The following is a 138,997-nucleotide window of genomic DNA, read 5'->3' on the forward strand; positions in this document are numbered from 1 at the left end:
CATCTGAACAAATCCTCATCGGGATAGGTGAGATGTTCACGAAACACTGGGAAAAACAAAACTTACTCGAGGTCGTGATATTCGTCATCGAAATGTTTTCCGAATAGATTTATTCTCTTTGTTTTTTCTTTTCCATGTTTGTATTATTTTTCCCTATTTCGTATCGTTTATTTACTTGTGTAATAGTTTGATTCTTATTTGAGACAAGTTCCAGCTGTCAATATCACTGAAACCAGCAGCTAAATGCCAGGAAAAAAAAAATTGGTTGCAACTTTTTATTCATGTTTTACTCATTCCTTACTGATTTCTCGTGTTGTTTATTTGAGTTGCGTTCCAGCTATTGTCCTTCAATTGGGAAAGTTTGATACTAAAATGAAACATAATAATTTTAGACCATTGAAATATTATTGAATTATGTTTTGAGTAATTTATCAGATTAATCACAATTAATGAATTCATTTCGAGCATCTATAAAATTAAACTCGCATGTCATACTCATAGCAACTTCAAAAATGAAGAAATATATTCTCAAAACTATTTACAAACTTGCTTAAAAAGCAAGCTCGCCTTCCAAGCACTTCCCAACTCAGCACCCTTCATTTCCTCCTGAACATTGTCTCTCTGTCCCCGTTATCATTTCACCCTTTCAAATTCATTCTGCTTCCTTTGGATATAAAAGAAGTCCATTTTGATTTATTTTCTCAAAAAACCCAAAGCGAAACCGTACACAGCAAGCATCAATATTCCATAATCTCTTCCTCGAGCCCCCTACAATTACCTGATTCACCACTCACTTGATAAAATTCACGCACTGATCTCATAGTTACAAACATATGCTATGTTGTTTATTTGTAAGCGCTAAGTTTAATTTAGTAACTAGTCACTTATAAGTCATGAAAAGAAAATGAGTGAGGACAAGGCCTGGTTCACTGGTTTTATTCCCCCTTAACTCATTTTCTCTAGCGAGTAAATCTTCTTCGTCGTCTTCTTTTGTATTTGCAAATGTTTTCTTTTTTATGTTTATATGAATTAGTGAGTTGTTTTCTCGATGAAAAGTATATACAGCTTTGTTTTCCTCTTAGAGGTTGTCTGTCAGTTCTCTGAATTCCAAGAGCCAAGTTAAAGTCGACAACTTTTCTTTTCTTGACACAAAAACATCCCTTTTCAAACCCGTAATACGTAAAAGAAATCAACCACAATCCATCATGTTCTTGCCCACCTATGGGAGAATTACACCCGAAAGGGACACGGGTTGTGTTGCCTGCCTCAAGATTAGAACAAAAAGATCAGGAAGTGGTTTCGATATGTAGAGAGAATATAACGAATCAAGCTAGCTAGGGAAAAACGATATGCTCTTGCAGATACTCATCACAGGCATTGCATGCCAATCCTGGTATGGATCAGTTTCAGCAGCGATAAATCCCTTTGTTCCTCGCCACTTTTCCACCCATTTCTCCAGAAAGAAAATGTAGAATCCAACTTTTTAAATTTGTTTCTTCGGCAAACACTAACTAATCCAATTATCCAAGTTACGATCTTTTTTGACTGTATTTCAAAACAAGATGGTCCATTTCTGATAATGAATCAAATAATGGAATTTCTTACATTCATCTCCGAGTTCAAAAGTGAAAAACTCTCTGCCATTAATCGATAAGATCAGATACTTGGCTTTTGAAGTGTTATTTTACTTGTTCGCAAGCACCATTAATCATGTCCAAGACTAAAATTCGAGATAGGAATTACATGTATGTCATCCATTTGAAAAGGTCACACACTTGTCCCATTTACGAGTGCGGCGTGTTTAGCCACGATAGACGAACAAAGTAATGAAAGGAGCGGAGAAAGTTGAGTGTAGTCAATGGATTAAAGGCGAGATTTGAAACTTGGATTTGACATATATCAATTAATTTTATTGTTCGATTAAAAAAAACAAAAACTTGTGTGAGATGGTCTCACGAGTCGTATTTTGTGAGACAGATCTATTATTTGGATCATCCATGAAAAAATATTACTTTTTATGCTAAAAGTATTACTTTTTATTGTGAATATCGATCGGGTTGATCCGTTTCACAGATAAAGATTCTTGAAACCGTCTCACAAGAGACCTACTCTAACAAAAAAGCCAAAAAAATTTAATTATTATTACTTATTAAGAAGTATATGAATCCATGCATGTTGGATTTGACAAAAACTAAACAGGGAGCAAAAGGTAGAATATTATTTTTTTTCCTCTACTCTGTTCTTGAATATTTGTATGTACACATAGATTTATGTCTTCTTTTTCTTTGGTTAGAATTCGGGTGTTTGGGATAATGATTTTGTTTCTACTAAAAACACGTGATATGATACCATAAAAATATTTTTTTTTGTCCACTAACATTTTCTATTTTGGATTCTGATGCACTAAGTTCTATTTTTTCGAATTTCAGTCCCATTTCTTCGAAGTACTGATGTGAGACCGAAAACGATGACATGTCATTAAAAAATGTTGATGTTGTGTCGAAAATTTCTGACTTGACCGAGTTCACGACAACAATTGAATCAAAACAATCGAAAATTAAAAATTGATATACAAAACCATACTTTAAAAACTAATCGATCACAATCCAAAATTAGACAAGTCCATAGGGAAAAAACCATTGTTTTAAAGTTTAAAATTCAAATTTGACCAACATCATTGACTTATTCCCAAATCTCCATTAATAATATACATATTTAAATTGATTTACTCTCATGAAAAAATTTACGGAATATGTCCAATGCTTGCTTATTGTCAATAATGTCTATGCGAAGGGGCTGCCCTGTCAAAGTGGGTCCCACGAAAGCTTTGTACCTGATACGTGCCCTCAGATTAGATCAAATTGTAAGTTATGCAGCGATGGTTGTACACTGCGTTTCACTGTATTAACAGTTGTACAATTAATGGCGATTCATGAAATATCAATAGCTGTAAATGACGAAGGGCTTACACATCACGCACAGAAAGAACAGATTATTTGTTGATTACAAATAAATAGAAACAACAGCTCTCGAGTATCAATCAGCCTTCAGATCTCAGTGTAATTGTCTTTTTTTTTTTTTTGGTTTGATTTGGTTCGATCTGATCTCTTTCTCCTGCTGTCCTGTCGGATTCATAGCGGAATTGAGGTATGTGATTTTCGAGATCCAAATTCTAGATTTTCAATTCCATATGATTATGATGACGTTGAATTATTATTTTTTTATGTGTAAACGTAGTGTAATCACATATGAGGTAATTCATTCACCTGAACCGATGGTCGGAGTTTTGCAGTTAATGGGATTTCGTTTGTCTCAAATGATTTCGTTGACATCTGATGGGCTATTTGTTCATATTAATGTGTTGTTGTGGATTGTTTTTTTTTATTATTGTAGTTATTTTTTTTAGGATTATAGTTATTTTTTTGAGGTTTCAAATAATTGGAACCTCACTGCAACTGAATTTCAGTGCTTCATGTTGCTTTCTGTTGACTTTGGTATGGAATTTTGTTGATAGATTCAATATGGGGGAGTCACAGAACAACGTTGACTTGGAGGAGGGAACTCTGGAAATTGGAATGGGTATGTTCTCATTTAAACTTTTTTTTTGGAAAAAAATAGTTTTTGAATTGCATTCTAATTCTGTTTTTCTTTTTGGTGTGGTCTGGAGGTGTGCGAGCGTCATCACTGTGCAATAGATGTGATGTCTCAACCATTCCTGTTTCCTATTATGATGTTATCGTTTATGGATGCCTTGCACAACTGTTGTCACTATGAAATTTAGGCTGTCATTAATAGTTGGAATGCATGTGAAAACTCTCTAAGATATGGCCCAATGTTTTTAGTGCTCTGCACACGTCATAGCAAATGACAATAATGACAGTTGCCACTATATAAAGTTTTTGTTGTACTTGAGAATTGAGATTATAAGATGTACTTTCAGGGATAGAGTTAGTCTTTTCTTTATTTTGTGTTGCTGGTGGCCATCTCAAATGGTTATAATGCAGTTGTCACGATGAGACCTTTTCATACCTTCAAACACTATTCCTGCATAAGATTCGAAGTGATCAAATGTTCTTACTTTCTAAAAAAAATTTCACGGTAGATGTGTATATGATAAGAGCATATTCATTAATGCTCTTTAGGTATTTGCAGAATACAGGACTGTGTCAGGCGTTGCTGGACCTCTGGTTATTCTTGACAAAGTCAAGGTCAGTGTTGTATACCTAGTCATTTACTCCTTGTATCGCTCTTCATTTACATATTCTTCTGTCAATATTATTTGTATAGATTTGAAAACAAGATCTCATAAATGTGTCTATGAAACTCTTCAGGGACCCAAGTACCAAGAGATTGTTAATATTCGCCTAGGAGATGGAACAACCCGACGTGGGCAAGTTTTGGAAGTTGATGGGGAAAAGGCTGTTGTTCAGGTGATCACTTCAAAATTTATTTCTATTTTGTCTTTTGATTGGTTTAATATTTTTCCTGCGAATTTGTTGCGAGATCTATTTTCATCTTGCTGACCTTTGAATATCCCAATCCCAACATATTCGAATAAACCACAGAGTCATTGTGTATCTAGTAATTATTCTATGTCATAATGCTAGGATTTTTTTTCTTTCCTGCAATTCTTAGGATTCTAGTAACATTTTTTCGAGCCTTCTTGAGGTGTGCTTTTTGTTGACTGGTTAGAGTTGTGAATGTTACACGATCTCTCTTGATTTCAGTAAGTTCAATACGCTGTCGATGTTTTAAATGTGAAGAATGCAACATTGAGAGAAGTGTTTCTGATCCTGTTTTTTATCAGGTCTTTGAAGGAACATCCGGAATCGATAACAAATACACAACTGTGCAGTTCACAGGGGAGGTAAACTAATTTTCCCTGGCGATCATTTTCTCCCAAAATCACGTTGTGTTTGATTTCCATGACTGAGGTAGTTTGTACTTGTTGGTCCATGATTTTCATCATTCCTTATATACTCATGTTTCCCCCACAGGCAGAACAACCCAAAAGTAGTATCCTTTTTTCTATTTCATGGATAATGACATCAACAGTTGGTTTGTGAATCTTTGACGGTAATGCCGTGTTAAAACCTGTGACTCGGGTCATGTTTATGGAGCAAACTTTGCACTTGAGGTGTGGCATGCACACACAAAGGCATGTTTTTTCTGTTTATATGCTCACCATCTATTGCCATGTCACACATTGTTGTTACAATGAACACATGCTGACTGTGATCTCTCTATGTGCGTTCCTGATATAGTATTCTGAACTTGGTATATCCCTTCATAGACTGGTTGAATCTGTAGTTAACCAGTTTGAGTATTCCATATGTTGACGCTTGTGTTAGCTACCGGGGTTCAACTTTTGCAGTGATTTATTGTTTTTCGTTGTATATAAGATCCAGGCACCAGATTCATTCCTAGCAGCAACATATCAATATAGACCGATCTGAAATTCATTTAACCAGAAGTTGATCTAGGAATTCTATTGAACGCTAAAAAGTTCAAATCATTTTGCAATGTGTTTTATTATGAGATTGAACTTGCAAATTTATTTTGGTTGAATGGGAATGATTCTCACAGAATATGTTCACTTCTTAGAATCACTAAGTTTTTGTTCTGTTTTGTTTACAATGTCTGTTTTCATAAGAATTCATTTGTGACCTTTTTCCAGGTTCTAAAAACACCTGTCTCATTGGACATGCTTGGCCGTATTTTTAATGGTTCTGGGAAACCCATAGACAATGGGCCTCCTATTCTTCCAGAGGCTTACTTGGATATATCTGGTGAGTGACACTGAACTTTGAAGTTAACTAATTTAATGTATGTTGGTTGCTTGTCCATAAGTATGTTCTTTACCCCGTTTGCTTTAGGGAGTTCTATCAATCCTAGTGAGAGAACCTATCCTGAAGAAATGATACAGACTGGAATTTCAACTATTGATGTCATGAACTCAATTGCCCGAGGGCAGAAAATCCCTCTGTTCTCTGCTGCTGGTCTTCCCCACAACGAAATTGCTGCCCAGATCTGTCGTCAGGCTGGCCTGGTGAAACGGTTGGAGAAATCTGATAATCTTCTCGAGGTATAAGATAATCCCCCCCAATAGCTCATCATCTCTAGAGCAGATATTTATAAACCAAGGGCATCAATAACGCAGTTCACTCTTGTCACCCTTTTTTAAAGAACTCTCTTGTCACCTTTTGAAAGATCTGCATTGTGTGATACTAAATACAAAATCGAAATGTGTAGTACTAAATATGACATTGAGATGCAAAATGATATTGTGGTGAGGGAATATCCTTGCTTTCTTGTTGGGATAGCCTTTATTAGTCATGTGAATGTGCCTGTTATAATTTATTAGTTAAGTGTTCTACTCTAATTTTTTTTACTGCGTGGGTATTTGATTCGTTTCTCTATTTTGTACGTGCTTTCTTACGCTGACATCCCAGTGATCTCTTTTGAGCCAACTTGGTTCTGACCATCTTTTTAGGTTCTGATGATCTAATTTATCATACAGCACGATGGAGAGGACAATTTTGCCATTGTCTTTGCAGCTATGGGAGTCAACATGGAGACTGCACAGTTCTTTAAACGTGATTTTGAGGAAAATGGATCCATGGAGAGGGTGACCCTTTTCCTTAACTTGGTAGTGTTTACTTCCACTTATACTTTTTTTTCGTTAATCTTGATAGCAGCCATGCAGATTTCCTCGTTTTCTTCTGTTTGATATGATCTAATTGCAGGCCAATGACCCTACAATAGAACGCATTATTACTCCTCGTATTGCTCTGACAACTGCAGAATATTTAGCATATGAATGTGGAAAGCATGTCCTGGTCATATTGACAGATATGAGTTCTTATGCTGATGCTCTCCGTGAGGTATCATCAGCAACAAGTCCTGCTTTATTATCTAACAAATTAACAATAGACGAGGATTGTCTCCTGTTCTAGAATCTAGCAATTATTTAAGTATGAAGTATCCCTTATCGTTTCTTTAAACAGTTGGAGTTGGAATTGGAATTGGAATTGGAATTGGAATATGAAGTGCCTTTACGGCTCTTTTTAACAGTTGTTATGTAACGCCTCTACTTTAACTAGTTTATCCTTGCTCCAATTTATTTCATCAGTCAACTTGATTTTCCTGTCTTCAAGCTCTTTAAAAAACTATAGTGTCAACTACTGTTAAATCATTCATAGGTGTCTGCTGCTCGAGAGGAAGTTCCTGGAAGGCGTGGATATCCTGGTTACATGTACACCGATCTTGCAACTATCTATGAGCGAGCTGGGCGTATTGAAGGACGGAAGGGATCCATCACACAGATTCCTATCTTGACTATGCCGAATGATGGTATTATAGTGTTATTTTTATAAATGGGTAGCGACATTAGGCTCAGCTGTTATTGATTTTTTAATTAACCAGATCCTGTTGTTCTTTTTCTGTTTCAATCTGTAGACATCACACATCCAACTCCAGATCTTACTGGTTACATTACCGAAGGGCAGATATATATTGACAGACAACTTCATAATCGGCAGGTAAAGATAGATTGTTGCACCAGTTAGTCTATAAAAGTCATATACAAACGGTGACCCTACCTTCGCAAATTTGTTCACCTTGTAATGTTGTAAAAGTGTGTCGAACAATTTGGTGAATCAAATTATCTCGCTCGGGTGAAATATTTCAATTGCCTGCCTGTAGTCCATATTGGACTTGATGGCGTAATATGTTTGGGATGTTCTTCCTTGATGATGGATATGAATGCATATATTCTGAATTTTTAAACATTTACCTGGTACAAATGATGCGTTACTGAATTGCAGATATACCCTCCAATTAATGTGCTGCCATCCTTGTCCCGTTTGATGAAGGTATATGGAATGCAGATATATGATTTATTTTGGTTTGGTTCATCAGAAAGGAATTATAATTGACATGGTTCGCAATATTAAATGTCACTTCTTATTTCAGAGTGCAATTGGTGAGGGCATGACCCGTAGGGATCACTCCGATGTATCTAACCAGGTAGATGGACTTTTTTCTTAGTGACATCGTTGGGCTCGCCAACTGTTTTTACTTTTTTCGTCACACGTTTTCAACTGTTGATCTCTGTATTTTAATATTCTCAGCTTTACGCAAACTATGCCATTGGAAAGGATGTCCAGGCAATGAAAGCTGTGGTTGGAGAAGAAGCACTTTCCTCGGAAGATCTGGTCAGTTACTTATGCATAACAAATTTGACTTCTAATATTTCATGAATGAAAGAAATGAGATGACCAATGGAACATTAATTGACAGCTATATCTCGAGTTTCTTGATAAATTTGAGAGGAAGTTTGTCGCACAAGGAGCCTATGACACCCGCAACATCTTCCAGTCACTTGATCTGGCTTGGACACTGCTCCGGATCTTCCCCCGGGAGCTTCTTCACCGTATTCCCGCAAAGACTCTCGACCAATACTATAGCAGGGATGCGGCAAACTAGTGAAAAAAGCAGACATGCTTGCTCTTGTACTGGGTCCTCTGTCTGCCTGTGAAATGTTATTTGATGTGCAATTTTTTTTAAAATGCCTTGTATTCCCCTATATCTGGTTTAAAATAAGGGTTGAAATGAGATCTTTGAGGAGCACCACAGAAGCCATAGCTTTCCGGCAACGCAAGACGATGGTATTCTTTAAGTAGATGGTGTAATTCATTTATATTATTGCAGTTACTCTGGAAAAACTGGCGTGTTTGTTGGTATAATTATCGTGTGGCTTCTACGACCTGGTGGCATGCGTTTTGTTTTTCCGCATTGCTGTCGGAATTGTATGTCCCTGGACATTTTCGCTAAGAATGTTCTCTGTATCATTCTCATGTATATGTACGATCTTGAATAATATGCGACACTTTTGTTTCAAGGGGTTACGTCTACAGACGAACTGAATAAGATGACCTTTTTCCCTATTTGAATTCATTCTCGATATTTCAATTTCCAGTCGGAATTATTTTACCCCCCGTTGTTACGTCTTACATTCCCAAATAACATACGCATCTTTTATATGCACTTTCCAACATACAAATGAAACATTTAACGAAAGCTGATGTAACCTCAAAATCAATTGGCTTCAGTGAAATTTGAAGAACAGAATACAACCTCCTTAAAAATGGAGAAAAGAAAAGGGGAAATGAAAAATTAGCAAATTATCACGTGTGTGTCACCCAGCTTTGGAAGGTCTGGCTACAGGTGGTAACACAACCAAATCAAGATTCCCGGGATACGGAGTCCACAATCCTAACCCTCCCCTACTTTCTATCAACTCAGGATGTTTCTTAATCTCAGCTATGGTTTTTGCCCACTCGATTTTAGATGAATGCTCGCGATTGTGAGGATGCAATATAAAGATTGAATTGTATTCACAGTTCGGAAACATGAACAATTTGAACATGCCACCTAACCTATAAACAACGTATCCAAAACTTAGTTGATCTCTTGGCGTTAAGAGGTTGACCTCGTTGAACCATAAGCAACTAAACAGATTATTCAGTGTAGTATGTTCACGTATGATTATGGCTCCTTCGGGGACGTCTGCACAAAGAAATTAGTTTGTTAAACAAAGGAAACAGCGATAGTGGCGGAGTCTAAAGAGGGGTGAAGGGAGAAGGAAATAATTTGTCTGTAAAAATTTTGTAAGAAATTTTTTGAGAGAGCAGTGGGTTTGCCAGCATTCGTGCGGATAGGCCACCATACCAAACCACCGAGAAAACACGGTAAAAGATTATGACTTTGCAGGAAGGACGTAAGGGATTACCGCTGACGACACTTTTTTTGGGACTCCAGGACTCCATGCCTTCGTAACGATAAATTTTCATGTGTAGATCAATCAGAGGACGAGCATATCGCTTCCTCCTTTTGTTGGAATCAGCTTCTTCGTAGATACTTCGATGATGTTTATGTTGGGCAATGGCAAATGTTTGCTTCCCACGCCATAAGTATCTGCAAATGAAAAGGTCAAGCAATTCTTCAATTACAAGGTGGATTTGCTTGATTAGAAACACTCATACCTCTCTAACAGAAGCAATGGGTCAACTACAAGTTCCATTTTACCATCAATCCATATGCTGTAACGTGCTTGAGGAAATAATCTGTGGGTTAATATCTTCGGAACCTTCCCATTTCTTCTGGGTTCATCATATGGCTTATGCTTAAGCAGAATCAAACGCCAGATACCAACCCACTGCCCTCCAGCAGTATCCTCTCTGATTGTTGCATTTTTTTTTATGAAGTCGAGAGACACTTCATCAACCACCATTAGAAAACAAAAAAGACTCTCTGAACGTTTACTAATATTGGATGGCTGGTGAGGCGTATCATAAGCATCAAAGATGCCACTGGCAACAACAAATTTACATTTCTTCACATAGTGGACATCTTTTGAAGCCATTTCCGCACCTCCACCTTGCATAAAACCACAATGCACCTGAAAGTATGATGGATATAAATATCTGATCTATGTTCAAAGCTCAATCATTGTAAAGTTGCCCGGCAACAATAAATACCCTTGCTGTCTTATGTAGCTGCTTATCGGGCACAATGATCGAACAAGGCAACTACAACTTTTAATATAAATTTAGATGACCAATTTTACAATAATATCCATCTCTATGTTTGGTGCATGTGAGAAAGGGTTATTCATTAAAGAATTTGTTTCCGCTTTTGCAAACGAGGCCAGAATCAAATTCGTGAAAGTAGAAAAATAGTACCAAAATCTTTTGAAACTAATTCAAAAAAATATAACTTAAAAAGTATAGCTCTGCATGCAATTAACCTTCATCGTTGGTTTGACTTTGAAGCTCTCCTCTCTCTGTTGCCAAGTCTGATGCCCACCAAAGAGAGGAGATTGGGATCCATTACTCTGAATAATGTCTTCCATCATGTAGGAGAGTTTTTGGACAAATTTTTCAGGTGAATTATCCTTGGGAATAACTATCTTATTTGGGTCATCAGCAACAGGGATTGTACAACCTAATTGTGAATGAGAAGAAACAGGTACAGTATATTAGTGCGTTCAAAGATAAAGAGAAAACACAAAATGGATAAGCAAAATCTCCAGTCTTACGATGAGGTGGTGTCAGGAGTCCCATTGTATGTAGCATGCCAAATACTTTGCTATCTTTGTTACAAAGGGCTGCAAATAGAGGAACTATGTTTTTAAAGAGCGCAAAGTACCATTCAGCAAATGAAAACCATGGTAGCATATTATCTTGGAATTTTTTAGATCAGCATATTGTAGTAAACGAAACCATTTAATGTCAATACATTTTCTTACTTGATGAATGTACTATTCTCATCAAATATAAGAAGCACACTTAAACTCCATAATCTTCACATATATTTAGCGAAAACAAGCTCCTTGAAGCCATCGAATGAAGTAAAAGCATGAACGAAGTTTGACGTAACCAGAGGTGGTTTGTGGGAAGGACGCTCAACACTGAAAAAATTTTCTACATAACTTTATTAAAAATGGTTTTCCCCCCTCAACAAACCCATTAAGTTGCCACCGCTAAATCATTGATCGGCCGCACACCAGCATCCATTAAATATCATTTTCATTTACTTCAGATGGCAACCAAACTCGATGATTTCTCCAGCGGCTATTTTAACTAAATACGTCAGTGCTTTTAAACTTTAACAGGAAATGTTGAAAAGATCAAGAGGTAACGTGCCTGCAAAAAAAGCAACAGAAGACTGGCAAGACCAAACATGAAACAGAAAAACGGTGAGGATTATCATCATCCATATAATACCAGCAGTAAGAACTAATCGAATGAAGCCCCTTTTCCAAATTATCCTCATCGTGCAATCCTGCGGCAATTTCCCACTGTTCAAAGGCACAACTGCAAGAGAAAACAAAAAAATAACAAAAACCCAAATGAAATCCCATTAAATCATAAAATCTCTTTCCAAACCATAAGTATGCCGCATTATTGCAAGGCAGAAGTGTACCTCCTGTATGTTGATGCAGCTGATTTCTTCGGACAGCCCGCGAAACAACCCGCTGAAAATCAATATCCATGAATACGATCAATTCATTACGGTAAGGGTTTTTCCATTACAAGGAAGCGTAAACGAATACGGTGGTAACAATTGAGTAGAATCACAAGATCTGATCCTGAACTCGATTTCTAGTGTTCAAATTCGGTTTTGTTTCTTCAGCACAAATATATACATTCGTACTGGTCTTACCAAGTACAATGATGGCGGAAACTCAACCGGGCTCGGTCAGTCTCGGCCCATTACAGAAGCTATATTGGGCCAACCCAATTTTCCTGATCCATTCATAGCTGGGCTATACATCTTTGGGCTGGCCCAAACCATTTGACACCTCTTCTAGTAGAATAGACCATAGAGTAAGAAGGCCTTCCATTAAAAGAAAAAATGAAAAGGCGCACTTTTTTCTTTTTTTTTTTATTTATTTATATATACACACATCAATGATGGAACATGTGGTCATAGTATTTCACTGCACATTGGATAAACCTCAAAATAATATAATAGTTTGCGGTAACTATATCGGACAAACTTTGTGCGATATGTTTACTCATAAAGATGTTGGTTGAGAACATACGCTTATCATTGTGAGACGTACGTACATTGTGTGAATATATAAAACAGTTCATAAAAATTAAAAATTATCTTCGTCTCATAAAATGATCACCATATAATTCTAGATTAGGCGGGTAATTTGTAATAGAACTTCGAAGAAAGCTTATGGAAAGTCATAAATGTTAATTTTAAGAATTTAGAAAGTTTTACATACAAAATCTACCACACACTACAATTTTTTCGATGCAAGATCAATGCTCCCAACAGAGGAGAAGCCACATGGTTGTTTAAAGTCCGGGTGACCCAATTTTTTTTTTTAAAAAAATGTATATGTAAATTTTGTATAAATTTGGAATTTTATGATATTAGTCCGGATAGATTAATTTAAAATATTAAAAGATTTTAGAGTTTAAAATTTCAGCCCGGGCGGAGCCATATTCTGGCTCCGCCACTGGCTCCCAACATCCTTTTGTCTTTAGCTTATAATAAATATTTGATCAAAATCAAATAGTACCATAAAATTATTATTTTAGAAACCAAAATTATTGGATATTAGGGCACCCACATTGGTTGGTTAATGAGTGTTAATAACACCCATTAATTTTCGCCCACCAATGTGGGCGCAAGAATTAATAATCTTGGCTGACATGGCAGCCAAGAAATTCATCAGAATGAACGGCGTTATTTCGGAATTTGCGACGGTTTTTCGTAAACCATCGCAACTTTGCGACGGTTTTTCGTAAACCGTCGCAAAGTGAAAAGCGTCTGTTTTTTTTAAAAAAAAGTCGCTATTTGTGACGGTTTTTTAACACCCGTCGCTATGTGCGACGGTTTTTGAAAAACCGTCGCTAATTATCACCAACGACTATTTTCAAACGACAAAATTATGCACCAACGGCTATATTCGAAATTACTCACTATATATACTAATCAATTTCTACAAATTCATCCCACAACATTTATCTTTTCATATTTTTAAGCCAAATGGGTGACAATAGTCAGAACTCACAAAATCGACCTCGATTTGTTTCTTCTACACAACATCCACCACAATTTCCAAATTGGCCGTTTGTTTCAAATTTCCAAGGTTATGAAAATCCTTCGAATCATCCAAATTACACCTCCCGAGCTCCGTATCCACCGCCTACACCTGAATATTGGCAAAGTATAGGCAACCCAGATTTCATGCCACCTTATTTTTATGGATTATATAATCCACAATCCACCAATATGCCAATCGAAAACGAGCCGCCAACTCCTACGTTTGTCCCAGAGACTCAGTTGTCCAACCGTGAAACACGAGTTGATCTCGAAAATGTGCAAAATGCTGATGTAGATGTTGAGGGTACGAAGAAGCGAATAATATGGAAAAAGGAGGAAGACGAGCTACTAGCGAGATCGTATGTCACAATGAGTGATGACCCAGTCATCGGCAATGATCAGAAGGGGAATGATTTCTGGAGACGTGTTGCGGACTACTACAATGACAATCGTCCCGCTGGTTCATCTCAGAGAGCTTTAAACGTGATTCGATCTCATTGGCACAATACCGTCCAAAAAAAGGTAAATCGCTTCAACGCAAATTATAATAGTGTTTACAATACTTATCGAAGCGGCCATAGTGATGAAGACATATTGCGGTTTGCATATGAAAAATATCGTGATGAAAATAATGGAGTTGCATTTAATCTGGAGCATGTGTGGAGAATCATGAAAACACGTCCACTGTTCACTCCACAGTCCGATGATCACTTGGTTGGTACAAAGAAAGCGAGAATCTCATAGTCGGGGGCTAGCAACACCTCATCGAACAAAGATGCGAGTATTGATTTAGATATAAATGAAGAAGAGATTCGTCCAATTGGTCAAAAAGCCGCAAAAAGAAAAGGTAAAAACAAAGCAAAATCATCGATGGAGGATTTGACAACCAGATACGACAGTTTGTTCGAAAGTTTTACGAAGTATACAGACATAAAGAAGAACAAATCTGAATGGAAACAAAAAGAACTTGCAATAGAGGAGATGAAAGCAAAAGCGACTTTGAACAAATCTGAAGCTAAAAAGAGCAAATATTTGCTTAAGGAATACGAAATCCTTTCGAAAGACACTTCACAAATGACGCCGGAGCAGCTTATAGTTCATGAACATCTGTGATACCAAATTAGAGAGAAATGGAATATGTAATTTTCGATTGATGTAATTCTCTTTTAAATTATCGTAATTCGTTTTCTTTGTATTTTGTGTTTTTTTTTAAAGAGATTGTGTTGAATAATGTTTTAAATAAAAGAGTCCAACTTTTTTTTCATTTCTTAATAATATTTTAATGAATATTGGAATTAAGTTATTTTTAAAATAATAATACTATTTATTTTTAGTAATATTTGTTGTAAAATTTTAAAAATATTAGAAAGATATTGAAATATTAAAAAAAAAAAAATGAGTAAGTGGACAGTGAGACCCATAAATAATGAAAGTTGAAATTAAATGAATGTGGGTGTGTGTTAATAATGGGGAAGTGTTAATGTAATGAATATGTGGCTCGTGGACCCCATCATTTTTGATGAGATGGAGAGTTATTAACATGGATTAATTCCGACGGATGCGGATGCCCTTATACAAGTCCCATATTTTATAAACCGAAGGTATATAGATATTAATCTGAAGAAGACTTCTCTGGATGAATAATTCGGAAATTTCCTATTACTTAAAGGTCAATGATCCAATTTAATTTTTTTATGTAAAACAATTAAATAAAATAATAATTCAACCGATGACGAAAAGTTGTCCTATAAATTAATTAAGAAGCATTTAACAATGTTGGATTTAATTATGACAAAAATTTATGTGAGACGATATTAGGATCATAGATCTTTTATTTGGGTAATTTATGAAAAATATTATTTTTATGCTAAGAGTATTATTTTTTATTGTGAATATCGATAGGATTGACCCGTCTCACAGATAAAGATTCGCGAAATCATCTCACAAAATATCTATTCTTTGATTATTTAGAACGGTAGAACGGTTCAGACAATATAATATATTAATTCAAGATAAATATAAATATATGAAGGATCACGTGAAATAAAAGATTCTTGCTTCCAACCACTTTTTAAATTAAAATTTTAAAAACCACTCATTATGCACTTATTTCAGTTTGGAAAATATTAATGTCGAGTTTACGAAAAAAAAAAACGAAATTTAATTTAATTTATTTTTTTGCTACGTCCAGTAAATTAATTACTTGGTACGATTAGTTTTAAAATATATATCCTATTATCGAACTCTAATCTAGATGTCTTTTATCATTATAACTTTGACATTATATTTAATTCAATTTCACTACTTTTTTTTTCCTGAAAAAGTGTAGTGTTATATAACAATTGGCAAAACTTTGTATGAGACGGTATCACAGGTCGTATTTTGTGAGACGATTCACTTATTTGGGTCATCCATGAAAAATATTACTTTTTATGCTAAGAGTATTACTTTTTATTGTGAATATCGGTAGGGTTGACCCGTCTCACAGATAAAGATTTGTGAGATCGTCTCACAAGACACCTACTCATAACAATTTAATCAGGTAAACCATATTTTAAAGTATTTAATCTAAAAATATGTTACTAGCTCATATAAAATAAATAAATGAATCAGCCGAGTCAATTATCAATCCACCTTCGAGCTAGCTCTCTAACATGCACACTGATTCAACATTTTAAGAAGTTGATTATATAACTGGTGTACTAATCATTCAATATATATATATATATATATATTGTATGTATGTATGCATCTACTCTTTTTTTTCCCCAACACACACACCAGAGCCAGCTAAGGGAATACCTTTAAATTTGTCTCAAAGACATAATGAGAATATTTTATGTCTAATTTAATGATAAAATGTGTTTGGTGAGAAAAGTCTAACAGTTTAAGATTCCTTTGAGAATTTGGTGTATACGTATATATATGTATATATGGTGGTTCTTGGTATGCAAGCTGGGAAGAAGAAGTAGTAGCACATGATATAATTTGGTCGTGGAATTAAACAAAAATGGATAATTTGAAGAACTTGATTCATCTGTTCGTGACGGTATTCTTGTCGACGTTCGCTTCGTTATTAGTGAATCCGACCATCGCCGACGTGACGATGGAGGCCATCTGCCCAGGAAAAAATGAATGCTCCCTCGCACTCTTATCTTACAGGCTTTCAACAAGCGGTATATTTATATTTACACACACACACACACTCAATTGTTTTGTTGATTTTCTTTTTTCCTGGATATGTACGAATACGATCGACATGCACGAAGTGTTCTGTTAATTTCAAGGCATGGAATTTTTGTACGCAGAAGTGAATAATATTTACGATGATATTTCATGCACAGTTTTAGAGTTTTTATGAAACAAAGTAAGTATAATTTGGAAACGGGTATAGAATTTCGAAGTTTCCCTGTAAAAATTATCGGGAAATGAGTTTATAATATAAACCATCAATTATCCCAATATAATATATAAACTATCAAAGTCCTTGTAACACATATCATTAAGTTTAACTCAACTCATGGAAAATATTACTTTTAGTATAAGATACGAGTCGAGTTGATCTGTCTCACGAATATAGATCCATGAGAATTTACTTTTAACTTAAAGTTTGATTTCATATAATTATCATAAGAAAATTGAAATTATTATTATATTTCTTAGAAAGCTATTTGTTTTGTGATGTATAGGAACAAGTTACTGATGTAAAAACATTTAAAATAAGATTTGTAGAGTTTAGAGTTCGGCTTACTTATCCGGATGTAATCTTGCCATTTTTTTGGGTTAAATGTGAAAACGAGATTGCGCACGGATTCGAAATTTTACAAATTTCATTAATTCCAGGACATATCTTAAAATTTAGTTTAAAATAAACGAGTTGATACTTTATACAGGTGATATTTATAGTTTTATATAAAAAGTAAAAAGAAAATTATGACAGTTATAAGAGTTTTTTTTTATTGGAATAGTTGTTTTTTTTTTAAAAAAAAATAATAATTATCTGTTTTTTTAGTACTCATATAGAGTTATATAATTTGTCAAGTAGGGAAAAAAAGTAGTATATGAATTCCAAGATGGAAGGTGAGCGGATGGAGTTTTGAATTTGATGATGTCAAGTTGGATATGTGTGTTCTTACCTAATTTTGTCTTGGACTAATGATTATTAACTACAGAAATACACAAAACGAGGTCGTTTTATTGCTCAATTTTATGAGACATCGATCTAACTCATGAAAAAATGTCATTTTTTATATCAAAATATTATTTTTCACATTAATTATAGATCATGCCAACCAATCTCATAGATTACGTCTCAACAGAGACATACTAATTAATATATTATAAAAACGCATTCAATTATGTAATAGAAAACAAATAATTATTTTAACTTGTGCTTGCATGTTATTTTCTTCTCCTCTCGATTGTGACCTACCTCATCTATGTTTGGATACTTTTTTATAACGAAATTGGGACATACTTTTATGAAAGAAACTAGATTACTGATGAAGCGAATGGAAATAAAATTTAATGTTTCAAGTGATTGATTTATTCCACCAATATCTATTTACAAATCAACATATTAATTTTACATTTAATTATTTTAAATAATTTATTCAGTTTATATTTAAAAAAATTGATTCAATTAATTAAATTATTAAATACTTTACTTACTTTAGAAAAATAATATAAATTAATTAAACTAATTTATATGAATAATTCATTTCAATTAATTTATTAACATAATTTATTAAATAATAAATATATAAAATATACTTATTTTATTTATTTACCAAATAAATAAAATTCTCAATTCTTTTTATAAATTTACGAAATAATTAAAATTGGGAAAAAATGCAGAGAGATTGTTACTCATATATGGTTCGAGTTCGAGGTTAGATTTGAAATTGTAGTTACATGCTTTGTGTTTATTGAAATCAAATTGCGAATTCCAGCAATTGAAAGAACTCAAGAATCTTTCTGGAAACTTCATGTGGAAACTATATATGATCCTAGATGGTGCATGCATCACTAATTTGATACTGCTTTAAATTTGTATATATATATATATATATATATATATATAATCTTGTAATTTGTTGTTTTTCATTTTATGTCTCGTCGTGGTGATTCACTTTCTTAGTTCATTGATTTACATTTTTTTTCCGAATTTTATTTGACTTTCTATTGAAATTCCGACCGCAAGTACAAAAATGAGTAATAATCTTCGACTAGTACGATTCAGTTTTGTTTAGTTTCACTTACATAATTCATGCAGGTTGCGGGATTGGGGTCGGTGGTAATGACTCCACTTATCGGCAAGCTGTCTGATGCTTATGGACGAAAACTTTTGCTGACAATCCCCTTGACCCTCGGCAGTCTTCCACTGGGTATGCAAGCCACATGATCATGCATTGGTTGAGTTCCCTGTTTTGACACAAAATTTTCTATTTATCTAAAAAATTTATCTGGAAAATTGTGTGCAGTGATCTTGGCATTGAATCGGACATCAACTTCCTTCTATGTGTATTTCGCTTTGAAGACTATATCTTCCATGGTCAGCGATGGTGGTCTCATCTGCCTTTCCCTTAGTTGTTTGGTTAGTAAAACACTATCACATTCTATATTTTGTGCTTCTGTATCAGAATCTTGTCCACACTTACTGTTTGGGTTGAGTAAAAAACCGTCTTTAAATGCGCATTCGGGCCCCAAGGTGATGATGTTTTTGGAAATTTTTAATAATCATAAGAGTTTTGCATCTATTTTAGCTAGAAGCCTTTCATTCATGTGTATTTCCAAGGGGGGCAAATGCATTCACCCTCACTAGTTGATGCAAGTCGCTTGGCCTAAAAATTCATATTATTTTGCATAGTTTTAGTTTGGTATTGTGAAAGCTGGATCTGAAGCATATGTAATTCAAGCTGTTGAAATTATAGTTTTAGTGCAGTGTTATGATCATCAGATGTAAACATTATTATTCAGGCTGACAATGTATCCGATGGGAAACGTGTCTCAGCGTTTGGACTTTTGTCTGGTGTAATATCAGCAGGAACCGTCTGTGGTACATTAGCCGCCCGATTACTTTCCCCAACTCAGATATTTCAGGTTTTTCTCACAAACATGCTACCCTTCAGTATCCTCAATGTTTTGGCAGCTGGTCAGTTTTATGTTTCCTTTCATTTCAGGTAGCAGCAGTAATATCTGTTTTAGCAGCAGTGTACATGAGAGTCTTTCTTCAGGAAACGCCTCGCCACATTAATGCTCTGGAGCAGCCAATCTTGAAGTTAGAGACTGAAACCAATGAGACTGATAATGAGACAATGAAGAAGACAGAGGGGACGAAAGGCTCATTTCTTCAGGATGTAATTCATATGCTGAAGAGTAGGTAGGATGATTACTTGTCTATGGATTTTGGCCTCAATTTAAACTCCATGACTGAAGAACGCTTCGCTTTCTCAACCATTTTCATGGATAGGTCTATAGAGTTTTTTTTGAAATCTTTCTGATCATCATCTTTATGTGCAATCTTGAATTTCTTGATGAGTTTTTTTCATGTTGATGTGCTACATTGACTTAACTGCTGAAACAGGTGCATTTTCAAACATTTTCCTCTTAATTTTGTCGTTTAAACTCTTTCTTAACAAATAGCTATGGTACATGAACTTCAGTAATCCGACATAGTTTTTCTACTATCATGGTGCAAAGGTCTAGTTTTGACTCTAATATGCTTCTATTGCTCTCCTGATTTTACAAGTTCTGTTATGAAATACATGGACAATTTGCCACTTTTCAGCATAATAGAGAATTTTGATGAATTTTATGAAATGACAGTCATTTCGACCTCTGATTGTATCTGCAGCACTACTCTTTCGCTCGCAACAGCTATATCTTTCTTCAATGGCCTTTCGGAGGCAGGAGTTCAAGCTTTCTTGATGGTAACCCCCATATGTTTATGCGAGTTTCATAGTTAATGGCCAAGACATGATACCACATTTCTCTTAAGTTTTCACAGTATATGGTCACGAAATCATAAGAAACTCAGCGATCCATCCCAGCATGTAACATGCTGGTGAGTTCCGCATGGACATTGTACTGGCTGTAATCATACTTCCAACGAATCCTTTTTTTATCTTTATTTTTTCGGAATATTTAGGTATTTGCTAAATGTTGTAATATCTATGTATGGGAAAACCAAAATTGAGGGTGCTTCTCAGCATTGCACCGAATGTGATACATGAAACATGCAGATTATGTCAACAATGATGTACCTTTTTTTCCTGCAGTATTACTTGAAGGCACGATTCCAGTTCCGGAAAGACCAATTTGCTGATATATGGCTCATCACCTACATTGGAGCAACCTTATCAAATGTATCTTACAATTGCTCACTTCTGATGGGTTTTCCTATGTTTCCATATTTTCTTTTTTATTCATTTTTTTTTGGCTCTTGTTCTATTAATTGTTTGGTTTGGTGATTGATCTGTGAAATTTGAAAAACTTTTGAAGATGCTTTTGATGCCTATCCTTGGTCCGATTTTAGGAGAGGAGACATTGCTTTCTGTAGGACTCTTTGCTGGATTTCTGGATGTATGCTACTTCCAACTCTTAAACCTTCTTTTATAGCAATAAATTAATGAATCCTCTGGAAAAAAGGGAGATTCTTAGTTGCATTTTTTCCTTGGTTCTGTGCAGATGTTATTTTACAGCATAGCATGGTCTCCGTGGGTAAGATTTCTGGATCTTCTAATTTATATTATACAATGTCAATCCCCATTAATGGTACTTGAATTTTTTTCATTACAAATTTTATTTCAAGTTCTCACCACTTTCATAATCTGCAGGTGCCTTATGTCTCTTCTGTGCTGGGAACCTTCCTTTTCCTCACTAGTCCTAGTGTAAGCTGCACAAACTTTCGGTCATCATCCGATTTTACTACTTGTTAAATTTATCAAATCATGAAAAATGTCTCTGAAACTTACAGATAAGATGCATTATTTCAAAGCAAGTTGGGCCCTGCGACCAGGTTACTTTCTCGACACATGGATTTCTTAGAGGCTTGGAAACTTTTAAGGGCCCTCGGTCCTCAACCAATCGATGCTTTAATCCAAACAGAATCGCTTTTTTTTTTTATCTATGGTGGAACACTGACATTAGGACCGTGTGTTTGCGTATATGTATCAGGGGATTGCTCAAGGATGCATTTTGGGCATAGCTTCACTTGCCAATGTCGTGTCTCCATTGACATTTAGTCCTCTTTCAGGTAAACAAAACTTCCCATTTGTTCATGTGCTGGAATGGTTGCGTATGTAAACAAAATTCCACATCGTCAAGTATTCTTATCTTAACCTTGTTTTCCAGCTCTATTCTTGTCCAATAAAGCTCCTTTCCACTTCCCTGGTTTCAGTATTCTCTGCCTTGGACTTTCTTGGGTACGTAGATTTATCCATTATATTTCATAAATAACAGGCACTCTCATTCCTAATACAAAATATATGGCCATTTCTTGGACTAAAACCTTCATTTATGTGCAGTTGATAGGATTCATTCTTAGTATAATGATAAAGATTTCGCCCCGTTTCTCTAGAGACCGCAACAAGGTCTGCACTTTGGCCTAATCCAATGTCGAGTTTCCGAGAAGGCTGATTCATTGTTTAAAGTTTCTGTTTCTCGAAAAATATTTCGGAACGAAACATGTAGATTTGTGTGAAGGGCTGTTTCAAGCACGCAATGGAATGCATGCAATCTGTAAATGACAATTCCATTCACAAATTGAGGACGTAAATATGATCTATATTTCACTAACATTCGTTGTTTGCAATAAAGTTTGATTTTTTGTATATATTCCACTGCACAGTATCTCCCCAACTTCTAAGCCCACAGATAAAAAAAAGGCCTACATTGTTATATTATTATGTATATTGAATTTAAGCAGAGATGTCAATGTGACGGGTATGGAGTGAGTATGGGTAAACTTAAGACCCGTCCCATGAAAAAAACTTTGACCCATTACCCGCCCCACCCCAGTTAAATATTCTTCGGACCCGTCCCACCTCGGATACGAAACTAGCCGGGTAGACCCATGAGACACGAATTTTTTTAAAATAAAAACAGTAATATTTCTTCTCACATGACTGAATTATGAAACAGACAAGCATCTAAATACAACACAATAAAAAATTAGTTCATGTTTTCGACCACACTTAATAATAACAAACAAAGTATTTTCACGGAATAAAGAATTACATAAAAAAAGAGTTGCTAGCTCTCCAAAAAAAATCTTGACATCTCCAAAAATAAGTCATAACATAACTTAAACAGATCAATATAAAATTAGCGAGTAGACAATATTTCAGACACATTCTTCGGGATCATCTTCATCAAGAATGGTGAGACAAGTTGATAAACTATTTGAAAAATTAACTACAAAGTTAAAAGGTAGAATTTATTTACACATATATGGGACGGGTATGGGGAAGGTATTTTAGGACTCATGACCCGCTCCATTTTCGGACGGGTCTTCAAAATTGTAACGAGACCCGTCCCATGACTCATTTCATATGTCCAAATCTGTCCCATACGCACGAGTCCATAACGGATCTGGATAAAACTCAAACCCATTGACGTTCCTAAATTTAACTTATAAGTCTTACCAAGGACCACATATTTTGTTATTTGTCAGTCGAACAAATTTTTAAACATAATAATATGAAACTTTTTATCAGTAAGATGATATTTGCCACAATTATTTTGTCGTTTCAAAGATTTTTTTTCTGTTTTTTTGGAAAAGATATTTCAAATCAGACTTGCTTTTAGTTGGTAGGCTCATCTCAATTGCAATTAATCGCTTGACATGACTCGTTAGCCCATGCAACGGGTCCCAATTTCACAATCAATTTATGATGGCAATATATACGCACATTAATTAATAATATTAAAGCAATATTATAATTTATTCATGTTAATAATTTTTCTTTTCCTTTTTTTTACTGAAATTTTATTTTAAACTGTTTAGTGATATTGGTTTTGAAATTTAAAATTTAACGGATTGTAATGTTATTTGGGTGATAGTTTAGTCATGGTAATTTTCTATTACGAATCTGGTAATAAAAACTTTGAAAAAATAGCAACAATGGCATTTGATTTCAAAAGGAAAAATTGTAATTTTAGTATTGTCAGCCGTCGGATGTTTGATTTCCATATAATATAGTTGATTTTTTTTTTTCAATTTTCCACTCGATTAATTGAATCTATTAAATAGTTCTTATTTCGTTAATATTTTCTTACGTAGCTCATATAACGAGAATAAAACATACAGAGAGTTGATATTTACACTCCATTTTGTGTTATCAATACTTCACTTCGTATGTAAAATATGTGTCAAATTTATTCAAAAATGAAGTACAAACAACCAGAAATAGAGTGTACATATCAACTCGCAAACATATATTATACACATTGAAGTTTATATGAACAAACATAAACGAAAATGACAAGTTTTTCCCCATCTCATTTTAAAATATTGAGGTGTCGTCTTGCTTTATTTTTCCATCTTTGTTTTATTTTTAGATTTATTTTAATATCTGTACAGAAGTGACGTAAGTGCACATCAGTATTAAATAAACAATATTCAATAGATTTAGTGACTTCTGTCAAAAAAATATCAAAACCAAAATAAATCTAAGCTATCGAATAAAAATCAAACATTAACATTTCCGAATTAGAATTGTTTATGAGCATATGAAAGTCCATGACGCTCGATAGCTTTTCATTATATATAATTATTATTCACACACACACAAATATATAATACATCGTATGATGTATTTTACTGAATGATTACTAGACTAATGAAAATCAATAGAATGAATTTTAATCTGTAAATGTTCATATCATCATTAAAAAATAAAATCAAATATTGTATTTATATATATATATATATATAATATACACACTCAATTTTGGATTTAATCAATTATAATTTAACTCAATGATGATGGAACACAATTATAATTATAATATAATATAATTATAACAAAGTTAAAAAAATCGATTATATTGTGAAATGGAAAATAATTGGCATCCCATGTGGAACAAGGTTGGAAAACTCAATTAAAGCCTTTGATCCTGGGATGTGGAACCCCTGCCTGCCTCATTTTTCCTTGCATAAATTAGATCACAATAATGAATAATATAATAATGATAACAATGGCAATAAAAGTTACTTGAAAGGCAATAATTATGGTGTTTCGCAATATTGAAATATGAAATTCACTTTACGAAGAATACTGTCGAACCACTTATTATATCCTACAAACATATCTACTTCAAACTAATAATGCTTTGTAAAATTTAATTTGACATTGAATACCATAACAATTTTAAGGTCCTATAAAACAACTCCAGTACATTGTTTGAATCGTTTATAAATTAAGTCAAACACCCTCAAATAATGCTAAAAACTCGTGTGAAACGATCTTACAGGTCGTATTTTGTGAGAGGGATATGTTATTTGGATCATTCATAAAAAAATATTACTTTTTATGCTAGAAGTATTACTTTTTATTGTGAATATCGGTAAGATTGATCCGTCTCACAGATTAAAATTCGTGAGACCGTCTCACAAGAGACTTACTCCTAAATAAATAGAAAACTAACTCGATTTATCGAATGTCAAGAACACAAAATTTCTATACAAAATTTCTATTTATTAAAATCTCGTTAGATAATAGCAAAATCTCACGATTGCACAACTCCAAACAAAGCTTCTCTTTCTTGCACTCTATTTTACATAACGGTAAAATTCCCACAAAACACATTTGATTCTCACAAGTACATCACACTATTAGGTATTCACATTACTCATAAGTAACAAACAAAAAGCGATAAAAAACAACTCAAAAATATTTTTAAAAAAAGAACAAAAGAACATACAAACACGCAAACTAAAAAGCATAAGCCCTTTCCCAAGCTTACCCTACAACTCCTCCATTGGATCATTCTAATAATCAAGATCCGCTATTTCTACCCGAATCTACAACGGGTCGATTTGGGTGACCACAATGGGGCTCCGAACCACATGCTTTCCGTCGAGCCAAGAAAGTGATCCGAACAGAGCCCCGGATCCACCCATCACCAAGTTCTTAGCATCAACGGTAATTGTAACATAGTACCCGAGCCTCCTGACTGACTCCGAGAAGACCAACTTCTCGGGATTGACACTAACCTTGACCCCTTTTGGCTGCTCGACTCTCACTCGATAAACCGCATTTGCCTCTCCGACATTCGTTGCCATACGAAAGAATATCTTTTTGGATGCTCCTTTGGACGAGCTTGGAAATAACGCAGATATTGATGGATAATTCAGACTCTCTGGCAATGACTTCCTAACCGGACAATTCACCCTGGATCGAGTGATCACTTGAATGGTCTTTGGGCCATATTCTATAGCGCACAAGAACCTTACGTAGTCGTCATTTTTAAGGTCATAAACGAGTCCAGGATCCATAGCTACATCAAGATTCAAGTGGCCGGCTCCATAATCATATGGAGTTGCTGGTTTTTTGCTAGACTCGTCAAGAACTGGGTTCCAAGAATTATCATTCAAATTCGCAGTGGTCATCATAGCAGACCGGATCGCAGCAGGGCTCCAATCAGGGTGTGCGGATTTAAGCAACGCTGCTGCACCACTTACATGAGGGCAAGCCATGGATGTGCCCGAAAGGATATTGAATTCGGTTTTTCGAGTGTCCAAATCCAGGCCAGTTGGGCCAACTGCTTCCGTCCAGGCAGCCAAGATGTTAACTCCAGGGGCGATCAAATCAGGTTTTAGAATCTCTGGGTTCAACCCATTCGGCCCCCTGCCCGAAAATGAGGCCACAACCGGAGCGGGTTTGATTCCAATGACCGTGCCGTGGAAGCTTATCGTGGCGGTGGCCTCGGGATTGGATGATAAATATGCCTTAATTTTATCACCTTCATCAGAGCCAATGGCGCAAGCTGGAAGCAAGTGAGCGTCGCCCACTAAACCTTCGCCATTGGCCACACCATTGGCGAGGATCATTCCCACCCCGCCGGCTTTCTTAACGACCAATCCTTTGGCGACACGGGGGCTGCTGCCACGATCACATATCACAATCTTGCCTCTAACAGAGTTGAGATCCAGCGAATTTTCCATACAAAGGGAGGCAGAGAGGACACCTGATTTACCGGGGTAAACTAGATGATACATTTTGCCATACAATGGTTTGCCTGAATACAAAGAGACGCCGAAAATTTTTCTGCCGTCACCGAGAACGATCTCTGCCGGAAAATTTCTGTCGATGGTGCCGGCACCGACCGTGGTCATCCACGGCGCAAGGTTAGTCACAGACATTCCATTAGGACCGTCGTTTCCAGCGGAGGAGGAAACGAAAATCCCCCGTGAAACAGCACCATACGCTCCTATTGCTATAGGGTCGAGGTAATATGGCGAGGAAACTCCATCACCGCCGCCGATGGAAATAGAGATGACGTCGACACCATCATTCACCGCAGCGTCAAATGCTGCCAAAATATCTGAATCAAAGCACCCGGCATTCTTCCAGCACACTTTGTACACAGCCAAACGGGCCTTTGGCGCCACGCCCTTCGCGATTCCAGAAGCGTAACCTTCCATGCTTGCGCGAAACGCGTACCTTCCTGCAGCCGTCGACGCCGTGTGGGTCCCATGCCCGTCGGCATCCCTCGGGGACTTGAACTCGATGGTTTCATTAATGCCACCGACAATCCCTCCAAATCCAGCGGCAGCCTCGTGCCCTTTAGTAAAAAACCTAGCTCCAACAATTTTTCTGTTACAGTTTTTCCAAGTAAACTTCACACCAGCTTCGCAAACGCCCTTCCACCTTCTCGGAACCGGGCCAAGATTCAAATCAGAGAAGCTCCGGCGCTCAGGCCAAATCCCAGTATCAAAAACTCCAATAATAACATCAGAACCATAATCAGACTCAGACCACAGACCTCGCTGGTTCCGAAGCCCAATAAACTGCGGCGATCTTGTGGTATGGAGCTCCCGCCGGCGGTCTTCGAAGGAAGCTAGTACCGATGGATGCTGAAGAGTTGCAGCAGCCTGCTCTGGAGTCAAAACTGCAGCAAATCCGTTGAAAACAGTGTCGTACACATGGATAATGGTAGTGGGTTCCGTGAACTCGGAGGTGTACCAGTGGTAATGAGAGGGGAAAACTGACGGCTTGGATGAACTGTCCACTCTCACAATGTAAGTTCTGGCCGTTGGATGGCAATTTATTTGGGTCAGTGACAGAGTAAAGAGGAGGAAGAGAAGTAGAAGAGTAGCCATTGAAGAGCTTCTCAGAGGTGGAGGGAACTAGCTTTTAATAAATAAGATAAGAAAATTAAAAAAAGTGTCATTTAAGAGTTGAGTAGATCTTTTGTTAAATAGTCATTGAATTTTGAATTTTTATCATGTAGGACGGATCAAGTCTCTCAATATTTATTATAAAAAATAATATTTTTTTATATATAACTTAAATAAAAAATTCGTTTAATAAAATAAGAATTATATAAGTTTTTGTTTTGAAAGATTAAATTAAATAGTATGAATATGATTATTAATTCAGTTCGTGGGTTACGTAGAAAGACATAATTGTGTCTCGATACAGTAAAAATAAAAGGAACAAAGACGCACCGAATTTTGCTGCAATCGAGGCGGCAAAAGAATTATTTGAGGACAACAACGGCGTCGTTTTTAATCTTGTAGATAATATAATTATACATATACATATAATGGTAAGTGAAGGAATTTGGTCTTTGAAAAGAGAAAGTGTGGTCAAATGTCATAGTGGAGTCCCTTTCTGTAAATCTTTATTTATGATGATTGGACACGACGCATGATTTACCCCCTTTTTAATAAAAATATTTTTTGATTAAAATTGTCGAATAAGGTAAAATCATTGGGACAATATAGTAAATACATAAATTGGTGGGAAAAACAAAAATAAAAAGGAAAAAAAAAAAGAAAACAAATTGATAAAATAGAAAACAAATAAATAAAAGGGAACAAGGACATACCAATTGCTCGGAGTATTCTGGCAATTTTTGAAATGGACCATTACCCCTTCATATATAATGGAGATTGACGAGACGAGTTAATTATTTTAATCGATCTAAAAGGAAGAAATACCAGGCAAAATGATGATCGAGTGGGCTGCGGAAAAAACCAAAGAAGGTGCATGATAAACGATAATGCATGGTTAGTAAACAATGATCCCTTTATCGTCCAAACCAAACACGTTCTGGCCAATTGGTTTTAAAATTCTCTCTCTTTTGTTTTGAAATAAATATTATTGATTTTGATATCTTTCTTTATCAGCCAACCGTACACACCTCTGTACATATTGTTAATGTAACTTTAATTTATTAAATAGGACGAAACATATCAAAATTAACACGTATCAAAATTATATATAATATATATAAAACAAATATGCTTCTCCGTTTATTTGTTGTTTTCAATTATTGGACTCCAATGATCAATACTGTGCCGATGGGAAATTAAGTCTACGCTGTACAGTTCATGTGCGACGCCGCCCAATTATTGTGTCCACTTAAATTCCTCGTGTGCATCATGTGTACACACAATTGTTTATATATATATATATATATATATGATAACAAAACATTTAATTGATTACCTAATTTTGTTTTGACTCAAGTTTTACTAGGAAATAAACTTATGATTTATGAATAAATACATCATTCTAACATTTCATCTCACGAAATAAACAATGTTTTCATATATGGACAATTATATAATATGTTCAGTACGCAAAATCGACACATATACAATATATCTGAAAACCCAAATATGTCTCAAGTATACAAGGGATGTCCGAGACATCCCCGATAGGGATGGCAATGAACCGGGATGGGGGCAGGTTTGCCTTTCCCATCCCTATCTCCGAATTCCATCCTCACCCCCATACCCGCCCCAATCCCCGTTTTTTCGGGTTCGGAGAATCACCAAATCCGAAACTTCGGGGATCAACTTCCCATCCCCGCCCCCATTCCCGTTTCAAAAATATTAATATTGCAAGACAATAACGAATTCGAAGATTTTCTCAAACCAAAACTTATTATAATCTATTATTATTAGAGATAATATTAATATTAATAATAATAAGATTATTAATATTTAAACAAATAATATTATTATTATGTATTAATATTAATAATAATATTATTTTATTATTGATATTATTTTCGGGACGGGTTCGGGGATTTCAGGGGTGAGGATATTAATCCCATACCCGCCCCGAATTATATCGGGGATTTAAAAAAATCCCCGAACCCGAACCCAAATCCGAAAAAATCGATATCCCCATCCCCGTTTCGGGTTTTTTCCGCGGGGCCCCAAACCCGCGGGGAAAGTTGCCATCCCTAATCCCCGAGCACTGATGATTTCTAGTCTAGAACGTCGTCAAATTCTTGATATACATTAATTTTTTAAAAAAATGTCAATTGTTAAAAACCCCAATCGCTTCAGTTTAATATATTTTATACTTGTAACATATAAAAATGAAAAAAATTTATTCACCATATAAACAAAGCCAAAACTTCCAATTATTGTTGGATTCATTACTTCAATTTAATGGACCTTTTGCTTTAATTTCCGCAACCCGCCATAGTTCTTAGGTGAGACACCAATTGCACGCCTGCCATTAGGGGAACTAAATAACTGGACTGGGTTAAGTTATGACGGGCCCCTATATTTTACAGTGTCGGATTAAAGCCCATCGAAAAATCTAATTTGGTCGAATATCCAAAAAAAATCACCGTCAAAGCCCATACAGTCAAACCCACATAATCCCCTCCACATATACAATATATATATATATATATATATATATATATATATATATATATATATATATATACATATATATAAACTATTGAAAACTTGTCTGTTATTGTAAAATAACATGTAATTGAATTTATGGCGATGATTGTTTGTGATGGCTTGATTCAGTGGTTTGGCAAATTATTTAAGGGTGCATTTTGGGTGATATATTTGAAATATATGGATTTCGATTATAATTTTATTGTCGACAATGATACAATTCAATAAAATCTTAAGTTAATATCAATAATAGAATGAATTTCAAATTACTTAATTATTAGGTGAACTTGAAATCCATCTTAAACAATAGTGAAACACTATATAACCATGCAATTTGTGAATTTGAAATTTATGCTCTTGCTTTTTTAAAACTACGAAAATACATTTAAATATATATGAAATAAATAAATTTGAAGCCAAAGATTTCAAATCCACCAATATATTTTTTAGCAAAAATAACAAACAACCTGGTAAATAATTTAACAAGTATTAATATTTATTTTTGCATGGATAATTTTGTTTATTTAAAATTTACTTATTGTAAATGATATAATATTGTTATAATAAAATCAAAATTTTTTGAAATAAATTGTATTTATACTAATATTATCAATAGTTTGTGTATCAAAATGATTTTTACTTATAATTTATTTATTTGTATACGATGATTTCTATAATATTTTATAAAAAAATTAATTAATTACAATCATTGTCGAAGCATGATAATTTTTTGTTAGTATTGAATTTACAAATCGTAATTTTTTAAGTTCGGTGTTACATAATTATTTTGTAAAAGTGCAATATCTCCAAATATTAATTTTATCTTACTATTACCTGAATTTGCTATTAAAAATACCAAAAAAAATAAATTTACCTTATTTTAAATTTATAATTAAGTTGAATGATCTTATCAAATTATATCTTTGTGAAATATTTTAATGTAAGCCCAAGATCTGCAGGTCAATAAACATATATTCATCAATCTCTCGAGAACTTTAATTTGAATTGTTTTTTATGATTGTATTAATTTAAAACATATAATTATAATTGTTAATATTGATACTTGAGCTTAAATATACTCCGAAATATAGCTCAAAGAGATAATATTCTTATAGTTCATACGTACAACTATCGATAACTTAATCCAGTCAATATCTCACAGGACAGTTCAACACATAATGATGAAATTGAAATGTGATACAATGTTAAGATTGAGATTTGAGTCTAATTCCATCCCAAAAACTATCTCAAAACAAGAGTATTATCCAAGTTTATATGTACGACTTTCAATATCGTAACACGGCCAATGTGAGCATCTAACATACCTCATCACGTCCAACAGTGAACAAATGAAACATGAAGTTTACAAGATATTAACGAATGATTCATAAAATAATACAACACATAATGATAAATCTGATATATAATATAAAATTAAAATTGAAACTTGAAATTAACTTTTAGAGTATGTCTCTTGTGAGACGATCTCACGAATCTTTATCTGTGAGACAAGGTTAAAAATATGTCTCAATGAATACGAGCCGTAAAACCATTGTCACACAAATTTTTACATTAACTTTGTTCTTAAAATTAGAACGAAGAAAATTATTGTCCGACTTCCAAGAAATTAATATGTCTGGGCATGAGTCATACACAATTTTAAAGATTGTTCAGATACATTTTAAAAAGAACAAATTAATTAAGTTAAAAGGAAAATTCGGAACCCAGGTGATAAATTAAATTGGTTAATTAGAAAATCAAATCCGATGACCCTATACTTTGCGGGTACAAAAGCAAACCAAAAACTCACTATTTGCAAGCGTGAAACATCGAGAGAGAGAGAGAGAGTGCGTGGCGTTTAGTGAGAGAAAGCTAGGGTTCAGAGATGGCCGATGGTGATGTGAAAAAGGGGACTGTTAAATGGTTCAACGACGAAAAGGGCTTTGGATTTATAACTCCGGACGATGGTAGCGAAGATCTGTTTGTGCATCAATCGGCTATAAAGACCGATGGCTATCGCAGCCTCGGAGACGGCGAGTCTGTCGAGTTCACTGTGGAGCACGGAAGCGATGGCCGGGCTAAGGCGGCAAACGTGACCGGTCCAGACGGCGGATCTGTGCAGGGAAGCACCCGTGGTTCATATGGAGGAGGTAGAGATGGCGGGTACAGCAGAGGTGGCGGCGGAGGATACGGAGGAGGGGGTAGAGGTGGCAGCCGCGGTGGTGGAGGCTATGGCGGCGGAGGATACGGGGGCGGAGGGGGATATGGCGGCGGCGGCGGATACGGTAGTGGCGGCGGCGGCGGGGGTTGTTACAAGTGTGGTGAGAGTGGTCATTTTGCAAGGGATTGCACACAGGGAGGCGGCGGTGGAGGCGGTGGAAAGCATGGAGGCGGTGGAGGAGGTAGGTATGGCGGCGGCGGCGGCGGAGGAGGAGGGGCTTGTTACAACTGTGGTGAAGATGGTCATTTCTCTCGTGAGTGCCCGAATGCCAACCGCTAAACTGCTACTCCTTTAACTTGAAGTTCTTCTAGGTTTTGCTATCTTGTGCCCTTTTTAATTTGGCTTCGTTATTTATTCGCTTTTTCTGATATGGTGAACCGTGGGATTGTTTTCGTCTGGATCTGCTGCTTTTTTTGATACAAACGGTCACCTGTTTTATGGGTGATGGTATTTTCCTATGTTATTCTGGTATTGAAACTAGAGTGGTGTCTATTTTTGTTCGCGAAATGTGCTTGTATATGGATATACATGTTTGGCTCGATTGATCTCAGTCTATTGCGCCCTCATATATTTCTTATGGTTTTCTAGTACATATCAATTATTACTTCAATGCTCCCTTGATTTGTTTTCTGCTGTGTTTTGTTAAAAAATTGTGCTTGTCGTCGTACTCAGATGCCACCCTTTTCTGTGGAACTGTAAAGTTCTGAATATGTTTGTGTTGGAAATGTGTTTCAGATGGCTTTAGGTAGTTTCTTGGATTTTTGTATCATTTATGTGATCGATAATTCTTTCTGGTTTCACCCCATGTATGAATGACATTGTATTTCTATGAAATGGCTCTTACCCGGTCATTCCCTGAGGTTGCGGTTGAATGGCTTATTTTGGATGATTTCCCCTTCTGTTCAAAATTATAATGTAGTCCACACCGCAAGCTAGCAATTGATTTCATATCCTCCCAGAAATCCATATACCATTTTTCTAGCTTTCAACTTCACTTTGTTGTTCTAAAACTCAGTTTAAAATGCGTTTTAATGCAGTCATAGATCATTACCAAGTTTGTTGTACATTATTGTTTTTACTAGAAAAGAGCAATTGCAGGGCTGCATTGCGATTGAATAAGCATATGGTTCTTCTATTTTGTGTGAAGTGGTTTATTTTATTTACCCTATTGTCCTTTGGTATATGGAGAAAATATAACAATAGAATTTATCATGTTAAATTATTTAGAATTTGACTTAAAATTTAAACCAAAACCTACGTGAAACCATAATCCTTACGTCTTAAGAACGAGTCTTAATTTTCTAGATGTACTTGCTCTTTTTCAGAATTATTTTTTATAATGAGGTAGAGTAACGTGATAGAACGCTATATGGGGGACCATTATTTATATATAGATAATGTCTAGCATTATCTTCTGATATTGATGTTTTAGTTTATCGTAAAACTAGAAATAACACTCAACAATCTATGAGATACTTTAAAGTCCAATAGCTAAAACATTAATCGATTACTTTATTTTTGACGGAAAACGATCGGACGTTTCTGAGTTGCTGCTGAAACTTAGAATATGAATGGTGGATATGTGGAGTTGAGGTGAAGGAAAATATGGTAAAGTTACCCACGAAAGTGTGGCGATATACAAATGTCAGATATCCCAATCACTATCAAAGTTTCGACATCTGGGGATGAAAATCGAGCGGATTCAAACAATGAGGTCTGCAAAAGAAAGTCACGACAAGTGGAGGTGTGAGTTATCTGGAGAAGTCAAACAAGAAATTAAGTGGGATGAGGTCTGCAAAAGGAAGTCACGAGTTCCCTAGGTCGGAGGGAGATATTGTCCACATTAGAAGGAACAGAATGTCATAGGAAAAGAATCTGTTGGTATTTTAGATTTGATAATCTGGTGAGCGGATTGAAAATGCATTAACGAATTTGCTTTACCAAGTTGAAGCGGATAGTGGCAAGAAGTCACTTCTGGACCTACACTCATAACCCTGAAAAGATGTGACTAGAATTAGCAAGTTAAAAGTTCAAAAGGCACATCCCCGGAAAGTATATGATCATATATAGCGATAATGAAATTAAACTGCCTCACCGTTTCTTATGAAAGTTCAGTAAAGCGGCGTATGATGGTCTTTCGGCACTACTGGTAGAGCCTGTTCCTAGCATCTCCAGAAACTAAAAACGCGAGTCCAGCCCCGTGGCTGATGTTAACTCTGCTTCTGCAGCAGGGCTTGGTCGTGGTATGGTACTGAGACAAAGTACTATGTTGGACCTACAATATCGATCGAGCCACCTGAGCTAAGGCAAAACCAGCTTATAAATGTGGAGATTGAGGGGTATGATTGACACTCTCTCCGTCGTAGGCTGGGTCTGATTTCATAACATTGTTGAGGCTCACTTATTGTATAGGTGTGGTTTGGCAGAACAGTTACATTGGAGAAGTGGGGGAGAGTTTGGCACACGAAGATGGTCTTGGAAAAACATTAGTTGGCAATGATTCACTTCAATTATTTCATTAAATGATCTTAAATCCAAACCCTTTAATTCAAATGCAACCTATAGCATACCAAATGGATGATTGGTCAAAAAATTGAGAAGATGAGCGGACGAAGTTAAAAAGATATAAAATAATAATAGGGAAAGTAAAAATTGGAACACAATTCATCACATAAAAATGACATTATTGCCATTTTAGAATTGGAAAAGATATAAGATATTAGTTTATTACATTTTTAAATAAAACTCTCAGCCAATTGTCATTATTTTATTACATTAATTGCCATAGCTTTGCAAGGACAAATGTTTTCGAACCATCGGGGGCCCTTTTGAAGCGTCGGCAGCGCCATCATGCAACCCCCGAATTATTACATATAAAACATTGCCTTTCCCGTGTGATACGGCTACGTGCATTTAATTTTTTACCTCTATAGTTTTATGTTCAACAGGTTGATATATTTTTTTATGACATTTATCATTCCTTCTGTCGAATCCAATGGTGGTTGAGCAACGGGCCTTCCACTTGGCACCGTCGGAATAAAATCTGCTTATAACATGTCTCATAATAATATTGTTATAAGTTAAAGAGAGTTTTTTTTTTAAAAAAAATTCACATTCACGAATCTGAGGTGATTTAAATAAAATGTAGTTTCACATTTGAATTTTACGTAGAAATATATCCACACATACTTTGTGCAAATGGATATACTTAACATGTCATAAACATCATAGTTGATATATATATCCAAATAAAGTTAGGTAAAGGATGCGAGTCTGCGCCTGAAAAAAAATTGATACAAGAAACTTCGAAAGCAACTTTGATTCTATAAAATTGAGAATTTTAAATTATCACATACAAGTTGTCGGGACGGGACACTTCCCTTTTATTTCCAACGTTAACTTAGCCTACATTGTGACGCAACACACCACACCTTAAAAACATATAACATCAAACCACCAATGTTACAACTTCGAGACATGAAATGCAAACGTATCTTAAACATACACTTGAGATTATTTAGTAATGTAAGACGACGGAATTATATTGGAAAACAGCGTCGCCTGAACTATTAGACGATACGGTGTTGATCAATGTTACGCCTCTTGCGAAGGCGAAAACACCGGTGCCACCGACTATAGATATTTGTCGTAACGGGGTGAGATAGGCATTGTGACCAGAAAAGCTAAGTGTACTAGCATTATACTCCCCATCTGTAAAAACAATTGTGAACGTCATGTGGAGACTGGTCTCCTCCAAAGAGGCTAAAGCAATGATTCCTCCTGCCCGACCAATTATCTTGGATCCGGGTTCGGGCCCGACTGTCACCGGATCATCTATCACCGCCACAAGGCCAAAAGAGGTAGGCGAGCTAGCGGTCGTGTTTGCTCTAGCCACGGCGACATTCGTCGGAGTTGGCGTGCTGAAAACATCTCGAACGTAGAAATTGAGTTGGGTGATCTTTTCCTTTGCTGAATACTGGGTTGTTAACCATTTTTCGAGGGAGTCGGGGGTGGTTGGAATGCCGCCATAGGCGATGCCCACGATTGTTGCTAGGGAGACAAGTGTTAGAACTATGGATTTGATATTCTCCATGTTAATAATGTATGTTTTTCCCTCAACAAATGACTGATTCAATGAATAGATATGGATCTCTGCAAGTTATATAGAGAGACCCCGCGTCTACAAGAATTTATCTAATGCGTCCAAGCAAAACTTGGTGTTTATTACACTGCTCGCTATCTTGTTTGAATGCAACAATGATAAAATTTTTAAAATGTAATTGGATAGGTGTCACGTCCGAAAAAACAACCTACGTAAACCACGTGCATGCAAATTACTTGAACTGCTTAATTGTTTTATTTAATTGATTTTTATGATTGCATGATATTTATTAAATGATTAAAGGTATGATTGCATGATTAAATGATTATATGATATGACATGATTTCATGAAATTGAAGGATTTTACCCGAATATTCGATAATAACCAGGGGAAAGAAGACCGGGACGACCAAGACTAGAATAAATATTTTTCACTAAATATTTGCAAGGCTTCCTAATATAATTAAAAATTATTTAATTTTTCCAAAAATGCAGGTAGTTCAAATTATTTTACAAGTCAAGCTCGATTTTAATCGGGAAGCCAGTTTTGGGCAAACAAAGGACTTTTAAAATATCGAATACATTATTTATGAAAAGTAATTTTTATAAACTTTTATGTTTTAATTAAATTAGAATTAGTTGAGCCCAATTTAATTGTTTTAAGTAGGCCCAACTGCTTCTAAACTTGCAAACCTAAAACTCAAGTCTATTAACATGTTGATTAAAATTATAAATAAGTACCTAGGGCTTCTTCCACCCCATATTTCACTTCAAATCAGCCGAAACTCACAGCACACACACATCGCGCACACACACATCGCGCGCGCGCACACACACACACACCATATTTTCGAAAATAAGGGAGGTAGAAAAAACTAGGATTTTTCGTCGTCTAGTCGTCCAACTTCGCACCATCTCCGACGATTGAGTATTCGAACGTTATAAATGCAAAGACACGTTTACTAAACCTTTTTGACGCATCATTAAAACTATTATATGCATGTTTTATGTATTTTGCATAAAAAATATGGGAGTTTTAATCGCTAAGCATTTTGTCAAATATTTTCAAAGTTTCAACGATTTAATACTTGATTTTGAAACGTTATGATTCTCGAGGGTTAAACTGCCAATATAAGATGAAATATAAATGAAATATAAATGAAATATGATTAATTTGAAAGGAAAACAAAGCTTGAACGGTAGGTGTCAAGGGCAGTACATGATGGAGGCTTGAGGCTAGGGTTTTCCTTGAGTTTTTGGCTTGGGGGCTCGGTTATGGAAGGGCCATGCCTAGGGCGTGTTCCAGGGTCTGAGCGGGGCTTGGGCGAGGCGCTAGGAGGTGTCTAGGTGAGGCTGGACGAGCAGCAAGAGGTAAGAGTCCACATGCACAAGGACTCTCCGATATGCATTGCGTGCGATGGTGTGCTACGGGAAGGAGTGCAGCGTGGCTAAGGGCGGGCTAAGCTGGTCAAGCAGGGTCTAGGTTAGAGGGTTAGGGTTCGGAACATGGTCTAGTGCAGCCAGGGTTCATGGTGGCTCGAAAGGGTGAGGGCGTGAGATAAGGAGAGGGGGCGCGACACTAGTTCTTGCGCAGCAGGGACCAAGTGTAAGTTACAGTTTGGTTCAAGGGTTTGGGGTAGTCTGGGACGAGGCTGAGCATGGTCCAGGGTCAATGAGGAGCAGTGCTGGTCGAGGGTTAAGGGGTTGGTTGAGTCCTAAGCTGACTAGGAGTCCTAGTGAATCTAGGAGACTTTAGCAGAAGATTTTATTTTAAGGTTTATCTTTGGTGAGTACTGAGTTAATAAAAGATAGTCGACTTTAATCGTACTTCAGTTATATTTAATTTTCATTCGTTTGATTTATGTAGTTAATAAAAGATAGTCAACTATGTAATTCTACTTTTCCATATCTATTGTTCATACCTCAATCTGAAAACCAACAATTTTTTTTTATTTTAAAAATAAAATGGAATTGAAGTCGACTGTTTTTATTATATATATTTTTTTATCACAACCCGGATTCATGCTAATTAAATTTATTTCTTCATTCATAATTTTAATGAACCAGAACGAAAAAATTAATAAGACAATTTTAAAGGTATTGAGATGGGTTAAAAAAAAATAGTTGGCAGATTATAACTTCTATAGTTAAGCTTTTTGTTGCCATGTCAACAATATCGATTTAATATTACACATGTAAATAATCAGAAGGAAGTGAGCATAAGGTATGCAAACTTCATAGATCAATATATGATATCAAGCAGGCGTCAAGGAGTTGGAACCTCAGATTTTATAGCACTACCAAAGAATTTGGTTTTGCTAAGAATCCTGAGGAACCATGCGTGTACAAGAAAGTTAGTGGGAGTGAAGTGACATTCCTAGTACTTTATGTTGATGACATCCTACTCATTGGGAATGATGTAGGATTACTGCAATCAACTAAAGTATGATCAACAAGTAAATTCTCCATGAAAGACATGGGTGAAGCATCCTATGTATTGAGAATAAAAATCTATAGAGATAGATCAAAGAGGATGTTGGGGCTCACCCAAGCCACCTATATCGATATCATTCTGAAGCGATTCTCTATGGAAGAGTCCAAAAAATGATACTTACCAATGTGTTCATGGTGTTACTCTATCTAAAGCTATGTGTCTCACAACTGATGAAGAGATAGAGATGATGACATGTATTCTTTATGCGTCAGCCATTGGTAGTTTCATGTGTGGTATGATATCGACACGTCCTGATGTTGCTTATGCTCTGAGTGTTATAAGCAGATATCAGGCGAACCCTGGTCCAATGCATTGTAAGGCCGTGAAAGATATTCTTAAGTCCTTGAGGAGGACTAAGAACTTGTTCATGGTCTATGGGAGTGGAGAGTTGAAATTGGAAGGTTACACTGATTCTAGCTTCCAATGTGACGTAGATGATTCAAAATCGACCCCTGGTTTTGTATTCATGCTAAATGGTGCGGCTGCCTCTTGAAAAAGTTCCAATAAATCCACAACTGAAGCTGAATATATTGCTGCATCTGCTGCAGCCAAAGAGGCACTTTGGATGAGGAATTTTGTCCAAGAGTTGAGCTTTATTAATTCCTAATGGAGTTGATCCAGTCACGGTGTACTGCTACAACACTGGTGCCGTTGCGCAAGCAAAGAAATCAAGGTCTCATCAGCGATCCAAACATGTACTGAGGAAGTTCCACATAATCCGGGAGATTGTGGGAACGAGAGATATATCAGTCGAAAGAGTCCCATCTGCAGATAATGTTGCTGATCTACTTACAAAGCCCTTGCCAGGACCATTGTTTGATAAGCATCGTGAAACAATGTGATTAAAGTTTATGGGTAGTTGGCTCTAGGGCAAGTGTGAGATTGTTAGAGTAGACACCCTGTAAGCCAACTGTTGGCTAGGGAATTTATTGACTCGGTTGTAATAAACAATCTTTATTTTAATATAATTCATTATTTCATGGTTTGTTATTTCTTTATCTGTATATTAATGTGATCAACATAGATAAAGACATTGATTATACTTTAATATAAATGAATCATAATTCAATGTTGAAACTCATTTGTAAACACTGTATAATCTAAATCCGTAGTCGATTCAGCCGCCTAAAACATGGATAAAGGTCGCTTGAGCTCGAGACTAGCATATGTGATGTTGTGTACCGCGTTTCTTGGTAAGGGCATAGAGATGTCCAAACATGTATATGGGTAGTCATATGATGATTATACTGAAATACACTCCTTCAAACTTTCCAAGTGGTTATCATTAATCGAGAGGATAAGTCTGTGGTTATGGTTGTACACCATTAGTCCTTACGATCCGAGACAACACTGAGGCTCTATTTGATAGGGTTGTGCTTTGACTCGTTTATCGACTCCAGGAAGGTCATCAGGTGGCGAGATTGGGTACAATTGCGACACAAGTAGGAGCCAGTGCATTGTAGTCGGGAATTCATCGCTCACCTACGGGCGTTGATATCCTATGTGATCTGATGAAATAATAGTGCATGAGATCTCTGGCCAGAGTATGCGATGTACGTTAGAGAAGGAGTTCTCCAGTTGTATATGCGATGCTTCTATTTATTCTCAAATATGTGTCACATAGTTATCGAATTATTAGCAACCCTCGATAAACCAATGGTTGCAGATTCGATCGAGATATATGAGATGAAGGGACCGTACTGTACGTTAATCATAATCGACTGGTTCTTGCAGGCAATATCCGTGATACCTAGGGAATCATGGGGCGATGCTACTAGACGCTCTTACCATGATTCGATAGGATTTAATTAGAAATATGATTTCTGACATTCTCATGATCAATTATTGATACATAGAATGAGGCAGAATTATGTCCTGAATCACAAAGAGTTGTGAACTCACGGCTAGCTGTATCCCTAAACCATTGAATTTACGATAACTAAATTTTGAGACAATAAATTCAAGGAGTTGAATTTATGATATAGTAAATTCAAGAAGTTGAATTTATGAAATTTGGAGAGAATAAATTCAAGAAATTGAATTTATAAAATTTGAGGATTTAATTTATTAAACTCAAAAGTTGAGTTTATTAAATATTAAATTAAATATAACGGGAAATATGTTTAATGAGGTTTGTAGGAGTACAAATCCAATATACTAGATAATTAAAGTTCTTAATGGACTTTGATTAATTGATTAAAATAGTTGGACTAGCCCAATTAATTAATCAAGTCCATTAATGTTAATTATGAAAATTAGGTCATGCCTTATTATTAAAGGTAGTAAATAAGCTATAACCCTAGCCACCAAGCAAGCATCCACTCTTATTTGTGATTTTCAAAAATCATAACCTTTTTGCTCTCAAAATTTCCAGCCACATCAAAATAATTTTGGTTTGAGCCGCCTCTCGTTTTTATTCTCGAACTTTGAAACTTCTTCCAAATATGCTAGTGTTATTTGGAAGAGGAACAAATCTTCTAGTCGTGGACCTTGATAGAAGAATTGAAGAAAAGGAGTCTCGAAGGAAGATCGTAAGAAATACATCAAGATCTATCTCCGCTAATCCCGAAATAGTTGGAGCCTTGTAAATCTTTCACCAAAGGTAAAAGTTTTAAACATCCTATGTATGCTTAATTATTAAAATCATACGAGTGCTCAAATATATCTTGAATGTCAAGATCTAAATTTTTTTAAGACTTCCGTTGCGTTTGGACACTCGAGAACTCGAGAACCAACATATATACTTCACATGTCATAAACATCATAATTCGTATATATCTCCAAATAAAGTTAGGTAAAGGATTGCGTGTCTGCGCCTGTAAAAAAAGATGATACAAGAAACTTAGAAAGCAACTTTAATTTCATTATATAAAATTGAGAATTTTAAATTATCACAAACAAGTTGTCGGGACGGGACACTTATTCTTTCCGATCGACGTTAACTTAACCTAAATTGTTACACAACAAACGACACCTTGAAAACATACAACATCAAACCACCACTGTTACAACTTCGAAACATGAAATGCAACATATCATAAACACACACTTGAGATCATTACCACCTCGATTAATCAGCAATGTAAGACGATGGAATTGTATTGGAAAACAGCGTCGCCTGAACTATTAGACCACACGGTGCTGATGAACGTTACGCCTCTTGCGAAGGCGAAAACACCGGTGCCACCGACTATAGATATTTGTCGTAACCGAGTGAGATAGGCATTGTGACCAGAAAAGCTAAGTGTACTAGCATTATACTTCCCATCGGTAAAAACAATCGTGAACGTCATGTAGAGACTAGTCTCCTCCAACGAGGCTAAAGCAAAGATCCCTCCTGCCTGACCAATTATCTTTGATCCGGGTTCCGGCCCGACTGTCACCGGATCATCTATCACCGCCACTTGGCCAAAAGAGGTAGGCGAGCTAGAGGTCGTGTTTGCTCTAGCCACCCCGACAATCGTTGGAGTTGGCGTGCTGAAAATATCTCGAACGTAGAAATTGAGTATGGTGACCTTTTCCTTTGCTGAATAATGGGTTGTCAACCACTTTTTGAGGGAGTCGGAGCTGGTTGGAATGCCGCCATAGGCGACGCCCACGATTGTTGCTAGGGAGAGAAGTGTTAGAACTATGGATTTGATCTTCTCCATGTTAATAATGTATGTTTTTCCCTCAATAAATGACTTATTCAATGATTAGGTATGGATTTCTCCAAGTTATATAGAGAGATTTGGTGTTTATTACACTGCTCGCTATCTTGTTTGAATACAACACTGGTAAAAAATTTTGAAATGTGTATTTCGATAGGTATATATAAACATGTGTGTACAATACTTTACTTAATATTATTATTAATTATATAATTTAGATGTTACATTTATAAAAAAAATTCAAATTGAGATCATACAGTGCTTTGATTTAACAATGTAAAACACATGTTGGGTGTAATAATTGTCCCTGCTTGGTAGAGCGATCGAATCGTGGTGTTTGAGCTGTTGTGCGGTTTATAAGATTTGAGTTGCACCATTACTACTAGCTATAGCTTTTGGTAAAGCGGCAAGCGCTCGATCCTACGACACATGAAATTGATGGATCAACTGCTATTAAAAGCTTGTCTTTACTCTTATATTCTCGTGTCCTTTTATCAATTAACCAAATATTAATATATTAAATCAAGTTTTTCGCTCAAATATATATATTGTGTGTCATTCAAAAACGATGTTTTCTTCTATTAAAATGAAATTTTAAAGTAATATACATTTTCAATAAAATTGGATTTTTCACCTATAAAATTCTTGATTGAGAAGTTCTTTTGAAAATTGCGATCTACATAGTTTATTTTAAATTAATAAGGGAATGTTATTCACAATCCTAATATTATTAATCACACTCTAACTTAACTTTTAAGTTTATAAATTGACCACAATACCTTTATCACTCTTATTTATGCTTAAATATTAATAAATGCAGTCAATAAAAACTCTAGGAACCATTTTTGTATTTTATGTATATAATTGCATAACATGAATATATTTTCTTTATTTTTAGGTTTTCTCAATTTAATATCTATAATTTTTTTTACTAAAATATGCTACTTTTTTATGTTCATATAAAATGTGCAATTATTATATTACATGATAATACATTCAATGTTTCTTTTGTAGAAGTTTTATTATAACATGAAAAATGTTATTTATATTAATTTTTAATTAAAGTTAATTTAATTTTTATAAGCTCTTGTGCCATAATTTTATCTACTTTTAGGGAAAATAAAATAATATTTGTAAAACAGTTATTATGATTCAGTATAAATTAAAGGGAGAATTAAAGTATTTTAAATTCAAACTTTTATTATAGAAAAGTAATATTAAATTAAATTTCAAAAATTCACATGGACGTAGAAAATGTTTCCAACTTAAAAAATTTTGAAAATTATTTAATAGTTTCAATATTTAAAAAAAAATTAGTTTAATTAATTTGGAATAATTTTGAGAAATATTATTTATGTGTTTTATTTAAAAGTTGAGAAATATTTTCTAAAAAATATTTTAGTTACGATTTAGGAAATGTGTCTTCTAAGTTTCATCATTAACTTTTTCTAGCAAATCAACAATACTTTTTATTAAATAATAACTTTGCTTATACGTTTTAAAATAAATATATACGACGTGACATTTGGTGTCGAATAAACCAAATTCTTCCCTAGCTACTTGTTTTTCACGCATGAATATGTTCGTTAATTTACTGGACTTTGATCGATAAAGTCAATTTAAAATTTGACTCATGCCCAAAAATTATCAAGATCGGCCCTGGTTCTGGCCTGATCATTATTGCATCATCGATAGGGATGTAAAAAAATCAAACCGTTTGCGAGCTATTCGAAGCTCGGTTCGATAAAAAGCTCGTTTGAGTTCGTTTGTTAATCATATCAAGCCAAGCTCAAACTCGATTTTGAGCTCGAAAAATTAATCAAACCAAGCTCAAGCCTAAAGATATTCGACTCGTGAGCTCGCAAACATGTTTGATAATTGGCTCGCGAGTTCGAGCTCGGCTCGTTTAGGTGGCTCGTAAGTTTGAGTTTGACTCATTTGTTGAGTTGACAAATAAAAATATTAGTATAATGTCAATGGAAGGAATTGAACACAAGAAAAATAAGTACTAATGTTATTATGAACTTTGCATGATACTTGACTAGTTGTTATTGGAGATGATTTTGTAATTCCTGATTTTAATGGATTCTTTGACGTCCTCTCTACTTTCTCACCAGACTTAGTTGAAGTATTAAAGGGGTGAAATTATTTCATTGTTATTTATATGGTGATATCAGTGTATGATGAATATTCTAAATGTATTATTTTGGAATGTTCAATAATATATTAATTTATGTTTTTTAGCTCTTATTTGTGTCGTTTTGGTTATTTATGAATGAATTTACATTTTTATGTCTGATTTAAATTTAGTTTATAGATATATTTAATTTTTAACAAGCTCGAATCAAGCTCAAATTCGAGCTCAATTTTATGCTTTACGAGCTCGAAAACGAGCCGAGCTCAAGCCAGGCTTGTTAAACATGCTAAACGAGCTATTAATGAATCAAGCTCGAGTCTGACTTGATTAACATGCTAAACGAGCTTTTAACGAGCCGAGCTCAAGCTTTTCCCGAGCTTGGTAATTTCAAGACAAAGCAAGCTCGAGCATGATAATAAAAGCTCGAATCGAGCTCGAACTCGAGCCTCAAACAATCTTAAACGAACTAAGCTCAAGTCTGATACTGTTTGGTTTGGTTTGCATCGTTTACATCCCTATTCATCGATAACTCTAACTTGGCCAAAAGGCATCGTCGAAACGTTAGTGATGGTAGATCGGGCAACCTCCTGGCCGGTGTTGTTTAGGCCATCCACCACTTCTTGGATATAGAAATGAAGTTCATGCACCCTTTCTTTCCTCTTGGCAAATACTTTGGAGCCATGATTCTTCACCTGTTATTATTGCTCCCTTCGGCGCTGGCTATGATGAACAATGCGGAAAACATCAAAACTAAAACAAATTTGGCCATTTTTTTGGAGAAATTTTTTATTATCTTGAGTCGAACATTTGATTTTTACGTAGTTTACATGTACAATCACAATGCATGTGGGTGGGCAATTTAGTCAACTACTAGAGGTTTTTTAAATTTAATTTGAAAATTTTCGTATTCATTTGATGTGACCTAATCCATAATTTATTTTGGGAAAACCTTATTTATCTAGTATCGGGTTATTTGAATGCCTAAAACAAGCATTGAAATTATTTTATACTGTTCATGGACACGATGTGTGCACGGCTTTGCTTTGTGCTGCCGAAATATTTTATTGACCACGAGAATTATGTGAATATGGTTCTGTCCGAACTAGAATTTTAAACTCTAGAATTTTTTAATATTTTCAATTGATCTACCCGGGCTAATATCATATTATTCCAAAATTATACAAAATTTACATATAATTTTTTTAAAAAAAATTGGACCACCCAGACTAAAGCTCGGGTACACAAGCATGTAGCTCCGCCACTGGACGTACGTGTCCAAGCTTGTAAAAGATTTGTGACAATAATGTAAATTTCATTCAGGGGACATGACACAAGCCTATTATTTCCGACATCAATAGTATATATTCATTGTTGTGTAGTCGCGTTTGTGTGAACTTGAACCTGAGACGTGACATTAACTTACATAAATCTTTAAGAGAAAGAAGAATCATACTTATCATGCTCACACTACACTTTCGAAAACATGAAATCAAACTACCACAATTACAACTTCGATTCGTGATGCATTACGGACTCATTATATTAGAAAAATCATCTGTATAATTGGGCCAAGAATCAAGCTTGTTCGATTTAAAGAAGCACAAAAGCAACAAGAATGTAGCCCGATGTAAATTAGAGCCCGTCCCATGTTTTGTGATAGTAGGCCGTCCCCAAAACTCTCAATTATGATACATAGACACTATATTTTTTTCCCTCAAATAACAAAAAAATATTTCATTTTTATTTTTATTTAATAAAAAATATTTTGGTATCCTAATATGTACGCATAGTGTGCCAAAAGACACTATTTATCAATTACTTGTACGAAGATTGAAACTGTTCATCAATAGCCTTCAGTAATTTTTTTTTTACCTCCTCTTCGAAAGTGTTCATGATAAAAGTTTCAGAAACCTTCATCTTGAAAAATTTTTTCCTAAAAAATTTTAAAACATCAGAAAACTGAATATTGTCATCTTCAAAACTTCAAGTTTTAACAGAGAACTTCAACAAGAAATTAGTTTTCTTACCAATTATATTCAGAAGAAATTCTTATGAGGTGTGCGTTACCTCCGGCTATCGAATAATTTGTAAGTTTTTCTTCGATCGAAGCCTTCTAATCACTCCAACTCTCTCCGTAAATGGTGTATTTTGTTCTTATGAGTTGTGCGTTTAGGCTACCTCAATCACTGCTATTTATAGGCATTTAAATTGCATGCTATGAGCGTCGTTATTTCTTACACGTTTTTTTTTTCTTTTGATACGAGTCATTTTTTCTTAGAGGATGGTTAAAAGATTTAAAATAATTAATAAGGAAAGTAAAAAATAGAAGGCAATTCATCACATGTAAAATGACATTATTGCCACTCTAAATTGGAAAAGACAATCAATCAATCAATCAATCTAGATTTTATAGAGCATTTGATTGACATAGCCTTGCAATGACAAATGATTTTGAACCACAGCGGTCTCTTTTGAAGAGAATGAAAAATGTTTTTGAACCACAGAGATCTCTTTTGAAGAGCTGGCAAAGCCATCATGCTACCCCCGAATGATTGTATATGGAACATTGCATTTCACGTGTGATACACCTACATGCATGTAATTTATTACCTCTATAGTTTTATATAATTTTTTGTATGACGATGAAATATGATGTATCATGTCGCATAATAATATTGTTTTTCTTAAAAAAAATTCACATTCACGAATCTGAGGTGATTTAAGTAAAATGTAGTTTTGTAAATTTTTTTTTTTAAAAAAATCTATTATTGAATAGTTTGGTTGTCTAAAGGAAGCACTCGAGTTATTTTAGATAATTATAGGTATAGACAACTTATAATATCTTGAAAAATTAAAACGTACATCTATAGGTGGGCAATTTAATCAACACCTTGAAGTCCTTACTTTTCCTCCAAAATATTGGATTATTTAATTGTCTAGAGAAACATTGTAATTAATTTAATTATCGACTTTGAGAAGCATTTGAATTTTACGTAAGACGTCTAGTTAATCTCTCACAGTCTCACTATTAATCTATAAGTGACAAAAATTTGTGTGAGACGGTCTCACGGATCGTATTTTGTGAGACACATCTTTTATTTGGGTCATCCATGAAAAAATATTACTTTTTATGCTAAGAGTATTACTTTTTATTGTGAATATCGGTAAGATTGATCCCGTGAAATGAGACCCCCTCTTTATAAGTACTAGAAATGTATCCACACTTACTTTGTGTAAGTAGATATACTTAACATGTCATAAACATCATAATTCGTATATATCCCCAAATAAAGCTAGGTAAAGGATTGCGTGTCTGCGCCTGTAAAAAAAGATGATACAAGAAACTTAGCAAGCAACTTTATTTCATTCCATAAAATTGAGAATTTTAAATTATCACAAACAAGATGTCGGGACGGGACACTTCCTTATTCTTTCCGACGTTAACTTAGCCAAGATTGTTACACAACACACGACACCTTGAAAACATATAACATCAAACCACCAGTACTGTTACAACTTCAAAACATGAAATGCAAACATATCTTAAACACACACTTGAGATCATTACCACCTCGATTAATCAGTAACGCAAGACGATGGAATCGTATTGGAAAACAGCGTCGCCTGAACTATTAGACGACACGGTGGTGACGGACGTTACGCCTCTTGCGAAGGCGAAAACACCGGTGCCACCGACTATAGATATGTGTCGTAACGGAGTGAGATAGGCATTGTGACCAGAAAAACTAAGTGTACTTCCTTTATACTCCCCATCTGTAAAAACAATTGTGAACGTCATGTGGATACTAGTCTCCTCCAACGAGGCTAAAGCAAAGATCCCTCCTGCCTGACCAATTATCTTCTATCCGGGTTCCGGCCCGACTGTCACCGGATCATCGAGCACCGACACTAGGCCAAACAAGGTAGGCGAGCTAGAGGTCGTGCTTGCACTAGCCACGACGACAATCGTCGGAGTTGGCGTGCTGAAAATATCTCGAACGTAGAAATTGAGTTGGGTGACCTTTTCCTTTACTGAATAATGGGTTGTTAACCACTTTTCGAGGGAGTCGGGGCTGGTTCGAATGCCGACATAGGCGATGCCCACGATTGTTGCTAGGGAGAGAAGTGTGAGAAGTATGGATTTGATCTTCTCCATGTTAATAATGTATGTTTTTCCCTCAATAAATGACTGATTCAATGAATAGATATGGATTTCTCCAAGTTATATAGAGATATTTAGAGTTTATTACACTGCTCGCTATCTTGTTTGAATGCAATATCACGTAATAAAATTGTAACGATAATATACCATTAGGTTGAACGTCTCGGCCATCCATGATCAGTAATGATGAATGAGTATGGATCGATGCTCATGTTTATTCAGCCTAATAGCCCATGATCTTTTGAAAATTACGATCAACATAGTTTATTTTAAATTAAAAAGAGAATGTTATTCACACTCCTACTAATATTATTAATCATTACTCTAACTTAACTTTTAAGTTTATAAATTGGCCACAATACCTTTATCACTCTTATTTATGCTTAAATATTAATAAATGCACTCAATAAAAACTCTAGGAGACATTTTTGTATTTTATGTATATAATTGCATAACCTGAATATTTCTTCTTTATTTTTCGGTTTTCTCAATTTAATATCTATAATTTTTTTTCTAAAATATGCTACTTTCTTATGTTCATATAAAATGTGCAATTATTATATTACATGATAATACATTCAATGTTTCTTTTGTAAAAGTTTTATTATAACATGAAAAATGTTATTTATATTAATTTTTTTAAAAAGTTAATTTAATTTTTATAAGCTCTTGTGCCATAATTTTCTCTACTTTTAGGAAAAAATAAAATAATATTTGTAAAATAGTTATTATGATTCAGTATAAATTAAAGTGAGAATTAAAATATTTTAAATTCAAACTTTTATCATATAAAAATAATATTAAATTAAATTTCAAAAATTCACACGGACGTAGAAAATGTTTCCAACTTGAAAATTTTGAAATTTATTTAATAGTTTCAATATTTACAAAAATTTATTTTAATTAATTGGAAATAATTTTAAGAAATATTATTTATGTGTTTTATTTAAAGGTTGAGAAATATGTTCTAAAAAATATTTTAGTTATGATTTAGGAGATGTGTTTTCTAAGTTTCATCATTAACTTTTTCTAGTAAATTAACAATACTTTTTTTAAAATAATAACTTTGCTTATACGTTTTAAAATAAATATATACAACGTGAATAAATAATCTAAAAATATAGTAAATTAATATATATGTATATATAAAAGATAGATTTAATTTTTAATTTATTGCTGCTGGAGAACAGAGGCTGACTGAATAAAAGTATTTTAACACTTCAGTTGATCCATTTAACACTTGTATGAAAGCCCGAGCATGCCCGGAGAGAAGATGTCCCGGGTACTCACTTGCCCGATTTCTGAAGAATTCATCCTGCAGATTGATCTTGATTTGAACTATCCATATAATATCACGAGTCATCAATGATTCGGGCTCTTATGGGTATCACCAGCACCCTTTCTTTCCTTTGGCACACTTGGGAGCCATGATTCTTCACTGTTATAATTGCCCGCTTTGGCGCTGGCTTTGATGAACAATGCGGAAAACATCAAAACTAAAACAAATTTGGCCATTTTTTGGATTCGTGACGTATAATCGGGCCAAGAATCAAGCTTGTTCGATTTAAAGAAGCACAAAAGCAAAAAAAATGTAGCCCGACGTAAATTAGAGCCCGTCCCATGTTTTGTGATAGTGGGCCGTCCCAAAAAACTTAACTATGATACACATACACGCTATATTTTTTCTCTCTCTCAAATACCAAAAAAATATTTCATTTTTATTTTTATTTAATAAAAAATATTTTGGTATCCTAATAAAAATATTTCTTTATCTATATCTATAATTTTTAATTTTTAAATAATCATAACACATATAACATAAAAAAATATATTATAAAAAACAATTTTAAAGTTTTAAAATTTAATAAAATATCCAGATTTTTACAAAAAATATTTAGCATCAAAATTTTTTAATATACATGCAAGCACCAAAAGAGAGTTGTATCAAAATCAACTTCATGAAGAGACATGTTCCCGTAAAACACAATCAATGAAGAATTTAATTTATTGGACATCAAATGGCATGCCAATTTTTATTTGTAGGAACAAAACCATAGTTTGAAAAATAATATATATATATATATATATATGTATGTATGTATACATATATATGTATATATATCTGTGTGTGTGTGTGTGTGTAAATGTAAATGTATGTAAAGTTTTCTAAACAAATTAAATAAATAAATAAGCTGTTAATCTTGCTGCCAACTTTGAGAGTAGGTATTTCAAAAGACGGTTTTACGGATTTTTATTCGTGAGATAGATCAATCATGTCTATATTTACAATAAAAATTAATATATTTGACATAAAAGTAATACTTTTTCGTGGGTGACCCATATATAGAATACCAGTTTCACAAAATTGACCCGTGAGACCGTCTCACAGGAGTTTTTGTGCAATTTTGAACCACATTTTCTAGTTTTTGAATAAGTTATTCGGTTAAGCATTTTTTGAAAAGAGTTTCTCATCAAAAACTTGATTGTTTAGGCCAATTTCTTTAAAAACGAACAAAGATTAATCAAAACACGCTCTTTATTTGAAGCATAAGCTAGCTTACTGCCTTAAAATTTAGTTAATTGATAAAAGAACGTCACATAAAGTCAAACTTTGATTAACATTCTATCCATTGATATTCTTTAATGAATTGTACTAATCAAGCAAGATTTTCTGATCACGAAAATTTCATTCAAAGGAAATAAAAAGTGTATATTAAAAAAAAAAAAGCAAAGAGAAAAAGTCATGGTATGAACTCACAAAACCCTTATGAATTTAACATGATAAATCTAAGCATGTGATCTCAATTTGAGTTTTTTGTGTAATTTTTAACATAAACTATATTTATTCATATATACATTTCAAAATATTTGAAAATAACATTTAGACAAGATATATAGCAGGCGGTGTTTGCAGCTACTTTTGCGTGTAAGCATTAAATAGATTATGGAAGACGACATGTAGAATGTGCTCTTTTCTTGTAGTTTTAGGGAGAATATTTTTATTTTTTTATATTATTCATATAAGCTTAATTTTGTATATAAACTAATTAATCTTACTATCCATTTTTATCATGCCATTCATCAAGCAAAAACAGAAATTCAACATGGAGAAACCCTACATAGTTTTAACACTTCTCTCGTTAGCAACAATCATGGGTGCTGCCAATGGTGTGGCGATGCGGCCCGAATCAATGGAAAAGTGGTTAAAAACCCGATACCGGGTAAAGGAAAGAGTCACCCCACTCCAGTTCTACGTTCGAGATGTTTTTAGTATGCCAACCACAACGAACGTCATTGTGGCTAAGGCAAACTCTACTTTTGGTTCGCCTACACTTTTTGGCCTTGTCACGGTGATAGATGATCCGGTGACTGTCGGGCCAGAGCCAGAATCCAAGATAATGGGTCGGGCAGAAGGGATCGTCACGTTCGCCTCGTTGGAGAAGATTAGCTTACACATGACGTTCACCATCGTGTTCACTGATGGGAAGTATAATGGTAGCACACTTAGTTTTGTTGGTCACAATTCATGCCTCGCGGCCGAGCTAGGTCAAATATCTATAGTTGGTGGGACAGGTGCTTTCGTGTTGGCAAGAGGCGTCGCGTTTATTAATTCTATATCGTCTAATGGTTCGGGTGATACTCTCTTCGAGTATAACGCGTTTGTGTTATCACATTATTGATTGATCGTGACATGACTTGCGGGGTGTTGAAGATCTCATCTGTTTCACATTTCATGTTTTGAAGTAATTGTGATTCTTGTAGTTTGATTTCATGTCTTGATCAATTGTGTAGTGTATTGTAAATATGTATCCGCTTCCTTGTAATAAATATTGTGCAAGTGTATGGACTTACTCAAAGCTCAAGCTGGACTTGTGTACGTATTGAGTTATTCGAGCTTGAACTCGAAAAGTGTAATGACCCAACACGACTCACTCGCGATCATTACTCATAATACTTCTCCAACCCAGACACTGGAACTTTTATCTTATCAGGACGGCTTTGCTAAGACCTCCTGGACGTAGCTCAATTGGTAACAGGGTTGCTTTGCCAAGACTTATATGTCCAGGAAGTCTTAGGTTCGAATTCTGGAAAGGTAGAAGCACCAGTGCCTGAGCTGGAGAAGTCCTATAAGTAATAATCGCATGTGAGTAGTGTCGGGTCATTACAAAAAGCTCGAAATTTATTTAAATAAATATATACATTTATATTTACACTCAGTAGCTCGTGATATGTATATACTCGAATAGACACAATTAATATTCGAACTCGACTTGAGATAGTAAATTTGACCGAGCTGCTCACGAGTTATGAGTAACTTGACTCATTTGCAATTATCTAAAATAATTTCAATGCTTCTTTTAGGCAATCATATTTTCATATATAACATAAAAAATACAGAGAAAAAAAAAAAGATCACCTCAAAAAAGAAATCTCATGTATCAACCTCAACAAATCCATGTAGCACACGTGTAAGACTCATAAACGAGAAAGCTCGGAAACACACAATGTTCCAAAACTGCAAATGTTTGGATCAATGGCAAGCATTCAATCTACAGGTAGCATTGAAGCTGGTTCCTGAATTGGCCCTCATGAAGCCTGAAGCAGTACGGAGGACTTGTCGAGTTGACCCCATTAGCGCCCAGTTCATATGTTGGATTACAGCAAATGAGTGATACGGGAAGACTACGCTGTTGTATGAATTCAAAAGTGCGGTGGTTCCTTCCCTTAGGAGGGTTCTGTACGGGTCGCCTCTTCCACTCATGCCTTGCCATAAGGTCATGTCCGTGCCGTATTTATTCGCCGCGACAGGGCCAAAGACGATGGCTACTTTGGTGTCCGGGCTTACCACCTTCCAATAGCATCGGTGCTCTGGCAACATCCATTGCCTACAAGAAGTATTATTTAATGGAAGAGATCTAGAGAAAATTGTAAATTGGTCTCTACAATCAAATTGCAGTCTTATTCTCATAATTTTGCTTATTTTTCAATTTTAGTCATTTTTATCTTAATTGTGGTCAGTCTGGCTTTCACATAAAAAATGATTATAATTGTTTATTGGAATGAATCTGAAATCAGTCAAGTTAGTTAAACAAAATCACAATCATGCCAAGTTTAATGACAAATTTTACTATCTTCCCAAACATTTACTGTATGGTTTTGAAAAAGATGTTTCAAATTTTTAGTTTAGAACATAAAATTAAACTTACTGATGTGAACATGCTGAAGCTTCCAAGAATGGCGTCGCAGGCGTCGGAATAAACCAAGGCAACGGCTGCTGCTGAGGAGCCGGTGGAAGCCGTACTGGTGGAGGCTTCACAGGGGCAACCGGCACTGTGGGCGTGGGGGATTTTTGGCAAAATGACATGGGCTTTGCAGGCTGCGCTAGCAATGGATCCACAGTATACATTTCCATATCAAATATGTTGAACATCAATCTTAGGCTCCCAGCAGGACCAGCAGCTACCCCACAGTCACTTGACCCTTGCCCGCTGCTCGAAACTTGTGCATAGCAACCTCTCAAATCCGGGGTCCCATCAAACTTCATCGCATAATTTCCCACCCAATTCGTGGTTTCTTCTCTCCATGTTGTGTATTGGCCGCCACTGCCGAGACAGGCCAATGTCACGTTCATTCCTGCAAATGAGAACTATTTTACCAGCTGCAAATAACTTCCAGCGAACACGTAAAACTTTATATCTGTCAACACATAGACGCAATCAGTGTTCGAAATTTACCGGACAAGGGGTAATCGTAAAAGGATATCTGGCCATCTCGGCACTGATCACAGAACACAGTTCCAGTGACCATTGTATCTCCATACACTCCATCAATGGATGCTGCTGCAAAAGCAAGAAGAAACCCTGTCAAGAAGAGCTTCCCTGACCAATCCATGGATTCTGAGGAGCTGTGAATTAAGCAGTTAACAAGAGTGAGTCTGCAGAACCTTAAGTAGCGAAGCTTGAGAAAGAGAAATCTCGGTGTGAAAGAGTTTGAACGAGTAGAAAAACAAACGAAGAAATACTAATTATAATCGGTGCTAAGCTGCAACGCTCAACTGCCTCCATTTATTATGAGATCTATCAATTGTGCCTTGGATTCAGGATTGTAAGCAGTTGCATTTAAGGTTGTTGAAATTACTAGGATTCAGCTTTGACATTAAAGGAAAGATGAAAATAATTTGAAATCTATTCTCGGAATCCTTCTCCAAATCAAGACACCTATTCTGAATCAAATACATCGTTTCAAGCACAAATTTAATTAAATAATTTGTCTCTCATTCCAATATAACAATCTAACCAAAAACCGATCGTAAAGTGCAAAGCTAAAACCCTAGAAGGAATTACAAACGGAAGGAACACCAAAACATGGATCAAAAGTAAATAGAGAAGTTGGAAAGGTCCATCTTATTGGGCTTACCTGGAAATACTTAAATGGATCCAAAGGTGATCCTTAGTTTGTTCTTGGAACTTATTTATGCATTGGACATTAACAAGTTTGAAAAATAATAATAATGGGATTTTTTTATTTTTTATTTTGAAGGAACGAACGGGATTCTCTTAGAGTATTTATGTTTAATAAAAAATAAGAATGGTAAGTATTTTTCTTATGAGTAAGTCTCTTGTGAGACGGTCTCACGAATCTTTATATGTGAGACGGGTTAACCCTACCGATATTCACAATAAAAAGTAATACCCTTAGCATAAAAAGTAATATTTTTTCATGGATGAACAAAATAAAAGATCCGTCTCACAAAATACGATTCGTGAAACCGTCTCACACAAATTTTTGCATTTTCTCTTATAACGAGAAAAAAATATAAAGTTATAAACTTTGATAAATATTGGGAAAACATTTTTTTGAAATAATATTTTCTTTTTTTCTTAATAATATAATCATATTAACTTAATATTGGGAAACAAATGACCATTTTTTTATGAATTAAAGAAGGATATATTATAAATTTTGTTTGTAAATTTTTGTTTTATAATAAAAAAATTTTACCCCCTATGAAAAAATCACGACCTTTATATTTTGGCCGGATGAAATATTTAACAATATCAATTAAATCTTGAAGATTCCAAGAGAAGATGGCTCTTTCAAAATATATATTAATACAAAGGTGGCCAGTGTGTCCATTTTTGAAAGGGGCCTATCCATGAAATTGAAATATCTCTAAAATAGCTAAATTCCCACAATTCGGCTATTCTCCTTTATGAGTAATGAAAAGGTAGTTGAGAAGGCACGTTACGCTGCGGCCCGTGCAACTAATCAAGCCTCCGCAATTCAAGGAAAATATAAATAATCTATACATAAATATATACTAGGCCATCGACACACGCACGCGTTGCGTGCTTGTATAGTATTTTTTATAATTTATTTGATTTATATTTAAATGAGAATCAAAATATTATTATAAAAAATAGTGAAGGATTACACTGTAATTTTGATATATAATTAAAAAATAAAAGAATAAAAAATGACCTCAGTAATAATTGAACATATAAACTAAACTCCAAAAAACGACGACTATATCTGCTGAACTGTATATAACTTTCATTACACTTTTAACATTTTATTAATATATATAATTTTTAAAACATATATGATACCAAAATTAGTATATATAATAAACTGATCGTGACATAGATATTGAATGATGGGCGGGGAAGCCTTCTCTGTCTAAATCAATCAAGTAAATATTTCCTTCAACGCTTGCCTGCAATTTGTCCCATTCTGCCTAATTTCAAATCCATCCTCTCATTTATTTTTTTTCAAAAAAACAAACAGAATGTATTACCTAAAAAAAAAATACAGTTTTAATTATAATTTAAAATATGATATGTCCATTGATTCATTCAAAGTAAACCTAGCATGAGACGATATCACTGAGTTTTTATCCGTGAGATATGTCAATTCAATTATATTTATTAAGGAAAGTAACATTTTTGACATAAAAAGTAATATTTTTTATAAATTAAGTTGGCTCGAAAGTACGTATCGCGTAATTATTTTATGAGACGGTTTCACAAAATTATTTATGATTATTTAATTGTTCTTCAATTTAGTTTTCCTTGAATTTGTGTTGGAAAATCAGTTCACTACCGGGGGGAGTGGGGATCAATAACAACAAATCAGGAGAAGATCTTTTGAACGCCTCTTGAATCTATCAAAAGGCAGAATGTTAGCAAATAAAATTAAATTTATTGAACTAAAAAGAAACGCAAGTTAGTATAAATAAATCGAAGCACATTTTAAACAAATAACAGTGATTCAACAATCTTATATATATTTAATTATCATCATACTATGTTATAAAGGACAATAAATTTACTTATTAATTATTTTTATGGTTTGATGTTAAAGATTAAAATATGATTTAACGTTTTTTATTATATAATATTTGATTCAAAGTTTTATAACGGTTGAAGTAAAAAAAAAAATATAATTATTTTTATTTTATCATTTCATTTATTTAATGAGACAATCCACGTGTTGAAATCTAATAATTGTATCTATTTATAAAAAAATTGAAACGTGATGTTTGAGTTGTTATATAATATAAAAAAAAGAATTATATTATTATTAATAATTATATTTTTTAACAAAACGACAAATTTTGAATCTACTTAATAAATAAGCACAGTCTAAATTATCATCGTTGGGGGACAAAGCAGAATAAATAACTCTCTAAATTGCCATAATTGGAGGCGTCAATGAAAATAAATGAAACATTTTTTAAAGATAAATAAATAAAACTTTTTAAACTACTAGCTGAGACGACTACGTCACTCGCACAAGCAGGCGCGTGGGAGACAAAGCTGGGGCTCGAGCTGGACAGACACCCGAGGTTCTGTTAGAGCTCTTTCTTTCTCAGCACACATCAGATTCAATTTCTGCGCGTGTTTGCTCAAACTCTCATTGATGGCGCCGCCGCCTCCTGGAGTGTACTCCGGCTCTAGCACACTCGCTTTGGTAATTGATTTTCCACACTTTTCGCCGTTATCCCTCTTCTTCCGATTTTTATGTTTTACGTGTGTGTGAGAGATTAATGAAAATTGTCTGAATTTTGTTGAATGGCAGGTGGCTCGGGTATCAGCATTCTCATTCGGGCTCGTTTACGGGAACATGAAGCTCAAATTTCTTAGGGTATTTTGCTCTCTTTCTTTCGGTCGTCTCTGTTCTGCTGAATTCGACATTGTGAAATTGAGTTTATGTAATCTTTGTGCTGGAAGGAATGGGCGTATTAGGGTTTCCTTGGGGTAGAAATAATTGACTTACATAGATCTTGCACAATGATGATGATGACGGCAAACAAAATATATAGCTTCCCAAAGTCGCGACTTTCGGAACTGAATTTAAGTTCGAACTAATATTGAGGAGTAAAGACGTCAAATGTGGGGGGTAATGTTCATTCAAAATTATCCTTAAATCTTTGTAAGAATTGGGGGTAAATTTTATGTGCCACCATGTGTTGTGCCGTGATTACTAATTGTCTTTTGACATATAGACACAAGGGCAGTAGAGCAAAGAGTTGAGGACCCCCTCAAATGTGAAACTTTTAATTTTCATTTGCAGTATTTCCTAAAATTCAGATTTCGCATCCAAAATATATTGAATCATCCTTTAGTTTGATCTGGCCCCTGGTCCCGAATCCTGCATCTACCCTTTTTTCGTATCTCGTGATTTTCTCGATTGAAAGAATTTGTGTTTCCATTTTCCTGCAGAAATTTTTTTGTTTAGCCCAGCTTTTTGTCCGTCCTGTTTTTCTATGAATCTTCCCTTTGTGTCTTTCATTTGACTTCAGTTTCTTTCGAAAGTCGGTCAGTAGTTTGAGTTAAAATGATTGATTGCTCGAAGCTTTGTGGTGATATCTGATATCGTCTTCATTGGCACTTGGGTGTGAAAATGCTGGGGTTTAACGCTTTTGTCAGTTGGCCACTGATGTCACTTTGATTTTGTTTTCAAATAAGGTTAGCTCAGTAAGGGGGTCGACTTTTGTTCTAAACTTTCCATCATAAGTTCATTTTTTTATGATCATTTAAAGGAGTTCACGTTCTTTTTGTCTTTTACCTCGATTCATCAATGCCACAGCTTGCTTGAAGGAATGCATTGCACACGAATTAGAATGTGTCTGTTACGTTTGAGTTACGAAAGATGAAAAAGTGCTGCTTTCACACATTGCTCAATATTCAATGAGTTGATTAAATAGTCCTGTGATTCAGAAAGCTGCTGCACATGATTATTTAATTTTTTTCTCTTTATAAGTAAGAATGCGATTATCCCTTTTTGGCGTTTCGTTATATTTTCCCCTTTATATCGACACTGACGTGCTTGTTTGGACCTCTGAAAATGAAGTTGCTAACCAATGTGATTAACATGTAATCATCCAAAAGGTCCCTCGTATGATTCTTTTTTAAAGTGTATTCTATCGATTCAATCGTTTCACTCGTGTCTCATGTATTTGGAGTGCATTTATTATTAACTTTTATTTGTATATCCAGTGTTTGTTCTACTGTTAGTTAATGCACAATTATATTCTATCCTTCTGGCTAGAGCTGAGAAGATTGAATTTTTACCATTATCTTGTTTTACCAGGCGAATGCCAAATCTCACAAGAAAGCTGAAGCGAAGGGACATCATTGAAGGAGCCCATTCTGCGTTTTTTCGCGAAATAGTCCTATCTTCATTCTGCCTTAAGATTTAGGATATGTGGTTTTTCTTCTTGGGACTGTTTAGTTCTTGGAGGATAGAGACATGATTCTGGTCTTACGCAGATTTTGTTCCAATTTTCATGATATTGACTATTTCTGAAGCAAGCACGTCGTATTTCATGTGACAAACGAGTGAAACGACCGATACCCAATATAAAATATTGCCTTTTGTTTTGTTTTTTTCTTTAATGTGATCGGTGCCTGATTATATATAGACCACACAACTCTCATCTTCTCCGAACCCAAACATTGAAGAATTTTAACAATTTAATATCTCCATAATGAAATAACATAATCGACGCCTTTTGAATGAGTGATTTACGCGTTTCATCAAAAAATTTAATTTTTTTCACACGTATCATTTCATCAGCTACAAAATTTTCGACCCCAACAATGTATTTTCTAAGTCGACGATTTGTGTATCTTATTTGACACCAAAATCCTGAATTAGGATGCTTTATCAGAATTCTCGAATTTTGATCAAGTATTAGGTTTCGGCAAAAACTCGAATTTTGATCAAGTATTAGGTTTCGGCAAAAACTTGTGTGAGACGGTCTCACGGATCGTATTTTGTGAGACATATATCTTATTTGGGTCATCCATGAAAAAATATAATTTTTTATACTAAGAGTATTACTTTTTATTGTGAATATCGGTATGGTTTACCCGTCTCACAGAAAAATGATTCGTGAGATCGTCTCACAAAGAAACATACTTTTAGGTTTGAGAGCAAATAGTAACAATATCATTCCCGAACTAAATAAAAAATATATTTTGTATATATTTCTATTAATTTATATTCGATTAATTAAGCATCATCAATTATTTATTTTGTCGGTCATTGACACTTGCCACGGACGGCACGAAAACGCGTTACTAAGTATTTGCAATTTCCCCCTCCTTGGAAAAGCAACTGGGAATGTGCCCACAGAAATCACTGAATTGCTGATCGATCCAGATATAAAGGGTTTCCCTATTTTGTCCCTTAAAGAGTCTTCTCTCTCCTGTCCGGACACGCGCCCGGCCCATTCGCTAGCGAAGTCTCTCTCCGAGAACGGGGGAAATGGCAATTAGGGGTTTTTCCTTTTCTCTTGCTGCTTCTCATATCTTGTTCAATTAGACAAGGTAAGAATTTTGGATATAGATCCCTTTCGATTTTTTAAAGGCTATTCATTTTGCTCTTTGTTCGGTTGGGACTGTTTCAATCGACTCGTCTGAATCAGATGCTTGTAAAAAATCTTTTTTTTTGCTGAGTTCTGCTGTTTTACCTGTGTTTGATTGCATTTGGATCTACAGAGAATGATGCTAGATCAGATCCAGATTCTTTTGTAATTCTTTAGTTTTAAAGACACTTTGGACTATGCGTTGATTGATTTGAGTCGGACTTCTGTTTGTTTATTTATGTTATTACTACAGTATGATTGTATATCTGTTTCGGATCAACTCTGTCACTGTTATCTTGTTGGAAGACAACATCTAGCTAGATCTCACTGGAGTTGGGACAAACCTCCAAGTGTATATAGCTTGTATCGCATCCGAAATTACTTGGCGTGCATTAGGAGGGAAGGTAGGCGATTTGCCGAGCAGAGCTCGGATACGGATGAAAAAACCAAAAATAGGTGTGGGCGTACCATATATTTTTTTGGGGGGACCCCAATCTCATGATAATAATTATATCGATTGAAGATTATCCGACGGTTGTAGATATTTTCCTGTTTAAATGGAGAGATCAAACAGATGAAGATGTAAAGTGGTTGCCATACACACGCGACAATATAAATTGTTGCTCAATTTTCAGACAAATTTTAGGTATAGGGAGAGAGATTCCCTTTCCTTGATAGATGGAGACAGATGTAAAAGACATTATTAACGAAATTCAATCGGAATGAAATTGAAATGAACATTAAAATTGGAATTCAATTAAATTGTTTTTGGGAGGAAAGGCGGGAGAGTAAATGGGAGGAGTAATGTAGTACTTGTCATGAAATCCCTAACGTACGTGCTACTTGTCATGAAATCCGCAACATATGTAGTACTTGTCATGAATCCGTGTAAAATTTAGTTGTATCTATCGTCTTTTTAGAGAGGGGACGTTGCTTGTAGAGAGGGAAAACGTACATAGATATGCGTACATAAGCACACACACTGATACAAGCTTGTAATCAATCACGTGGAGATTTAGCCGAGGGATGCTGGTGATTTGCACGGGAAATGTGGTAGATAAACTCTTGCTAACTTGAGCCGCTCGCTTTTGGGAAAATATTTCGGTCAATGAATGTGTTTGGAAATTTTGTTTTTAATTACTGATTTCTATATATTTGTTTTTGTCACTGTTTTTTTTGTTCTGATTTTGAATGTGTATATGTATTTGGTGTTCCAAGGCAAAACCCGTCTCCGCTTACCTGAGCCGCTTATATGATAAAATATTTTCAGGAACAGGCAAATCTAAATGAGCTTTGTGCCTTTGAAACTGCAATTTTATTATTTGATCGGTTTAAATGAAGATTAATATCGTGTTCAGAGATTAATAGCTTGTCGATTCGATGATTTTCAGGTTGGCTGAACTGAAATTGTGTCGAAACTCTGACTTGCCAAGTGTATAAGATTGTGTTGAAACTGAAGAAATGAGTGGCAACGAGGAAGTCAACAGTGATACTATGAGAAGACTTCAATCATCGTTCAGAACATCACCGTCTTCACTTCCGAAACAACAGAATCCCTTTTTAATGAATCAACAACAAGAGGTACCTCTGTTAAGCATGCCACAAGTTCATGGTCAAATTCGACAATTATCCCCAAATTTAGGAGTCGAAAATAGTAGTAAAAGGGCTGGCATCCCACCCTCTTATCCCCAAATTCCACCTATCTCACCTTATTCGCAGATCCCGGTGAACCGCTCTGGAAATCAACAAATCGGTATGCAAAACTTTAGTAATAGCCCGGGGCCATCTCATACTAGGTCTTTGTCTCAACCCTCGTTCTTTGGACTCGATTCGTTGCCACCTTTAAGTCCTTCACCTTATCGGGAATCTCCTTCGAATCCGGTTTCTGAGCAAGCTTCGGCTGATGTGTCCATGGAGGACAAGGATGGTGGTGGGAATCTGCATTCGTTGCTGCCTCCCTCTGCTTTTATGAGGGGTAACTCATTGAGGCTTGGGGAAGGTCCTCCCCTTCGTAAGGCTCATAGACGTTCCAATAGTGATATCCCTTTTGGATTTTCAACTATAATGCAGTCTTCTCCTCCACTAATTCCACTGAGGAGTCCTGGTGCTTTGGATAGCTCAGTTTCTCGGCCTTTGCCGTTGGTTAAAAGAGAGTCGAGCTGGGAGAAACGAGGTGAGAACAGTGCAGAAGGGACGGGGGAGAGAAAGTCGGAAGGGGAAGTTGTTGATGATTTGTTCTCTGCTTATATGAATTTAGACAATATCGACGCATTCAATTCTTCAGGTACCGATGAGAAACTCGGAAGTGAGAATCGGGATGATTTGGATGGTCGAGCTAGTGGTAGCAAGACAAACGGAGGTGACAACAGTGATAATGAAGCGACCAGTAGTGTTAATGATAGTGCAAACATCATGACAAGACCCGGAGTGTCTCATAAAAGGGAGGGGGTCAAAAGAAATGCTGGGGGAGATATTGCTCCAACCACTCGACACTATAGGAGCGTCTCAATGGATAGTTTTATGGATAAGATTGACTTTGCTGATGAATCAACCAAAATTCCCCCATCTCCTGGGACACATCATGGTCAGCTCTCGCCTACTAATTCTCTGGATGCAAATTCAAATTCATTTAGCTTGGAGTTTGGCAATGGTGAGTTTAGTGGTGCTGAATTGAAAAAGATAATGGCGAACGAGAAACTAGCTGAAATTGCATTAAATGATCCAAAACGGGCCAAAAGGTAATCTGTCCTTTCTGGTTTCATTGCTCTTGAAATAGACGAATTTTATGTGCCATGTTTTGAGTAGAATATGACTGTTTTAGGATATTAGCTAACCGCCAATCTGCTGCTCGGTCAAAAGAACGGAAGACAAGATATATTGCAGAGTTGGAACACAAGGTCCAAACATTACAGACAGAAGCAACCACGTTGTCAGCGCAACTTACTCTACTTCAGGTGAGAGATTGATAAGATTTTTTAATTTTCTCAGGATTTTTAGGCTTGAAATTTTTACTTGATCATGGGTTTCTGTTTGCTTTCAGCGGGATTCTGCCGGTCTGACCAACCAGAACAATGAGCTGAAGTTTCGGCTGCAGGCCATGGAACAACAGGCCCAACTCCGAGATGGTATGCTGATTTAAAATTTTTAGATTTTAGCTGTATTTTTGTGGAGACTTAGTTTCTGTCTTTTCCTCAAACTATTCCTCTTCTTTTTTTAAAAATAATTTATAGGAAAATGCTATCTAAGTTCTGAACCATTACTGTAGCAACAATTAATGTCCTTTGCATGTTAAATGGTTTGTCAGGGATGGGGGGTAATTCTAGTGAGAATTCGATCACATCACGTCTCCTAAAATGATTTATATTCATGGTTTGTTATCATGTATTTAAAAACAATCCGCACCTTTGGACGTGCATCGCTACTGTTATAGATAAAGTACAGAATTGAAATTGAGATATTTGTTTCAAACTTCGTTCGACTGTGAATGATGTGAACTATCTTGAAATTCCTTTTTTTCTCAATGGAATGGCACGAGCATTTCGCGTAATGGATGCACATTAAACCCTTGAAGAATTAATGATGCTCCAAGAAAGAAGAACTTGCTAAATAGGGTGCGAGTCATAAGAAAACATGGAATTCTTTATTTCTGTTTTACGGACGTATCTAAGTCACGATACAACCAAGTATTCATAATACATTAATCTCTGTCGGAAAAATGTTCTTGTATCCAACTCCACACAAATGGGTGTGTATAAGGTTGAGGTTCATGAACCTAACTTATATAATCCGATAATTACTATTCTGTCATCACATCTAAATTTGACGATCATGACTCGTTTAAATTTCACTTACTTTTGGTTTCTTATGACAGCACTAAACGAAGCACTGACAGCTGAAGTGCAACGTCTGAAAATCGCCACTTCCGAACTTAGTGATGATGCCACCAAATTTCAGCAGCTTTCCATCAATCCCCAGATGTTCCAGTTACGCCAGCAGCCAACTCAATTAAACGTGCATCAGTTGCAGCACCAGCAGCAGCAAATGAATGGCAGCAGTTCATCTAAGATAAATGAATCGAAGCAGTAGGTTCCTATCGTCACTCCAGATGCCGACCTACTCTCTTAAATCTTTTTCTCCCCATTTAGCGAATTTCGCTACTTTGCATTCGTTTTATACAATTTTGCACCTGCAATGCAACACATGGAGGCGTGGAATCCAGAAAATCCTACCGCTCGCCCATTTTCATCACATATATATTATCTTATAGACATTATAATACAATGAAGCGTCAGATTTATGCTCTAGGAACAAGGATGTGTCTGTAGAATTTGTTTGTCGGATGAATGTTTTATTTTGTAGTTGTTTTGATTCTTTTTTGGGTTCAACATGATAGTGACATTTTTTCTCTGTTTCTTGCTCTTTAGTTTGCGACTCCCGTCGAGGACACTTGATACTAAAGAAACTGAACTGCAATTTCGTCAAGGTTATGTATGTGATGTCTTGTATATAACTTCATTATGTTTTTCATGAAACATTTGCAGTTTTTATATTCGTGGGTATAGGATTGTGCTGTGAGTTATAACAAGAAAGGCATCATAGATTCAGAAATGCCATTTTGATAACAAACCCTGTATGATTGTGTCCGAGGACGGACATAGCAGCTCAATTTGAAGTTCCAAAATTTGTAAACATTAACATTACTTATTCTAATATGCGGATAATGCATTTACAAGTAATTATGGTATCATGGGATATATGATTCTATATTATAGCAGGGACTTAATGTGATGATATAATTTTCAGCATAATTTGAAAAGAGCTTTTCAAAAAATAAATAGAATAATTAAAGAAGTGAATAAAGCTCTGATCTTTGTTTATGTTGGGATTTTAAAATTTAGATATTCCAATTGGCATCAAGTTAGTAATTTTATTATTTGGGCATAATACTAGTTTGAGTTGTTTAGTTTATTATGTTGGTGTTATAGTCAATCTAAAAGTAGAAAATCTGAAATAAAGAAAGTAGATTAAGGGAACAACTCATTAATTAGATTATGGAAAATGTGTTAACTCAAATTCCCAAAACAAGATATTTTTTACCTTGTTGGGTAAGATATCCATTCAATAACCAAATCCGACGTGCGTCTTCATGCTTCTGAAAATGAAGTTACTAATCAATCTGATTAGTCAGTAATAGATTAGACATTTATCTTCATGCGATCTGTTTATTATTACTATTGTTGTTTTTCCTCGCATCCGTCTGGTCTTTGGGATTGGGATGATTGTGGCAAATGATTCTGCTCTTACACTGAATTGTTTCAATTTTCATCATGAATCATGATGTTAATTTTTGAGTGCGCACATAATAGTTCATTCATGTGACAAACGATCATGCAGCACCAATCTTTGTTCCCTAATGCTAGAGAAATGTCTATAAAGAACAGAAATTCCAGCAACGTTACAAGTACCACGGAAACTTTGAGAAGATGAAATAATTATAGAGGCATCTTTTTGCACTTTCCTTCATATGTAAATCCAATGTTGTTTCCTGACAAAAAGCTCGGAAAATGGACACACACAAAACTACAGAACATGGTAATGGTGGAACTGTACATGGTGGGATGCAAAAAAACATTTACAGATCAGATGCTTTCAAGTGTTGTTGCTGTCCATCTATCAAAATCATCTGCCTTCTCAGTCTTGCAATGTGTGCTTGCACCTATGTATTCAGATAACTGTCAAGCAACAGTATTTGTGCATAGACAAAAGAAGATACTGTAAACAAAGAGTGCACTGTCATGAACTTGTATTTCACATTATAAAGATTGAGCAAATATAGCAGCAAACGAGTTTGAAACACATCGCAAGTTCATCAATTCCAGCACATAGTGGAATAGAAAAACAGCCCAAGCAAGTCATCGGCAGTTCAAATCCTGTCTCCAAACAATTTACATCTTCAATTTTTTTCCTTGATAAGATTAATATAATCAAAACTATGGTTTTCCCGAGCTCGCTCTTTATTTTTCAAAATCTTCTTTGTGCAGTGAGAAGAGTGATATTCCGCTCCCAATATTGAAATATTTCAAGCTCAAATTGTTTGATTTTGTACCATCTCATGTCATTACTTACCTGCTGGCGAGCTGCAGCGAGTTTCAATAGCTCATCAGCCTCAGAGAAAGTGGTAAACCATTGGTTTAGGGGATGATCTTTGGTGTCGCCTCTCTTCCCATTGCCATGTTCCTCCATAGGCACTATTAAAAAACAGATGAATCGATATCATTCCAATGTGTCATGAATAACCAGCACTGTGAATTCGATTAAGAAAAGCAAAACAAAACAGACCAGGAGGCAGTGTAAAGTCAACAGGCACTCTTGGCACAACAAGTGCAGGATGATTTTGCACCCGAGCAAAGAACGCCTCTGTAGGCTCTGAGAAAACGATTTCATCATAGGCTTCCACAACAACAGGCTTCTTAATGGAAAGTGGACCAGACTCATCCTCGGGATACAACTTCAAATGGTGAAACCTAACAAAAAAGATAAGACACCTCCATATTTGAAAAATGGCGCAACTGTTGTTTTTATTCCTAGATTGTTCAATGCACATTACTTTTGAGTGGCTCACAAGTGCAAAGGTTTATCATTGACATACACACAAGATAACATCATAACAAGTTGAGTGGCTCACAAGTGCAAAGGTTTATCATTGACATACACACAAGATAACATCATAACAAGTTGAGTGGCTCACAAGTGCAAAGGTTTATCACTGACATCACCGTGGAAGAAAAGGGTCATAGCAATTTCGAATTCACCCCATCCTGACTCCGATAACTCAAAAGGCGGATTCTCGATAATTCTCGTGGGATTATTAAAGCTCGAATGCAATTGAAATACCACACGCTTTATCACCACTCCGAGATCCTCATTTGTCGCCCCACGAACATATATTGTCCATTTATGTGATTGATGCCTGATCAAGCAAAAGAAGAGTGATTAATGGAAAACTGCCCGACATTTTGATCAAACCCTTTCAACACTCGCATTTAGTGACGGAGCCAGACCGCCGCTCAATTTTTAAATTTCATTGGTCAATTGCCTAAAAATAATTATATCTTTTCGCTTAGCTCTAATGTTTGCTCTTGCCCCTAAAAATTTAAAAATAAAAAAAGATTCTCTCAACCCATCCTCCATTTTCGGACTCCGTCCCTGCTAGTATTACTATGATCTCACCAAAAAAAAGTGAAAGAAAACAAATTAATACTCACTCAGTGGCCTCTTCTTGCCAAGCCAAACCGCAATGTTACCATAAACAATGGGAAGACAGATTTCTGAATCTTTACGCTTCTTAACCAAGCTCTATACGATTCGCAACAACCACGCAAATAATTTTAAAATTAGCAAAATTCATAAATTATACGGATAAATTCTTTTTTAAACGCTTCACCAGTTCCTTGACAAGAAAACATCTTACTTTTTTCTCATTGTCTTCTGATGATTTAGCCATTTTTGAGCTCTGCGATTTTGGAAGGGGGTCAGTTATATCCAGCTTATCTGCACCTTGACTCAGAGACATTTTGCTACAAACAATCAATTGTTAAATTGTTCGAAACTCGAAATTTAATTAGGGTTTCCAATTGGATCATATCGGGGATCAAATTCTCCTGCGGGGAGGCCTGCTATCAAATTTTGCAACCACCGGTGCAAATGGAGAATATATTACCCTGTATAGATTACGTGTCTTTAGCTGATTGGCAAATAAAACATACTCCAAGGACAACATTTTTAGTCTAACCTCCGTGAAAAAAACTTGTGTAAGACGATTTCAAACTCGTATTTTGGGAAACAATTTTTTATTTGGGTCATTTATGAAAAATTATTACTTTTTATTCTAAAAGTATTACTTTTTATTGTGAATATCGAGAGGGTTGACCCGTCACATAAATAAAGATTCGTGAGATCGTATCACAAGAGACCTACTCACCATCTATGATTTACAGTTGCTCTTGCTAATTCGAAAACTATACTTTCAACCCTCAACCTTTTCTTTTTTAGAAATAAGTCCCCAACTTTTAAGATATGATGGTTTAAAAAGTTGTGTACAGACAGGGACGGAGTCACTCTATTTTTCACCCGGGTTTTAGCCCGAGTGTCCAAAAAAATTTTAAAAAATTTATATGTAAAATTTTGTATAATTTTGGATAAATTTGATATTAGCCCGGGTAGATCATTTTAAAATATTAAAAGATTTTAGAGTTCAAAATTTTAGTTCGGGTAGAATCGGATTCCTGGTTCCGCCACTGTGTACAGATGAGGATAACAATTCAAACTTGAAGTAGTTGCTTGGTTCACGAAGAATTATTAAAAAGAGATTATTCGATTTATTTTTTTGTTAGCACATACAACAAGTGTAAAAGGGTCCAAATGCTGTAAGATGTATGGAAATCTCGTGTACCCCTGAAACAATTCGTTTAGGTCGAATTCGTTTCTTTCGCTTCGAGCTAAGACCGTCTCGGCATTTGACAAATTTCCATGTCTATTTTGAAGTGGTATCGATGAATAACAAGGAAGAATCTGCTAAAAGTTCTATAGAAGCAAGCGAAAGATGCATCTCTTAAAGACTTGTTGTGTGAGGCCATATAAGTGTGTGTATGTATAGATGTGAACATGTCAATGCCATACTAGTTAGAGATCTTTAATGAGGTGCAGAAGTTTGAGGAACATAGCACATGAGGAACCTCGTGGAATGTCGTAAATGGTCGATAGCAGATCAAAAACAAGAAAACCCCATGCACGATTTTTCGGTACTAAAAACCGTATATAAGATAATATGGCATATGGTGTGGTGCAGAGGTCCATTATATGTGATCAATGCATTATATGATTTCAGCTGAGAGATTCAATGGATGCTTTAGATTATGGTATCCGGAATGTAATAGGACTAAGTTACTGTATGGTGTTCATGTAGGTAATGATAGAAGATTGTTCCAACTATATTGCTGTTCTGAACTATTTGAATCTAATATTTTTGGTTGTAACTTGTAAGACTTGCTTATGGAAAAGAAAAATGGCGAGGTGAAAATCAAAGTCACTGCTGTTAAACTTTTGAAAACTTTCGACGGAGTAACGAAGGGAAAACTATGAGGCTTTGTATGTTGGATAGCATTTTATGACAATGTGATATAGTTTCGTTGATTTACAATCTTGACAAGACTAACTACTCTGTGTCTTGAAAAGGAAAAAAGATTTTTTTAAAAAAACTTTTTCCTAGAATATATCTAGCATGATCTGGCCAAGCAAGAGGTGAGATTGGTGAATTGATCCTCATTGCAGGGAATGATGAGGCCACCAGTTGGATGGTTTAACCCGAATTCGTCTTCAGCTCAACTTAGTAAATCTTGAAACGAAGGTTCATTCAAGTATGGTATTGGAACAACAAATCTCTTCTTTTCGGAACTCTCCCCAACATAGAAGACAAAATGACCCTTTGGGACGTCACTTCCCTGCATTGAAGTTAATCCTTTCGCTTTGAATGAAGACCATCTCAGAATTTGACGAATGGACATCGTTGTTTTGAAGTGTGGATGGATGAAGAACAAAGAAAGAGATAATAGACCTTGGTAGAAAGCTAATAAGCTTCTTGAACACTTGTGACTTGTTGTACATGGCCAAAAAAGTGAAGTATATATAGGAATCTTGACCGAGTGGTGAAGAGGAGAGTTGATTTATGGTGTCTGATGAGTTTTGAGGAACATAACACGAGGAATCGGCTTAAAAGGCCGATAACAGATTGAAAAGAGGAAAACTCATGTAAGATATTCGTTAAAACATCGTACTCAAGATATTATGGCATGTGGCACAGAGGGCCTCAAGCTGTCATATCGGCCATTATTTTTCGACTGTGCAATAACAAAATTAACCTTTTATACAAACTTTAAGAATATAGTGTAATTCTTCTATTAATTTTATCATCTATATACATATACAAGTGTGGATAAAGTACATTTTTTTCCAATTGTGTAATGAAAAAATTAACCTTCTATACAAACTTTAAGAATATAATGTAACTACTCTATTAATTTTATCAAATAACTCATCTTTATAATCCATTTAAATGTTTTATCCTTTTAATCTTCTCTCTACATTTTTTTCTACTGATTTTATTGTAATTTTGTAATTATATTTTTAGTGTAATTTCTAATTAAGTAATAAATTATAGTATCACAAAAAGATATATGAAAAATTTATAACTATATATGCAATAATAGAATAACTAACATATTTTATGAATTTTTTAACAAAGAATCGAAAGTAAATAATTTAATTTTGATTTTAAAAGATAGTATGATTTCAAAAAAATGTGAAAAAAATCATTTATAACGAATATATATGTTATATGCATAATTATTAAATTGTCTAACTAAAAAATCACATGTATTGCTTGTAAAATCAATCATCAATCAAAACTTTGAATATGTAATTCATGAAAAAAGATTTAATGAGCAATAAAAAGACACTAAGTTATTTTCTACTATAAAAACAATATATAATATAATCCTTATAATAAATATAATTATAATGATCATTTATTAGATTTTTCAAAGTATGAGAATCTTTATATATGATATAATTTAATATCTTTATTTAATTATTTTGAAATCAAACTAATTAATTCAATAGATACAAAAATAACATTTTTTTATGAAAGTTTATTTTCTTTTGTTATATTTTAAATTTTAATGGTGAAAATCATACCAATAGTTTAAAATATATATTTAATAATTGTTATATGAGTTTATTTGATATTTTTCATATAATATTATTTGAATATGCATTTCTTTACATATGTTGATTTATTTATTATTTTAAAACTTATATAATAAGAAATTAATAGTCATAAAAAAGATCGATATATAGAATTTATTATCCATGATATAAAATTGTAAAAATAAAAAGTAAAAAAAATTCTTTAGGAGGTTAAATTAAATATTATGAGTTATATTTTACTATCAATATTACTATTTAATTTGTTTTAATATTGTTTTTATGAGTTGGTCACAATGATTTTAAATTGATAATTATTTGTCTTTAGTATTCTTCGCTTTTGGATATTATGATTTATATATTGATAAAATCCATAATTTGGTTGATTTTTTTGTTATTATGTTTTATACGTGGTGTTTGAATATAATTTTTTTAGAAATTTGTTTCAGTTCATTTTGTTCTATATATTATGTTCATTATAATTTATTATATAATAAAAAATCAACTGCTTGAATTTTAATTTAGGAAATAATTTTGAAACTAAGTTATATAAGTTCTTATAAATCGTCTAATATGATAAGAAATTAAACCATATAAATAACAAAATGATTCAAATTATTTTTTAGAAATTCAATTTTTTTAAAATTTTTATAATATAATTGATATTACGTGCAACGCAGGTTCATATGCTAGTAATCATCAAAATGTCGCCCGACTTTTCATCCATATAGTCTAAGTCATACTTCGCGTTAATGAATTTCCAATTAGGTTCTGCTTCAAGGTTTGTATTAAATAACTTGTGAACATGTGGAAAATGGCTAGAGAGCTAGAGTGGATTTCTCTAGTGACTGAGCCTGAAATTTACAAGCTAGAATAGATTTCTCTAGTGACTGAGCCTGAAATTTCCAAATAGGTTCTGTCATTTCCTTTGTTTTCTGTCGTCAGTAATTGAACAAGTGGTCTTATATTGAAAACTCAATAATTTGATAAACATTTTAGGTGCATGCTCATAATTAAAATGAATGCATGACCAATTAATAACCAACATTGTCCTTTCCCCTTCAAATCCTTAATTTCATCATAATCTACTCTAATACATGGTTACTTCGTAACATTCGATATGGAATATGGGTATACTTGAATGAATCATGTTCTTTTTCCGCTTGACTTTGTAGATCTTGAAATGAAGATTATCATAGTGTAATATATATTGGAATAGTTACAAATCGATTCGCTTCACTACTCTTTGGAACATGATCAGTTCTTTGAACGAAGACCTACTCGGAATTTGACGAGTGGCCATGGTTGTTTGGAAGTAAATATGCATCATGAAGAACAACAAAGAAATGAAAGAATTTGTGGACTTGCTTCTAGTTAATTAGATAATGCTACTAATAGAATAAATATGTTCATTAGAGAGAAGTATGTTCTTTAGAATCTTGATTGGATGATGATCAGCAAGTTTACGTGAGATGTCTTGTGAAATTTTGAGAAGCATAGCACGTTAGGAATCACATGCATGGAATATAATTCCATACTCCCCACCGTCTTCAAGACGAGGAATATGGTGTTTGATTTCAACTGAGATTCTTAACATATCAGCTGTAATAGGCCTTTTTTCCGCCATTTACCAACTTTGGGGTAGCTTATAAGTAAATAAAACAGCATAATCTAATTCCAAGTAATTTGAATTATGTGAAGCAAACACGAATACGGATACAAAAGCAGACACCTGCTATATGAAATCTTGCTTGGCTAGGGACGAAACAACAGTAGTTTGCTTGAAGTTGGTTGGGGGTGGGGGGCGACGGAGTAACAAAAAGATCAAACAAAGGAGAAGCAAGAGCAGGGGAATGGGTGAATGCTTTGCATTTGGTCTTCGAAGGGATCCTTACCAAGAAGCTAACTATCCAACGTGGGCTTTCGTTGTTTATCCTAGTTTTACATTTCAAATATTGAGTTATACTCAAAGTTGTACATATACTGATCAGATATTTGTCAGGTGTTTCCTGATAAGAGACTATTTTATTCCACTCTAGATCACGAAGGACAATTTCAATTACACTCCATGCAAGTTGAAGGAAAAGACCAAACGAAAGTAGAAGAATTCAAACACAAGAAATCTTTGCAACACCTATATTTATTCAAGAAAATGTGTGGTACGAGCTCTGCAGACCGATATAAAATTACGGGCACTTGCGTTTATTATCACGGGTTGTCAGGGTTGCATAGCAAGCACAGGCCTCGTAATTCCCAGACGTCCCCGGCGGAACACAGTTGCATCTGGCGCAGCATGTGCCGCAAGCTTTCTTGCACAGTCTTGGCCTCGACGACAATTTGCACCTCACCTCACAGGCTCCCCCGCAGTCTGCTTAGTAAAACACGAAAATATATATATCTATTATCTATTATATATATAAATATGTGACTTTACGTGAATTTACCTTTATCTCCTTGTTAATTACTTACTTTACATTAATTGCCTATTTTAATTGTGTCTTTCCTTTCTCCTTATTCATATTTTAAATATGTGTGAGCCTAAATGAGTTCCTGACAATATGTTCGTCAACATATTCTTTTTAAGTTAGTTTTATCAGTATCATGAGGGTAATATATTTATTACAATCTATAAATATTATTATCTTTTTAAATTAATATTCACTTTCATGTTTGGCATGTTATGAGTCTGGTAAAATGCGGAATAATAAATTCAAACGAACGAATACACAAAAGTTTGGGGCGAAACCAGAATTATATGGTAGCGGAAATTAATATATAAATTTTTTTTTAGTGAATTTATCGATGTTAAGATGTATAACAAATCTTATATCATAATATATAAAATTTCAACCTTATAAATGAAATAAATCAAACATATATGAAATATACAAAATTTTATTACATATATAATCAAGTAATTTATTATAATTGTATTTTATTCTACAAGAATTCTTGTCAAACTCAATGATTGTGGATTTAACATCTATTAAATCAGCAAATTAAAGAGCGTGTCAATTAAACTAATTGAGTAATCACATATTCCTGAATTTCTTAATTAATTTTTTATCTTGATAATTTGTTTCATTTAATATTTTAAATTATAAGACACCGCTACTATAACTAAATACACATTTTTTTTAAAATGTTCATAAGGAATTAATCACTAACTTATATGGAAAAGCATATATCGACATAATATATTGAAAACATTTTAATTAATTCAGCGAATTTGCTGAAAATTTTCTGATTAATTAAGAAAAATTCATTTATAATAATCATATTTAATCTTTTTGGGCTAACACCATTTACTTTATAAGATATTCATCGCAATTTTTTATTTGTATGTTAATCTTTAAATCTGAATTAGGATGTATATTGTTTTTCTAAAATTATTAAATAATGAATTAATACATTTATTCGACACTTCAATATTAACATTTTAAAATATATTAATTTTATATTGTATGCGTGAAACACTTCTAATCATGATTATAAAAATTCAATAAAAATTCTAAAAACGAATTAGGTAGAACATAAAAAATTACGCAATTAATCAAAAGACATAAAATAAAAACTAAATAATTGTCTATTACCTATAAACTACTAATACCAACTTCTAAAGATTGTAGTCGGTGAGGGAGGCCACTATGTACTAAAAAAATAAAAAGTTAATGCTTCAATGAGTCACACTGCAAAGTTAGTGAAGTAAAAACGAAAGACAAAGTGGGTTAATAAAAATATTATAATGGGCTAAGTTGAATGAGACTCGTATATATAAGTATCTCACCTTATGTTTTGTCACTGTACAAACCGAAAGTTTATGCACTGTAGTGTTCTACATTTTCTTAATTTTTCTCTTGATTTCAAATTTAATTTCATCATCTATTGATCTTTAAAGATATATTAGAATTTTTCTAAAAATCTAATCTTAAATGTGATCAAATAACCAAATAATTATTATACTTTGTATACAATAATAAATAGATCAATATATTTAAGATAGAAAAAGTAATGTATTGAGAAGAATAAAAAAATAATGTTAGAATTAATACTATAATTATCTAATGTAAATATTAATTTAAAGCTATAATTATTTAGACTAATTAATTGTATTCTATAAAAATATATTTACCGTTCAAACTTTATAAATGCAATGAATTTTTCTCAATATAAGGGTACACAAATGTTCCTGATAAGATATTTAAACAATTAGAAAAATTAAATATATTATTTTTCTGGAGATAATACAAATATGACATTAGTAATTTGATTGTGCTAATTATACTTATGAGTTAATATGAAATATTAAAATAAGTGTCATAAGAGTCAGTAAAAAGATGATTTATTGTCAAAAATATTATTCTTATAAATTGCAAATAAATGACAACATTTAATAAATATTTTTTTAAATCAATACATCAGTACTTTTTATGTGATGATAGATTGTTATAATAATTAGGGGTGAGCATTCGGTCGGTTCTGTTACCGATCGAACCGAATTAGTCATAACCGGATCGAACCGAAATATTTAGCAATAACCGAACCGATCGAATTAATTTTCATAACCGATGAAAACCGAAGCGAATTAAAATCGGTTAATTCGGTTGGTAACCGAATTAACCGATTAGTTTAAAAAAAATTTGTGATTTGACTTTAATTACATATGTAGTTTTTTTGAACACTACAGTCTAAACAAATGCATAAAAACATAAAATCACATACATCACAAATTTTCTTTAGAATTAGAGCTGATTTTAATATTAAAAATAAAAAATATATTAAAATGATAAATAATAAAAATTTATTAAATAATATAGTTATTATATCGGTTAATTTGGTTAGTCGATTTCAAAATTATGAAAACTGTAACCGAATCGAATTAACCGATATAACCGATTTTTTTTTAATTTGAAAAACGAATTTCCGAAATAACCGAACCGAATTTCTGAATTGACTCGGTTCTGTCGGTTAATTCGGTTTAACCAAAATTTTGCTCACCCCTAATAATAATGTGTAGTTTATATGTTATCAAGTATAAGTGTCTAATAAATTAAAGGTGACTAAGAAAGTAAAAGCATCCCGTAGAAATTGTTGTCAATTTACATGAAAGAGAATAATAATCAAACAACATGGTAAATAAAAAATTACATATCATTGATTGTCAAAAAAGTTTGTAATAATTGAATATTATAATAAAATATATGCATTATTGAGAGAATATGACAAATAATAAAAGAAAAAAATATGATAAAAAGATATGAGAAAAATTTTAGTAGTCCAAATCTTTTTTTAAAATTAAAAAATATGTTTTTTTAGTTACTAATGCTAATTAACACGAATTGTCAAAATTTACAATACTATTATCATTATCTTTTGTTGAGTTATATAATTTTATTTCAAATTCTAATTACAACATATGTTTCGTACGTGCAACGCACATGCATTATTTCTAGTATCTATATCTATATAAATATACAGATTGAATTGTGAATTTACTCTATTGTCCTTATCCTTATTAAAAATTGTACTTTAATGACACTTTGTCTTCCTCTTATGTAATTAGTTAATTATTAATCCATTGACTAATTAATTCTATTGTCCTTGTCCTTATCAAAATTGTACTTTAATGACCTATTTGTCTTCCTATTATGTAATTAGTTAATTATTAATCCATTGACTAATTATTCATTACTCTTTCACTCACTTTCATGGCATGACTACTGCCTCTTCACTCCTTTTCATGCACTTTGGTGTTCTATTTCGTTACAATTTTGATGGCTCGTGCATCTATTTCGCTAACATTTTCTGTCTACAATTTTGATGGCTCGTGCATGACTACTGCCTCTTCACTCATTTTCATGCACTTTGGTGTTCTATTTCGCTAACATTTTCTGTCTACAATTTTGATGGCTCGTGGAAGAAGATCGAGTCTTGTCTCCAGTTTTGTAACAAGGTAATTTCCTTCTGTGTCTATGCTTGTCTCTATGGGTTTTTCTGTTGTTTGCTACAGTTATGTTTTCTGCTTCTACTAGGAATACCCACGAGCATGAGCTTTCTCGTGTTCCAGTTACATCTCCTTCGAGTGAGAATCTTTAATCCCTGCTCCATCTTTGTTTCTTTGTTTCTTTTTCCCCTCGTCACGTTCGGTCTTCTATTTCTTGCATGGCAGATGTTTCTTTCTCTATTTGATTTTTTCTCCTTGCAGCCCATCCACATCTTCTGCCGCAACTTGGTTTCGGTTGTCTGCCCCATTGTGAGTTCACTCTTGTTCCTCGTCTATTTATATAGATATTTTTTTGTTCTTCTCGTTGTGTACTTTTGTGGTCTCTAAGTTTTATTCTGTTTGGATCTTGTTGGTCATCTATTAATGTTGTTCATTTCATTCGCTATTTTCGTTGTGCTTCGTGTGACTTTTAAGTTATATTCATTGGTTATCTTTATTTGCACATACTTATTTTTCCTGCCATAAAATATATTATATTCATAAAAGTATCGGATAAAAAAACTTTTGGATTTTGTTAAATGTAAAATGAAAAATTTAGAATTCATTTATTCCATAATTTTATCACTTTTAAATTGAAATGGGAAAAAAAAATGTCTGCATCAACAGAAACACATAATTACTAATTACTAATTACTAAACTTTTAAATTCAATAGCCGATATATGAAATTTTTATTTTGCAATATATCAAAATATTTCTTCAACAATTAATAATTCGAATCCATATATAATAATATTAATTATTAAAAAAACATATGGCTTTTGTAAATTGTAAAATGAAACATTTATATTTCATTTATTCCATATTTATATCAATTTTAAATTGAAATGAAAAAAATGACTGGATCTATAGAAGCACATATTTACTAATTACTAAACTTTTAAATTCAATAGCCGAGATATGAAATATTTATTTTGCAATATATCAAAGTATTTGTTCAACAACTAATGATTCGAATCAATATGTAATAATATTATTTATAAAATTAATTGGTTTTGTGAAAATACCTTACAAATAATAGTAATAGTGTTATACATTCTTTTATTAAAATAAATAATACAAAAAATTATGCTAACAGAGGTTTCGGACATATTTTTACAATTTATGTATTAATTATATTTTTCATAATCTTAGTTTTTTACAAATAATACAAAAATGTTTATATTTAACAAAACAGAAAATAAAAAATTATAAATTTATATGTCGAGGTTTAAAACTTATTTATTAGATAAAAAAAATATAAGTGAATAAAACAATTTAAAAAATGCAAACTGATTTTGCGAGATTTTTATTTTATGAAAAGAAGGGATTGGACCAATGTAAAAGATGTATGCATATCAATTCTACCTATTCTTCGACTCTTGATTAAATTATCTTCTTCTCGACAGTCAATGAGGTGGACTTGGACTACTTACATGTACTTGCGCCCATGTCATGTTGTATTTTTTGTGTTGCTAGGAGGTTTTCTTACGAACCTCCATCGTTCTGCTGTGATTCTGGCAAGATTAGGCTGGCTTTACCGGTTGCTCCGACAATTCTTATCGACTTGTTTAAAGACGTGTCGACTCCTTCTGCTCTTTTGTTCCGTCGAAAAATCCGCCTTTATAACAGTCTATTTGCGTTCACTTCTTTCGTTGCTCGACTTGATAAGAATTTAGCTTCATCGAATCATGGCGTGTATACATTTCGTGTATCGGGCCAAGTGTTTCATTCATTGCCTCCTCTTGTCCCATTAAAGGACAGACCCAAATATTTCCAACTCTATTTCTGGGATAGCGATAATGAGTTGCATAACAGAATGTCTGTTGTTGATGATTCAGATGTCGATGAGGGCATTATGTTGTTGTTAATGGATTTATTAAAGGTTAACCCATATGCCCAGCTTCTAAAAAGGATAAATCAATATCCTATGAGTAGAGGCCTAAGATTGCATATTTGTAAGAATGTGCTTGTTGATCAAAGGTGTTATAATTCTCCATCTGCAGATCAAGTTGCAGCTATTTGGTTGGAAGGTAGTGATATTGTGAATATTCCTTACGATCGAGATATATTCGTGCACGGAAATGATGGGCTAATGCATCAAACAATGCATTATTTTGGATGTTATGATCCATTGCAGTATCCGTTGTTTTTCCCGTATGGTGATAGTGGTTGGCATCAGCATATCCCTAAAATTAGTAATGATTTAGCCTCTGGAGATGTTGTCATTGATGTTATGCCAAATTCAAATGTTTCTTCTTTTTCCGAGGTTGTCCCGTATTTCACCAGCGGTGAGATTTCTTTGCTTTTTCTTTTCTTGATATATATTTTTGTATTTATTTTCATCTTTTAATATCTTAATATATTGTTTCTCTGTTATTTTTTTAATGGGATATTGATTTTTTCCCCACTTTGCATTGCAGCCGTCCATGGGAAAAATGATGGGATGGTGTCGTGCAGGGAGTATTACTGTTATAAGTTGCAGATTCGAGATACTGATATGTCTGTTTTGTTGTATGGTGGAAGATTGTTGCAACAGTTTGTTGTTGATATGTACATCAAGTTGGAAACAACACGACTTGACTACCATCGACGAAATCAATCAGAGATCCGAGCCGAAATGTATCAAGGAATAGTTGATAGTGTTGTTAATGGAGAAACTCGTGGAAGTGAAATCGGACACCGTGTTGTTCTTCCTGCATCATTTATTGGAGGGCCTAGAGATATGCGTAAGAGGTATCTTGATGCGATTGCTTTGGTAAGAGCGCTTGGGAAGCCAGATTTGTTTATTACGATGACTTGTAATCCAGAATGTAAAGAAATTAAAGACAATCTTTTTGTTGGTCAAGTTGCTCAAGATCGCCCAGATTTAGTTTCACGCGTATTTACATAGAACAACTACTATTTGATACGGAGCAAGATAAAGAAAATCGAAAACAAAGCTACTCCATGGTATGAAGCATGTGATCATTGTTTCCAAGCTGCTACAAAAACCAACAAAGTAAGTTGTACTAATTGCATAAACTATCCAATTACCATCATTCCAAGGTAATAAAAAATACAAATACCCAACTCAAGTTTTAGACCACATACACTAACAAAAAAGAGATGATCACTACTTTACTTCTTTATGTTACAGGTACATAATAACAACTACAATTGAAGATGGGTATGAGACAGGAAAAATAACATTATTTGGAAAAGTTGCAACATATTTTGTTGGATGTTCTGTTGAAGATTTCATTCAAATTCATAACCAGGTATAAGATAAAACAAACAAATGATTTTATATCTACATAAATAGAATATCTAACAATAAAAATTTGCAATGCAGAATTTACCAAATAACCCATATAAAAATTTGCTAAATCAACCGAGCTCCAAGCTCTACACATTCTTGTTCAAGTTGGATAATTCAGTGGAAAAACGTGATGGAGTGTTAAAGATTGTGGCTGAAGCTAATGAGATACATGACAAATATCCAACAACAAATGTCAATCAGGAAACAAAGATCTCGGAAGATTATCAAGTCAACTAAACAAAGCAATGTACCACCAAAGGTAGAAATATCAAATGAATTCAACATAAATAGAAACATGAAGATCCATGAAGATGAAGATGAAATAGAGATTCAAGATGACGAACCAATTGTCGAGTACAAAAGAAGAGCTAAAAAGATAAAAACCGACGGGTGCAAAATCATTTCAGGAGGTCTTCAAATCAAAGACAAGAAAGTGTGATGATTTCATTTGTAATCAAATAATTAAATATTTATCTATTAAAAGTTATTCTTCTTTCAAAATAATTTAAACATATTTAAATAATGTTATCATATACAGATTATCTATATCTCTCAACGTGCAACGCACGTACATTTCTCTAGTATGTATATATATATATATATATATATATATATATATATATATATTGCACGTGTGGAATATACAAAGATGATATGAGGAGAACAATTCTCACACTATCTTTTATTTTTTAACAATTAATTAAATCTACGATACATCGATAAAGTTCAGTATTTATTTTTGCCTGAGTTCTTGAATATTAATATAATTGAGTTGTTTTAAGTTTGATATACATATAATTATATAATGTTGCAATATTATGTCTAAATATAAAAATATTTATTAATATAATCCATAATTAGAACCATATTCGACATGAGTATTCAAAATAATAAGAACCACAATTTCTAAATTTATCATGATATATTTTGAAGTTATAAAGTTCTATACATAAATAATGTCATAAAAAAAGTTACAAGTTCTACAAATATTCAACGATGAAAATTTGACAGGACATAAAACATGAAGATAATTGTATTATTTTTTAAAAAATTTATTTTTCGAGAATTTTTTTAAAAAAAAACATAAGAAAATTTTAAAAAGCTTATAAATCATTTTAAGTAACTGTAGATGTAAAGTAATTTTTTTTACATAAAAACAATTTGAATTTATTTTTATTTATTTTTTTATCCCTTTGATGTATATAAGAGTAATTATTACACATAAAATTAATTTAAACTCATTTTGATTCTTTTGAAGTGTTTTCTTATGGTAACAAACAATTATTTGTGTTTGTCATGCATAGGATTTAACGATTTGGCAAATTGACAGCCACGTCATTGCAATCCTCATTATGTTCACTATTAGCTTAGTATAGGGCTTTGCACGGTAAATCACAATTATAAGAAATAAATATTGTGTCGTGGGTAACAAATATAACTTTTGACATAAAGATTAAGAAACATTCGAACTAAAAGATAAATCTTTCAATATCATTCAGTTTTGTTGGGTTAAGCGTGCAAGAGTTAGGGTAGTACTGGGATGAGTAAACTCCTGGGAATTTTCGTGAGTTAAGCTGCTGACATTGTGTCGCTTATTTTAAATTTCATTAAAGATATATATATTTTTGAAAAAAGCTGTAAATTTCATTCCAAAAATAAAATTTTATTTTTCTTCAATTATTATAAAATTCATTAATACCTGAAAACAAACAAAAAAAGACATGTATTTATTAATATTATTTAACGAAAATAAAGAAATATATGTAAATTCACACAATTTTATAAGAGTTTTCAAACTTATTAGTCGTGTATTATTTACATTATTAATGGATGTTAATTTACTCAAATTAAAATTTAAAATTGCATAAAAACTTCTACGAGACTGTTTCACGGGTCAATTTTATGAAACATGTTTCATATCATACTCTAATCATGAAAAATCATTGTTTTTCACTCTGAAAATTGATCGGTTGGCCCATTTGAAGGATATATCCATGAGACCGGCTCACAGAAGACCAATTCAAAAATTGGAGAACTATAAAATTTTGAACAAGGGTGTATGTATATTAAATTTTCAGTCGATTTATTTTAAATGCATTAATTAATGTAAAAAATCAAATAAAGGGAAAAAAATAAATAAAGATAGAGTTCACAAATAAAAAAAAGTCAAACAAAAAGAATTATTTTTAAAATAATGATATAATTCATTCTGTGAAAATATATTGTAAATTTTATTATTTTTCTATTCATTTAAATTCTATTAAAGATATATTTTTTAAAACAAATAAAGTATAAATTTCATTCCAAAAAATGATGGCTAAATTTCATTTTTCAATTTTATTTACAAATAATTAATAGTTGGAAAAAAACAAACAATAGAACATGTATTTATTATTATTACTATTATTATTTTAAATTTTATTAAAGATATAATTTTTTTAAAAAAATGAATTGTAAATTTCATTTTAAAAAATGAAGACTTAGTTTAAATTTCATTCTAAAAATTAGTGGCTAAATTTTATTTTTCTTCAATTTATTTTAAAATATATTAAATAATATATGGAAAAAACAAACAAGCGAAGATAAATATATTAATTATTATTATTTAAGTTATTCATATATGTTAATTTATTTAAGTTAAAAATAAAATTTACACAGAAACTCCTATGAGATTGTTTCACGAGTGAATTTTGTGAAACATGTCTCATATCAGATTTGAATCATGAAAAAATTTATTTTTCAGTCCGGAAATGACTGGGTCAGCTCCTCTCAGGACTATATAACAATGAAACTGTTTCACATAAAACCTACTAAAAATTGGAGAACTATAAAATTTTGAACAATAGTGTAAATTTCATTTTTATTCGATATAATTTTTTTAAAAAAATGATGTGTAAATTTCATTCCAAAAAATGAAGGCTTAATTTAAATTTCATTCTAAAAACTGGTGGCTAAATTTTATTTTTCTTCAATTTATTTTAAAATATATTAATAATAGATGGAAAAATACAAACAAGCTATGAGAAATATATTAATTATTATTATTTACGTTATTTTTATATGTTAATTTATTTAAGTTAAAAATAAAATTGACACAGAAACTCCTATGAGATTGTTTCATTCACTCCGAAAATGACTGGGTCAGTCCCTCTCAGGACTATATAACAATGAAACTGTTTCACATAAAACCTTTTAAAAATTGGAGAACTATAAAATTTTGAATAATAGTGTAAACTTCATTTTTATTCGATATATTTTAAAATTCATTAATTAATAAAAAATATAAATCAAACAAAAATTCAAATTTCATTATTATTTTATTTAAATTAAATTTCATTAAACATATATTTTTTAAAAAAATAGAGTGTAAATTTCATTACAAAAAATGATGACTAAATTATATTTTCTTCAATATATTTTATATACATTAATCGCTGATAACAAACAAACAAAAAACATGTATATTTTAACAAATTTCAATTTTTAGTAGGTTTTAAATTCTATAGATTAATAGATGAAAAACAAACGGTAGGTTTTAAATTCTATAGATTAATAGATGAAAATCAAATAAAAAATAAACATGTATATTTTAAATTTCATTAATTAATAGATGAAAAACAAACAAAAAAATAAAAATGTATTAATGATTATTATTAAATGAATAGATGAAAAACAATTATTAAATGAATATATGAAAAACAAAAAAAAAATAAACATGTATTAATGATTATTATTGAATGAAGATAAGGACATTTATATAAATTCACAATTCAGATCCATATATTTATATTAGTATAGATATAGATATAAATATAGATAGATAAAAAGTCACAATTAATAAAGATGTTAAAGTAAATTCATAATTGAAGTGACATGGTGACATATTTATATATAATAAAGTCATAATTAATAAGGGTGTCAAAGTAAACTCACAATTGAAAAGGTGACATATTTATATAGATAATAGATTTTATTAAAGATATATATATATTAAAAAAAATAATAGAATGTAAATTTCATTCCAAAAAATGGTGACTAAATTATATTTATTTCAATTTATTTTATAATACATTAATCACTGATAACAAAAAAAACAAAAAAAAAACAAAAAACATGTATATTTTAACAAACTCTAATTTTTAGTAGGTTTTAAATTCTATAGATTAATAGATGAAAAACAAACATCAGGTTTCAAATTCTAGATTAATAGATGAAAAGCAAACAAAAAATAAACATGTATATTTTAAATTCTATTAATTAATAGATGAAAAGTAAACAAAAAAATAAAAATATATTAATGATTATTATTAAATGAATAGATGAAAAACAAACAAAAATAAACATGTATTAATGAATATTATTGAATGAAGATAATGACATTTATATAAATTCACAATTCAAATCCATATATTTATATTAGTATATAGAGTAGATAGATAGATAAAAAAATCATAATTAATAAAGGTGTCAAATTAAATTCACAATTGAAGTGACATATTTATTGAGGTGACATATTTATATATAATAAAGTCATAATTAATAAGGTGACCAAGTAAATTGAAGTGACATATTTATTGAGGTGACATATTTATATATAGTAAAGTTATAATTAATATATTTATATTAGTATATAGAGTAGATAGATAGATAAAAAGTCATAATTAATAAAGGTGTCAAATTAAATTGACAATTGAAGTGACATATTTATATATAATAAAGTCATAATTAATAAGGGTGTCCAAGTAAATTGAAGTGACATATTTATTGAGATGACATATTTATATATAATAAAGTCATAATTAATAAGAGTGTCCAAGTAAATTCACAATTAAAGTGATATATTTATATATATATAATATAATATAATAGATATATTGAGTTTAGCTATGCTCCACCAACCGTACCAACTTTTATGTCCACCAGTGAAATGGTAGTCACATATTATATATAATAAATCATATCAAAATTATACATCTAATAAATTAACGTCACCACATTGGTAGTTTCAAAAAGTTTGCACGTTTTTTGGGCAGTTTAGCAAAACTCAATATACCGTGTCAAACTTTGTGCACATCAGCGTGGTAACACTCACATATTGGATATCTAATTTTGGTATGGTTCATCACATCCAATAAATGGATATCGCATCATTATTAGATACAAAAGTCGGCATAGTTAATTAGCATCATAACAAACATATATATATTATTTTTCAAAGTTAAGTTTACGGATTCGAAAAAGATGAGAGCGCAATCTTTAGATTACCGATTTTCGGGACGGAAGTTATGGTTTCTGAAACGACCCTATCAATCTGCAATATTCATTCATAATAACTGACTAAATAATAACGTAGAATTAATGGACACTTTCTTGACATTGAAAATTTTAAATTAAACTAAGTTAATTTATAGCATCATAATTAGAGAAGTGAAATTGAAGAGACGTGTTTATGTAATATTAATCACCGGTTGATTGACTTGAAATGCTTGGAGTTGATGCAAGACAAGCAGAGTGAGCAAGATTGAATCAATAAGAACTCTGAAACCAGCCATTTTTTGTATGATTCTATATGAATATTTCAAGAAATTAATAGAGATCGAGTTTATTTTATTTATTATCTTTTTTTTATCTGAAGAAGAAAGCGTCATTAAGGGGACTATTTATAGAGGAAAAATGGATCTATCAATAATGAAAGAACAGGCCGGGGCTCAGGAAAGTAAGTACGTGCATGCAAATAAACAACGCAGAGCTCTGCAATAATGTAGCCTACCGACTCAAATAAAAAATACAATCATTTTTAAACAATAAATTATGGGGCAAAAAAAAATCAAAAGACAGAAGAAAAGAACAAATTACAATCTTTCCTGCATGCCTCTTATATATAAATGCAAATTACGAGAGGATAAGAATCACTCAATTGAAGCCAAAGATGCAAAGAATAAATTAGTAATATAATGAGAAGCGTCGTTTGTCCCCTTCACTTGAACAAAACCCTCCATTCTTATTCTGCATGCGAACCAACTTCCTTTTCTGCTTCACAGCTGTTCTCTTTATGTAAATCTCCTATCTTTATCAAGACTTTAAAAAATTTTCCAAAAAAAGCAGTAATAATGATAAATCGATCGAGACATAGTGCGTTTCTTGGTGGAGACAGTATTTGTTGTTATATAAAAAAGAGAAGAACTTTCGAGTCTTTTAGGACAGCTATGGTGCCATGCATGCATTTAAAAGAGACGAAATTTTTAAAAACATTTTTTGATGATTTGGTAAATTGTTGGAGCAGCAATTCTTATTTGCGTTAATATATAGGCGGCATGGTATGGTCTGGGTAAAGCATAATAACATGCAAGACAATAAAAATTTTGAGGTGTTTAATCAAAATTAAATTAATGGATTTGGACAATAATAATAAGTAAATTAATAAATAAAATAAAATAATTTGATCTAGTAGAAGATTTGACATAAATAGATAATTTATCATACACATTAATCTACGTACGTAATGCCTAAAATAACTGTAATTAAATAAGTAAAAATGATTTCAAATAATAATAATAATAATTTAATTATGAAAATGAATTTATTCTACAAATAAATTTAAAATTGTATACTACAAACACATAAATATACTTCTAAAATAATATAACTTAAATAAAAATAATATATACAAGTAAATAAATTAAACATTAGAATATAAGTTATAAATATATAATATATTTTAGGAGAAAAGTAATTTAAGGAAATTATTTGGTAAAAGATCTAAACATAATCTAAATAACTAAATAAAAGTATACTACATATATATTAGATTAATAAATAAAATATGCACATGTAAAAGTAAATGGAATGTCTAAATATTATATTAATTAATGAAAAGTATCTATTAAAAAATTAATTTATTAGCAAAAAAATATGTCATAAAGATAGCCCAAAACTTGTCAAATTATAAGCATATCCCCAATTCATTTCAAAGGATAAGATCTTGCCACACATACAATTTAAAAAAAAAATATAGGTATGTATGGGTAAATCTTGATCATCCATCCTATCATAGGGCAATGCTCACATTGGTAGGATGAAATAAACCCAAGTTTTGGGCATCAACGTGTGTCATTACATAGATAACTTATCTCACCAATTTTTCCTATAATTATGCCTCACACGATGCATTTCATCACAAAAATTCCTCTTAAATTTATGGGTTTTTAGGGGAAAAAATAGTGAGTTTGAAAAATAAGAAAAATTAGTGGAAAATAAAAGAAAAAGAGAAAAATATCAAATATAATTAGAAAATTTGTTTTAAAGTAACTACTTGCAGCCTAATTAATCCTACTTCCTTAATGATTTTCACTTCGATTTCAAGATAAAAATATTCAAAATAATTTTTTATTTTACAATGGCTCCGTCGATCGATCGTCCTTAAAGTTGTCAAAAGTACAATTTTTGGTAATATTACTTTAAAAATTTAAACCGTCACTGCATTTCATTTGACAAGATATTTTGTGACGATACATTGCTAACAATAGGCTAGGTCGATGCTACGCCCCCACATGGTTTGGATGGACAAGATTCACACACATATGTGATTTTAAAAAAAATTAGTGGACCTCATGTATGTGTGGCTAAATTTGGACCTTTGATTCTATCATGGGATAGTACCCCTACATGTATTATGAAATGAACCCTAACAATATATATATGTCATCTCATATTAAATTAATGCATTGTTATATTATCATTTGAATTGGTAACTATATGTAAGCCCGGTTTATTTACTAACTAAGTCCCCAAAACTTAACATCTATTTTCTTTCTATTTATTGGAAATTTCAGATACAAAATTACAGAACCGAATAAGATGAAAATTGATAAGTGAAACGTTGGCTTAACAAAAACGTGACTTTATTGTCGAAGTTGTATTAATGTTATCTTTTGTGAATTAAAACATTATACATGTTTCAACTACTGTATACTAAAGTGATAATGATTATATTACAATTCGGGAACCATATAACAAGTCGGATCTATTCCTCCTCTTTGACCTTATGATTACAATTCAAGGTAAATCTTATTTTGTGATACTTCTAAAAGTCGTGATTAAAATATTTAGAGACTAAAAAATTATGATTTGGACTGGGTGAAAATTAAGCATAGAGGGTAAATCAACTTTTTTCAAAAAAAAATATTAATTACATTTATATATAATAACAAAATATGTCAAAATAAAGAAATTAATTTACACTGTATATGTTGATCATTTTCAGATTTATTTCCCTTATCATAATGCTTCTAGTTCTTGATACTTCACCAAAACTCTTTTGGTCTTAAAACTCTTCGAATATAACAAAATTAGATCTTGCCATTATTTTTAATTATAAAATCAACGGCGAGAACTGATTACATAAAATATTTTTAAATTTATTCATTTAGAAAATAAAAGTGTTCATGAGATCCAGAGACACAAAATGTAATTCTTAATGAACTGAAACATCATCCATCCAACCTAAGTAACATAACCATTGATTCAAATGCTTACACAGCCAAACCATTTGTAAACCAAATTACAGCTGTCTCAGTTCAGTCAATTGGGTATATAGCAAACCAACTGCTTGATATAAATAACGAATCTGCCTAAGTTATTAGCATTTCATTTCACCAGATTTTTGTGCTGAAGGAGTCGACCGAGCCTTGTCGCATGTCAGTGCACAAGATTGGTTACACCACTCCAGAAGGAAGGCGCAGCACGAGCTGCCCTCCAAAGACACTGCAGGTTAACATAGCAAGGTTGGTGAGATATAACAGAATGAATAACACAAGATAGCTATACGACCTAAGATGCAGACCTTTTAATGTAATAATAACAAAAGTCGGCCAGGATGAACGTTTGAACTATTTCTGATAAAAGAACCATTGATGGCCATAGTCCATGGCCCAATGCCACGAGAAGATGACCACGGCTGTCCAACACCTGGCAATTGCAAAAAATTATAAATTTAAGACCGAGTGATTGTACCAGAAACTATAGAATGGGGCAACGGTGCAACTCAAAATCATCTACAGTGTAGCAGTCTAAATGTCAAATCTCCATAGTTGTACCACGTAGGATAGCACAGAGGAATTATTCCTCTCTATTGGTTAATATAATGTTTGGTGCCACAAGTAGATTTGTAATTTCAAATACCATTGGGCTTTCAAATTCTTCCAACAATGCATTAATAGAATACTGCAGTAGGAACAGGTCATATGAATATAATTTAAATTCCACATAAATTAGATTATTATATGCCCGATAGCCGGATTTCTTAGAGATGGCCGGATAGGGTATATTGAACATCAACTTCCACATGCTTAACAAAATAAAATGACCATATCGTAAAACTCCATGAAGTCATTCTTACTCCCATTTATAGTACCTTGTAACATTTATGAGTAATGGTGAAATGTTTGAGTAGGATTAGATAATGGGTTATTACAATGATTCGCATTTTACATCAAGCCAGCTAAAGAATTCTTAAAAATAATGATAAAGTTAGTGTATCAAACCTGGAGAACCCAATGAGCACAACTCAGAAACCTCGCAACACCCAATGCAAAAACATAATGAGCTGTAAATGGTTCAACAATCTGTAGCCAAGGAATTGAAAAGCCAAAATTACAAAATAAACAGGAATTAGCTAGCACCTACCACAGAAATTCCAAGTAAAACTCTACCTTAGTGTTTTGCATGACGCGTAGTTGAGGTAAGACGGAAATGGCTTCAAGGTAAACACAGAAGGCCCAAGCAATCCGGTTGACTAAGTGATGTGATGTAGATGGGTGTATCAATAGAGCTAAAACAGCACAAGGGACCAACTGCATCGCATGGAAAGTGATGCACTCATTTTTTTAAGACAGAGATAGTATGATTCTCATGCACATATTAAACTCACCACATAATATAGTGCAAAATTGTCTTTATCCTCCATGTAACTTGACCTTAGCTTCAGACGAATCATGTAAATAACCCACAAGGTTGTAGCTAGTGTAGCCATGTCAAGCAACGTGTGTATGTCATATTCCATAACAAAACTGCAATACAATCTAACAGCCAAAAAGATAGCTGTCAGCTCCTGGGATTTGAGTGAAATCCCTGCAATATTTAATTTAAAAACAATTGGAGGGTATCAGCATCCGGCACCACAAAAAAGCCAACCAAAAAGCACCAATTACATAGTCATTTGCTTGCTTCACAAAAATTACCTGGAATGTTGAACAAATCATTCAAAAATCCACACTACGCCCCAATTATTGTACTAAAAGAGGAGATATCTCACCAAGAAATGCAATCAAAACACATTGACAAACCAAAAGAAAAAACCAAACTGTAAAGCAGAGCCACATGCTAAATGTTCTTAGTGACAATCAAAATATCTGTAGGTATTAATATTACTTGTTTTGTTTCGAGGTTCTCAACTCAAGTGTCTAGTTTCTGTTACCTTCAACTTCACAAGTAGCTTACAGCACATTATATTTACACCCCATAAAAGATCCTGCACAACTTTAAGTTAGGCGCGTGAAAATTTAAATTAAATAGAAAAAATACATCAAGGACACTGATTGGAGTTATAAAGACAGTTCACAATTCAAGTCGAACTAAAGGTTGATCTCGACCCTCAAAAAAGAATCAATTCTGGAACACAGTGGTCAAAGGAAAAAAATCAAAGATTCTAGGCAGGATTAATGTTTTTTCCTTCTTTCATTTGAATGGCGCAAATAAGCCCGTAACTAGACCCCAAGATTATATTTTCCATAACAAAAGGAAAACAGTATGGCGAAAATCACATCTTTGCAACACAAGAAATACCTTATTATAAACTAAAGTAGCGCCACCTCTCACATTTCCCAATTTTGCCAATTTAATCAAAACAAGATCTCCCCAAAATCCTAAAAGTCTCAAACTTTCTCATCCTCCACTCAACCAATTAAAATGAAACCCTAAAACAGCAACCCCAGCATTAGCAAACACGTAAACTAAAACAACACACACACAATCGAACCATTACCTGCGCAAGTTTTCTCCTTCATAAGCTTGTAAATAAGCACAGAGATTCCAATCGAGTGAACCCCCTCCGCGGCGACGAAAAGATTATCGTGATCGTGTACAATTGCTCGGAGGAGCACGAGCGTCGCCATACCACTGATGACAGCAAGAAAAGCCTTCACCTTGGGCGGCTGCCGCCGCACCCACGACGACACAACTTCGATCGGTCTTCGTGGAGCCCTCATATTTGATCTGTATATACAGTGTATACGTTTGTTTTCCTTTGGGTTTTCCAACAGGGAAATGAGAAGACGAGGGTGAGAGGAAAATTGTTGAAAATGGAAAATTGATGTAGGTGAAATAAGGAAATTTAAGGCTTCTTGAAAATGGATGAAATTAGTTTTCAAAAAAAAAAAAATGGATGAAATTTATGAAAATGAGGACACAAATAAAATTACCCGTATTCTTATTCTAAAAATAAAATTATTTAGCCAAGAATTTAATTTTAATTACAAAATTTTTTTATGAAGATTATATATTTTTTTTTACGGTAAAACTTATAATTTAATTATAAAGTAGTAAAATCGTTCATTACAAGGTCTATCAATGGAAAAAGAAAATTCTCAGGACCCCAAACAAAAAGGGAATCGAAAAGAAATAGCAAAATAAACAAGTTTGTGTGCAACAACATTCTCCGATCGACAGAATATTAAAAATAAGTGCAAATGGTAGTTCTTTTTAATCAAACCATTTATTTCATGCTCCCGTGTTAACTTTCTTAGACAATAATATAAAAGAATATAATATAGTAAATAAAATAAATTAATTACATGTGTGCAAATAAATAATTTTTCTCGGGATTTCAATTTGGTAAGAAGGCTTACACACGTGAATCAGAGAGTTGAGCTAACATGAATTTGAAGTCAACATTTTGTTGGAATTTGGACTTTGGAGCGTTGAGAAATATTATCACGTGGTTTGGCAGCGTCGTGCTCATGTAAACTAATCTTTAAAATTTGAATCTAAATCAAAGCAAAAACATGTGTGAGAGATCTCACATGTCGTATTTTGTGAGACATATATTTTATTTGGGTCATCCATGAAAAAATATTATTTTTTATGCTAAGAGTATTACTTTTATTGTGAATATCGGTAGGGTTTACTCGTCTCACAGATAAAAACTCGTGAGATCGTCTCACAAGAAATCTACTCATAAATCAATAGCCATATATTTTATGTAGGAAAAGAAATATTATTATTATTATTATTATTATTATTATTATTATATATAACACTATATATGCCTCAAGATTTAAATCTAAATCAATTTTTTCTCATCCATCAGAAAAAAAATTATTAAATTCGACCTTCGTGATCTAGATGTGCATACGGTTTATATATACATATATGTACATCGCTCGTTAGCCACCTTGGAAATTGGTTTTTAAAATATTTTTTGTTATTTTTAAATTATATGTAATTAAAGATTACCATTCTCGTTAAATTTTATACCAAGAATTATTGAATTCAAGCTTGTGATGTACCATTTATTTAAGCTACATCTATCTACATTGAACACATGATTTTTAACAATAATAATACTTTCTTTAATTACTCCTAAAGGTATTTATTTGCTGAAGAAGATTGGAAAATGAAATATACATAATCGAATTATGACGATAGAAAGCTAAGATAGAGTTGGGAATTTCGTATGGCAAAAAGAAAACCAGAAATTTAGGAAGCCAGCTTTGCTTTTAAAAAAGGATATTTCAGCAAAAGAAAGTGCATAAAAAGGATAACAAAAGATCAAAATAGGGGGAAAAAATCTGAGAGAAAATGTCTCAAACTCACAAATAGAAGAACTTGCGAGATTCACTCCATCTGAAAAAAATGATGCATTTCAATTATGATCTGTCATATATTGGAGAAGTGTGGTATATAAGTTACAGCATCGCGATATGATCCGACCAAGGGCTTACTGCACTCGATGGATTCTCTTCCCCAGGAAACTCTACCGATTTCATCATATACGATGTTACTCAAATATTTGAAGTAAAACGAGGGAATGGATCTTGATGTTGTCCGAAAGATATGTTTTGACTAAGCAATTCTCTAAGCCTTTGTCACGATTCAAAAATCATGCAGCAACCTTCTTGGAAGCCACGGAGTTGATTATAGTGGCAAAATCGGGACCCTACAGTGGTTAAATCATAAAGAAATGAGACATACGTACACATGTCACAGCACTATCTTTATTCTTTCTTTTTTTTAGTTGGAAAAGAATATTTTACAATTAAGTTTTGAACTCGAGCCATCGTCCCAAATTTGAGATTCTGGTGTCAGATAAGGTACAAGTCATTGGCACTTCTCACCACTATCAGTGACAGCAAATTTAGTACATTGCAAATCTGGACCTTTTTGAGATTTTAGCCTGAAATATGAAGCATCTTAGCTTACATGTGAGAACCTCACCAAGTCATCGTGTTTTGTATTAATTTCACCAAAAAAATGCTATCTATCTCGGATTTAATGCAAAGGAGATGATGTTTATTTGCTAAGTACAGCATGTGAAATGAAAAAAAAAAAAAAAAAAAGATGACAGGGACACAAACACTTGCAAAGTACAGCATGTGAAATGAAAAAAAGGGGGCGGGGGATAGGTACACAAACAATTAGCAGGGTGTAGAACATAAATATGAGCAGGAAAACAAGATAATACCTTGAGGGATGCACCACCGACAAGAAATCCATCAATGTCTTCTTGCTTTGCAAGCTCGGTGCAATTGCCTTCATTGACAAAACCTGTGGATAAAAATTTTTGAGATTATACAAGTGAATGGACAAATAAAGGAAGTTTGTCACTTACATCCTGACCTGAAAACTGAGACTACTGAAATGTTAGAACTGGCTATATAATTGATGTTACATAGGATCTTGGAACCGAAATCAAGATTTCATAGATTATTTGAGTACTTGGTGCTAGAAGTCATTTTCTCTCAAAAATTAGAAAACTATGTTAGGTAAGCTGTCCTAATCAAATTAATATATTGTATGTGTTGTCGACATGCTTTGTTAAAGGAAATGGAATTTGACAAGGAACCGTGCAGCATTTGTTAACGAAGGAAATGAATTGTTTAACGCGTTGGAAACACGTTTTTGCACCTATAAATAGAGTTCTTTCGTTTCAGTTTATGGCATCCCATTCAGAAGCTTTTAAGCTTTAGAAAACAAAGAGTTGTGAGTATCTCTTGTGTGAGTTAGAGAAAATATTTTTTCTCGGTTATACTCGGGTTGGGAGTGTGAGATATTTAGTGTATTGTTGTATACACTTGTTGTAATATTTCTCCTGTTATAAAAGATCTGCAGTAGCTCCGTGGACGTAGCCTATTTTGGGTGAACCACGTAAATCTTTGTGTTCTTGTTGATTGATTATTTTATTCCGCAAATTGGGTACTATATTACCTTCGTGATCGGCATCGCTTCGGGGTAATTTCCCACCAACTGGTATCAGAGCCTTGTTGTGAAAATTCTTAAAAATTCTGAGTATGCTCTGTGGTTGCAGCCTTGTCTGATCTTCCACATCAGAAAAGATTTTTTAGATTTTTTGCTAAGGCTAGAGAAGTGATGGCCAGGAGATGATAGATCGGGACCGGGAATCAACAAGTTCGACGGAACAGATTTTTCGTTCTGGCGGTTACAGATAAGAGATTATCTGTACAGTAAGAAGCTGCATCAACCTCTATCAGGAAAGAAACCGGAAAAGATGGAGGATGATGATTGAGAGCTCCTTGATCGACATGTGTTAGGTATAATACGATTGACCCTAACGAAGAACGTGGCACTTAACGTGGCTGAGGCAAAAACAATGGAGGAGATGATGTCCATTTTGTCGGACATGTACGAAAAGCCATCGGCAAATAATAAAGTTCATCTCATGAAGAAGTTATTTAACTTGAAGATGAGAGAGGATGCATCGGTGGCTAAACACACCAATGAATTCAACACGATTGTCTCTCAGCTGACATCGGTGGACATCAAATTTGATGATGAGATTCGGGCACTTATTCTTCTGGCGTCTTTACCAGACAATTGGGAACCGATGCGGACAGCGGTTAGCAACTATGTTGGAAAAGGGAAACTACAACTCAATGATGTTAGAGATCAAATCCTTGCTGAAGAAGTTCGCAGGAAAGATTCGAGTGAAGCAACATCATCGAGATCTGCTCTAAATCTTGATAACAGAAGAAGGTGCAGGAGTGGTGAAAGGAGTTCCAACCGATGGCGCGGTAGATCCAAATCAAGAAATGGAAAAGACAAAAACATCCTTGAAAAGAATGTGAAGTGCTGGAGCTGTGGTGAGACTGGTCACCTGAAAAAGAACTGCAGATCAACGAAGAATAATGCCAATGCTGTCACTGAGGAAGTACATGATGCTCTGCTATTATCCATGAAAGCCCTGTTGATTCTTGGGTTATGGACTCGGGAGCTTCGTTTCATACCACCGGTGATCGCGATGTATTTGATAATTACATCGCTGGCGATTACGGAAAAGTTTTCCTGGCCGATGGAAAATCCTTGGAAATTGTTGGTATGGGTGATGTACGGATGAAGATGTCAAATGGATCTGTCTGGAAAATCAACAAAGTCAGGCATGTACCAAAATTGACACGCAATCTGATCTCAGTGGGACAGCTCGATGATGAAGGCCACAATGTGACCTTCGGTGATGGTTCCTGGAAAGTGAACAAAGGAGCCATGATCGTTGCTTGAGGAAAGAAAACTGGAACACTGTATATGACTTCCAGTTGCAGAGACACATTAGCAGCTGTGGATGCTGGAGCCAATTCAAGTCTATGGCATTATAGACTTGGACATATGAGTGAGAAGGGAATGAAGATGTTGGTGTCAAAAGGAAAGCTACCAGAATTAAAGACTGTTGAACACCAACTATGTGAAAGCTGTATTTTTGGAAAGCAGAAGAAGGTGAGCTTTTCAAAAAGCGGTAGAGAACCGAAAGCAGCAAAGTTGGAGCTGGTTCATACTGATGTATGGGGACCATCTCCTGTTACATCCCTTGGAGGCTCGAGATACTATGTCACATTCATTGACGATTCGAGTAGAAAAATTTGGGTTTATTTTCTGAAAAATAAATCTGATGTTTACGAGACCTTTAAAAGGTGGAAAGCCATGGTGGAAAATGAGACCAACTTGAAGGTGAAGTGCTTACGGTCTGATAATGGTGGAGAATATGAAGATGATGAGTTCAAGAAATATTGTGCACAGAACGGGATCAAGATGGAGAAAACCATTCCTGGTACACCTCAACAGAATGGTGTAGCTGAAAGGATGAACAGGACCTTGAATGAACGCGCAAGGAGCATGAGATTACATTCTGGATTGCCAAAATCATTCTGGGCTGATGCTGTTAACACTGCAGCATATCTGATCAACAGAGGACCTTCGATACCTCTTGACTGCAGAATACCCGAAGAGGTATGGAGCGGCAAAGAAATAAACCTTTCTTTCTTGAAAGTGTTTGGATGTCTATCCTATGTTCATATTGATTCAGCAAGCAGAACAAAACTTGATCCGAAATCAAAGAAGTGCTTCTTTATTGGTTATGGAGATAATGAGTTTGGTTATCATTTCTGGGATGACCAAAATCGGAAGATCATTCGGAGCAGGGATGTAATATTTAATGAGCAACTTCTGTACAAGGACAAGTCAGACATTGGAGCTGGAGATGAATGTCCTGAAATTAAGAAGACTGATGAAGTGCCATTGACATATATTCATGTGAATGAATTGAAAACCAGTAACCAGGAAGATGAAGAAGAAACTGCACAAGACGATGACCCACAAACTCCGGTGATTGAACTCAGGAGATCTTTGAGAACCATCAGACCACCTGAGAGATACTCCCCTGCACTTCACTATATTTCGCTGACAGACAAAGGTGAACCGGAGACCTATGAAGAGGCAATGCAAAATGATGATTCAACCAAGTGGGATTTGGCCATGGAAGATGAGATGGATTCACTGTCATCCAATCAGACGTGAGAGTTGACAGAACTTCCGCAAGGCAAAAAGGCGTTACATAACAAGTGGGTGTACCGGTTAAAAGAAGAGCATGATGGTAGCAAGCGGTACAAGGCAAGACTTGTTGTAAAAGGCTTCCAACAACGGGAAGGAATTGATTACACCGAGATTTTCTCTCCGGTGGTTAAATTAACCAATATCAGGACAGTACTTGGACTAGTGGCGAACGAAGACTTACATTTGGAGCAGTTGGATGTAAAGACTGCGTTTCTTCACGATGACCTAGATGAATAAATTTATATGAAGCACCCACAGGGCTTTGAAGTACGGGGAAAAGAAAGAATGGTGTGCAAACTTCAGAAGAGCTTGTACGGTCTCAAACAAGCTCCAAGACAGTGATACAAGAAGTTTGATGGATTCATGAGTGAAAATGGTTTCCTAAGGTGTCAAGCTGATCACTGTTGTTATGTGAAAAGGTTTGACGGTTCTTATATCATACTACTGCTATATGTAGATGATATGCTGATAGCTGGAGCTTGTCTGGAAGAAATTGATAAACTCAAGAAAGATTTATCAAAGGAATTTGCCATGAAGGATTTGGGTGCTGCAAAGCAAATCCTTGGAATGAGGATCTTTAGAGACCGGGTGAATGGATTCTTGAAGTTATCTCAAGAAGAGTACGTGAAAAAGGTGGTTAGCAGATTTAATATGGATGAAGCTAAATCTGTGAGTACTCCTTGGGCTAGCCATTTCAAACTAACCAAAGCACAATCACCATAGACGGAGCAGGAGAAGGCTTATATGAATAAGGTTCCTTATGCTTCTGCTGTCGGAAGCCTCATGTATGCAATGGTGTGTACAAGACCAGACATAGCACATGCAGTGGAGTCGTGAGCAGGTTTATGAGTAATCCAGGAAATCAACACTGGGAAGCAGTTAAGTGGATTCTCAGGTATTTGAAAGGTACTGCTAGTTGTTCTTTATGCTTCAGGAGGTCAAAATTGGGCTTACAGGGTTTTGTCGATGCCGATATGGTTGGTGACCTGGATGGCAGGAAAAGTACTATTGGATATGTGTTCACATTAGGTGGTACAGTTGTAAGCTGGGTGTCTAAGCTGCAAAAGATTGTTGCGCTTTCGACTACAGAGGCTGAGTATGTTGCAGTTACAGAAGCTAGCAAGGAGATGATATGGTTGAGATCATTTCTGGAAGAATTGGGTCAGAAGCTTGAAGATAGCACGTTACACTGTGACAGTCAGAGTGCTATTCATTTAGCAAAAAATCATGTTTATCATGCTAGGACAAAGCATATACAGGTTAGGTACCATTTCATCATATCGGTGCTGGAAGATGGAATCTTGATGCTGGAGAAGATTCCTGGAAGTAAAAATCCAGCCGATATGCTCACGAAGACGGTAACCATTGACAAACTGAAGTTGTGTTCAACTTCAGTTGGACTGCAAGAATAAATGAGGACATATGAGCTGCTGCATTAATGGTGTGAAGTCATGATTGAAATCAAGTCTTCAAGTGGGAGAAATGTTAGGTAAGCTGTCCTAATCAAATTAATATATTGCATGTGTTGTCGACATGCTTTGTTAAAGGAAATGGAATTTGACAAGGAACCGTGCAGCATTTGTTGACGAAGAAAATAAATTGTTTAACGCGTTGGAAACGTGTTTTTGCACCTATAAATAGAGTTCTTTCGTTTCAGTTTATGGCATCCCATTCAGAAGCTTTTAAGCTTTAAAAAACAAAGAGTTGTGAGTATCTCTTGTGTGAGTTAGAGAAAATATTTTTTCTCGGTTATACTCGGGTTGGGAGTGTGAGATATTTAGTGTAATGTTGTATACACTTGTTGTAATATTTCTCCTGATATAAAAGATCTGCAGTAGCTCCGTGGACGTAGCCTATTTTGGGTGAACCACGTAAATCTTTGTGTTCTTGTTGATTGATTATTTTATTCCGCAATTTGGGTACTATATTATCTTCGTGATCGGCATCGCTTCGGGGTAATTTCCCAACAAACTAAAGCTGGAAATTACAAACCTCCATAAATAATGCGTGTTTTGGATGCAACTTCTGCAGAAACATTCTTACTAAGCCAATCACGAACGGCTACATGGACCTCCTGAGCCTGCTCTGGTGTTGCCACTTTACCAGTTCCTATAGCCCATACGGGCTCGTATGCAATGACAATCTTATCCCAATTCGGGACAGCATCTGCATATCATGAAAGTGAGAGGAAAAATATCACAAATCTTCTCTTCCTGGGCACAGCGGCTCTTCCCGGACAATCATCATCATAAGCCTGGGCTTTCCACCAACAACCCGGGTACTCTATTACCCGGGCCACCTCGAAACTTGTACCATACTCGAGTATGATTGATACATGCAGTCTAATCTGTCAGAACAACTTGGGCATGGAGTGTCCTAGAAGTCATCAGAAGCTACAAGTATGGGCAGCCGACTTGCCATACTTAGTAGGTGGCACGAGAATCGAGGTACCTACCCCATTTTCTACTATAAATAGCTGGTATTAATGTCATTTAATGATTCTGAAACTCTTGAACTCTAAAGCATTTACATATTTTCTCTCAAATATTGCTTGTGTTCATCTGAAAACCTGCTGACTTTAGCATCGGAGTGGCCACGCCGGACACCCTTCCGACGCCCATTCACGAGTTCTTTTCCTTGTTTGAAGGTGCTATCGCAGCCATTATCTTCAAAATTCCAAACACTATAAATTGTTGATTTGATCCGTTGGAGCTCCTAACCCGGCTCGCCCATTTCAACGAGATCACATCATATACATATATATATATATATATATATATATATATGGGGAGGGAGAGAGAGAGATTAAACTTACCAACAAAAGCCTTCAACTGCTGAAAACAAACATCACAAGTTTTTCCTGCTTCTCTTTCTTCTGATAACTCTCCAATGCAGGCAATCACTCCAATATTCGGACTCAAGGCATAAGCAACTTTCTTCCTAATGAACTACAGAAGATGATGAATGAACAGGACTTGGGGCACATATAAAATTCAGCAATATAAAAAGAAAGCCATAACATCATACGAACTCATGGTTTCTTCACATCTCTTTTTAGAAGAAGCTATAAATGAGAAAAATAATTGGTGACATGCATATGAAAATAATGACGTTGATATTTATATTTAGATTTAGGACGAAATCCTTTAAGTCGTGATACTCTCATTATCTTACTTAATCGTATTCTCCAATTATATGTCTCCTCTCGGAATGCCCTAAAACCACCCAATTGCAGCCAAGGTCTTTTATTTGTTCAACGATGTACAAGATGGAGTGGTAAATTGTAAATCCTTGCTCCTATGGTAACTAGCACAATTGTGTCGATTATAAAGGTCAAGTAGAGTTAAACATTAAGGATTATTAACCAAGTGCAAAACTGCAGGGCGAGTGGCGAAATTGCGAGAATAACCAGCTGAAATAAGCATATGAAACAACTCAAGTGGAACCAATTAAAATGGCATGACAAAATATGGAAACCATCAAATAACCCCTACAGCCAAATTAATGATATGCAGAAGAATGTCAGCAAAGGAACCAATTTCTGAGATTTTTCTTTGCTTTTTCCATTTTCTTTAGATGAATGAGATCACAGTTCACCTTTCAAATTTATTAGAAATGCATATCAAGCCAATAGTCGCACACTTCATTTCGTACCCGGTCCTCAAATGAAAACAAAAAACATCTGCAAATCCTTTCTTTCCACAAACAAGCTAACCTTGATCTAGAGAACAGCATATTGAGATAAAAAACCTGATCTCGCCAGTAAATGCACCACCTTTTCCAGTCCAACAATGAAACTTGAGAATACGAATTCATTGTTCGCTCCTGGGAAGAAACATGGGATGGTATGGCCTCATTTCCTTGGAAAATAATAGTTTTGCTGTTTGCAATTTTAAATGGTTGTTCATCTCTCATTGTCATATTTCCCCGAAAATCAAGCTGAGAGAAAAATGAGAACAAGATGAAATTCAACACAATGAAGCATGGGAGGGGAATCTAAAACTAGAGATGATAGAAAATAAGGACATCATACAGCCCCTCAATATACTCCGATTATAGTATCACATTAATAATTTTAATAGCAGAGAAGAACTCACGAACATCAGACTCCAAGGCTGCACTGTTCAGATCAGAGACAAGCTTGCTTAGGGAGTCTTTTGTACCATTTTAATTAAAGAACAACAAATGAGCTATTGAATGGAGTATATGGTAAAACAAAAAACAAGGAAGCAGAAATAACATATTTATCACTCATATTATTCAACTTTACAGCCCCAAGAATGAGCATACATAACACATATCATCGTAATACATAATAGTTATATTAATTATATAATATATAATTGAAATCATAACATGCATACTCTCTTCAATGTTCCTGTACAACCAAGCCATCAACAATATCAACAATATTACTGTCATACTAATGCAACAAACAACATTAACGATACGTCTCACCCCTGCTCCGGCGACAACAATATTGTCAATACGTCGCTTCCCTACTAATGTGACAAATAACATCAACGATACGTCGCACCCCTGATCCAACGACAACAATATCATGTAAGACGTTTCCCAATAAACGATAGCTAATACTATCAACAATAATGAAAAAAGACAAATATAATATCAAATCATTCATTCCCAATGATTGATCATTGGTCAACACAATATTATTCATCAATGTTAAATAATAACAACATATATTAGTACCTCAACGTATACCTGATAATCGAGTATATATAAAATCAAGCTATTTATTTGATCATGAGGCTTGTAATGTATCTAATAATTCAACAACAATTATCAGATCATTGTCACCGTATTAACGTAATCACAACAGCCTTAATATATAACTTCAAATAGCCCAACAATAATTAATTCAACAAAATATAAAACTCTGTTATAAATCTTATCATTCAACAATTAATATTTTGTTGTATTTAATTTATTTAATTCACAACAAACATCAAATACGCCTCAATCAATTAACTTCAATTAATAGGCTAAATTACAACATCCGTTAAATCAAAAATTTCATATCAACATGTAGCATATACTTCGTAGAATCTGAATACATAATCAGAATTAATATCAACTAAAAAACAACTCTTCATTTTCAATTCAACGATTAAAATTCATCTTTATATTAATTTATAAATAATTCCAAATAATATAACTATAATATTCTATTATTAGTTACAATCATATACTCTCCAACAATTTTCAATTTCGATATGATTAACAATTTATCAGATTTATTCGAGAAATCGAAGAATTTCAAACATCACAAAAAACATAAAATTTATGTCTCAAATCAAAGACATCGTGTCAATGATCACATAATTGAAGTTGGTTTTTCAATTATATTAATTGATAAATCGCAAGATCAAAAGGAAAAATTGAAACCTTATTTATCTATTCTCTGCTCTGTTTTTTGAAATCTTATGTACAGGTGGAATCGATATAAATTCAATTCCATCGACTTACTTTATAAATTTTGTTTTTTTGGTTTTAAATATTATATTATATCAATAACATAATATAAATTTTTTAACATTTTCATTATCAATATATCTGTTTAGATTAGTCAAATGATCAAATTTACCAAAACTCAAACACAAAACTTTTTTATCATTGATTTTTCTGTGTTATCTCCAAATTTCAAATCATTTGGAATTCATATGACCAAGATATGTCATATTTTATTATTCAAATATCACTAATTATTTAGTAATATCATTTTACTAAATCAACGAATTTTTATATTTACTTTAAGCATTACAGCCAATGTGTAATTTTATTTCTTTATACTCGTAGTTGCACAGACTGTGTGTTTATCTGCTGGTATCGTCTCATATATCTTAAAGATCGGTCTAATATTTCCTTACCGTTGGTCATGACCACAACAGAGACAGTATTACCCGTTAAGATTTGACGTTACTCTTTTACGGCTCACATAGCCCATCAGATCAAACGACAACATCAGCAACTTGATGTACGAGAATTTTTCAGGAGGTCACTCATCTCAATACTACTATCACTCGTTCACGCTTAACTCAACATACACTCAAAAAGTATATAAATATGCTTATTGGGAGACTCGAATATATGATATCGCTCTGATACCAATTGTTATGATCAAACGCTTACCACTATGCCAAAATCTATAGTTGTTAATCAATGTACATCTTTATTTCTTTATACTTGTGGCAGCCCAAAGTGCATTACTTGGGTGCTAATGGGTCAGGCTATTAGGCACATGAGTTCGGGGAAGTGCGTGTCTATCTGCTCTTGTTGTCTCATATCTCATAGTATTACTCTTTTCCTATCGTTGATCTTTGTCCACATCAAATACAACATTACCCGTTAAGATTTGATATCACTCTTTTACGGTCCACCTAGTCAGTTTGACGCACAAGAACTTTTATAGAGATTACTCATCTCAATACTAGTTTAACTCATACACACTTAATCCAAGAAAATTTATTTTTTTCTTAAATGTTTTAAAAAATATGTTAATATCCACAAGTAATCTCAACGTTTATGAAAAAATAACACATATACTTAATTGCTTATTATTATAAAACTATAAACATCCCATCAGATTTGTAATTTTTTTTTAACACTCTAAAGTCAAAATATATGTTAAATATAAGAAATTGCGAACTTAGAATTCCTATTATTCTAGAAATCATCATATAAATATCTCTATCTTCGAACCCGAAAATTTCAAAATAATCGTTCCAAACATTGTTCCATACCCTCTTTCCTTTAAGTTGGATACCGGATCTCAATTGATTATGTGAAAATCTTCATCCCCTCTTGGTACCTTCATTTACTTTTTTTTTTTAAAAAAATTTCATTAATCATGCAAGGAATTACAATAATCATCTAATTGTTCAATCAAATAAGGCGGATTATAAAAAAAAAATCGAAAGACTAGCATAAAAATGGACAACGTTTGTCAAAACATCGACTGCACCAGTTTGTTTCATCCCCTCTTGGTACCTTAACTTACTAACTCTTTATAATTAATTAATCCGTCGTTAATAATTTGTGGGCTTGGTCCAACGTGCTTCTTTCAAACCTTATTCACACTCTTTTTCACTCACATTCGCTGGAAAATCTTCATGCTCCCAATCAGTAATTGACATTTGCCACCAATGGAGCATCACGTTTATACCACGTGTCATTTATTGCCAAGCCGTCCCATTAAAAATATTATTATATACCCACATAAATTTGTAAATCATAGATTTGACCCCGGCAAAAAAGTTCTCTCTATTTTGACCCTCGATCTTTAGTCCACGCCTTAAAAGAGTTATATCTCTGCTCGCTGCGCGCACATACGTGCACGGCCCATCAGCAGGCGAAGTCTTCTTGTTCTCTCTACGTGGGGTAAGCAATCGAGGGGAAATGGCAATTAGGGTTCTTCTGATTCTATGTCTGCTTCTCATGTCGCCTTCAATTTTACAAGGTAAGCATCTTGGATGCAGATCCGTTTCGCGTTGTAAACCCTATTTTTTTTCCTTTATGTTACATTCGGAATTGGTTGGGGCTGTTATATTTGACAGTATCGATGACATGCATGTAAAAAAATATATCTTTAAGCCGAATTTTGCTGTTTTTAGGCTTTTGATTGCATTAGGATATGTGGAGAGTGGAATTAGATCAGATCGAGAATACTATGCCTGGATTAATTTCAATCTGAGATTTGTTTACTAAATTTCTATTCCTACGGAGATTTTGTGGTGCTTTTTTCTCATTTATTGCTCGATTTTGTTGTTTTGATTGAATATCTGTTGCGGCTCAACTCTGTCGTGTTGTTTAAGCATTGTTTTGCGCACGATGAGGTTCTATCGTGATTGGCCTCTTTACTTTCTGGGAGTTTATTACTGTTAAGCGTGCATTATGCTCCTTTCGATCAGTTTCTTGAGTTTGGTAACTTGCTTCTAGTTATATTGCGTTTAGGAGAACAACCCCCTTTAAACTTGGCAACGCTCGACAGAAATATATTCTTATTAATATGTTTACTGATTGATAGTCGCCAGATGTGAGCCAGACCCTGATGCAGAAGTTGTTGAATCAGCTGAGGAAGGAGATATTGGGATCATTGGTGAGGATGCCCAAGACTTCGGTAGTGGGAGTTTTGGTCCTGCTCCAGGGGTGGAAACAGTTTGTGTTTTCCCCAAAAATCCCTCTAAATGTTGGTATTTGTTGTTTGAGTATGATTCTCTGAGATACGATGAAACTTTTGCACCCATCTTATAATTATGCACGTGTTGAGTTATTTTCTCTAATTTTTCAGTGGTTGCAGCAGGGGAGGAAAGTGAACTCTTAGTTGGAATAAAAAATGAAGGTAATTCTTTGTATATGGTTGAAACATAAGTTTTTTTTCTTTTTGAACTTCTAGAGTTGTCTTTAATTTTGATATTATATAGCTCTAGTTTTTTGTTGATGTTGTTTCTAAGACCGTGGCTTCGAAAATGGCAAAATGGCATAGATCTACGCTCATTCTTTTGGAAATTGGTACTTCTTGCTGAAAAATTATGGATGACTTAATTTACTTGTGATATTTTGGATGGTGTTCGCAGGGGATTCAAGTATTAATGTTATTGCGATCCACGCCAGTGTTCATCCCGCATATGATCCAAGTTACTTGTTGCAAAATCTTTCTGCACAGGTATCTTGTTTACTTTTCTGCAATGTTTTTATGCTTCTCTACCACACTTATCTGAAAGGGGAATTTTTATGTGTTTTTTAATTAAAAAAATCCTTGACTACTGGGTGTGTTGTCATTTGGAAGTTTTTTGTTCAACTAGTTAGATATTTTAAATGATTCAAATAAGTTTTTGTATTGGGATCGATATGGGGATAAAAGCGAGACAGTTAAGAGTTGAATTCATTTCGAATGATGTGGTTATAGTAGTAATCACGAACAAGCTTGAATTTAAATTGCATGAGAACGACAACCTTAAGTTTTGAGTAGTCTGAAAGCCAAACAAAAAACAAGTTGCTTGTCTGTTTTATTCTGTTTGGAAACCGATTTTCCTTCTTATAGCTGAATTTGTCGGACAATTTTATGCAATAACATTTTTTAAATTGAATTTTACAGTTTTATAGACTATGTTGCATTTATTAAATATGTTGCCTCCGACAATAACTTTTATCTTTTCAAGAAAAATACTTAATAAATAAGTTATTTGCATTAACTTCCCTATACTTTATGCATTTGGTATTTACCTCCCTGATCAAGTGTAAAAATTATAACATGCCAAGAGAGGGAACTGTCAAATACATGAAGTGTAGGGGAGGTGAATGCAAATTACCCCTTAATAAATAGAATCGGTATCATCCTTGGTGAACCTTGACCGGTTTTGAAGCATAATTGTGAGAATTTTCTGTACTCTGTGCATTATTAATTGGAATTTTAGTGCTAGTCGATTTTTGTATCTGGAGATGCTTATTAAACCACTTGTGTGACTACTTGTGTAATAAGATGGTTGATAATTCAATCAAATAAACAAGTGTTGCACTTTTGTTACGAGGTTGGCATACAACCTTATCGTTCCTTGTGTTCAGCAACGTGTCTACCACGTAACAGGTTTAGCAATCTCGAAAATTGAAATAACAGGGGCAAGAAAAGATTTTTACTCAGTTTTCTGAGTGCACACGTGTTGGGCCTACACCCTGTCTCTAATACATCTTTCCTTTTTATTCGGTGTCAATGAGTCATAAATGATGTCTTTATGGTTCGTCACTGATGCGAGGATTAGATAGTACAGATACTTGTTTTGACTCTTAGATGATAACTTTGTTAGATTCGGCACTTATCTTGCATCCAGGATAAAAAATTGCGTACTTATCTTTCTGTAACACTTTCCGACTAGTATGATTTGGAATTTTGCTACTGATGCGTGTTTTTTTATCTACTAGGCTTTTAACAATGCTTCGGTTCCTCCATCAGCTCAAGCAACTTTCCCTTATCTTTTTGCCGTTAGCAAGTTCTTACAGGCAAGTTTGTAGACATGTTGAATTTTACTGTTCCAAGTGTTCTAGCAGCATTGAATACCCCAATTTTTACGTGCAAAATATAATATCAGTTGTCCTGCAGTCTGGTGCATACATTCTCATGGGAACTATTGTTTACGAGATTGACCAGCACCCATACCAGAGTACTTTCTACAATGGGACCGTTGAAGTTACTGAGCCAGGTGGTCTGCTCAGTGTTGAGTCAGTTTTCTTGTTTTGCCTGGGTGCCGCCCTTCTTGGTCTTCTAGGATTTTGGATACGTAGTCAAATACAAGAATTCTCAAAGGTAATTACCATATATGCACTTGTACTCTTCACCATCTTAGTTTCGGAGTGTATCATATATACCGGAAAATTACTCAAGGACGTATGCAACTTAAGACCAAGCGCCTCGAATTGTGCTAAAGGACTTCGTCTCGTATGCCTCACTATTTCAAAACTGTAGTAGAAAACGCATATTTCTTAATTAAATAAATTCAAAATAATGATTATACCTTTTTGACATCTCATTTATCAAATCTTCATGTTTTGTGTAATATATATCCGTCTTATCTACCTGTTACTGTTAGTAGACCCAAATACGTTCGTGATGGGTGGATTAGGGACTGTTTACCAATCATACGTCACCCCCAGCAAGTTTCTTAACCACTTTCAGATATAGTTTCCTGCCTTTAAATCGATGGTGCTGAGATTGCAGTAGTATATTAGTTTGCTTCCATCTTTAATCTAGTTTCCATCATAGATGGGCGCTTTTTTTTCATCTCTCGTTCTGAATCAGATGCTTACATTTGTGCTATGTGTGTTACTTAATTAGAAAACCAAGAAGGCACCAAAGGTGGAAGTTGGAACTAAGACAACGGACGTCTCAATGGATGAATGGTTGCAGGTCTGTAACGCAGCAAAAACATTCTCCAAATCTTTTCCTTCTCTTTTATCTCTGGTCTTATTTGTATCCGTCCATAAGCTCGATTCATTTGGAAAAAGTGGTTTCCAACCATTTACTACCTTTTATGTCCAGGGAACTGCATATACACGGTCTCAGGCCAACCAATCGAAGAAGAAGAAATAGACACGACCATCCTCGAAGAGTCGGGCATAATCATGTCATGATTCTTTTCATAGGGTGTAGAAATTCAAATAGTGGAGGCAGATAATGCAATAGCGAGTATGTTTTTAAATTATCCAATGTTCGATCACCTCATTATTGTAGCACGAGGGAGAAACCATATGTTCCTTTTTCTTAGAGGCGACTACGAACAAGTCGACAGGAGAAAATACAGAGAGGCGACATTTTTGTCGAACGCGAGATTCGTTTCTAGCTTGTTTCGATTCATGCATGTTTAGTCAATTATATTATGATGGTCTTTGGATTGATATTTTGTGAAAATTTAGGATTGATATTTTGTGAAAACATAGGAATTTAGTGTGTTCGTCAATGCAATATTTACCATATCAAATATAAGTTTATAAGAGAATATATGGACAACGAATTGCTCGATAATATCAAAACAAATATGAAATGAGATCTAGTGGTGCTTAATCATTGATGAATGTGAATCTAGAGGTTTATTTCGACACTTTTAGGGGGTCGATTACATCTTACATGTATGGGCATTATCTCTATGATAGAATCAAGGGCCTAAATTTAGTCACATATATATGGGGTCCACTAATTTTTTTAAAATCACTTATGTATGTGAATCTTGTCTATTCAAACTTTGTGGGGCAATGCCCCACATGTAACATCGAAGCTACCCTTTTTGGGGCATTGTTTTACGTGTATCCAATGGTTGGTCCTGTTAGGGCAAATGTCTTTTCTTTCTTTTAACTCTAAGAGCATCAAAAATCGTGGGGTCTACATACCACATACACATTACATTAACACATCTATTCTCTCACATTCATTTTAACATTCACACTCATTATTTGTGGATCCCGCTGTCCACTCATTCATCTTACGCGTTCATATGTTTCATACATATGAACGTCCCACACCCTCTCTCATGTGAGTGGGCGTTATAACGCCCACTTACATTGGAGAGTGGGTGTTAAAGGGATGTTTATAACAACCCTTTAACACCCAATGTGAGTGCCCTCACGTAAAACAAAGATTTTACCTTTCATATGTTTAATTTTATTTTTTTAAATTCTCAAATTGGATTTTACACTAGAATATGTGAGATTCTTTTTATCTGTGGTTTGTTTCCCGTGTCGCATATTTTTAGGTCACGTGTACTTTTATTTGACTCCTTTTATTGTAAAATGGCAATTTTTTATTCGAAATTTTTGTGGGAAAAATGTGACGTCGGCAAACATTTATCAATCAACAAGAGAAGAATTTTGTCTTACGTCTGCCCACTTGTATGACAAATGAATTTTTGATCCACATTTGGGACCTTTGACACGACCCCCGATTTTCCGAGGGAAAAGCGACGCAGAGAATAGCCGGCAAATCACATCAATAATACAGAAAATCCCACTTATTTTTACAATATAAATAAAATTATTGGTGCCGATAATTAAATATTCAACTGCCCACCAAATTCATTATGGCGTATAAAAATCAAGATCAGGCTTGGAATATTATTTTAACGTCTTGATAATCAGAAAGGTAATCCACATATTCCCCACTAAAAAATGAGATTGCAATTAACTTACATAATAATTTTTCTAATTTTCTTTGCTTATGCATGAAACCCTATGGGGTTCAATTAAAATTTTGATTAAAGTGACAAAAATATTTTCCTTATTTTGTCATATACTTAATTGCAAAATTCGATTCTCTCTAATAACATTTTCGGACGAATTTGTCACGCAAAGCTTCTTCATTATGGTTTACTACTTTACTAACGTATTTTGAAATTCTTGCATTAATTCGATAGTTTATCTGGTGTGTACCGAAAGATTGTGATTGCGGGTTCTCGTGTCATAAAAAAAGATGAAGAATAAATTGGGGATATAAGGTTAATTCTTTAACATATCTCATTAAAGTGTAGTTTGACTGTGGAGGAAGGTGAAATCAAGGATAACAAGTTAATTATAAAGAACGACATTTATGTTTTAAAACAATGGAGATAACTCTATAATACAATAGTAGTCATCATCCTCTTCAATGTTTATGTATGCAAGAGACATTTATAGCGAGATCTCACTCATTTTTAGTATTCCAAATATATATATATATATATATATATATATATAATAATAATAATAATAAACCTATCACACTTACTTTAATAGAAATAATCAAATAGGCTTCACAATTGTACTAGTCCTTCATAGAAAAAGACCTTACTCTTTTTTTAGTGATCAAATCATTTCTAACATAGATTTAATTTATAGAACTAAATAAAAAAAAAAACTACTCAAAAATAAATTTATTTATATAAACACTGTTTTAAAAAAAAAGATTGCATGCACATGACCACAAGTTTTTAGGCAAAAACTTGTGTGACGGTCTCACGGGTCGTTTTTTGTAAGACGAATATCTTATTTGGGTCATTCATGAAAAAATATTTATTTTTTATGCTAAGAATATTACTTTTTATTGTGAATATCGGTAAGGTTAACCCGTTACACATATAAAAATTCGTGAGACCATCTCACAAGAGACCTGTTCTAGTTTTTAATACGGGCGATCGACCGAATGATACATTATAAAGATTAAAACTTTCTGATTAATATATCCAGCTCCACGAATTAATGAAAGCACATGCTTCTTCATCCTTGATTATCGGTTGGGACATTGACATATAATCACACTAAATTAATACTAACTGGAAGTATATTCAAATTTAATATCTTTCAAAAGGAACAAAATATTAAGTTTTTATGAGGAAATTATATTTATGTAACGTGTACGTTTTAATATTTAGTCTTTCTGTTTTTACGGCAGTGTAGATGTGAGATTAGTCAGCAATTTTCGAGTTTTCACATTGTTAATTATATCAATGATCATAAACTTGACATGCCATAATTTTTTAGTATGCCATATATATAATATATTGCTAATAAGCGTTTATATTCAAAAGAAGTAAGATTTTTTTACATAGGGGCGGAGGTACATGGAAAGCCCGGGTGACCCAATTTTTTTAAAAAAATTTATATATAAATTTTGCATAATTTTGAAATAATACGATATTAGCCCGGATAGATCAATTTAAAATATTAAAAGATTTTAGAATTTAAAATTTTAGTCCGGGTAGAGCCATATTTCTGGCTCCGTCTCTGGATACATGGATTTCTATTAATTAAGAAAAAGACAAAATTTGAAGGATTAATCGACACAAAAAATGTCGGTGTCGGATGATGCGAAGTCACATGACCTAAAAATCATTCTGCAGATAATTTCAACAGACTAATTGAGGGATTATTTGGCTTTCATGCATAATATTTACACATGAAAACCAAATTATATCAATTTTGATAAGAGTTTGCAAACACATGGTGTGTACAAATCATGATCACCATCTAGTTTAACATCTTGTATTGTGTAGAAAGGATATTTTTATGGTTTTCCTGTCATGTTCATTGGATATTTATATTAATATTAACACCACACATTTGATCAATACTCTTAATGAGAGTGAGCGAGTAGGTTTGCGGATGGAAAAGAAAATAATGCAGTTGAAGTTCATTCAATGAAGAAAATTGCGATTGCTTGCTAAGCTGCGTATGCATGTCGCCATCGATGGGACCCTAACTCTTGTGCCGATATTATTTTTCTGTCGGTGTCCCATTCTATATAACAGATAACTTTGAGCTCGTAGTTACTCAGGAATCACTTCGGGCTACTGCCCTTCAGCTTTTGTCTGCCTTTCGTTCCAAGTACTAGTGGGGTTCCCGAGAAGATTTAGTTTAAGATGAGGGTTCATTCCCTTTGTCAGACAGCCCTTTGGGGTGTTTTCTTTGTGTCTTTATTGGGGATTTGCAGTGCAGATGACAAGACATTGTTCGAGGTTGTCGGGGCAGCAGAGTGTGCTGATTGCAATGAGTATGACATTAAAAGTGCCGCTGAGGCATTTTCAGGTAATTTCGGCCACATTGTTTGTTTATGCAAACATAGATATATGATGTAGAAGAAATCCAACACCAAACAAAAGGCTTTCGTACTCGTTCTTGATCCGATACCCGATTTTATATATGTAGGTCTCAGTGTGAGCGTTGATTGTAAGCTCGAACACGGGGAAACAAAAAGAATGGGAGATATAACCAAGCTCGACGAAGATGGAAAATTTAAGATCTCAGTCTCACAACTCCATCAAGATTGCTACGTGCAGCTCCACAGCGCCGCCGCAGTCCCCTGCATTGCCCATAATGGCGTCGAATCCACGAAAATCGTATTGAAATCCCAAACGAATGGTATTCAAACCTTCGGGCCGAGTAAAAATCCGCAGTTCTCAACTGCGACGTGTGCTTCCAAAACCTCTTGGCATTTCTTCAAGCACCCGCCTTTTCCATACACCCATCCGTGGAAGAAAAAGTTCTTCAAGCCGCCTGTCCCCGTCTACAAGCCACCAGTTCCAGAGCACAAGCCGCCCGTCCCCGTCTACAAGCCACCAGTTCCAGAACACAAGCCGCCCGTCCCCGTCTACAAACCAAAACCACCAGTTCACAAGCCGCCGGTTCCCGTCTACAAGCCAAAACCACCAGTTCACAAGCCGCCGGTTCCCGTCTACAAGCCAAAACCAAAACCAAAACCAAAACCACCAGTTCACAAGCCACCAGTCCCCGTCCACAAGCCAAAGCCGCCGGTCCCCGTCTACAAGCCAAAACCACCCGTTTACAAGCCACCGGTAACAGTACACAAACCACCGGTTCCAGTCTACCATCCAAAACCACCAGTGTATAAGAAGCCATTCCATCCATTCCCGAAGTTCAAATTTCCTCCAAAGCACTTCCACCACCCCAAATTCGGACACTTCCACCACCCCAAATTCGGGCACTTCCCACCACTACCTCCGCACCATCCTTAAGCTTTTTAAATGGTGCATTTGTGTTTGATTTATTTGTTACGGTGTGAACAAAGAATTGGTTTTCCGTCTCTTCAAAGTTCAAACGAAGTGTGTGTTCTTTCTTTAAAAAATATATTTTTAGAAATAAATTAACGAACAATCGAAAAAGACAGAATGTGAGTGCATGATAGTTCAAAATGTTTGTATTGTCGGTTTGGTGTTGAAATGCAATGCATATGCATGGTTTTTTAAGGTTTGTTTGATTGTGTTGTAATTATTACATTGTTTCAAAAATTTCAATTGAGTGTTCGTTCAATAATATTCAACCATTTTTTATGATTTATTTACGTATCATATTGTATAAAACGATACGTGACATTTACTTCTGGTGACAAAAGACAAAAGAAAATTATACCACGATTTCAAAAATGCCATGCACATTATAAAAAAGAATAAAACGGGAAAATTTCCATATCTATTTAAATAGGGAATTAAAATTCTAATTTTAGATGACAAAATATTTGGAAATAATGCACCAAGAAGAAATGGATTAATTGAAAAGAATTAAATTAGAAAGCAAAGGGCAATTATTAAGGAAGTTTTATATACTTTGTTTTTAAGGAATTCACCACAAGAAAAGATTTTTGTATAAAAATGTAACCAATAATAGATCATACTCGTAATGGGCTCAAAGGAAAGCCCAAAGTTCCCAAAAGCCCAATCCAGTATGTTACAGAATTATCATAGCTGTCTGTCTTTTCCGCCTGTCGTTAATAATTGGTTCTCTCTCTCTTTTACCCAGAGGCCAAATCCACGCACAGAGAAGAAAGAGAGAAATCGATTGGTAAAATCCAGATCCAGCAAAAAGTTTCAACTCTCTGCTGAATTAGAGCTGAATTCCGTTCCAGAACAATGTCATCGACCTTCAGCGGCGATGAAACTGCTCCCTTCTTCGGATTCCTCGGCGCCGCTGCGGCCCTTGTTTTCTCTTGTAAGTATTTTACGTTTGTTCCCCTTTGAAGTGATTATTTCTCACTTTTTTTATATGTATGTTTCGATTATGTGTTCTGTGGAAGAATTGATGAATATAATGTTTTTCTTCATTTTGTTGGTTTATGCTGGTGGTTTACTTTTTTTTAATGATAATTAATTGTGTCGATGGAAGTATCTGAAATTCATGTTCTGTTCAGAGGAAAATGAGATTGTATGTTGTTCGGTAAAAAATCATGGATCCAACAGGAGCATGAAATTATGGTGTAGTTTTTGAGATCATGGTAAGATTGCTTGCTTGAACTGTAGATTAGGTCGTGGAATGAGTAATCAGCTGGGTTGGATTAGATTGACTGGAACCAATGTAAATGTATGCTTATTCTCATTTCCTGTTGAATTAACGGACTGACCTTCGATGGGACACATTGGATTTGGATTGGATAACTTCACAAAATTTCGTTCTTTCTTGTTTTCTATTTTGTTTCTTTTTTCTTCCCCCAGGTATGGGTGCTGCATATGGGACTGCTAAGAGTGGCGTTGGTGTTGCTTCGATGGGAGTGATGAGGCCAGAGCTGGTAATGAAATCAATCGTGCCAGTGGTTATGGCTGGTGTTTTGGGTATTTACGGTCTCATTATTGCTGTGATTATCAGCACTGGTATTAACCCTAAAGCTAAGTCTTATTACCTGTTTGATGGCTATGCTCATCTCTCTTCGGGCCTTTCTTGTGGACTCGCTGGGCTGGCTGCTGGAATGGCCATCGGGATTGTCGGAGATGCTGGTGTTAGGTATGTGTTTGTATCAATTTCATGGAAATTCTAATCTTTCAGGGTTGAAGTTTGATTTGTCTTGTGATGTTGTAAGTTTTACAGTCGCTTAGGTGATAGCGCCAGGTTTAATTCAGAATTAAATTTAGTTGTCAGCATAGTTTATTATAGATTCCACTTTGAAAGGTTTAATGAAGTAAAAATTAAGGGATAATTTTCACGAATTATTGACGAACACATTTAATATATGTATTATGAGAGAGTATTTAAGGCTTGAGCTAAAATGTTTGACTTGAAATGGCATTTTTAAGTTTTCTCTGTCATGAAGCAATTAAAATGGGAGCCCGTATAATTTGTAATTTGTTATAGTTGACGATGAAATTCTATGATTCAGGTCTTGTTTTGTTGATTGTTGAAAAAAAATTGTAAATTGCAAATAAAAACTTTATTCTTCGATAATACCTATTGCCACCAAAACCAAATCGGTATAAACTAGAACCAACAAATTCGAGGATGATGAGTGAAACATGCCAGTATAATCATGCAGCAACGTGATCTTGTTTAGCTTCAAATGTTGATATTCTGAGCGCTTGAGCTATGACTTAAAATCTTTCCATGTCCTTATGATGTGATCAGCTGCAACCACCCCAGTTTTCATCCTCGGAATGGATTTCAAACAACTATATGTACTTTTATTATCATGTATGTTTTTAAATGGATCTCAACCTGACATCTTCTTTGCAGGGCTAACGCACAGCAGCCAAAGCTTTTTGTAGGGATGATCCTCATTCTCATTTTCGCTGAAGCTCTGGCACTCTACGGCCTAATTGTTGGCATTATTTTGTCTTCTCGAGCCGGCCAGTCTAGAGCTGAGTAGCGGATAACTCAAATCATGGCTTGCTTTGAATGAAACTTTTACTCTCATCCAAGATATCCCACAGATCTTTCTTTGGTAACTTTTGTGCTGTTCTTTGTATTCGAATATTTGGTTTCTCCTCCAAATGAATAAAAGAACTCATCGAGCGTTTATTATTTGATGGATTTATCAACTTTTGTGTATTTTTGTAGCTTCGTACGGTATAAAAATTCTGTGATTTCTGCTACTGGGACACACAAGTCTTATATTTATTTCTTTTCTTAGACGACTTTGCCTTACCTGCCTGCATTTGACATAATCTTCTGTTTCTTGAGCCACACTTTCAATATGCTCTACTGTCGATTTTTTTAAGAATTATTTTATAACTAGTTTATTTACAAGTAGTTTTTTTTTTACTACAAATTATGAATTTCAAAACAAAACTCACACTCAGACTGCAGTTCATGTTTACCCGACTTATCAGGCAAATGTATTGTGTACTGTGTCCGACTAATTTACTAATCATTATAATACTTTTTTAGCCAATAATAATTGATGTGGAATACTTGATAAAATGTATGCCAATTTTGGATTTTAATTTGCATTCTTCTTCTATTTTCTCAAAATTAAATTTTATATAATAACCCGATACTGCATGGGTATAACACCAAAATCCAAATAACATATTTTTAAGTAAAATAACATATTAGAGTTTAGAAATATTGTATTTCTATAGAACATTGTCACGATAATTATAAAAAGAGCATATGAATAGTTACTATTTAACATATTTGTTATATTAATTTTACATATCTTTATATTTTTAAAAAACTTATTGTTATAATTTATATAATTATTATAAAAACAAAAATAAGAATTATTAGATTTATAATAATTTTTTATCGTAATTAATTATTAATACTATGGGCTGCTTCATAAGATGGGCTTGAGTAGACGATATAGGAAAGGCCCAGCTCAATCACATCCACCAATATCTTAAGATTCGGGCACAAGGATGACGCATCGGATCTTTCCTCCCCCATATTATTTCTCTCCAGTTCCTTTCCTTCAATCACTTCCAATCTAACTTGTGCTCTAGGCTTCTCTCTTACCCCCGAAATCTCTGGTGAAAGATCGGCGCTTACGTTCTGCTATTCGAAGTACTGGCCTTTCCTTCGAGTTTACCCCGCGGACTCTTACACTGTTGCGTGATTGATTAACCTTTTCCCATTTCTATTGGTTAATTAATCAAATTTTGTGATTGTTTTTTTCTGCAGGTGAATTCAGAGTTGAGAGCGCGTTTTCGTCGGTTGGGATTTATTTAAATATGGTGCGCCTCGAAACGAATTTCGATTTTTAAGAATTTTTTATTTGTCTTTGTGTTGAAGTTATTCTGAAAAAATTTGTTCTTTATTGTGCTTGAAAACGAATTTCTTGTTTGCTCTGAGAATTTTCTTTTTGAGATCTCCGTCTGTATTTTTTTGCATGTATTGAGTACTGACCGACTTTACTGGAAAATATTATTTCCTAGGATAATGATTGTCGTAAATTTGCTGCTTCGTTTTATACTGTTAGTACTCTTGAGGTTAGGAGTTTAAGTGTGACTATAGTTCGTGGTGGTCTGTAGTTGGTTTTCTTCATACTTTTGGGTTGATTGTGTCAATTGATGAGGTGTATTCATTGATGTGTCCGCTGGGAAGCACAAAATTCTTGTGCCTGATTCAAGCCTAAAATATTACTGAGCTAATAATCAAGATTTCAGTGGAGTGTATGATAATTTTTTTTGGTCAATATGGAAAGAAGAGATTCAAGAGTTATTGAGCATGTGATAGGTTAATAAAATATAAGCCCTTAGAGTAATGATGGATTATTAGCCATGAGACTGCATTGTAAACTAGTTTTGGGCTCTTGCTACTTTGGAATGACGTTGTGGATATTTTATGCATCGAGGACGTCACTTTAAATGTCAACGAGGATGTATGTTTGCGAATTTGTGAACACTCTTTATTTTGTGTTATTACAGTTATGAGAGCCTTCACTAGGTGTGTTCACATATATACTTTTTGCTTTCTTGTTTCAGTTTTTTAACGGATATGGTTACCATGGAATGTCATTTGAACAAACATATCGGTGCTATCCTGCGTCTTTCATCGACAAGGTTTGACGGCTTCTCCAACTTTTAATTAATTTTTACTTTAATTTTATAACGATTCTCACAGATGTAACTTATAGCTGAGTTAACACTACCAACTGTTTTTTAACCCCATGGATACCCTTCGAAGAATTTTTTCACTGTTACGTATCCTTTTCCTGGAACTCATAGTTTGGGTTCTTTTTTTTGTCTTTCATACAATGCTCGTGATATTTTATTTGTACATATGATCCATGTACTCTCACTATTGGTATTTACTTGAAACTTTTACAGAATTTGATACTGTAATCAATTTTGAGTTAATTTTGATTTTTCCCATCTCAATTCTGATTTTTCCCATCTCTTAATTCGCAGGCACAGATAGAAAATGGTGACAAAGGTAATCAGTTCTATGAACTATAACTGTAGGCAGAATAGTATGTTTCCTTGACCCATGATATCTTATTCCACCTTTTTTTGTTGTTTCAGTAATCATGCCTCCTTCGGCACTAGATCGCCTTGGTTAGTTTCACATCTTTTTTTCTAGTGACATTACATCATTTATAAACCTCTTCCTTGGGCTTGGACAGTTACTGATTTCGAGCCTTGATCTAACTTGACTTTATCTTGCAGCATCACTTCAAATTGATTACCCTATGTTGTTTGAGCTTCAGAACGCTGCAACCGAACGAGTTTCTCATTGTGGAGTTCTGGAGTTCATTGCAGAAGAAGGGATGATATATATGCCTTACTGGGTATGTGCAATCTGCATGTACATTATATTATGACTTTTAGGACTTTGTGGGACACGATTTGATGTTTTGTGATCGTGCAGATGATGGAGAATCTATTGTTGCAAGAAGGAGATATTGTACGGGTAAAAAATGTAACTCTTCCAAAGGGTACATATGTCAGATTGCAACCTCACACAAAGGATTTCTTGGATATATCAAATCCAAAAGCTATGTGAGTGTGGAACATAAAATTAACTTGTTACTGTATCCGTGATTCTCATACATTTGTTTGGTGTTGTCTGGCTTCTGTTTTGGTTTTCCTAGAAAAACGACATTTTTGAAAAGTTCCTCTCTTTTTTTGGTTATCTTAGTTTAATCTTTATTTTTTAAATTCTCTCTTGCAGCTTGGAGACAACATTAAGGAATTTTTCTTGTTTGACCACTGGGGATAGTATCATGGTGGCTTATAACAATAAAAAGTATTACATAGATATAATTGAGTCGAAGCCTTCTAATGCCATAACTATTATCGAAACCGATTGTGAAGTGGACTTTGCTCCTCCTCTCGATTACAAGGAGCCGGAAAAACCTGCACTGCCAATTCCAACAGGCAAAAGAACAGAAGGTACGATTTTTTTCAATGTTCCTCATTTTCTTATATTCATCATCTTATCATTACTTTAGTACGTTGGCAATTAATTATATTACAATCAAGAGGTTACTGCTCACTGTAGGTTCCCATTTTTAGAAAATAAGTTGCTGCAAACCTCATTTATTCAGTTAACATGGATACATTTCTCTTCTTGATTCTCCTTTCAAAGAAGTCGAGATTTCTTCTTAGACAAATCCTTCCTATGCTAGTCATCAACTAACCATTATCTTGGCCATTTTGTGCCTTTTTCTGTTCGTTTGTTCAGGCCAGGAGCCTGCAGCTGAGACAGAACTGAACTTCAATCCATTTACTGGTACTGCGAGACGACTGGATGGAAAACCCCTGAAAACCCAGCCTCCACCAGCCTCTTCATCTGCACCCACTTTCAAGAACCTGAATGCCTCCAACGATGGTGGACAAGCTTCTGCATCCAGTTCCAGTTCACAGAGCACCAGTCGCCAGTCTCAGGGGAAGCTTGTTTTTGGTTCAAATGCAAACCGCACCAGTGAATCATCAAAGGTACCCTTTTTTCCCGCAAAAAAAAAATTCAAATTCCATGCTCAAGATCCCACAGAGATATGTTCCATCACAAAAGAATGTCAAGTCATTCATACTTTTCCTATTATAAGATATCAGATGGTTAAAAGGATGTTCTCGATCTGATATCGGTTTACCTTTATCGCAGGACACTTCAAAAGACACCAAACAAGAGCCTCCAAAGAAAGAAGACCCCAGATTCCAGGCCTTCACTGGGAAGAAGTACTCTTTGAAGGGTTGATTGTATATTAAGTCCAAATTGTTCTCCTGTCACTCCTTGGATACATGAACGATGTACACGTAAGCATGCTTCATTTTACGTGTGGAAATATGGATCTTGATCCAATATTAAATCAAAATCAAGTTATAAATTATAAAACATTGAATTTCATTTATTATTTATTATTGTTTCTTATTTTAAAACATTGTTGTTGTTTTTGTGAAGTGGGTGTAAAATTATTAATATTATTATTATCAACAAAGAGTTTATACTTTGTTGTGGTGTGATGAAATTTGATGAACCTGCGTTCTGTCGATTTATTATCTGTTGTAAGTGACTCAATTCCAGTATGGCTTAAATGTTTCTCATTTAAAAACTAAATCACTTGCCGGATAATTTAACCAGGGTTAAAGTATACGTTTTAAAGATTTTTTTTATAGGCACAAGAAAATTCGAGAAACAATTATTTCCTGAAAAATAAATAAGGATTAAAAACCTTATAATTATGCGTTTTATAGTTGAGATTATTATCGTCGGAAGTGTGAATAATATTTTGCCATCGGAAATTTAACTACTTATATAGATGTTTAATCATAGTAACCACCTCTGTTTTAATTTATCATGCTTCTTTCTTGTACACGAGCACACGCACTCTATTTCATATCTCATCAAAACATCAGTGCTGATTAAGTTTATCAAGTGTTTAAAAAGTAAAAACAATGAACAAAAATAGCTATGAATCAACGATGAATAGGGCATCTTTTTTTCCATTCATTCATAAATTCGTCATAAAGCGGCCCCTTTTTTGGTAGTGAAATATGCTTATTAGTAGCTGTAGCCTTTCACAAACATTCCTGTCTTGGCTTCCTCTGATTCTCCCTCGGTGGTGTACTTGCCGAGTTGAGCCAACGAGTTAGCCTTGGCCCTGACGAGCAAAGCTTCCTGAGCCGCCTTCACGTTCTCCGGGCGGCCTCCCCAAGTCTTCAGGCATGTGTTTTGAAGAGCTCTTGCGTAGGAAAACGACACGTGCCACGGGTTCGGGGCTTGGTTCATGGCATTCAAGTTCAAGGTTGCTTCCACCTCAGATTGCCCACCAGACAAGAACTGCTCATCAAAAGATTAAAACCCGGTCTCAAATTTAAACTCTACTCATTAACACGCGCATGTATGATGAAGAAAAACTGGAAATACTTGCCATGATTCCAGGAACGGCTGGGGGGATTCGCTTGCGGAGGAGGCCGAGTGTGTATGCGGCAACCTGTTCGGGTGTCGCCTTTTCCTTGCATTCTGCACCAGGAGTGACCATGCTTGGTTTGAGGAGAATACCCTCAAACAATACATTGTTTTCGGCTAAGTAGAAAAACACCTCAGCCCACACCTTCAAAGCTACCTCATAAGTCCTGTCAATCCCATGCTCGCCATCTAGCAAGATCTCTGGCTCCACAATTGGGACCAATCCAGCCTCCTGAATCATCATGAAAAAACACCTTCAGTTCCACCAAATCGTGTGGACTGGAGTTTATCAAACAGTTGGATGTTTAAATTTTGAAATCTCGAGTCATGCTCATCACCCTAAACTCCCCTAGCATGATATCATACAGTTAAAATGAGAAGGGGCTATATGTACCTGAGAAATGGCGGCATAGCGGGCTAGGCCCCAGGCTGCCTCTTTCACTGCCAGGGCAGATGGACCATTGGGAATGCTCACCACAGTACGCCTGAGCAAGGTCCGAATCGAGAAATTTGGTTAGAATCAAGGATATTAAGCTTTACTTAAGGTCTACCGGTATCATTTACATATATTTCGTTTGAGAGGTGACAAAAGTACGAATAAGTATCCTTACCATTTGGCGAAACGAGCACCTTGTTGGTAGTAAGCAGCGGAGCGAGAGGCGAGGCCATCAAGACCTTGGCACCATGACTCGTCATTTGAACCGGCAAGTGGAACCAAACCCTGCAAAGTTTGAATCCCATTAATTATATAAGCATTCAAGAATCATTCAAATCTCTTACCCACATCGCAGCATAGTCACAACAACGAAGAATTCTTATATCCATCCTGCTAACAGCAAACTAAGAAATGGAACGGGTGGTTATTGATTACCTTATCGACTTTAATGCCAGGGACAATATTCTGCTCAACAAGAACATCCACAATTTTCTTGCCATCAATGGTGGATTGGTAGAGAGTCTCCTCGAATAAGATTGCACCAGAGATGTACTGCCCGAGTCCAGGGGCAGCCACGAGAAGGGTGCGATAAGCCTGACGGTTCGCCTCGGTGTTATCGAGCCCAATGGATGCTAGACGCTTTCCACAAGTCGCATTTGATTCATCTATGGCAAGAATACCACGCCCTGGTGATGCAACAGTTTTCTACACCCAAGACACATTTACAAAAAAAGGTCAGTCTCTCAATTAGCTAAACACTCGCCTCTCCAATAAACTTACTACCAAATAACCTACAAAACGCAGTTTTATAAAACATTATGCAAGAACTGAACCAAGCCAAATGATGAAACTAGCCATATACCGCAGTCTTGACGAGCTCATCGGCATAGGAGGATGCACGGACGGTGAGCGGTGATGGTGCCGCCTTGGGGTGGAAGCGGATGGTGGCAGCGGAGGTGGATGGGTGGCGGAGAAGGGAGTGGCCTTTAACGAACTCAGACTTGTTAAGAATAGGAGATGACTTGAGGAATGAGGCTGAGGCCATTGGTATCAATAATTTTCTTTCTCCTCCCTTTTCGTGGTCGAGAAATTTGATGATATGAACTGAAATTATTGAAGCAAAAACCAAGAATTGATCAAAAATCTTATCCCCACACTAACACTCTCTTTGCCACACATCAAACCTTCCTCATGCATGGCACAATTTATAATTGTGTATGCTGTGTTGTGACAAAAGATGTCACATTTGCGGCTGTCATGATTGGGCCAATCGTGGGTTGACAAGTGGATGTGATGATTTGGTTGCACAAGTTGCTAAAATAGATTGAACCATACACAATACTCCACTCATACAGTCTTGTCTAATATTATTTGCTTCAACTTTATTCATTTGTCTACATATTCATTTATTCAATATTTATATTTGTGTTCTATTACTTCTAATAACGGAAAAAAATTTAGTTCATCAGAAGCAACTTAATTTTGGATGTTTAGAAATTGCGAATGAAATTTAGAAGCTGGGTAATATCATTTTTTTCATGGAGGAAAATCAAAGTTAGGAGATCAATCTTTGTCCTATCCCGAAATCCCATTTGTTCATAATTTATTCCAGTTTGTGATTTTGGAAGAAAAAAATATATTGTCCCCGGTTTTAAAAGTTGAGCTCTGAAATCCCATTTGTTCATAATTTATTCCAGTTTGTGATTTTGGGAAAAAAAATTTATCGTCCCCGGTATTAAAAGTTGAGTTCTAAATTTTTCTGTCAAATCCCACAAATAAAGCTCCGATTTCGAACGAAAAAGATCATAACAAGCCCTCACAACATTCAAGAAACTTGTGCATTGCGAAATTTTTATGCTGATATTTAAATATGTGTCTGTACGCATAAAAATATTGGCAAACAAATGAGAATCACTAACTGAAAAACCTTGATATTTTCAAGACTTCACGTTCTTCCAAAAATGGAGCTGTTTAACTGAAAAAATCTATTGGGTATGCAAATGTGAGGCTATGGTCATTTCTGATTTATGTTCTGTTTGTTAGTTTGATTGGGTGTTAACGGTCATGGTTTAATTCCGGAATTGGTGCGAGAGCGACACAGCGTGCACCATATCAGAAGATGGATTGTGTGCCAGGTTAGCTTTAATCATGGGATCCCATGATTAACTTTAAGGACGGGGCCAAGATTTGTGCTAAAATATCAGCTATAAAAGCTCTGCTGTCACTGAATTTCCCATAAGATTTCAAGAATTTTTCGAAATAAATTACTAGTATTAGGTTGCTTGCAGTGTGGAATTCTCCCTTACTAACCAGATGGAACAAGAATATTAAATAGTGCATTGTCTAGGACTTTCAATGCCAAGAAACATCAGAACGCATTTTGTCATGAGCAGCAGAGTCAAGTTGGATTCAGAGAGTTTTCAATGTTGCTTCTGTGAGAGAATTAGCATGCAGTGTAACAATTTCCTATATTTGGTTAGTCAATAATCATCCTTTGCAACATGTTCCAGTGGAAGCATTTTTCCATACAAAGCAAATTCTACAGAATGGAAACCCCACGATAGAGTATTACTTCGTTTAGTCACCAACACAACGGATAAAATATGTGAAGCATCTAAGGGTATGCATAAAATCTTTCAGCACCGATGAAGATAAAATCCAGTTCATTTTAAAAACTTGATCAAGTATCTGATTCGTGAGTGGGTGTATCACCACTTTAAACATGTATATGAAAATTAACACATGGAAAATTCTCCATTATGCAATCAATATCCAAGAACACGTGAAATTGTAAGTGATTACGGTCACAATATCTCTGAACACACAACAAACTTCTCAATGTAAAAAATCAGTGTTTTCAAGGTAAAAACCATCCCAAAGATTGAAATTTCAACATATGCCAAATCTCACAGTTTCCTGATTAGCATTTAATTGAAGTCTTTCTCAGAACTCATCACAATCCTCAAAAATGGGGGCTTTTAATATACATAAAAAAAACAGAGCTTTTTTGGCCAAGTTTTTAAGCAAATGAATGATGTGGTATCAATCTTCTTCACTTTCATCACTACTATATGACACCAAACCACTACTACTAGATACAAGCCTAGACTCATCATTATCACCGTCCTGATTTCTCGCGGTATCTTTTGTATCAGTATTACATGATCTTACCACAGTCGAAGCTTCTTCTGCATCCGCAAAGTCTGTTTTTGCTTTCTTCGTTTGTGGGTTCACTTTAATTATCATTCCCAGAGGACGAGCTGCTGTATTCCTCCTTCCTAGAACTGATTTCTTTTCCTGGACCTTGGAAACTGACGGTGCCTCCTTTAGCTCATGTACAGCAGTAGCTTGTGCTGCTACGGCTGCCTGAAAGTTCTCCAGCTGCAGCTTTTCTTCATCTGCAAGCTGTCGCTCGTATTCTTTTTTCGACATTTCGAGGTTATCGAGAAACTCAGTCTCGTCTTCATCCAAAGCTTTAGGTGGCCTGTGCTTGAATCGTTCGTTGAATTCGGCATCCTTCTTATCCTTGTTTTCCTGCAAAACCTCGTAAAGAGACCTGTCTCTCTGCGCAGTACCATCTTCCACTCGAACACCCCGAGTTCTCCGAGTTTCTTCCAACTGCTCTTCTGAGACGAAATTCACCAACCTAATCGGCATCTCATCATCCGCCATTCCCGAAAATGCTTTCTGATAGTTAAAAATAGAGACTTTTTTTTTCAATTTGTAGTTTATACAAATTAAAATTTCAGCAACGTTAGCGAAAGCACACATTGAAAATTTGAAAGCGATAAATTAACACCTCAGTAAAAAGGATAATTGGATAATCAAGGAAGAAACCATACCTCGTGGGGATCTACAAAATTAGGGTTTTAAGGAATTCATACCCGAACTTTGTGTATTAATTTTCAAAATGAAAATGTGAATATTTCCGGTGCCGGGACTTGAACCCGGGTCTTTCGGGTGCCGAATATCCTAACCAACTAGACTATAAGGTTATGTTTGATACACATGATAGAATAAACATGTGATATACAATATAAAGATAAGTTAATGATAAATAAGATGTAGGATATTATATTTAATGTTTGGTATGATTTTAATAAGAGTGATTGAATTTATATATTAGATTGTAACGACAAAATTAACTTTATCATAATAAATTATATAATTTCAAAGTTGTTGCGTGAATTCATATTTTTTATCTATTAATGCGCCGACAGTGCTTGCATGATTTATTTTTTTTTTTACCTAATTTTATATATTATATAATATGATAATTGAGTCCTTAATTTTGTGAGTCAAGTCAAATATAAATTTTTAAGGTTAATCGAGTGATACTAATAATTTTATTGAGATTTATACAAGTAATTTATATAATTATCTCGAGTTCATTTATATAATTATCATATGTATAATATATAAAAATAAATAAAAATATTTATTTGATTTAAATTTCTAAATGAGAGTATAATAGGATTTATGATTTTTATATATTGAGGACAATTAAGTCATTTGTGGTGTTTGATCATTATATTAAAATTATCACATATCTTAAAAGAGATATTTTATCCCTATATAAAATTATTTATCACGGGCCGATGATATTGTAATGGGCTTTCTAAAAAAGTACCAAACGTGAGATAAGTAAGATTATTTATCAATCTCTCACTTATCTCATCTCATGTACCAAACTATCTCTCTTATAATTAAACTATAGTTTCACATCATTCCCTATTTCATATATAAATTTATCCCAATAATTAAAATTTTGTAGTCCAAAATAGTCGTAACCTGTATGAGAAGTGAGAACTAATTCCAGCCATTGTCTAACACATGACTTCATTATTTTATACTAGTATACCGATGCATGCGTTGCGTACTTGTATATATTTTTTATAATTTATTTTATTTATATTTAAATGAGGATCAAAATATAATTATAAGAAATAATGAGAGACTACACTGTAATTTTGATATATAAATTAAAAAAATTGAAAAATAAAAGAATAAAAAAATAATCTCAATAAGAATTGAACATATATATAACTTAAACCTCAAGAAACAATGACTCTATCCGCTGGACTACATATAACTTGCATTAAAATTTTAACATTTTATTAATATATATAATTATTAAAACAGACCATAACACCAAAATTAGTTACTATAAATGTCTCAAACTTAATAAAATAATATAGATATACTTCTTTCTTTAAAACTAAAAATATAAAAGTACAAGAAGTATCCCCAACATAAAATACTATTATAACTAATAAACAAAAAGTTATCAAATTATTTCGCACAATATCTTCATGCATTCAAGTAGAAAAACAGACTGAGATGATTGTCGATCGGTGAAAATAAAAAACAAAGATGTATAAAATTCATTAGACATACAAATAGTCCAAAAACGACACCAATCTGAAGAAGTCCAACCAACAAAGTACTAAGAGTGTAACATCAATCTCAACTCAATACAAAACAAAGAAAACTATGCATAATTGGCCTTAACACATAAGCCACAAACTTCTTCCTCTAGTACCTTCTGGGATATCTGTCCATGAACCTACAAGACGAGCACTCAAAGGCCAAGTGTCCTCTTCCTCCACAGTTGTGACATATAGCCATGGAAATGCAATCCCGACTCATATGCCCCACTTGCTGGTAAGTCCTACACACAATGTCACGAAAGGGATATAGCAAGCAACTAGCAGACAAAAAGCAACTATTCAATCCCTTGCATTGAACTTTCCATTATGTATTTTTATATAAATTACTTCGGATTTGAGTGAATTACTGAGGTTTGAGAGGATAGAGCAAAACGGAATTTAAAATATCAGGTGTGGAGTAGATTGGATCAAGACCGGAGACACGCAGAAAGCAGCCAGGCACAGCATAAGATGTGGTTTCCCTTTGTATTGATCACTCACTTCAATAGCCCCCTCTTCAATTCAACATACACAATAATGAAAATAATAGTTATGAACAAGATGAATGGATCAAGACCAAATAACCTGAAGCCCCTCCTCGACTCCCGCCTATACGGTGCATCACGATTAGAATAGCGTTGAGTACTGAGCTTATGATGCATTGGACTCCTACTTCTGCTCCTGCTCTTACTACGGCTCCTGCTGTCTAAGCTCATTTTCATAAATATCAACAACCAACTTCTACGCGCAATAATCCTTGTCCAACACAACCACACATCAAAGTCCATAACAATCAGTCTTAGAAAACTTCACTCGTCCTTCATTTCGTAGAAACCAGATTCCAACACTGTTATTGCAATTTTCAACAAACAATACCACCGCACATTATGCATGGAAAAATAAATTAGCTCCTGTCAAATTCTTGAACTCAAAAACACATTGAGCCAACCGCGTCCTTAGCGTCACTGTACAAGCACCTCACACAAAAAGAATATGATATCTAGCCACCAATTAAATCATTTTAAAACATGTCAACTATCATAGTAAAGTGTTTTAGCTTCAGACAGACTCTTGCGACAACATTTCATCTTTACAACTATTTCTTCACAAACAGCAAGTTGAACTAATATATAAACTGACCCACAATTGATAAACACGTGAACCCGAATGAGTCATGACACAAACCATTACATTTTCACATATTCGGATTTGGCGACATTCACCGGGTATGAAGCAGAGAAATGAATCTTGCAGAAGTTCATGGGGACGGGAGAGTCATCAATCCTTCCAATATTCCAGGATGAGAGTTCTCTTTATGAACTGAACCGGCCATATTAATGTTTTATTTCAGCCATTTACCATAATAAAGTGTTAATAGACTCTACGCAGGTTATGATACCCACAGCCAAACTGTCAAAGACTTCTAGGGAAGCATTGACTAGCCATCACAAAATTGTATACTTAAAAACAATTCACAGCTCAATATCAAAATACATTGTTCTTCAATTTTGTACATGTTTTCAGCCAATAACTGAAGCCGAGCAATCAGTTCTTGTTTAAGTATATGATATCTTAAAAATCAAAGAAGGGGATATATCGCACCCAAATCTACCTTATGTTAGATAAGTGATGAGTAATGAATGAAAGGAAGTGGCAAAGATTTTTTTTAAAAAAAATTGCGGATATTCAAATAATAAAATTAAATGTGGTTTTTTCAATGTTTTTGGGACAGTTGACGTTTTTTTGGAGTTTAAGAAAATTACAAAAATACAAGAAAATTACAAAAATACAATAATATCGAGAAACGGTAATAGATTTAATGTAATTTTTTCAATGAAAATAATATCTCGATTCAAGATGGTGTAATTGAAATTAAGCATAATAAAAAATAATTAACAAGTGAGTGGAACATTAAATTAATTGACATATATGTGCCTATGGAAGAATAAATTACTCGATATAAATAAATATATAAAATAAAAAATGCTACCTTTTATAATTAATAAAAATGAGTTACCCAATTATTCATTTTTATTTGATATTTTATATAATCATTAAATTAGTGATATCCCATTAACGTGTTTAATAAATAACCATGAAATATTGCATATATATAAATATTACAAAATTACTATAAAAGCAACACGGTCGATGTGTTTTATTTTTATTTTTTAAAAAAAGAAAATATAAAGTGTATGATTTATTTCTTAAAAATAAATTATATATTCTATTTTATTAAAGTTGAGGACATGATACTAACTACCTATGAAAGACATCAACTTTTTCTTCCAACTTTACCCTTATATGATATTAATATTACACTTTTGTTTTTTTGTTTTTTTAAATTTTTAGCACACTTTTATTTTTATTTTTTTTCAACAATTCAAATATCAATTTATTCCCTCCATAATTTGTCAAATTTCACTTTATTTATCGATAATGATAAAAAAAGACTGTACGCACACGCAATGCGTGTGCAGAGTAACTAGTAAAAATAAATGTGGTGCATCTGAGTTTGGATGGGCTGTAAAATCACCCTTAATAAATGCCACCACATTCCCATATGGTGAATTTTTATGAAATTCAACTAAACAAGAGAAAATTTTATATAGAAATGGATTAAATTTAAGATTCTTCTGATTAATTATTTCATGCAAAATTATACGAGGCGCGATTGCCCCAACTTACGCCTAGCTATCAGCACCCTTCATGGCGAATAATGCAGCTCCATAGGCAGCTTCTGTTTGAAGCGCCCTTCGCACCGGCAAACCAAGCACCCTCTCTCGTATGGCTATCCACTTCTTGTTTCTCGACCCGCCTCCTGCAGTAAACACTTCTTCAACTGGGGTTGCTCCTAGTTCCTTCAGTAAGCTGTAACCCTTGGCCTAAATTAAAATGCAAGGCGATTATTTGATGGAGTTCTCTTCCATAATTAATTAAGGACGAGGCGGCCAACTGAAAAAACAAAATGAAAACGGTGGCTTCTTCACCTCAATTCGGGCGATGGACTCAAGAATGCCATGCAAGTACTCGACATCACTTGCCGGGCGAGGATGCAATCTGATATGATAATTTAATACAGAATATCACTTTTGAGGTAAACGACTGATACTAATTATTGTAGAACACACGAGATATGATAAACATAGAAACATGGACAATATTCTTCTGCATTGAAACTACGACATTTGCAAAACCACTAGCGAAAAAAGAGTAATATTGATGCCTGCAAGGATGAATAAAAGCAAGTTCTTACCTGGGTTCCATTTCAGGGTCTGCTACTGGAAATCTTTCCCCAATATCTAGGAGAGGGTAATAGTCAAGAGGAGAGACTTCAGAAGAATTTATCTGCTCACTCAGTTTCTGCAGCTGTTCATCTGTAAAAATTTGTCGAAGGACAGCACCGCCTGTGTTGGAAGCTCCCCCAACGAGCCATTTATCATCGAGGCGATGACTATACACCCCAAAACGTGCATCTTCTACTCTTTGGGTGCTCAATAATTTTATAGCAAGTGTTGAACCCAAAGATGTGACCTAATCATAAAGAAGCGATGGTTTCCATATGTGGTCGTAGAAAAACATATATCAGAGAGGCGACTCATAGGAATAAAACATTCTTGTGTTCCAAGAATTAAAAAAAGGATAGTGAGAGACTAAACATAGGAAAGACAGCAGCAACAAATCGCCCGTGATAAATAATCAAAAAGCTGCCCATGCAGCAACTTCGTAGGAAAACGAGGTAGCAAGATTCTCACAGATTGTCCAGGTTGATTAGCTCTCGCTGCTATAAAGGCTGCAATACTATCTGTGGTGCCAGTGCAAATAACACAATCCTTTGGAAAACCTACAGACAAAATAAATGTTTCTACATTAATTTTTGGTCCAAAAGCAGGGGAACTTCTGAGGAAATATCCAAAGGGAAAATAGGGAAAATTATAGGACAATATCCTATAAAAATAATGTCGCGATTTTCAAGTTATAGTCAAGATATTATACAATTTAAAACATACCAAGATGTGTTCTGACAACCTCTTTCATGGAACCAATGGTGGATCCAGGAGACAGAACAGTAGGTAAAACACGAGAATATGGCTGAGCGAGAAGCCAAGGGGGATATGACTCTGTTTCTGGATCATAACCCACCTGTCGAAATACTTAAAAAAACTTTTGCATAATTATTAATTTTAATGGTCTGTGGAATAGGTTAAAAAAGCAGTTGTGCGCTTTACTGGAAAAAATCTGACCTTCAAAGCATTGTTGTAATCAGAAATTCCAAGCCTGCCATGAAGAAGCCACAACAACCAGTCCGCTTGATGCAACAACACAGCCGATTGTTTTGCTGAATTAAAAAAATTCCACCAGTGCACAAGTTTGCACAATGTGGAAGAACCAGAACAAACTGTGTGGTTAACAGGAGCGATCGCCTTCACCAATGGCAAAGCCTCGGGATAACTCTCATTGTAGAGGAGTGGTCTACACAAGGGTTCACCTGTTGTGCTACGTTGATCAAAAAAATTGGGTAAAAAGCTTAAACTAGAGTAGTAACAAAATAATGTAGAAAAATCATGAGAGTATGTTGCGAAAATTCAACCTATCAACAATGAGAGTTGTTGCAGAAGTACCATCCACAGAAATGGACGCAACGGCTGCACGAAGACTGACTGGGATATCTTCCAAGAGGGCAAAAAGTGTAGTTCTCCAAGATTTCACCCAATCTACGGCTTCTTCACTCTTTCTAAGACCACACTTACAAGATTATGCATGCATCTTACAAAAGAATCAGACTAACAATTGCAACTAAAATGCCAACAGGAATAGCAATCACAATCTGAAGCTTGAATAGTGCGGTAATGGGCCATTGATTACCATATGCAAAGGGTAATCCCTCTTGCCTTCGGCTTGTATGTTTCCATCCTTGTCAATCAGAGCATACCGAGCACCAGATGTCCCGAAGTCCATTCCAAGATAGAGTTTCCCCTCGGCTTTAACATCAACGTCCGTAGTGTATTCACTAGCCCTCACACTAGCAATTCTTGATTCTAGTTTATTAAATACCTTACATCCCGACATTTTTGAAGTTAAGGTTCTTGGATAACTATTCCCTGTCACGTGGATTGAAAATAAATTACAATTTACAAATAGTTTTAAGTCTCCTTTGATCCTTGTTCTTTGCCAAATTCAATGGAAACTAAAAACATAGTGCAGCAGCTTCTCGAAAAGACTAAGATTTAGCAAGAAGTTTCTACGAAAACATAATAGAATCGAATACCCTCTAGAACTCAACATGCAATTTGAATACAATTTATATCTGATTGAGAGAAAAATTACTGAATTTCAGAGATTTGGGCAGATGGATAAGCAACGAACATGAAGGATTGTGAAGTGAGGCCACCATTTCTTCCAGCACACTATACTGATCAAGAAGATTTTAGCGGCCTTTTATAATGTTCTCTACCTGGTTTGAAGCTTAAAGCGCATGTCGGATGAGCGACTTTTATTTTGACCGAGTAAAGGAATTAGTTGATAGGCCGGATAATTGGGCCTTTAGATCAACCTTGGGCTTTGTACAGGCCTATACAAGCTTTTATTGTACAAGCTGCTGCTGTTGGGATATTGGGAAATAGAAAAGGTAACGTCAGACTAATATTAATAATGAATAAATGAGTTCATCTCACGATTGGATTATATCAACTTTAAACCTCTCAAGGAGATCACTTGTTTATTAATAATAAAGAAGACAAGAGAATTGATAATACAAATCAAAACACTCTCATTTTAACATTCAATTTCATTCCACTAATCATATTCCTTCCAATGATAAACACTCTTTAAAAATCTCACACTAAATCATTTATCTCACTTCTATACTTATCATTGTAGATGAGAGAATTTTGTGTTTTGGTGTGATTTTGAAATGAAAAATGTATGGGTATTTATTGGTGAAGTTTAGAGAATAAAATTAAAACATTATTGCTTACGTAATCAAACCAACAATTTTTGAGTAACTTAAACTATATGTTAATTGTGTTGTTGAATTCCAAAATGGTTGTTTGATGCACTTTTATCTTCAACGAGTGGAGATGTATATCTATTGTTATATTGATTAGATATCCACCGGTATATGTATACGCTGCGCCAACATGTTTGATGTCCCGTAAAGTGACTGTATAATGGATATCAGTCTGTGTGACAGATAATGAACATGCAGGTTGTGTTATATCTGCACCGGAAAAAAGAAAAAATCAACCAAGGAAACCACATTTGGTGATGCTAATCATAATTCATTCTCTTCCTTTGTTTTGCAGGGAATCAGACATTGTTTATACTCTGTAAATAATTGGAACGCATACATCTTTTATGCTTTTTCTTTTTATTTCTAACTCGAAAAAAGACTCACTCTGCTATACCAGTGCCTTTCAAGGGGTTAGGAAAGGGAAGAAATAGATGGAAATAAATTGGGGAAGATGGAAATAAATTACTTCTCGTTTTATATGCTTATTTGGTTGGATGTAAACGAATCGAATCATTTCGCAAATTTCTCGAGTTAAGTCGAAAAATATTTAATTAATATTCGATGTTATTTAATTTGAGCTGCATGTTCGAAATTGTATCAAATTTAAAATTAAATTATGGTGTTCGATAGTTTGCGAATCATTCACGAACTTTAATATTTTATTAACATTATCGATCTATACCCCTTATGTAATTTTTTGTGAGATTTTTTAAATTTTTTATTAATGTTTTTTAATAAAAATTCAAAATTTTGGATAAAGATTAAATAAATTAGTTTAACAATTTTAAAATTTTTTGAAAATGAATATGATAGTGATAAAGAATAAACATGTTTTTTAAAATATTTTTTTAAAAAAAAAGTGATAATGAATTTTTATTTACACATTTATATAAAAAAAGTTGTAATTATTTTTTTTGGAGGTCTTCCTGATTGCATCCTTCTATTTGTTCGGTGTACATGATACATGAGGATTGATTTTTAATCATTTACTTATCATGTATTTTGTGTGCATGATTAAAATTATAAGTTCGTTCAATAATGTGTTATTATTCTTTGTTGGTAGTTATATAATCATTTGGAGAAGAAATGATAATATTTAATTAATTTAATTTTTTTATATCTAAAGTTTAAAATAATTATAAATTTAATAAATTTAATAATATTTAAATATAATTTGATTAATATTATAATTAATCATATTTTAATTATTATTACTTATTATAATTAGTACTAACCGTATTTTAATGTACAAATTTGTTTTAGTATTTTAATTATCATTTGTTATTATCAAATTTTAATTACTTTTATAATATTAATTGTTTTTTAGAAAATGAAATTAGTGAAAATTTAATAATTGTATTTATTATCTTATATTTTATAATCACTCTTGTTATTATATATCAAAATATTTAATAATTAAAAAGATTTTCTAAATGGATACAATTTCATCTGCCTGTCACGCGATTAATTTTCCACTCGGCTGTTCATTTTTCAGACGGAAAGTTCTTCGGTTGAGATTTTTTTATCACAAACCCTTAATTCTAGAATATCGAAGGACGGTGTCCGAGACTGTTGAATATATAGAGGAATTATCAAGAAAATTCACGAGGTTAATTGTCGTTTATCGGAGCCTAAATTTGTATTGAAACCAATAATGGTGAGTGCTGCACCCCTTTCTTTCATTGTGCATTACGCTTGTTATTCAATACATGAGTGTCGCTTAGATAAATGTGTGAATTGTTTTTCAGTGTTAATTGATTTGTTTTTTTTTCTTAATTACTTGATTTTGCTGCTGCTAAGAGTGGCGACTTGATGGTTGCCGATTACCCATTTATCATGATTTTTTTGTCAGAATTTTCATCTTTTGGCTTCCAAGTTGTCTGTTTTGTATGTTAGCCTAATTGGCTAAGTCGTCTGTTGATCTGTGCTAATGCCAGTTGATCGATCTATGCTGGTTTTCATGTGGTTTTGTAACATTGGGGCGAAGTCAGCAAGATAATGGAGCAATCTTCCCTCGAAGTTTAAAAATGTTCAATTTTTATAGGTAGTTTTTCCAAAAGAAATTTTGACCTTTAAATACCAAATGCATCATCAACCTTATAGTAAGTAATATTATGCCTCCTGTATAAATCGAATTCAGTTGAACGTATCACATCAGGTGAAATTTCAGTAAAGGTTTCTGGATTAGAGTTAAATGTGACTATAAGACTGGAGCGAACTAATTCTATGGTGTTTAATTATTCGTTCGCAATTAGGGTCCTGAAAAAGGTTAGACATTGGTATACTTTGAATTAGTATTTCTTCCGATCAAAACCATGTTTTGAACTTTTACCAGAGAAGGCAACCAAAGATGCCCTAAATTATGAACTTCATATCTTTTGCCATTTTTTCAGATGCTATGATCAAGATGATTAAGCCAGGTATACTTGAAGCTATTTGAACTGAAATGGATAATTTTCACCTCTCATGAGTCATATCTCCGCTGCAGTTTATAATGATCTCATTCATTCGAATTGCTACTTATAGTGATTGTTGCTACCTGGGTTATTTGCTGATGATTTTTTTATTACTATTGTTGGGAAATTCAAACCTGAAATTTGCAACAGACTACGCCATTGATTGCAGGACTTGCAATTGCTGCTGCTGCTTATGCTGGTAGATATGGCATTCAGGCCTGGCAGGCATTTAAAGCAAGACCACCTACAGCTAGAATTCGTAAATTTTATGAAGGTGGTTTCCAGCCTACAATGACTAGGAGGGAGGCGGCTCTAATTCTTGGTGTTAGGTGAGTTCAAACCTTCTTTTTGATGCAACATATGCTAATGGAATTGTTAATCTTGCTTTGTTTGATTCCTTTTTAGGGGACAGATTTCTTAAAATCACGTATTACTTTTGTAGTTAAAAAATATTGGATTTATGAAATTCTTCTAGTTATTCAAAAAACTGCAAAGTGCACAAGCATGCATGCAAGTTGCGAAGTGCAGCAAGACATGAGTTTGACTCATCTTAATCCAAGTGTGCGGCTGGAAAATTTGATGTATAATTTGTAAAGATCTTTTGAGTTTATTTGGCGTAAGCCAATTCACTCATAATCTGAAATTTGGGCTTAAAATTGACCAAATCAACTCAAACCAAGCTCGGAATATAATTGCTGGATCTCTTGTGAAGTTTCAAGATTTTGCTCTACCTCGTCTTGTTTCGAAATTTCAAATTGCCACTTATATAATCTAAAGCTGTTCTGAATGCTGAAAATTTGTTATCTTCTAAAACTGGAATGCTAAGTTCATGTGTTCTCAGCTTGACAAATTGATATTTGGTTATCAGCAAATATGAAAAAACACAATGGCGTTTGAATCTTTTGACCACGGATGCTTGAGTGAGTTTTGGCGTTTTTTGGTTTGCTTCATTGATACGAAACTGCTATATATTTTTCTGTGACCATAGCCCCGCCCAAATTTCTTGAAACTTGGAAATTATGTGATGTTTATCATCCGTTATTGCATCAAATGATTGACTTTACCTTGATTAGGGAAAACACCCCGCCCGATAAGATAAAGGAAGCACACAGGCGAGTGATGGTAGCAAATCATCCTGATGCAGGTGGTAGCCATTACCTTGCTTCTAAAATAAACGAAGCTAAAGACATATTACTTGGGAAGGCGAAAAACAGTGATTCCGCTTTTTAATTATGCTAGTGATTCGGTGAACTTTTGACAGCTGAAAATGAGCATGAAACACCGCCCAAAACTAAGAAATCTCGTCCTGGATAAACCATTCAAATTTGTTCCTCCTCTACCAAAATAATCATGTAAGCTTTTGGGCCCTTGCTCGGTTAATTCCTTAATATGATGTAAATGTACGTTATTTGTGGAAAACCATTTCTTTTTTTCCCCTGACAACGGTATTGAATGTGCGCCGTTTTCTCTCAGATTAACTAATCTATGTTTGCTAACTTTTTTGCAAGTTTGTTGAATCGATCATTTTTAACGAAGAGGGACACTCTTTTTTACACGATAAAAGATACGAGATAAGATAGCGGCGATCTAGAAAGACAATTCTAGCATGAGTTAACTACGGCAACCACTTATATTTAAAAAAAAAATATATCATGAAGAGCTAAGGTGTTTGTTTGGTTAAACGTGCATGAATAACATCAGTAGATGAGCTCATGGGAAGTTCTCTTGCGTTACTAACATCGGCTCCTCATGATATATATTTTTAACCTTGACTTCTCTTGATTTTTTTAATATAATAGATCGTGGTTGTTAACTCTAGCTCCTCATGATATACACTATTCTAATATAAGGATTTGAGATTATTAACACCGGTTCATCGTGGTATATATATTTTTAATATAAAGGGCCTTGTGATGCTACAAAGATATTTCAAATTTAATTTGTTGAGAACAATGATGTCATTATTATCAGTGGTGAAACTAGGCGGTGGTGTCTAGGCTTGGCTTCTTCATTTTATTTTACTTTTTTGATAATTCCTAAATTATGGGGTGGGGAGGGCTCGATCCCGAACTACTATACAGAGGAAAGAGGATGAGACTACTTGGGCTAAAGTCTGGTCTGGGCTAGGCTTCTTTATTACATACATGTGTTCTTATGACCCAAAGATTTTTTCAAATTTTTTTTTTCTCATGAAAATACCAAGTCAAGTCCTCGCTTTTATTCCACTACGGGCTTAGG

At 34.1% G+C, this 138,997-nt stretch overlaps 23 protein-coding genes and 2 pseudogenes across 30 annotated transcripts in view; 14 read left to right on the forward strand and 11 right to left on the reverse strand.

The window, feature by feature from the left end:
- LOC142530971 (putative protein phosphatase 2C 60) overlaps positions 1–278 on the forward strand; it is a 2,497-nt gene extending 2,219 nt beyond the window's left edge. The window contains exon 4 of the mRNA XM_075636923.1: positions 1–278. This exon is cut by the window's left edge and continues 288 nt beyond it. The gene's annotated coding sequence lies outside the window, so the exon portion shown is untranslated.
- A 2,641-nt stretch (positions 279–2,919) lies between these two features.
- LOC142530774 (V-type proton ATPase subunit B2-like) lies at positions 2,920–8,948 on the forward strand. Of its 2 annotated transcripts, none has more exons than XM_075636594.1 (15): positions 2,920–3,147; positions 3,428–3,579; positions 4,153–4,208; positions 4,332–4,430; positions 4,808–4,867; positions 5,678–5,789; positions 5,877–6,085; positions 6,521–6,649; positions 6,747–6,884; positions 7,203–7,353; positions 7,459–7,541; positions 7,827–7,874; positions 7,975–8,028; positions 8,133–8,216; positions 8,302–8,948. In XM_075636594.1, exons 2-15 carry the CDS (start codon positions 3,522–3,524, stop codon positions 8,485–8,487), a joined length of 1,467 nt encoding a protein of 488 aa, XP_075492709.1. In that variant the 5' UTR covers positions 2,920–3,147; positions 3,428–3,521; the 3' UTR covers positions 8,488–8,948. The 2 variants fall into 2 exon arrangements, with proteins under 2 accessions (XP_075492709.1, XP_075492708.1); XM_075636593.1 differs by having other exon boundaries at positions 2,924–3,147; positions 3,515–3,579.
- A 76-nt stretch (positions 8,949–9,024) lies between these two features.
- Positions 9,025–12,183, reverse strand: LOC142531828 (putative hexosyltransferase MUCI70). Of its 3 annotated transcripts, none has more exons than XM_075638101.1 (7): positions 11,989–12,183; positions 11,790–11,879; positions 11,102–11,170; positions 10,811–11,007; positions 10,047–10,462; positions 9,794–9,978; positions 9,025–9,570 (listed from the first exon to the last, which is right to left on the reverse strand). In XM_075638101.1, exons 1-7 carry the CDS (start codon positions 12,056–12,058, stop codon positions 9,200–9,202), a joined length of 1,398 nt encoding a protein of 465 aa, XP_075494216.1. In that variant the 5' UTR covers positions 12,059–12,183; the 3' UTR covers positions 9,025–9,199. The 3 variants fall into 3 exon arrangements, with proteins under 3 accessions (XP_075494216.1, XP_075494217.1, XP_075494215.1); XM_075638102.1 differs by lacking the exon at positions 11,989–12,183 and adding an exon at positions 11,312–11,708 and having other exon boundaries at positions 11,790–11,878; XM_075638100.1 differs by having other exon boundaries at positions 9,026–9,570; positions 11,709–11,879.
- A 1,389-nt stretch (positions 12,184–13,572) lies between these two features.
- On the forward strand, positions 13,573–14,373 carry LOC142530701 (uncharacterized). The gene has a single exon (XM_075636516.1). It carries the CDS (start codon positions 13,573–13,575, stop codon positions 14,371–14,373), a length of 801 nt encoding a protein of 266 aa, XP_075492631.1.
- Positions 14,374–16,580: 2,207 nt separating this feature from the next.
- On the forward strand, positions 16,581–22,449 carry LOC142531191 (uncharacterized; annotated as a pseudogene).
- A 2,861-nt stretch (positions 22,450–25,310) lies between these two features.
- On the reverse strand, positions 25,311–28,010 carry LOC142531583 (subtilisin-like protease SBT1.6). Its single transcript, XM_075637773.1, has one exon. The coding sequence runs from the start codon at positions 27,956–27,958 to the stop codon at positions 25,658–25,660; it is 2,301 nt and encodes a 766-aa protein (XP_075493888.1). The 5' UTR covers positions 27,959–28,010; the 3' UTR covers positions 25,311–25,657.
- Positions 28,011–32,318: 4,308 nt separating this feature from the next.
- Positions 32,319–33,304, forward strand: LOC142531584 (glycine-rich protein 2-like). Its single transcript, XM_075637774.1, has one exon. It carries the CDS (start codon positions 32,403–32,405, stop codon positions 33,015–33,017), a length of 615 nt encoding a protein of 204 aa, XP_075493889.1. The 5' UTR covers positions 32,319–32,402; the 3' UTR covers positions 33,018–33,304.
- Positions 33,305–36,255: 2,951 nt separating this feature from the next.
- LOC142530702 (dirigent protein 21-like) lies at positions 36,256–36,831 on the reverse strand. The gene has a single exon (XM_075636518.1). It carries the CDS (start codon positions 36,829–36,831, stop codon positions 36,256–36,258), a length of 576 nt encoding a protein of 191 aa, XP_075492633.1.
- A 5,577-nt stretch (positions 36,832–42,408) lies between these two features.
- Positions 42,409–42,984, reverse strand: LOC142530703 (dirigent protein 21-like). The gene has a single exon (XM_075636519.1). It carries the CDS (start codon positions 42,982–42,984, stop codon positions 42,409–42,411), a length of 576 nt encoding a protein of 191 aa, XP_075492634.1.
- Positions 42,985–52,387: 9,403 nt separating this feature from the next.
- LOC142530704 (pterocarpan synthase 1-like) lies at positions 52,388–52,963 on the forward strand. The gene has a single exon (XM_075636520.1). The coding sequence runs from the start codon at positions 52,388–52,390 to the stop codon at positions 52,961–52,963; it is 576 nt and encodes a 191-aa protein (XP_075492635.1).
- Positions 52,964–53,642: 679 nt separating this feature from the next.
- Positions 53,643–55,377, reverse strand: LOC142531974 (uncharacterized). Its single transcript, XM_075638266.1, has 3 exons — positions 55,019–55,377; positions 54,491–54,917; positions 53,643–54,169 (listed from the first exon to the last, which is right to left on the reverse strand). Exons 1-3 carry the CDS (start codon positions 55,173–55,175, stop codon positions 53,815–53,817), a joined length of 939 nt encoding a protein of 312 aa, XP_075494381.1. The 5' UTR covers positions 55,176–55,377; the 3' UTR covers positions 53,643–53,814.
- Positions 55,378–58,064: 2,687 nt separating this feature from the next.
- On the forward strand, positions 58,065–60,176 carry LOC142531145 (uncharacterized). Its single transcript, XM_075637205.1, has 3 exons — positions 58,065–58,256; positions 58,365–58,430; positions 59,880–60,176. Exons 1-3 carry the CDS (start codon positions 58,206–58,208, stop codon positions 59,925–59,927), a joined length of 165 nt encoding a protein of 54 aa, XP_075493320.1. The 5' UTR covers positions 58,065–58,205; the 3' UTR covers positions 59,928–60,176.
- Positions 60,177–60,963: 787 nt separating this feature from the next.
- On the forward strand, positions 60,964–65,673 carry LOC142530793 (bZIP transcription factor 29-like). Its single transcript, XM_075636630.1, has 5 exons — positions 60,964–61,120; positions 62,550–63,896; positions 63,980–64,112; positions 64,199–64,283; positions 65,030–65,673. The coding sequence occupies exons 2-5, from the start codon at positions 62,620–62,622 to the stop codon at positions 65,242–65,244; spliced, it is 1,710 nt and encodes a 569-aa protein (XP_075492745.1). The 5' UTR covers positions 60,964–61,120; positions 62,550–62,619; the 3' UTR covers positions 65,245–65,673.
- Positions 65,674–66,767: 1,094 nt separating this feature from the next.
- LOC142531870 (transcription initiation factor TFIID subunit 14b-like) lies at positions 66,768–68,865 on the reverse strand. Its single transcript, XM_075638141.1, has 6 exons — positions 68,630–68,865; positions 68,420–68,514; positions 67,907–68,128; positions 67,498–67,682; positions 67,285–67,406; positions 66,768–66,874 (listed from the first exon to the last, which is right to left on the reverse strand). Exons 1-6 carry the CDS (start codon positions 68,729–68,731, stop codon positions 66,791–66,793), a joined length of 810 nt encoding a protein of 269 aa, XP_075494256.1. The 5' UTR covers positions 68,732–68,865; the 3' UTR covers positions 66,768–66,790.
- Positions 68,866–79,351: 10,486 nt separating this feature from the next.
- LOC142530705 (uncharacterized) lies at positions 79,352–81,439 on the forward strand. Its single transcript, XM_075636521.1, has 5 exons — positions 79,352–80,192; positions 80,325–80,782; positions 80,883–80,902; positions 81,041–81,161; positions 81,236–81,439. The coding sequence occupies exons 1-5, from the start codon at positions 79,352–79,354 to the stop codon at positions 81,437–81,439; spliced, it is 1,644 nt and encodes a 547-aa protein (XP_075492636.1).
- Positions 81,440–89,658: 8,219 nt separating this feature from the next.
- Positions 89,659–92,588, reverse strand: LOC142531649 (uncharacterized). Its single transcript, XM_075637859.1, has 6 exons — positions 92,244–92,588; positions 91,131–91,330; positions 90,913–91,053; positions 90,745–90,825; positions 90,045–90,169; positions 89,659–89,965 (listed from the first exon to the last, which is right to left on the reverse strand). Exons 1-6 carry the CDS (start codon positions 92,464–92,466, stop codon positions 89,917–89,919), a joined length of 819 nt encoding a protein of 272 aa, XP_075493974.1. The 5' UTR covers positions 92,467–92,588; the 3' UTR covers positions 89,659–89,916.
- Positions 92,589–93,928: 1,340 nt separating this feature from the next.
- LOC142530706 (triosephosphate isomerase, chloroplastic-like) lies at positions 93,929–102,238 on the reverse strand (annotated as a pseudogene).
- A 3,408-nt stretch (positions 102,239–105,646) lies between these two features.
- On the forward strand, positions 105,647–109,724 carry LOC142531531 (translocon-associated protein subunit alpha-like). Its single transcript, XM_075637696.1, has 8 exons — positions 105,647–105,797; positions 106,365–106,526; positions 106,629–106,679; positions 106,915–107,003; positions 108,257–108,334; positions 108,435–108,638; positions 109,167–109,238; positions 109,371–109,724. Exons 1-8 carry the CDS (start codon positions 105,737–105,739, stop codon positions 109,419–109,421), a joined length of 768 nt encoding a protein of 255 aa, XP_075493811.1. The 5' UTR covers positions 105,647–105,736; the 3' UTR covers positions 109,422–109,724.
- Positions 109,725–113,113: 3,389 nt separating this feature from the next.
- Positions 113,114–114,444, forward strand: LOC142531423 (uncharacterized). 2 transcript variants are annotated; one of them, XM_075637534.1, is made up of 3 exons: positions 113,114–113,380; positions 113,501–114,174; positions 114,205–114,444. In XM_075637534.1, the coding sequence occupies exons 1-3, from the start codon at positions 113,215–113,217 to the stop codon at positions 114,325–114,327; spliced, it is 963 nt and encodes a 320-aa protein (XP_075493649.1). In that variant the 5' UTR covers positions 113,114–113,214; the 3' UTR covers positions 114,328–114,444. The 2 variants fall into 2 exon arrangements, with proteins under 2 accessions (XP_075493649.1, XP_075493648.1); XM_075637533.1 differs by having other exon boundaries at positions 113,501–114,444.
- A 615-nt stretch (positions 114,445–115,059) lies between these two features.
- On the forward strand, positions 115,060–117,094 carry LOC142531425 (V-type proton ATPase 16 kDa proteolipid subunit). Its single transcript, XM_075637536.1, has 3 exons — positions 115,060–115,297; positions 115,798–116,083; positions 116,807–117,094. The coding sequence occupies exons 1-3, from the start codon at positions 115,219–115,221 to the stop codon at positions 116,937–116,939; spliced, it is 498 nt and encodes a 165-aa protein (XP_075493651.1). The 5' UTR covers positions 115,060–115,218; the 3' UTR covers positions 116,940–117,094.
- An 829-nt stretch (positions 117,095–117,923) lies between these two features.
- LOC142531424 (uncharacterized) lies at positions 117,924–121,363 on the forward strand. Its single transcript, XM_075637535.1, has 10 exons — positions 117,924–118,078; positions 118,196–118,248; positions 118,999–119,076; positions 119,425–119,449; positions 119,539–119,571; positions 119,683–119,804; positions 119,885–120,015; positions 120,188–120,408; positions 120,701–120,954; positions 121,121–121,363. The coding sequence occupies exons 2-10, from the start codon at positions 118,246–118,248 to the stop codon at positions 121,211–121,213; spliced, it is 960 nt and encodes a 319-aa protein (XP_075493650.1). The 5' UTR covers positions 117,924–118,078; positions 118,196–118,245; the 3' UTR covers positions 121,214–121,363.
- Positions 121,364–121,857: 494 nt separating this feature from the next.
- LOC142531422 (fructose-bisphosphate aldolase 1, chloroplastic-like) lies at positions 121,858–124,060 on the reverse strand. The gene is made up of 6 exons (XM_075637531.1): positions 123,724–124,060; positions 123,297–123,566; positions 123,037–123,146; positions 122,820–122,910; positions 122,388–122,657; positions 121,858–122,296 (listed from the first exon to the last, which is right to left on the reverse strand). Exons 1-6 carry the CDS (start codon positions 123,904–123,906, stop codon positions 122,018–122,020), a joined length of 1,203 nt encoding a protein of 400 aa, XP_075493646.1. The 5' UTR covers positions 123,907–124,060; the 3' UTR covers positions 121,858–122,017.
- Positions 124,061–125,756: 1,696 nt separating this feature from the next.
- LOC142531006 (uncharacterized) lies at positions 125,757–126,824 on the reverse strand. Of its 3 annotated transcripts, none has more exons than XM_075636981.1 (2): positions 126,704–126,824; positions 125,757–126,548 (listed from the first exon to the last, which is right to left on the reverse strand). In XM_075636981.1, the coding sequence occupies exon 2, from the start codon at positions 126,531–126,533 to the stop codon at positions 125,904–125,906; it is 630 nt and encodes a 209-aa protein (XP_075493096.1). In that variant the 5' UTR covers positions 126,534–126,548; positions 126,704–126,824; the 3' UTR covers positions 125,757–125,903. The 3 variants fall into 3 exon arrangements, with proteins under 3 accessions (XP_075493096.1, XP_075493097.1, XP_075493095.1); XM_075636982.1 differs by having other exon boundaries at positions 125,757–126,544; positions 126,704–126,818; XM_075636980.1 differs by having other exon boundaries at positions 125,757–126,568; positions 126,704–126,818.
- A 3,972-nt stretch (positions 126,825–130,796) lies between these two features.
- On the reverse strand, positions 130,797–133,771 carry LOC142531247 (D-ribulose kinase). Of its 2 annotated transcripts, none has more exons than XM_075637342.1 (9): positions 133,619–133,771; positions 133,157–133,392; positions 132,882–133,021; positions 132,535–132,787; positions 132,301–132,433; positions 132,046–132,134; positions 131,547–131,824; positions 131,281–131,350; positions 130,797–131,175 (listed from the first exon to the last, which is right to left on the reverse strand). In XM_075637342.1, exons 1-9 carry the CDS (start codon positions 133,683–133,685, stop codon positions 130,981–130,983), a joined length of 1,461 nt encoding a protein of 486 aa, XP_075493457.1. In that variant the 5' UTR covers positions 133,686–133,771; the 3' UTR covers positions 130,797–130,980. The 2 variants fall into 2 exon arrangements, with proteins under 2 accessions (XP_075493457.1, XP_075493458.1); XM_075637343.1 differs by having other exon boundaries at positions 133,658–133,749.
- Positions 133,772–135,747: 1,976 nt separating this feature from the next.
- On the forward strand, positions 135,748–138,231 carry LOC142531055 (mitochondrial import inner membrane translocase subunit TIM14-1-like). Its single transcript, XM_075637057.1, has 3 exons — positions 135,748–135,960; positions 136,910–137,088; positions 137,833–138,231. The coding sequence occupies exons 1-3, from the start codon at positions 135,958–135,960 to the stop codon at positions 137,987–137,989; spliced, it is 339 nt and encodes a 112-aa protein (XP_075493172.1). The 5' UTR covers positions 135,748–135,957; the 3' UTR covers positions 137,990–138,231.
- Positions 138,232–138,997: the final 766 nt, after the last annotated feature.

Source organism: Primulina tabacum, chromosome 17 (assembly GCF_025594145.1).
Source record: "Primulina tabacum isolate GXHZ01 chromosome 17, ASM2559414v2, whole genome shotgun sequence".
Taxonomy (NCBI): domain Eukaryota; kingdom Viridiplantae; phylum Streptophyta; class Magnoliopsida; order Lamiales; family Gesneriaceae; genus Primulina; species Primulina tabacum.

What these genes read in the sequence shown, in the direction of transcription:
- LOC142531583 (XM_075637773.1), bottom strand. Translation starts at nt 27,958, where the DNA reads ATGGCTACTCTTCTACTTCTCTTCCTCCTCTTTACTCTGTCACTGACC.
- LOC142531247 (XM_075637342.1), bottom strand. Translation starts at nt 133,685, where the DNA reads ATGGTGGCCTCACTTCACAATCCTTCATGTTCGTTGCTTATCCATCTG. An exon ending in ATTACAACAATGCTTTGAAG is followed by an intron (nt 132,434 to 132,534) that starts GTCAGATTTTTT and finishes GTATTTCGACAG; the next exon opens with GTGGGTTATGATCCAGAAAC. An exon ending in GGTTGTCAGAACACATCTTG is followed by an intron (nt 132,135 to 132,300) that starts GTATGTTTTAAA and finishes TTTTGTCTGTAG; the next exon opens with GTTTTCCAAAGGATTGTGTT.
- LOC142531531 (XM_075637696.1), top strand. Translation starts at nt 105,737, where the DNA reads ATGGCAATTAGGGTTCTTCTGATTCTATGTCTGCTTCTCATGTCGCCT. An exon ending in CCCCAAAAATCCCTCTAAAT is followed by an intron (nt 106,527 to 106,628) that starts GTTGGTATTTGT and finishes CTAATTTTTCAG; the next exon opens with TGGTTGCAGCAGGGGAGGAA. An exon ending in TGCAAAATCTTTCTGCACAG is followed by an intron (nt 107,004 to 108,256) that starts GTATCTTGTTTA and finishes TTTATCTACTAG; the next exon opens with GCTTTTAACAATGCTTCGGT.
- LOC142530701 (XM_075636516.1), top strand. Translation starts at nt 13,573, where the DNA reads ATGGGTGACAATAGTCAGAACTCACAAAATCGACCTCGATTTGTTTCT.
- LOC142531424 (XM_075637535.1), top strand. An exon ending in TTCGGCACTAGATCGCCTTG is followed by an intron (nt 119,572 to 119,682) that starts GTTAGTTTCACA and finishes TTTATCTTGCAG; the next exon opens with CATCACTTCAAATTGATTAC. An exon ending in AACAGGCAAAAGAACAGAAG is followed by an intron (nt 120,409 to 120,700) that starts GTACGATTTTTT and finishes TCGTTTGTTCAG; the next exon opens with GCCAGGAGCCTGCAGCTGAG.
- LOC142531870 (XM_075638141.1), bottom strand. Translation starts at nt 68,731, where the DNA reads ATGTCTCTGAGTCAAGGTGCAGATAAGCTGGATATAACTGACCCCCTT. An exon ending in AGTGATAAACCTTTGCACTT is followed by an intron (nt 67,683 to 67,906) that starts GTGAGCCACTCA and finishes CTTTTTTGTTAG; the next exon opens with GTTTCACCATTTGAAGTTGT. An exon ending in TGACTTTACACTGCCTCCTG is followed by an intron (nt 67,407 to 67,497) that starts GTCTGTTTTGTT and finishes GTTTTTTAATAG; the next exon opens with TGCCTATGGAGGAACATGGC.
- LOC142530793 (XM_075636630.1), top strand. Translation starts at nt 62,620, where the DNA reads ATGAGTGGCAACGAGGAAGTCAACAGTGATACTATGAGAAGACTTCAA. An exon ending in GATCCAAAACGGGCCAAAAG is followed by an intron (nt 63,897 to 63,979) that starts GTAATCTGTCCT and finishes TGACTGTTTTAG; the next exon opens with GATATTAGCTAACCGCCAAT. An exon ending in ACAGGCCCAACTCCGAGATG is followed by an intron (nt 64,284 to 65,029) that starts GTATGCTGATTT and finishes TTCTTATGACAG; the next exon opens with CACTAAACGAAGCACTGACA.
- LOC142530705 (XM_075636521.1), top strand. Translation starts at nt 79,352, where the DNA reads ATGTCATGTTGTATTTTTTGTGTTGCTAGGAGGTTTTCTTACGAACCT. An exon ending in TGTCCCGTATTTCACCAGCG is followed by an intron (nt 80,193 to 80,324) that starts GTGAGATTTCTT and finishes TTTGCATTGCAG; the next exon opens with CCGTCCATGGGAAAAATGAT. An exon ending in TCATTCAAATTCATAACCAG is followed by an intron (nt 81,162 to 81,235) that starts GTATAAGATAAA and finishes TTTGCAATGCAG; the next exon opens with AATTTACCAAATAACCCATA.
- LOC142531422 (XM_075637531.1), bottom strand. Translation starts at nt 123,906, where the DNA reads ATGGCCTCAGCCTCATTCCTCAAGTCATCTCCTATTCTTAACAAGTCT. An exon ending in GGTGCTCGTTTCGCCAAATG is followed by an intron (nt 122,911 to 123,036) that starts GTAAGGATACTT and finishes GACCTTGCTCAG; the next exon opens with GCGTACTGTGGTGAGCATTC. An exon ending in GCTATGCCGCCATTTCTCAG is followed by an intron (nt 122,658 to 122,819) that starts GTACATATAGCC and finishes ATGATGATTCAG; the next exon opens with GAGGCTGGATTGGTCCCAAT.
- LOC142531425 (XM_075637536.1), top strand. Translation starts at nt 115,219, where the DNA reads ATGTCATCGACCTTCAGCGGCGATGAAACTGCTCCCTTCTTCGGATTC. An exon ending in TGCGGCCCTTGTTTTCTCTT is followed by an intron (nt 115,298 to 115,797) that starts GTAAGTATTTTA and finishes TTCTTCCCCCAG; the next exon opens with GTATGGGTGCTGCATATGGG. An exon ending in GTCGGAGATGCTGGTGTTAG is followed by an intron (nt 116,084 to 116,806) that starts GTATGTGTTTGT and finishes TCTTCTTTGCAG; the next exon opens with GGCTAACGCACAGCAGCCAA.
- LOC142531145 (XM_075637205.1), top strand. Translation starts at nt 58,206, where the DNA reads ATGGCGCCGCCGCCTCCTGGAGTGTACTCCGGCTCTAGCACACTCGCT. An exon ending in GCTCTAGCACACTCGCTTTG is followed by an intron (nt 58,257 to 58,364) that starts GTAATTGATTTT and finishes GTTGAATGGCAG; the next exon opens with GTGGCTCGGGTATCAGCATT. An exon ending in TGAAGCTCAAATTTCTTAGG is followed by an intron (nt 58,431 to 59,879) that starts GTATTTTGCTCT and finishes TTGTTTTACCAG; the next exon opens with GCGAATGCCAAATCTCACAA.
- LOC142531423 (XM_075637533.1), top strand. Translation starts at nt 113,215, where the DNA reads ATGAGGGTTCATTCCCTTTGTCAGACAGCCCTTTGGGGTGTTTTCTTT. An exon ending in TGCCGCTGAGGCATTTTCAG is followed by an intron (nt 113,381 to 113,500) that starts GTAATTTCGGCC and finishes TTATATATGTAG; the next exon opens with GTCTCAGTGTGAGCGTTGAT.
- LOC142531055 (XM_075637057.1), top strand. An exon ending in GCTCTAATTCTTGGTGTTAG is followed by an intron (nt 137,089 to 137,832) that starts GTGAGTTCAAAC and finishes TACCTTGATTAG; the next exon opens with GGAAAACACCCCGCCCGATA.
- LOC142530704 (XM_075636520.1), top strand. Translation starts at nt 52,388, where the DNA reads ATGGAGAAACCCTACATAGTTTTAACACTTCTCTCGTTAGCAACAATC.
- LOC142531649 (XM_075637859.1), bottom strand. Translation starts at nt 92,466, where the DNA reads ATGAGGGCTCCACGAAGACCGATCGAAGTTGTGTCGTCGTGGGTGCGG. An exon ending in ATTTTGCACTATATTATGTG is followed by an intron (nt 91,054 to 91,130) that starts GTGAGTTTAATA and finishes CATGCGATGCAG; the next exon opens with TTGGTCCCTTGTGCTGTTTT. An exon ending in GCGTCATGCAAAACACTAAG is followed by an intron (nt 90,826 to 90,912) that starts GTAGAGTTTTAC and finishes CCTTGGCTACAG; the next exon opens with ATTGTTGAACCATTTACAGC.
- LOC142531006 (XM_075636981.1), bottom strand. Translation starts at nt 126,533, where the DNA reads ATGGCGGATGATGAGATGCCGATTAGGTTGGTGAATTTCGTCTCAGAA.
- LOC142530703 (XM_075636519.1), bottom strand. Translation starts at nt 42,984, where the DNA reads ATGGAGAAGATCAAATCCATAGTTCTAACACTTCTCTCCCTAGCAACA.
- LOC142531828 (XM_075638100.1), bottom strand. Translation starts at nt 12,058, where the DNA reads ATGGATATTGATTTTCAGCGGGTTGTTTCGCGGGCTGTCCGAAGAAAT. An exon ending in ACTCCTGACACCACCTCATC is followed by an intron (nt 11,008 to 11,101) that starts GTAAGACTGGAG and finishes ATTCACAATTAG; the next exon opens with GTTGTACAATCCCTGTTGCT. An exon ending in CCATTGCTTCTGTTAGAGAG is followed by an intron (nt 9,979 to 10,046) that starts GTATGAGTGTTT and finishes TTTCATTTGCAG; the next exon opens with ATACTTATGGCGTGGGAAGC.
- LOC142531974 (XM_075638266.1), bottom strand. Translation starts at nt 55,175, where the DNA reads ATGGATTGGTCAGGGAAGCTCTTCTTGACAGGGTTTCTTCTTGCTTTT. An exon ending in TTACGATTACCCCTTGTCCG is followed by an intron (nt 54,918 to 55,018) that starts GTAAATTTCGAA and finishes TCTCATTTGCAG; the next exon opens with GAATGAACGTGACATTGGCC. An exon ending in GCTTCAGCATGTTCACATCA is followed by an intron (nt 54,170 to 54,490) that starts GTAAGTTTAATT and finishes TACTTCTTGTAG; the next exon opens with GCAATGGATGTTGCCAGAGC.
- LOC142530774 (XM_075636594.1), top strand. Translation starts at nt 3,522, where the DNA reads ATGGGGGAGTCACAGAACAACGTTGACTTGGAGGAGGGAACTCTGGAA. An exon ending in CTGTGCAGTTCACAGGGGAG is followed by an intron (nt 4,868 to 5,677) that starts GTAAACTAATTT and finishes ACCTTTTTCCAG; the next exon opens with GTTCTAAAAACACCTGTCTC. An exon ending in TGACCCTTTTCCTTAACTTG is followed by an intron (nt 6,650 to 6,746) that starts GTAGTGTTTACT and finishes ATCTAATTGCAG; the next exon opens with GCCAATGACCCTACAATAGA.
- LOC142530702 (XM_075636518.1), bottom strand. Translation starts at nt 36,831, where the DNA reads ATGGAGAATATCAAATCCATAGTTCTAACACTTGTCTCCCTAGCAACA.
- LOC142531584 (XM_075637774.1), top strand. Translation starts at nt 32,403, where the DNA reads ATGGCCGATGGTGATGTGAAAAAGGGGACTGTTAAATGGTTCAACGAC.